At 46.5% G+C, this 138,813-nt stretch overlaps 10 protein-coding genes and 3 non-coding genes across 21 annotated transcripts in view; 4 read left to right on the forward strand and 9 right to left on the reverse strand.

Annotated features, from left to right (window-relative positions):
- Positions 1–213, reverse strand: part of LOC108937198 (trichohyalin-like) — a 2,958-nt gene extending 2,745 nt beyond the window's left edge. The window contains exons 1-2 of the mRNA XM_018756994.2: positions 210–213; positions 1–53 (exon numbers count right to left, since the gene is read on the reverse strand). The exon at positions 1–53 is cut by the window's left edge and continues 2,745 nt beyond it. Of these exons, the coding sequence (XP_018612510.2) occupies positions 1–53; positions 210–213 (57 nt within the window). The remainder of the gene's footprint in view (positions 54–209) is intronic.
- A 1,378-nt stretch (positions 214–1,591) lies between these two features.
- On the reverse strand, positions 1,592–11,848 carry prr36b (proline rich 36b). The gene is made up of 4 exons (XM_029253969.1): positions 11,148–11,848; positions 10,593–10,680; positions 6,822–6,988; positions 1,592–6,600 (listed from the first exon to the last, which is right to left on the reverse strand). The coding sequence occupies exons 1-4, from the start codon at positions 11,755–11,757 to the stop codon at positions 2,804–2,806; spliced, it is 4,662 nt and encodes a 1,553-aa protein (XP_029109802.1). The 5' UTR covers positions 11,758–11,848; the 3' UTR covers positions 1,592–2,803.
- Positions 11,849–21,664: 9,816 nt separating this feature from the next.
- Positions 21,665–30,701, reverse strand: mcoln1b (mucolipin TRP cation channel 1b). Of its 2 annotated transcripts, XM_018756942.2 has the most exons (14): positions 30,408–30,701; positions 28,506–28,729; positions 28,092–28,259; positions 27,632–27,788; positions 26,968–27,073; positions 26,469–26,565; positions 26,105–26,204; positions 25,408–25,514; positions 24,734–24,883; positions 24,523–24,624; positions 24,176–24,298; positions 23,674–23,880; positions 22,865–22,995; positions 21,665–22,777 (listed from the first exon to the last, which is right to left on the reverse strand). In XM_018756942.2, coding segments are annotated over exons 1-14 (1,716 nt in total). In that variant the 5' UTR covers positions 30,451–30,701; the 3' UTR covers positions 21,665–22,776. The 2 variants fall into 2 exon arrangements, with proteins under 2 accessions (XP_018612458.1, XP_018612457.1); XM_018756941.1 differs by lacking the exon at positions 21,665–22,777 and having other exon boundaries at positions 22,861–22,995.
- Positions 30,702–31,091: 390 nt separating this feature from the next.
- Positions 31,092–33,473, reverse strand: trappc5 (trafficking protein particle complex subunit 5). 3 transcript variants are annotated; one of them, XM_018757080.2, is made up of 3 exons: positions 33,358–33,473; positions 32,104–32,400; positions 31,092–31,969 (listed from the first exon to the last, which is right to left on the reverse strand). In XM_018757080.2, the coding sequence occupies exons 1-3, from the start codon at positions 33,382–33,384 to the stop codon at positions 31,673–31,675; spliced, it is 621 nt and encodes a 206-aa protein (XP_018612596.2). In that variant the 5' UTR covers positions 33,385–33,473; the 3' UTR covers positions 31,092–31,672. The 3 variants fall into 3 exon arrangements, with proteins under 3 accessions (XP_018612596.2, XP_018612598.1, XP_029109806.1); XM_018757082.2 differs by lacking the exon at positions 33,358–33,473 and adding an exon at positions 32,737–32,792; XM_029253973.1 differs by lacking the exon at positions 33,358–33,473 and adding an exon at positions 32,737–32,777 and having other exon boundaries at positions 32,104–32,442.
- Positions 33,474–34,103: 630 nt separating this feature from the next.
- On the forward strand, positions 34,104–36,485 carry pglyrp6 (peptidoglycan recognition protein 6). The gene is made up of 5 exons (XM_018756992.2): positions 34,104–34,164; positions 34,412–35,242; positions 35,446–35,656; positions 35,975–36,269; positions 36,477–36,485. Exons 1-5 carry the CDS (start codon positions 34,104–34,106, stop codon positions 36,483–36,485), a joined length of 1,407 nt encoding a protein of 468 aa, XP_018612508.2.
- A 1,191-nt stretch (positions 36,486–37,676) lies between these two features.
- LOC108937423 (A-kinase anchor protein 8-like) lies at positions 37,677–47,417 on the reverse strand. The gene is made up of 13 exons (XM_018757376.2): positions 47,356–47,417; positions 46,158–46,187; positions 45,400–45,655; positions 44,079–44,814; positions 43,836–43,980; positions 41,957–41,976; positions 41,669–41,714; positions 41,474–41,549; positions 41,167–41,308; positions 40,396–40,489; positions 39,788–39,918; positions 39,456–39,551; positions 37,677–39,059 (listed from the first exon to the last, which is right to left on the reverse strand). Exons 1-13 carry the CDS (start codon positions 47,375–47,377, stop codon positions 38,760–38,762), a joined length of 2,094 nt encoding a protein of 697 aa, XP_018612892.1. The 5' UTR covers positions 47,378–47,417; the 3' UTR covers positions 37,677–38,759.
- Positions 47,418–48,602: 1,185 nt separating this feature from the next.
- Positions 48,603–56,204, forward strand: LOC108937195 (protein Wiz-like). Of its 3 annotated transcripts, none has more exons than XM_029253970.1 (10): positions 48,603–48,737; positions 49,319–49,450; positions 49,549–50,064; positions 50,374–50,787; positions 51,305–51,748; positions 51,936–52,451; positions 52,790–53,001; positions 53,154–53,424; positions 53,708–53,873; positions 54,037–56,204. In XM_029253970.1, exons 1-10 carry the CDS (start codon positions 48,644–48,646, stop codon positions 54,350–54,352), a joined length of 3,081 nt encoding a protein of 1,026 aa, XP_029109803.1. In that variant the 5' UTR covers positions 48,603–48,643; the 3' UTR covers positions 54,353–56,204. The 3 variants fall into 3 exon arrangements, with proteins under 3 accessions (XP_029109803.1, XP_029109804.1, XP_029109805.1); XM_029253971.1 differs by having other exon boundaries at positions 53,157–53,424; XM_029253972.1 differs by having other exon boundaries at positions 50,374–50,781.
- A 4,885-nt stretch (positions 56,205–61,089) lies between these two features.
- LOC108937158 (ras-related protein Rab-6B) lies at positions 61,090–120,021 on the forward strand. Of its 3 annotated transcripts, XR_003797856.1 has the most exons (9): positions 61,090–61,319; positions 86,095–86,153; positions 93,857–93,910; positions 94,723–94,828; positions 96,367–96,478; positions 106,048–106,141; positions 110,427–110,493; positions 119,385–119,505; positions 119,796–120,021. XR_003797856.1 is itself a non-coding variant. In XM_018756931.2 (8 exons), exons 1-8 carry the CDS (start codon positions 61,250–61,252, stop codon positions 119,447–119,449), a joined length of 627 nt encoding a protein of 208 aa, XP_018612447.1. In that variant the 5' UTR covers positions 61,090–61,249; the 3' UTR covers positions 119,450–120,021. The 3 variants fall into 3 exon arrangements, 2 of the variants coding, with proteins under 2 accessions (XP_018612447.1, XP_018612448.1); XM_018756931.2 differs by having other exon boundaries at positions 119,385–120,021; XM_018756932.2 differs by lacking the exon at positions 61,090–61,319 and adding an exon at positions 63,532–63,662 and having other exon boundaries at positions 119,385–120,021.
- Positions 120,022–125,315: 5,294 nt separating this feature from the next.
- On the reverse strand, positions 125,316–128,621 carry LOC108937276 (RING finger protein 223). Of its 2 annotated transcripts, none has more exons than XM_029253974.1 (4): positions 128,524–128,621; positions 127,173–127,531; positions 126,364–126,471; positions 125,316–125,812 (listed from the first exon to the last, which is right to left on the reverse strand). In XM_029253974.1, exons 2-4 carry the CDS (start codon positions 127,499–127,501, stop codon positions 125,767–125,769), a joined length of 483 nt encoding a protein of 160 aa, XP_029109807.1. In that variant the 5' UTR covers positions 127,502–127,531; positions 128,524–128,621; the 3' UTR covers positions 125,316–125,766. The 2 variants fall into 2 exon arrangements, with proteins under 2 accessions (XP_029109807.1, XP_029109808.1); XM_029253975.1 differs by having other exon boundaries at positions 125,784–125,808.
- Positions 128,622–133,262: 4,641 nt separating this feature from the next.
- Positions 133,263–133,334, reverse strand: trnap-ugg (transfer RNA proline (anticodon UGG)). The gene has a single exon. It is a non-coding gene; the product is annotated as a tRNA-Pro (tRNA).
- Positions 133,335–133,600: 266 nt separating this feature from the next.
- trnap-cgg (transfer RNA proline (anticodon CGG)) lies at positions 133,601–133,672 on the reverse strand. Its single transcript has one exon. It is a non-coding gene; the product is annotated as a tRNA-Pro (tRNA).
- An 825-nt stretch (positions 133,673–134,497) lies between these two features.
- trnap-agg (transfer RNA proline (anticodon AGG)) lies at positions 134,498–134,569 on the reverse strand. Its single transcript has one exon. It is a non-coding gene; the product is annotated as a tRNA-Pro (tRNA).
- Positions 134,570–134,788: 219 nt separating this feature from the next.
- cep63 (centrosomal protein 63) overlaps positions 134,789–138,813 on the forward strand; it is an 11,315-nt gene continuing 7,290 nt past the window's right edge. Inside the window, exons 1-5 of the mRNA XM_018756963.2 lie at positions 134,789–134,860; positions 135,164–135,224; positions 135,652–135,829; positions 137,184–137,279; positions 138,110–138,232. Coding sequence (XP_018612479.1) covers positions 135,184–135,224; positions 135,652–135,829; positions 137,184–137,279; positions 138,110–138,232 — 438 coding nt within the window. The 5' untranslated portion in view covers positions 134,789–134,860; positions 135,164–135,183. The remainder of the gene's footprint in view (positions 134,861–135,163; positions 135,225–135,651; positions 135,830–137,183; positions 137,280–138,109; positions 138,233–138,813) is intronic.

Below are 138,813 nucleotides of genomic sequence, written 5' to 3' on the forward strand. Positions count from 1 at the left end.
CAGCGGAGGCGGTTGCAGAATCCCGTGGGCCCATGAAGTGCTTTTGCACCTTCCTGTGGGACAGTCAAGTTACTGTTTGTCATACACACAGACCTGTGGGGAACTCTGGCCCTCGATGGCCACAGGGTTGAAGAGCTTGTAAGTTGTCAGCTGTCCTTTCCGTTAATAATTTAGCAAAAACTAAATCTTAAAGCTTTCCAAGTACACACCCATACTCTTATTCGCCCAGCACATGCCAACTATTGATACCAGGCTTATAAGCCCACCTTTACGTTTCTCTTGTCACCAGATGATGTGTCAGTTATCTGCTGGTGATGGAAATTAACCTTTAGGAAATAAAAATGTGAAACAGAACAAAGGCCAGCAGACTCAATGGCTCTCCAGGGTTAGAGTTCCTCGTGTGTTTAAAACAGATGCATGTAACACAGAGTACGGCATCACGGAGGTCGGAGACGACGAGAAGAAAACATTTAAGGGGAAAATATGGGTGAAGGTTAAAGGAGCAGAAAAGCCCAATATGAAGTGCCACTGGTCACTTACAAAACGAAGGATCACGTGACAACATGAAAGTAGACTGCAAAATAAAAAAAATAAAAAAAAAAAAAAAAAAAAAAAAACCACAAGCATGGACCAAAGGTACTCAAAAGTCCTGAAATGAGCTGAAATGAAAACCCAAGATACTCAAGGTGTCCGTCAGTCTGCACTCATGACTATTAGAGACGTTCTCTTTTACCCACAACAGGGAGGTCATATTACTGTTAAACCAAAACATGAACAAAATGGATTCGCATGCAAATTTGCATGGTTTGATAATGTTCACCTAAATAAATTCCTTCAACTCATGAGTGCCCGTTTTATTGTCAGCTTTAGCTACAGGTTACGAGTAATAACTTTACTTCAACTGTCATAAGGAATCTTAACACGCCATGTCAGAGAGAAAATATTTCAGAAATATTTAACCGGAAAGGAAAATAAAAATACCACTTCACTTAATCCTGGTAAAAGGCAACCTTGCCTCCATATGGTGTATCGATGGCTTCGTAATGTATTGAAGAAGTGAAACGTCCAACTACATTTAAGCCTTAAATCGGGAACCGTACCATGAGAATACAATTTGTCGTGTGGTGTGGCCTTAGAACTCACCTGAAGCATCAACGTCATGAGGAAAGGAGGACCGTTGGGGACTCAGAGCTTTACTTGGTGCTATGGAACAAACACCTGTCGTTGATCCCTTAAGTTCTCTTATGAGGTGAAGGGAGGGAATGTGGAGGAAACAAAGGAATTTGTGTACCGCAAAGTCTTTGGGTTTCTGGGACTGATGGGATCGGGATGATGAAGATAGCAGGCGAACAGACCTTTACTGCACAGGTCTTGGTCATCTCCAAAAGGCATCAGATTTCCAGACGTTCTAATTTAACTCCCGAGAGAGACCCCCTCCAACATACGGTGAGTTTGTACAGGTAATGGGGACAAGCAGGGAGGTGCACGTTGGGTTCACATGCTAGAACACAGGAAATGGAACATTTCACAGCAAAGACCAAAGGCCTCTTGAGATCTTGGGTTCCTGAATAGATGCCTGTACCTGGTCCCAGTATGTGTGGAGGAGCGGTATTGGTGTGCGTTCAGAAACACCGACGTAACACACATACACACAACACAATTCGGAAAGGTGACACCGGGTGTACCGACGTGAGGTTGAGAAGGGTTTTTATTTAATACCAAAATTGCATTTAAAACCATCCCACACAGAGCAATATAAATTACTGTTCCAATTCCAAACACCAAAACAAAGAGCAGTATCTGTGTAAAGATACAGATCTAAATCTATACACAATCCAGAAATACTGTTTTTTTTTTTTTTTTGTTTTGTTTTTTTTGCCAGACATTTTGTGCATACAGCCTTTTCACTTAAGTATTTCTATTCAGCACAAATGTCTCAACGTTAAAGTACTTGAAAAGAAGTGCATTACTCGGTTACTGTTAAAATGTTACGCTTCTTAAAAAGCGTTTCATGGACAGATGGAGGAAATCTAGAATTTACTTTGGTTGGGTCTGGTGGTTCTGAAGAACTAATATTGAATAGTTGCAGTGGGTCTACTGACCACATTAAAACCTACTTCCTGTAAATATCTAAAATCCTATAAAGAGACCGATTTAAAAGACCCAACTAGACAATCCAGCTTCTCTAGCCAACTTGATATGAAACACCCCATGGGGAAAAAAAGGAAGTCCTGTCAAATATCTAAAAAAGTATATGCCAAGCTAAAATGGCAAATTCAGAAAACACAGAAATAAAGATGGATGGAGATCAGGGACTTGGAGCTCCCTGACCCTAACTGAGGGGTGCGTACAGCAAAGGGAAGACACGTTTCTGAACAACTGAAAGGGGAAACAAAAATAAGATATACAAAAAATTAAAGTTCATTTGGTAAAAACAGTAGGATAATTACACGAAAGGTAAAGAGTCCATTTTATTGTCCCCCCCATTTTCTCCACCCCCACAACTGACCAGTCCATCCATGCCAGTTCAGCAGATGATCAGATATGTAACATATGCAAAGAAAGGACTAATTGTAAATAGTAGCAGAGACTGAACACACAGAAGCTGAAGCTATTGAATTAATCATGACCAAAATGAGAGTGAGTGGCATGGATACATCTGGTCTTTTCATTCCCTTCATTTAACTTTCTTCTCTCCCTGATTTACCCTTTGCCTTACCCTGTTTCTAAGACATCTACCCCAACTGAGAGGAGAATGAATGACAATGACAAGGGTGCTGGAAAGGGGCATCACGGGGAGGAACTATACGTTACCTGCCAGAGCATTATCAGTCTTATCGCAAATGGCAGAGAAATAAGGTGGCTGGGCGTCAGGGTCCTCCACAGCAGAGTGGCGAGGTGAAAGATGTCGGTCAGTTTCCATGGACCCTGCAGAGCCCAGTGAGCCAGGGAGCTCTATCCCCGGCTTCCCACACAGAAGGTACTGGTCTTCTTCTTGGTCTGCTTCCTCTTCCTCCTGTTCTTCGTCTTCATCCTCCTGTTGCTCATCCTCATCCTCATGATGTTGGCCAATTGGTAGGAGGTCCACTGCAGTACCCAGGAGGTCTGCATGGCCTACAGCTGCTGGCAGGGTCAGCTCACGAACCAGGGATGGGTCCTTGGCTTCCTCAGGGAGCTGATCCTCATTCTCCAAGGAGAAGAGCCCAGGACTCTTGCCACAGCTTTCAGCAGTGGAGTGAGCGTTGGATGTTGGGCAGTCAAAGGCATAGGATGGTGCTGAAGCAGCTGACTGAGGTGTTCCGCCATCTTCCTCACCTTCCAATCCCTCATCCAAAGCAGGAAGGTCATGAGCAGCGGTCTTGTTATCAAACGCTGCATTGTCAATGCCATGGGTGGCCGGATCATCAATCTGTACCTCTCCTTCTGTGTCACTGGCTTCGTCACCTGAGGTGGATGGTGTCGATGGGGCTGAGGTGTGTGCAGTGGGAGGGTCCCCAAGAATTTCATCAGCAGGGAGGGTCTCTGCTTCTTCTTCCTCACCCTCACAGTCCCCTCTCTCCAGATGGATGCCGAGGTCTTGCTCAATGTCTGGCTGAGCTGGCGGTACGGGTGTACGCTGCTTGCCTTCTGAGCGGGACTCCACCCCTGAGCTGCTATCATAGTCCACAAGCTCCTCTGGTGTGCCCGTTTCGCTACCGCTACTGCAGTGAGCTACCAGCTCTGCAGTCCCTAGTGAGTCAGGCTGGCAGACAGCTGATGCTATTGCCCCAAGATCCCTCTCTTCCACTGGGGAATCCAGTTCACCTGCTGCTTGATAGAGAGAATCTTCCTTTTGTGGTACTGCTCCAAGCTCTAGCCACGGAGGCTGGAACTCTATTGTAGGATCTGAAGCGTAGGGCTCCGATGACGAGTCAGCTGGGTGGGCAGGCACTAACTGGGGGAACTGGTGCAAACAGTCTTCCAGGACAGTGGGCAGTTGCAGGTCTTGGGTCATATCAGTCCTGTGGTCCTCCTTGGTGAGGACATCCTCTTTTGCAAAACTCTCCAACATACCCTCTTTGGTTATCTCTAGGGCTTCATGAAGTTCATTTTTCGCACTTAGTACCCCACAGGGTTCTTCTACCCCGTCTGAGCCAACATCCATATCATCCTCCATGTCCTCGTCTTGCTCCTCTTCGCTCTCATCATTATTCTCTGAAATTTCAGGCATGGCTTCAATGTTATCAGGCAGGACATCTTCAGGTTCCTCTTCTTGCCCCTTCAAATTACCCTCTTCCATGTTACAGGCACTTTCCATGCTCTGCAGTAAACCAAGTATACTTCTATCTTGCAATTCCTGCTCAAAGCTATTCATATCTTCAGAGTCTAATTCCAGGACTTGCATATGGTGTGATTCAATACCGGTGGCAAGATTTTTCGACTCCACCACAGACTCTTGCATGAGGTGGGTTCCACGGGGACTATGGCATTCAGTCTCCTGGTGGCTCTCATTCACCTCTTCATCTTCGGTATCCAGGTCTGGCGTTGGAGTGCGTTGCAGGCTAGTGTAGTTGTCCAAATCAGCTGACTGATTCAGGGGTTCCTCTGAAAGAAGGGTACTGTGTGTACCCTGCTCGAGTATATCAGGGTGGCTATCATTTATGCCTTCATCTTCAGTGTCCACTTCAGGAGTTGGAGTATGCTGAAGTCCCATGCAACTGGTCAGATCACTTGACTCCTTCAGCTTCTCCTCTACGAGGAGTTTCTTCTGGGAATCTTGCTCCAACATCTTTTTGTGGAGGTCATTCACTTCTTCTTCATCTTCTGTGTCTAGTTCTGGTGTTGGAGTATGCTGCAATCCCCCACTGGTGGCTACATTAGAAGACTCTTCCAGGGGTTCCTCTAGGACAAAGGTACCATGCGTGTCCTGCTCTTGCTCCTCTCGGTAGTAGTCATGTAAATCTTCTTCTTCTGTATCCAATTCTAGTGTTGGAGTATGCTGCAGTCCTGTGCAACTGGCCAGATCAGTAGACTCCTTCAGAGACTCGTCTATGACAACAGCTCCAAGTTCACCTTGCTCAGGTGCCTTGGGATGGCTAATGTACACATTTTCATTTTCAGTCTTCAGCTCTGGCACTAGAGTATCCCATAGTTGAGTATTCCCAGCCATGTCGGCCAACTCTTTTAAGGAATCCTTCGTGAGGAGGGTTCCATGTGTAGCCTGTTCCAGTGTCTCCTGGTTGCTACTCTCCATATCATCTTCACCATCCAGTCCTAGGGCTGAATCACTCTGTTGTTCTGTGAAGCTGGCCAGATCAGCTGACTCTTCTACAACCATCCCATTGGGACCCTGCTCTGGCACTTCCTTGTGGCTGCCATTCATGCCTTCATTGTCCGTTTCAAGTTCTGGGGTTAGTGGTTGTTTTTGTCCAGTGCAGCCAGCCAGATCATCCACCTCATGCAGTGATTCATCCATGTGCTGGGTTTCATGTGTACCCTCCTCCTGGAGCTCCTGGTAGCTGCCGCTTACATCCTCAGCTTCTGGCTCCAGAGTTGGAGCATTGTTTGGCTCTGTGTAGCCAGATGGATCAGTTGACTCCCCCAGGGATTCCTCCATAGGTTGATTTCTGACCATTTGCAGGTCAGATTCCTCCTGTTTTTCCTCCTCTTCATCCTCATCTTCATCATCATCATCAACATTGATTTCTTCTTCTGCCTTCTCCACAGCCACCTCATGTTCCCCAGCTGGAGAAGACAATGTGAGATCATTGGAAGGAATGGTTGCTTGTGACACTGACTCCAACGTAGCGGATAATAATACGTCCTGCTGATGTTCTGGCTCAAGTTCCTGTGAATCTTCTGGAGCTACCACACTGGCAGGTTGATTTTGGCTCTCAGAGAGATCCTGGCATTGTGCATCTTCCTCGAGGGGGGAGGGACTCCGCACAGCTAATTGTGTAGGAGAAGGGGGTGAGGAAGGAGGCGATAAGGCTATTGTACCTAGGGCCAATGCAGCCTCTTCTGTCACTGCAACACTGTCCAGATCCTGCAAACTTTCAGGCCTGGGAGCAGACATTTCAACAACCTCAGCCTTTGTTTCTGCTGGGTTATCCAGAATATTCTGAGGCTCCACTGGCTCAGGGACTTCTTCTTTCTGAGCCACCGGAGCATCACCCAGCCCTACTTCCTGAGAATCAGAGGGTGAGGGAGCCAGAGCCACAGGATTAATGGCAGGAGCGGAAATTTTTTCAGAGCCATTCTCTTTGGTTGACTCCTCAACCACATTGGTGGACTGCACAGATTGAGACGGTTTGGGCGTACGCTTCACAGGCATTGGGGTACTGCTGCCCACAGCCTTTTTAGGGGTTTGGACAGCAGCCTTGCCTGCACCAGGCTTGGAGCCAGTGGATCGAGGACTTGCAGAGACTTTACTTTCCTGGGGTGCTGTACGTGCAGGCTTCTGTTCAGTTGGCTTGCTACCAGACGGAGGACGCTTGGCGGTGGCCTCGGTCTTGGAGGCAGATAGTTTTGGAGGCTCATTCTTCGAGATCTTGGCTGGTGAAGGACGATTAACAGACTCAGATGGCTTCTTGGTCGTCGTGGCAGTCGGTCGACTAACATCTGCAGGATAAAGCACTACTGATGTGAGAAGGTGATATGAAAAACAAAAGGCAATTGCTTTTAATTACACAATTTTTTCCATGAAATGTGGAAACTATATACTGACTTTTAACCCTAAATTGTAAGCCAGCTGAAACTGGATATGGTTTTACACTAAATCCACTAAAACCAATATTCCTCATCATCAAAGAGGATGCTGAATGCTTAAATCATTTGCATACCTTTCTTTGCAGGAGTTGCAGGTTTGGGAGTCTGCCCAGTGGATGTTCGACCAGCAGAGGGGGCTGTGGTTGAAGTCTTTGAAGGAGCTGGCCGAGTAGACGCAGGGGCTGGCTTCCCTGTGGAAGCCACAGGTGCAGGTCGAGCCCCTGGAGCACCACTGGCTGACCTGAATAAGTGCAACAGAGAAGAGTGACAGTAAGGACAAGCAACATATTTCTGTGCGGGTTTCAGAAACCACCATTACTTCTTCAAAGGCAAAAGAGGGACCAATATCAAAAAAAAGACACTGAGCCAGTGGGATGCATCACCTCCCCCATCTGTCCTTGGTGCTCTCGCACCACCTTCCTCCACACTACAGGCAATCGTGCTGACAAGGCACTTATCCTCCAGCACACTCTTACTATGTGCCAAGCCAAAGTTCTGCCCCTCCCCCATACCACATGCTCCACCCCTTCTCCCATCCAGAATCTAGAGCAGCACCACTGAGAAGATGAGTCACGCAGGCCTGGAGACAGAACATGGCATGTGGACGCCAGTAGTCCAGCTGACCTTTCTAATGCTGGGGTTAATATGCTTTTGCCTGCTGGAAAGCTGGGTTCCTTGCCGCCCTGTAACCTATATACACCCGCAGACATGTCACACTGGAAATAACTTCTTTAGGTGCTTACCTGATGAGTTCGAACAGGCAGCAAGGCAGATATAATTAGTACATTTTTCTCCCCCCCCCCCCCCATCTCTGCCAATTCAAGAAACAGATGATTCATAATGACTGTATGACTCAATTAAGGTGGGGCATCAGTGAGGGTTAGGACAGGAAACTTGCAAGAGCTGGAAAAAGCAAAATGAGACCTGAGTAACATGTCTGGTTGAATACCATCAACATATTGTAACCAAAACCTCAAAACTAAACCTTCAATAAGGTTTGGTCAGAAACTAAACTAACAACGGAAGGGTTAAAAGTCCCCAAGTCTGAAGGCATTATCCAGAACACATCCATCATGGGGGTTCAGATCCTGTCCTGGAAATCACAGTATCTGATTCATCCAAGTACAATTTATTACGACCAGCACTCAGAAGGCGAGCTGGTGGCCAGGAGCTATGATACCTTGCTGCTCAGCTGGATTCATTCTTTTTTTGTTTTTAAATATGTCATTCATTTAAACTTGTTCTAAAGCGGTACCTCTGCTAAACTCCAATAGAAACAAGTGAGAAAGGCCTTGTAATGAACATGGACTTTTAATAAAAAAAAGCTCCCTGTTGTTCTGCTTCAAAGCGCATTCCAGTCAATGAAGCTCTTCAGAAGACTCCGGTTGACTGCTGGGTTTCACTGTTGGACTTGGAGCCGCAACGAAGAGGAGACAAACGGCAAGAGCACATCGACAGGGTCACGGCACGAACAACAGGCTTTGTGATAAGAGACAGAGTGTTAATTCAAAGAGGACGAGGAGGAAGAACAAAGAGGAAGAGAATGCATGGCGAGTGCCACAGGAATCTGAGGGTTTTGTGGGCTTCTCGGCATAACAAGCAGCCTTGCCGTACCCAGGAATTCACAGACGAATCCCTACAGCCGTCATGTTGCCAAGCCACTGAGATGCAGCTGCTACATCAGCACACATGGGGAATTTCTGCTCCCATGGAACCTCAGCCAAGCAGTCAGAACGTCGGCAGAAGGAGGCTGCAAAGCGGACGCCAGCAAAACTGGCGTAATACTGAAAGGTAACGTGTTCGAATCCTCGGAGGAAGCCCCCGAGTTAACAGCATAACTGTGGCATAACCTCGGTGAAACCGCACATATGCGAGCTGATTAAAATAGGAGGGCAAATCATTTTTCAGTCACAGAAATAGCGGGTAGCCACCTCTGATGGAATAACGCGGTCGAAGGAACGCGACGACCCTTTGATAGATGTCCCATTTGGCACTTCCGGGATAAAGACAAGCGAGCCGGAAAATGGCTTCAGCGGAGATGCCGTGTTGGATTTCTCAATATCCGAATCCAGGTCTCTACCGCACTTCTAGTTAAGCGGCCTTTTTTTAGGCCCGGGAATGAGGAGACAACCCCAGGAGAGCATCCCAGCGGCTTACAGCGGCGAGAGCGATCGAGACAATGGGGGGGAGGGGAGTCCGCTGGAAAAGGCTCGACGGAAAATGAACAGAGCAGGTGTTCGACGGCGACGCTCGGTCTTGAGCGCAAGCTTTCGGTTAGCACGTGTACCTCTGCTGCTGGAAGCCTGTTTTTTGTGGGCAAAAAAAAAAAAGTAACAGAAAAAATCTGCGTTACTGCCAGAGCCATTTAGCAATTAGCCCTGCAGCTACATCTCGAGCTACCGACTGGAGCTCTGGAGACTCCCTTAGAAAATGAGGTGCCCCGCCCATGAGACGAGCCATCTTCTCACGGCAGGCAAAGGGTGCGAGCGCACGGAACGTGTCCCCGGGAGCCACATGTGAGATGCGGGATGTTTGTCCATGATTTTTCCCCTTTCCCTCCTCTGCCTAACCCTATCCTCAATCTTCTCATATCCCCAACCCCACTCCCCTCCCCCACCTCAGCATGTCAGTGGAGGCAGTGAGGCAGAAACAGATCTCCACACACACACACACACACACACACACACACACACACACACACACACACACACACACACAGTGTGTCACCCTCCCCCCACACGGTGCAGGCAGTTCATTACACCCAACACAAGCCCATGGCGTTACACGGAAGCTATTAGCTGGGCTGGTAGGGACCTGGAATAACGCTGCTGCCAAGGCAACTGTTCTGCATGGGGGTCAGAGGAAAGCAAGTCTTACACAGAATCCCAAATGAAGCATACAGGGTTGTTTTATGCATAAATACAGTTCCGAGGACCCCGGGCAACACGGTGTGAGCTCCTGGATCACAAGTGGCTGCAGATAAAAATCAGTGGCTCTAGGGTTGGGGGGGTGGGGGTGACTGAGGACTCCCAGGACAATCCAGGTGGCCAATGCAACAGCAGTTGACGTGCAGCTCTTTGGCTGAGGGGGTCCGCTGAAGGCAGTGCGGAGGAAGCGGGAAGGAGCAGAATACGAATGTCGAGAAGGGGGGTGCGGTCAGAGCCGACCACACAGTCGTCCTCAGATACAAACCTGGCCGCTGTGGTTTGCGAGGGGCGACAAAAAGGCTCCTGTTGGAGAAACACGTGCACGCACCTCAGGACATCCTCGCGCAAACAGTCGCGGACAGACAGCGCGTTGTTTATCCGGGCCTGGCGCCTCAATGCAGCTCGGGGGTTCCTTCAGGTCCACTTTAGCGAAACAGGCCGCAGCACGAGTCAGGTACCCGCTACGGCCCGACCCCAGTAGAGCCTACGGCCGCCGGCATCGTGACACTTCAGCGCCTCGGTTACACTCAGGACGGATCGCAATCGCCAGACAGGGTCAGAAGTAAATAACGGGCCTTGCCGGCTTGCCTCCCTCGTGGCGAAAACCTTTTCTGCGCGAGCACATTGCTCATCTTCTCGCCTGGTGCCGGTCCTTCGAACAACAAGCAGGAAGACGGCTAGCACGCCGTCTGAACGGGCGGTTCCCGCACTCATAGAGAAAGAAGACAGGTTAAATGGCTTTAAATTGAGACGTAAACGCCAGGAGCATACAGTGCGGTCTGGTCGGAGGGAGGGGTGGCTTAAACCGCCGATGTGTATACAGTACATGAAGTGAACGGAGGCCAACATTGTGAACACACAAGTCTCAACTGCTGTCCTTCCTCATATCAGGAGGAACTGAAAAATGTGCAGCCTTACCTGGTTGTCTTGGAAACGGGCGGCTTATCGGGTTTGGTCGCGGCCACGCTGCCGGGCTTGGAGGGAGCAGCCGAGGCAGGTCTAGGAGCTGCATGAGAATGCGGGGGATGGGTGAGCGAGAGGGCGGAGCAAGAGACGGGGAGGTACAGCGAGGGATGACAGCAGAGGTTCAGAGGTTGACAGGGCGTGAGATGGAAGCGGGGTCGTGGAGGGAAGCGGAGACAGGACATGTAACTGACGTGCCGGAGACTACGGTGCTTCCATTTCTCCTCAGCCTTTGTCCAAAAGTGGAGACAGGGACTTACTGTACTGGAATATACGTCGAGGGAAGCCAAACGGCACCGCGTTAAATTACGAACAGCGGCGGGATAATTGAAGAGCCGTTAAAACCGAAAGCCGATCCCACACGTAGGGCCGCGGGGGCTGCTTACTGCGAAAATGCCTCAATCGTGCAAATGGGGGTTTTAATAAAATGCCGTGAAGGTGCCGCGCTCTCATCAGGGCTGCATGCGCGCGACGACACACGAATCGCGGACACACCGAACGGTGGATTACCGGCGGTTTTGGGCTTGGCGCTCGTGCCGTTACTTGGTCCGACCAGGGCTTTCTTATTCGGCGACGGAGTCCCAGCGGTCTTCGCACCGCTGCTCGCGGCAGGGCTGGGGGTGGGTTTCGGGACCCCTGCCGGCTTCTTCTCAGCTGGCTTGGCCGGGGAGGTCGCCGGGGCGCCGACCGGCCTTTTAGCCGACGCCGGAGCGGGTGTCGATTTCTTTTTCTCGGGTGCCGAGACGTCGGCTTTCTTCGCCGCTCCGTTTGACGTGGGCTGCTTCTGGACGCCATTGACTGGGCGGCTCTTTGCCGTGCTGGGTCGTGAAGAAGGCGCAGATGTTAGGCTGGGCTTGGTGCTGGCGGCCGCGCCGGCCTTCTGGGGGGTCTTCGTCGTACTGGCGGCCTTGGCCGGAGCCTTTGCTTTGGCCTTGGGCTCCCCGGCCTTGCTGTTCTTCGCCTTCTCAGCTGGGGGTGTCACCTCTGGCTGGTCCTTTTTAACCTCTTCAGTTTGGAGCGGCTGCGCCGTCTCCTCCGCAGGCAAGGCCTCAGCAGCCGACTCCGCCCCGGCTCCTTCCATAGCCTCCATGGCTGCCGTGGCAACCCCATCCGGTTTCATCTCTCCGTCTGGTGTGAACCGCTGAGATTCGGAGCCCGCGTGCCAAAATGACGGCCTTCCGCGTCAACTGCAGCCTTCAGCTGTTAACTTTGACCTGGAATAAGGAAAACCTCTGTTGAGAATCACACGGAAGGGAGTCGTCAACCGTGTAAAACGGTGCAACACAGCTGCACATTCTGAAAAGAGCTACAGGAGGTCTTTCCATAGGTAATTACTCTAAAACCAGTTGGGAAAACCATTCATAAACACCACAAGAACTGCCAGCACCCAGGAATATGGAAAGTGACAACAATTTCCAAGAAACCAGAGCCACATTTAAGAGGAGCAAAGTCCTTCCTGTTCTGGTCACTTAAGAGCTTCGGACTCTGCTGCTCCGCTCGGCCTTTTGCCCGAAGGAACGCAGATCCATGGAGCTACCGCTGAAATGCAAGTTCCTTTGTTAAGACCTGGCCACTGAACTCCGGTCCTACTTTGCACGAAAGTTCATGTTCGTGTTACGTTCATGTTTTTGTGAACCACGACCCTAAGATGACGAAATATACTAAAAATTGTTCCCGGCTTCTCTAAAGCTACTGCTTCTCTTGGGCTACAGTAACAGTATTTCCTTATACACCCTATGAATTATTGACACTCAAAGAATTATAACAATTTAAAAAACGGAGAGTCCATTATGGAAATTTTCAAAGAAAAAAAATTTAAATCAGCTGAAGTAATTCAGCGAAAAGGTAGCCTTGCTCGACGCAAAAAGCAGGGTGGCCACTGTGCGAACCGCATTTTCATGGGGGATCTGGACAGGACTCAGTCTTTGGACAGGTGGACGATGAAGAATGAGTCGGGGGGGGGGGCTACAACATCCGCGAGAACAAAGGATGCACTGCCGCGAGCTGCTTTTCAATTGACGCTCCACGAACGGACATCGGAAGTGCTCGGGAAGCCCCTGGCAGATGCGAAATCTCTATCTGCGTCTCAGAGCCCGAGACAAAGCACGTCCTCCCAGCACACACAAGTGTCAATAAGCGGAAGGCATTAGGGACGGTGCTCTGTGTGTGTGTGTGAGTGAGCGTGTGCGTGTGTGTGTGTGTGTGTGTGGGGACTTCAGCAGCGTCTGGCAGCTGCAAACAAAGACTGCAGATACTTGTGCTTCTTAATTCGACAAAGTCAGCTACGACTTGTCACATGGCTAGAAACCACACACACACACACACACACACACACACACACACACACACAACACAGAAATCTACTCACACGCCTCCTTGTTCTGTAGGATCCTCAGGGTAGCCTATAAATAGCACGCAGTCGGGGAGGGGGCACCCTTACAAACGCACAGCATTCATGTGCTCAAAGACCCTTTTTAGAGCGTTACTCCGGGCCCGGGCGCACATCCCCGGGACCGAGGGAAGAGCCCGGTGCGGCGGCGGCCACCTTCAGCCGGGCTGCCTTTCAGCTCGCTGCCCCCTGAACGCAACCAGAAGCCGAAAACGCATCCGGCACACCTCTCCTCGCACGCCGCGTGGGCGTGCCTGTGCGCACGTGTGTCGGAGAGTTCAACCGAGGACGCCGGCAGGTTGCAGGGTCGCGCGAAACGCCCCGCTTGTAGGGTTCCGGCTGCTTCGTGCGCTTCTAGTCCACTTACCGACAAACCAGGCGGAGCACCGCGGTCCCCCATGCTGCGTGACTTTCAGGGCTCGAGACAGTAATGATTTTTGCGGCGGGGTATTTTGATATTCGGAACGGAGCCGGCCTCCGGAGAGCACTGACAGACCTCATTGTTTTGCCGGGCAGTGAAGCCGGAGGGGGCGTGAAGGAACACGGGGAGGCCGCCCCCGAGCAGCACATGGTATTTGCACTACTGATCCAGCTGCAAGAGACCCCCCCCCCCCTCCCAAAAGGCGCCGACATTCTTGAACACTCTCAGAGAAGGGCAGAAAACCACTAGTTCCTGTGCGTGAAACTCAACGTTATTCTGAACAACATGAAACAGACTGTGATTAAACAAATATTAAATAAACAGTTAAATGCCTGAAACTGCTTTTATTTGTTTTTTTCTCAACGTCTTTCCTGCCACCTAATTATACATCTTCGTGTGAAACTGAGGGGGGGCGGTGGCACAGCGGGTTTGGCCAGGTCCTCTTCTCTGGCGGGTCTGAGGTTCGAGTCCCGCTTGGGGTACCTTGTGATGGACTGGCGTCTCGTCCCGGAGGTGTCCCCTTGCGCCCTGGGTTGCCGAGTTTGGCTCCCCCGCTTGGGACAAGCGGCCTCAGACTCTGTGTATGTGTGTATTAAACTGCAAGAACTGAGGTTAAGTAAAAAGCTCCCTTACTACTCTTGTTTAGATCAAATACTATAAGCACTAATAATACAGATTTGTTTTTTTTTCCAAAGTTAATGTCACAAACACAGTATTAACTTTCTGCAGACAAACCTGCCAATTTTAATGTAATTTAAATTAATTCAATTAAAGCTGCCGCAGCTCCACCGTCCATGCCTCCGCGCCGTAGGTGTTCTCGAAGATGTGGCGATCCCTCCCTGAGAAAGTTCTGGTCCTCAAAGCCACCGCCCCCACCCTCTCCACTGGTGGCCAGTGGGCACTTGCCACCCCCCCTTCAGGAACAGACGATTACTGCACGACAAAGCCCGTTAACCCTGGACAAAGGCTGATGATAATCCTGCATGATCTGCTTGTCCTCCACCCTGGGTGCAAAGGGAGAGGGAGGAAGAGGGGTGGAAAAGAGAGCAGCAGAGGAGGACAACTTCTAAATCGCAGGACACCCACTGGAACATGAACACATCACCACGTGTCACACACACACACACACACACACACACACACACACACACACACAGTGCCGCAGGGATGTGCTGGACAGGGGACAACAGGAGCAGCTGGTGTGCTGGTGCCACAGAGGAGCACACCCACCGGTGACACCCGTCGAGGGTGTGGCCCAACAGGGCTGACATCATCTGGGCTGGGGGAAAGCGCGCGCGCGCACACACACACACACACACACACACACACACACACACACACACACACACACACACACACACACAGAGAGACAAACAGACGCACGCACACACCCCATGCTGGCTACCGCGGCTCAGAAGTGGATTAATTACTCCCAAATGAAGGCGGCCCAGCAGGCGAGACCCAGGGGAAACTCGATCCGCCACTGGTCAACGCGAGGGAAAGCGGAGCCCTTTTAGGAAGCCCACAGTGACCACTTTGAGCGCTACGATCAGCAGCGGTTAGATCACGTCTTCTGCTCTGGACCAGTCTCGCTGTATCCACTTCTACTTGGCAAGCTCTTTTATTTGCTACTGCAGCCTACAATGTCGCACTTTTTAATAGAGAAAAAAGGGAAGGAATGGGGAATATCTGGGCTGCAACAGCACTTCCCATCGTGGGATTTAAACCTTTACACATTTGTCACATGTACACCCCCCCCCCAACACAGGACCACTTACTGTCCTAGTAAAAGAACAATAGATACACAGAAACAAAGCAGCCAAGAGGTGCACGTCCTTTCGTATGGCCGTTTTTACCTCCATCTGAGGTCGGAAAACAAATATCGTCGCATTTTCCAGCTAATCCTTGGTGAAGAAAACGATTTGCATCTATGTAAAAGGAGAGCCATTACTGCTTTGCCGGGCGCTGCACTGTCTGCTGTTGAGCCAATTTGGAGGATGTGAGCGCAATGAATGGCAGCGCAAATCCAGATCTCTAATCGCAGTGAGATAACATGAGTCCAGGTGAGGGCAGAGAGCCACTCGGGGGGGGGGGGGGGGGGGGGCCATGCTGACACACCGGCTGAGCAGGGCTAGATATGGGTCAGACAATGAGGAGACTCCTGTCCCGCAGCATCCGGGACTCTACAGGCGGGGAGGCACTTGGTTTACTTAGACGCAAACCTCAGAGGCGGTAGCAAAAGAACCATCTAGAGAAAACCAAAGACAAAGAGCGGCAGCAGCCTCGAGGCGAGAAGACGCCCAGGAGAAACCTCCTAGTAGGATCTCCGAACAACGCCGACGAGCACGAGAAGAGGAAACAAAAGAGGGGGGCATGACACCTGTGTCCAGTCGCACCGCCGCGAGCACATGGTACCAGGGTGGGTTTGACGGATCAGGCTACTTACCCCCAATTGCCCCGGTAAAAATGACCCAGCTGCAAAAACAGGCAAGTCGCTTTACAGACACACGACAGACAGACAGAATGAATAGCAGCTCCAAATGTGAAAGATGCAGAGAAAGAGCTCTTTTCTGAAGTCTGACTCACAGATTTTGCACTTTTCGGAATATTACTGGCACTTGGGGCGCCAGAACAATCAAGCCTTCCCCTCCCATCCTTATCCCCCCCCCCCCCACTTCCCCCTAAACGGTTAACCACACACGGTGTGGGGCCCCCGGGGGGGGTGCGCTTTAATTTGGCCGGTCATCAATAACCGCTGACCGATCATCTCCGATATCGAGCGCAGTTTCCACTGCAGACACTGTGCGGCTCATTGTTTGCCCAGCAAAAGGGACACTGGGGCCCGCGGGCGACGCGAAGCGATGGGGACACGTGCGGCTCCACACCATCTCCATCTCCATTGTTGCACAACAGGTAAAACTCATGAAAACTCTCCAGTCCATCTGCGAGTCTCCTGGCTTTCAGTGCAACACGAGCAGCTTATAACCTGAATTTCATACACATTTCTTCCCCCGCCGCTCACCAAAAAAAAAAAAAATCGGTCTTTTAGGGCTGCTCCCTTTCAACCTGAAGGTTCTCAGTTCAAATCCCCACTCCTCTTGCTGCCTCCTTAACCAAATACTTACCCTGAGTCGGTACAGTAGGAATCCTGTGCTGTATAAAGGGGTAAATCACCGTAAAGTGATTATGTTGGACTGTCAGTCTTTCTTACACAAAGGCGTCGGCTATTAATTATAATAATAAAAGCAACAGCACTTGTGGTCCCTCCCTCCCCCCCCCCTCCACACCTCGACCCCCCATAAAAAGTGTCTTGGGGCACAAACTCAGTGTGGACTGTGAATTATGAATTATAAGATGGGAAGGGAGGCGGATCGCTGCTGGGGTCCGCGGACTCCCCCACAATGAATGAGAGCGCGCGAACAATGGGAATGGGCTCCGCGTCCGGGGTGGAAGGGCTGCGAAAAGAGAAAGTTGAACCAAAAGCCTGGGGGGGGGGGAAATCAAAGCCCGGCGTTTTCCGCGAACAAACAAACATCACGCGCGCGCGCTTTTCAATCACACTAGTCATTTCGCCGCTCGTGTCCACCAACCTGTGGCGACATAGTATCCGCCGAGCCACCGCCCAGCCGCGCGCCGAACGGCCACCGGCCAACCGGTCCCCCCCCTCCCCCCCAGCGGCGCCTTTTACCGGACAGGGTGGTCACGGTCAGGGCTTCGTTCGTACCTGAGCGCTGCGCGCGAGCGCAACCGACGTCCCGGATCGGGCGGACCCACTCCCTGTCGGAGTTACTAGTGAGACATTGAGAAGCAGCGCACGTCCCTCCTCAGCCCGGGCTGCTTTGCATCTCAATGTGGCGCTTATTTGCATGGCGCTTCTGTTCCCTCACGCGGATGATGATCCACACATCATCATCATCATCATCATCATCCCGTACTTGTTCCGAAATTAGTTACTTATTATCCAACATCAACAGGGAGCGCAGGAACTCCAACGATTCCTCGCCCATCTCCTTTGCCGGTACAGCTTTTTATTTATATAATATATACAGGAGAATATCTACATAATAATATATCATCATGTGTATGTATTTTTTCCCAGCCCAGGAGTCCCTTTTTCCTTAAAAGTACAAACTCAAACCCAAAAGAGAGAAAAATGACGAACGAGGTGGACAAGAAGAAGAAGAAGAAGAAGCAGTAAGATGATCGCGAGCGACTTGCCTGCTTAAGGCTTTCGGGGGAACTCGGACCGCTGCTCCTCCAGCTACGCCCTCCGTCCGTCTCTTCTTATTCAGCGCTCAGCCTCACGGCACTGGATCACGGATCGCGTAGTAGGAGACGAGTAGCAGAGGAGTACGAGCTCTTGCTCCCGACAGCTGGGAGCTGCGCTCGGGTCACTGCACGCAGTCACTAGCGCCGGCGGACGTTCTTGCCAAACGCGGGGCGCCGCGGTTCGCGAGAGAAATAATCGCCTCGTAGACAATGCCGACGACACCCGACAATACCGACGGCCCGGCACGGAGCCACGGAAACGCAGAGCGGAATTCAGCAGCGAGCGATCGGCCGCGGCGGGAGGAGGGGGGGCGGGGTGATTCCGCGTGCACACAATGGTCAAGGAACGTCAATTTCTTCGCGCCGCCACCAATCACAGCGCGGACATTGATTTATGCAAATAGGAATGATGTCATTTTCTCGCAGACCACGCCCCTCGCCATTCTCTCGCTCTTCCGACGCCAGATCCCTTTTCTCCTTTGCCCCTCCCCTCTCTCCGCCTCCCTCGCCCCCCTCCGCGGGCCGCGCGCCGCGCGCGCGAATCTCCCGCACTTTCCGAGGCGCGCGCCCACCCCGCTACAATGGCTTGGCTCTGGACACGTACCACATGGGCCCGAGCGAGAAGGAGAGAGACGCGTTCGCGCGAGCTGCTCTTCCCGCCGACGTTTTAGCGTTTCACGCACATTTCAGAAGTATAAAATTCGACCCCCTTCTGCGGGATCCTGCATCCTGCCCCTTCTTAAATACAAAAAGTGCAACATTTCTCTCCGGGTTGCGTTGAACGCGCCAGCCAGCAGCAAGACTCTTGGCGCGGACCGGCTGGTTCTCCCTCCGTCTAGACAGAAACGAGAGGAGGAGAAAAGAAAAGGCCGATGAAAGGGAAAAAGGAGTGTAGGCGGCCCGACGGAGCTCTGAAAGGGACCAGGGCGGCACGGTGTACCGCAGGCTCCGTTTGCCGAACGTCTCCCGTTTAAGTCGATAAGTCTCTCTCGGGGTGGACGGGGACACAATGGGAAGGAGGGGGGCAACGGTGAGAAGAGGATGAAGACGAGAACGGGGCGAGCCGGAGAAAGACGGAAAAGCGAGAGAGGAGACGGAGGGTCGAGGGCGGGCCGACGCTCCGCAGGACACCCGGCTGGCATGGATTTTTTTGTTTGGGTGTTGGGAAGGAGTTTTGTGCCCGTGCTGTCAGCCACGTTGGGCTCGATGCCCGACCGGGCACGCCGCCTGTCTGCTGTGCCGTGGCCGGTCTTCGCCCCCTGCACGATGACTTTATTGAAGAGTGGGGCCCTCCTGCCAGTCAAAGGCAGCACGATGGTGTAAAGACCCATTTTGTACATTTTTCCAAAGTCGTAACTACAAGATACTGCCGGCACGTGTCTTTTTTTTTCTTTTTTCTTTTTTTTTTTTTTTAACCAGCATCGTAGATCTCATTTAAAAGCAGGTTAACTTTCTTACTCATCCTTGAGTCAATATAACCGCCCTCCACACACAAACTAAAACCCTGTGCGCGCATTCACACGGCCTTCCACACGTGCCCAAATTCACGCGCCGAGGGCGCTGCACGGCGAGCGTAAACTCACGCTGAGCTTGGTGCTCTGCAAAATATTCATCCATGCGAACGCGGCGTCAAGGACAACATAAACAAATAATGTGGGAAGCGCTGCGGCTCGCGGCCCGTGTTCGGCTGCAAAACATGGGTGTGGTATTCCTGTCCTACGGTAGAGAAATAGCCGCGGTGGCTTTGTTCCGTTTTAAAATCCGGCGTGTCTATCACAAGTGCTATCTCAGCGCGGCCTCCGATGAAGTCGAAGGTTTGTCACACGCGCGCGCAGAGAAACAAAGAGTGTAGTTCACGTACAGACGCACGCACGCCCGCATAAAAAGGCAGAGAGGGTGCGAAAAGGAGAGGCTGTCTAACGTGGCAAGGCGGTGGACTTCTTGGCACGGAGGACCAGATGAAACAAAAAGAGGAAATTTGGTCTGAAACAATTCGCCAGCAGTGGCAGGAAGAGGCTGGGTAGAAACACACCCCGTGGTCCTCCAGTCATTAACCTCTTTGTGTTTCCCCGGTTACCGATGCAAATGGAGTGCGTAACACGGGAGGCCGACAGCAGCGCCGACAGCAGCGCCGACCGAGACGCCGCGCTTTCGGTACCGGTGCCTTTCTCGTGCCTTACGTGACGTTTAGCACGTCTCTGAGGATTCGCTTCCGCCAGCCTAATCTGGCCTATGCACACTTTTACTTCACACGGTTACATGGTGGCACAGCGAGTAGCGCTGCTGTCTCACGGCGCCTGGGTGGTGTGAGAGGACGTGGGTTCGATCCCACTCGGTCTGTGTGGAGTTTGTATGTTCTCCCTGTGTCTCTGTGGGTTTCCTCTGGGTGCTCTGGTTTCCTCCCACACTCCAAAGATGTGTTGTTCAGGTTCCCCCTGATATATGGATGAGTGACCCAGTGTAAGTCACTGTGGTGAATAAGGTGTGTGGGCTCATAACACTACATTCAGTTCATTGGAAGTTACTTTGGAGAAAAGTGTCTGGTAAGTGAATAAATGTAAATGTTACTGAAGAGGTACGTGTAGCCGACGCAGCACGGAAAAACCGGGCCACGAATACGCACCCAGTGAAACCTCCCTAAGCGTAAGATGGTTACCTGCCGAGTTTACCGTAATACTTCCTTTGTCCTTGGCGGCATCCTGCTGTAAATAATAGATTATCCTATTAAGCACAGTGGGCCGCAGCCTTCCAAATAATCAGACAGGATGCATTAACCAAAATCAATCACTCATCCTCCCGTACGCACGCCAGCGCGCATGCGCTTCCGTTTGGCGAGCGGCGTCCGGGGTTGCCGCTTCGCCTGGGAAAAGCTTGGAGGTGACCTGGCGTACGCATCGATCTTTCTCATCGCGTCAATAAGAAATTTATACGTGGAACTTTCGCATCCGTACATCAAGGTTTCGCGGAGGGTTTTATCGCCCTTGTACGAATTCTCATGGAGGAGAGTTCAGTGTTATGTATTACTGAAAACGCTATTTGTTAATATGAGAGGATTTGTATTGATCAGCACAACAAAGATGGTCTTGAGAGCTTTCATCTCTCTGCTTTGCCTCTTTCCTGCCTTCTTTCATTCGCTGCGTGTTTCTGGCGCCCTCTGGCGGTCACACGCCGTCGGTACACGCCACACAATGGCCAGTTGAAATATTTGCTTCCCAACAAAGCAACATTTCTGGGCAGATGCAAAATAAACACTTTTACTTACAATAACACACAAGATGCTCCCACGAGGACCTAGGTGCTTATCAAAGCACGTCTACTGCCCTCAAGGTGTATAAATATTACATTAAAGCGATGGTTGGCAGCTGTAAGTGAAGAAGAGACCCAGCACTCAAGGGCAACGCAGGCACTGCAATCAATGGCCTTTTTCCTGCTGCATTTGAAACTCTGCTGAGGTAAGTAAAAGAAAATGGTCCTCCGGGTTCCGCTTTGGGAGAATAGACATCCTCGGTGCTCCGCAGACGGGTGCATCAGCGGCGTCAGGGCGATGAAGCAGCACAGGGCAGGACGAGACAGGGGCACGTGGTAATATTGAGGGCACAGTTTGCTGCACGTGGATCTGATGCTGGGTTCATCTTCCACATAGAGCATCTCTACGCTGGACTGAGACCAAATGCGAAGTAACTCAGTGTCCCTTTCGTGGCAACTGCAAGAGATGCGAAACAAAAGGCGCGACAGGCGAAAAACAGGTCCGAGCAGCTTCACGAATGACCGCGCAAGGAGCAGCGTGGGGGGGGGGGAAACTGTCACATACACTGACTGATGGAATTTTTTCACTGTATATGCTGAAGAAAAACACCCTATAAAAATGTACAAAATATAAAATGAAAGCACTGCAGTTACACCGTGTCAATGTATTCAAGGAGTCATTTATTTAAAAAGAAACCTGGACATTCTGAGAATCCACATTCTCCTCCAACGCATTCCTTCTCTCTCAACGTAATTGAACGAGCATGGAAAAGTTAGTTTTTCTTTCTTAATTCATCAAATTAAATATTCAAATTGACACGTGACCCACCAAACAAAACGCGTCGCAGATAAAGCTGTAAGCACCGGCCGTCTCAAAAGAAGCAGATTGATAACGTAAATCCAGCAAAGTGCATCATCTTGCTCTGCAAAGCTTTCAGTAAGGCCTCTTCAATCACTGCGGTCATCGTAAGGGGCATCGACAGCAGACACAAAACTCTGAACCGGAGCATCTACAGCCTGATGCTACTTCAGCCCACAATATTTGGCCAGAGAGATTTATCTAAGATGCACTGCATGTGTGGGGGTGGAAGTGGTATTAAAAAAAAAACCTCCAGCCATGCTGGTGCAATGAGAAATAGTGCAAACAGCCACGATGCTACATGGTTAAGGTCTGTGTGGTGTTACGAAATCATACCACGAAGCATTTCTTGGCATTAAGCGTGCTGATGTAGCATTCGAGGAGGAAGGAGAGGCCAACACGAAATACATGACGCTAATAAAAACCTGGAGAGCTACAACGTTGGCTAGGACTGTGCAGGACAAACAAGAGGACTGTTCATGACATTTCCACTTCAATGACCCCCATCCTTAACCTAGAGAAATAAAACATGGCACAATAAATTAAAAACCTAAAAAACAATGTGTTCCCACTGTCTGGCTAAGATATATTATAGGAGAGATGCAATCTTATTTATTTAAAAAAAAAAATAAAAATGAAAGAAAAAAAAATAAGGACCACCACCCTTGTACAATATTCATTTCAAACCCGTCCTGGAAACGTCCTCAAACGTAGACGATTTAGGGAAGAAAACTGCAGGCATTTGCACGTCACCCTAAACGATGGTGAATGAACAATCATCAGTCAGTCTCCAGTCTCAGTTGGGGAAGGAACCGAGGTCCATCCAGCGCACGACCTCTCCGCTTACCGCGCTGGCGAGACGCACGATGCAGCAGCGCCAACTTACACTGCCAATGGGGGGGCGCTGCTGAGCCAAGACTCAATTCAGCGGCGAGCCTTCCTCGAACTTACTGGGTCTGGAACACACAGCGTGCCGGCGTCAGCGTGAGGCACGGGGAGACGGGACGCACCGAGCTGCCCTCGCGGCGGAACCCCCGTCTCACCAGTCGCAGCAGCAGAAGAAGGAGGAGCAGGAGGGCTCTGTGCCGCGGAACTTGCCGGAGCTGGGGGAGTCGGTGCACGCGGCAACGAAAGCTTGCAAGTCTGTCATGTGTATGGGCTCCTGGGTTTGTTGCTGGAGGGAGAAACAGAGCGAGAGAGAGGAGAGATTAGCTCACTAGGGGTGACCCCCTCCTTCAGAAACGTCCTGCTTCCTAAACTCCTGTCCTCCAGCCTCATCCATCAGCCAAGAATCTGTAGCCTTCAGCTTCCCCTTCATCTCTCTTCCACATCATTACCACCATGCGATCATTACTGCTATCTCTAATCTTACTCCCACCTACCTCCTCTGCCCCCTCCACCCAGCGGAGTCAAGTCTTCAGCAGAGCGGCAAAAGAAAAGACATCAGGACATATCTAAGCTAAAGGCACTGCCTATATTTAATAATTAATATAATAAACTATTCCATTTTTGCCAAACCGTTTAGGGGGTGCGGTGGCGCAGTGGGTTGGACCGCAGTCCTACTCTCCGGTGGGTCTGGGGTTCGAGTCCCGCTTGGGGTGCCTTGTGACGGACTGGCGTCCCGTCCTGGGTGTGTCCCCTTACGCCCTGTGTTACCGGGTAGGCTCCGGTTCCCCGTGACCCCGTAAGGGATGAGCGGTTCTGAAAATGTGTGTGTGTGTGTGTGTGTGTGTGTGTGTGTGTGTGTGTGTGTGTGTGCGTTTTGCTGTATTTAGTCCAGCAGAACTTGACATCCGAAGGTGCTGCGGTCTGATAATGTCGGCGCCCCATCGCCGTGCCGCCCCCAGCGTACCATGATGGTCTCGTAGGCTCCGGTGATGAGCGCGATGAAGAGCGAGAGCACCATGTAGATGAAGAGGGAGATGAAGGTGTACAGGTAGACCTGGCTGAAGACCCACACCAGGAAACCGCTGTCCTCCATCCCGGCGAAGGTCACGAACATATCGTCTCCGTTGATTAGCGAGAAGAGGCACTCCGACACCATGGACAGGGAGCGGAACTGGGGAGAAGCAGGACCGGGGGGGGGGGGGCGTCTTTCTGAGTCATCGTACCACCTCCTGTGTGGCTTATGCATAACATCCGCTGAAAGCGAAAGTGCCGTCTTATAAACCATGAGTATTACGTAGGTTTAAATGCATATGCAGGATGGAATGAGCGAATGGTCCTTTACCGTTGTGTCCATCGTTCTGGACATCATCTAAGTTGTCAATGTTTTTATTCTGACGCTGTTAAGTGAAGCACTTGACCGCGTTGGTTTCGTTCGCGCGGACATCTGCACGCACAGCCCAACGCACCTTCACGTGGTAGGGTCCCAGCACGATCCAGCCACAGAAGCAGTAACCCAGGTAGATGACGGCCACGCAGCAGCAGAAGCGGATCACGCTGGGGAACGCAGCTCGCATGGTAATAATCAAGATCTGAGAGAGCGAAGAGAGAGGACGGAACACTACCGGAGACATTTCGTTGCCCTACCGCCACCGGTACCCTGACTGGCCACCGGAGCTGTTCGGGCCTGACATGATCAACCGGAACAAGTGAGGTTCTCCCACTCACGACTTGAACCTCCGGCCTTTATGATACAAAAGTGGAGCTCCTTAACAGGTACGCCACCTGGTGGCGCACAAGCATGCGCACGACTCACGTTGTACTTCTGGAAGAAGCTGAGGTATCGAATGACGCCCACCCACACCAGGAGCGTGGAGGTACCCAGCAGGATGCCGCACACGTCGTAGGAGGACAGGTTCTGCGAGGTCGGCAAAGTGCGGTCAAAGATCACGGGAGCGCGACATCGTGTTCCTGTAACCGTCCTCCCGCGCTCCAGGGAAGCTGAGGGCAGGGGCATCCACGCTCACCTTGGACTCAATGCCCATCTTGATGAAGCTGCCGACGATGGTGAGGACGTCGCCGACGATGAGCAGGATGTACCAGCCGTTGATGAACTCGGACCTGTCAGCCCAGCTTACTCGCCGCCCCAGCCTGGTCGAGAAGAACTGAACATATTCCTGGGTGAAGACAAGGACAGCGAGGAAGAGAAAGTGACTCACAGATGATGAAGCCAAAGCACTTTTCCGTTCTATGTCACATATACCGCATATATAATCACATTATTCCGCAGTGAAGCTCGAAAGTACGTGAGCCCTGTAGGGACGGTCATAATTCTCACCCAAAATATGAAAATTAACTTGTAGAATCTAAAGCTTAAAACTTGAGATAAATGCACAAAACGAATGACTGTGATTTACACACCTGACTCTGCTCGCCTACATGGTTTAACCAATGCAACCTGGGGTTCGCTTATTTTTGCATCTTCACCACACACACGATTTCCTCTAAATCAACATATGGAACTGGTCATCACACACATACTGTGACAAAAGAGAGAGGCTGATTCTCATTAAATAACCATTTCGTGGTAAAACCAAGGGAGACGAGGGGTTCGCGCACTTTCAAGCCGCGCTGCATATTCTCGGGACGTATCCAGACCATAACCCCAAAGAGCATGACCTCGGGCCCGTCCCTCGCTCACATGCTGCAGCAGGACTCCCCTGAAGATGGAACGGCCACACAGCACGAGGGACAGCAGGCAAACCACGGCCACCAGCACGTCCAGCGCCAGCCGCGTGTAACTGTCCGCTACCCAGGGTGGCGACAAAGAGATAACAATTATTTCATGCCTTGTAATCTCACAATTATCATCACTATTACTTATTTATCTCATGCTTTTCCCCTACTTGCGATGTAACGTTTCGCACACATTGCCTGAACGGCTTGTCCCATTTGGGGTCGGGGGGAGCCGGAGCCTAACCCGGCAACACAGGGCGTAAGGCCGGAGGGGGAGGGGGAGGGGGAGGGGGACACACCCAGGATAGGACGCCAGTCTGTCACAAGGCACCCCGAGCGGGACTCGAACCCCAGACCCACCGGAGAGCAGGTCCAACCCATTTCCCTATTATTGCAGCTGGGGGGGTTTAATGAAGCAGTTAGGGGTAATTTCCTTGATCAAGTGTACTATAGTAGGAGGCGCTTCTTTGAAGCGCAAGGCGACGGTTGTTAAAAAAAAAACACGTTTCTATTCTAAGCGCATTTATTCACCCATTGACACAGAGCAGGGGAATTTTTTACTGTAACAGTCTTTCCATTTTCCTCTTTTTGCTGCCCTCGCTGTGCCCTAACATTCCCGTCTCAGCGTCCGCTCTCAAGCCGGCCGTCCTTCGCCCCCTCACCGTGCCCAGACACGCTGGGGTCCGTGCACTCCTTGATCGAAGCCTCGTTGACAAGGCTGACCTTTACTCTGCCACTGTGAGCCTTGTTGTCCAGGACAATCTGTGGGAAAACAGGGTACAAGTACACTACAGCCATGATCAATGACAGTGGCGCGAAAGTACCTGGACATACACACACACACACACACACACACACACAGATGTTCTGAGTTCCAGCACCTGCCACCAACACTGCAGACCCATGTGTGCTGGAGGCGCCACAGACAGACCGGGATTCCAGGAACTGTCGAAACCGCGTTTCTCCATCGACGCTCCACAAAGAGACGTCAGCGGCCCTTTGAGCCGCACGCCTCCTCATTCTTACCGTGATGGTGAAGGTGTAGCAGTCGGGGATCTCGTTGTTGATGATTGTCTGAATGTTAATGGCCTTGAGCTGGAACCGGATCGTCACGTTGATCAACCTGAAATCGAGGAGCGGCCAAAAAGCCCAAAAAGAAAAAGGGTGGAAAAGACTCACTTTTGTCACTTACGACATAAACGGGGTTCCGATCGCAAGCATCCGTGGTTGCGGCCAACGGGACGCATTTACATTAATTCATCTAGTCGACGCTTTTCTCCAAACATTCTGACTCACGATGTTAAACTACTTACGATTATCGACCCATTTATACAGCTGGGCGATCGTTACAGCGTCGAATCAGGTTCAGTACTATGCTCAAGGGTACTACAGCAGGAGGTGGGTTTAAACCATGGTCCTCCAGGTAGGAGCAGGGTTAGGGTGCCCCAACAACCAAGAAAGCGTGTGACCCCAAGCGCGGGACCGCGAGGCATCAGCATGCCGCACGCTGATGTGCGTCTCTCACTTTTGGAACTGGAGGGTGAAATTCTTGTAGTTGCTGGTTGCCGTCGCTGTTGAAACTTGTGGTTTTTCCGAAGCAGGGGGAACCAGCGGGTCCACACCGATGCAGTCTGTGGGGAAACGTACAGGAAAACAAGAGAGAAGTGTGAATGACAACACTGTTGCGGAAGGTGTGAAACCTTATTAACCAACCGAATGTAACGTTAAGGTTCGAACCGCTTCACCGGTAGCAGAAGAACACACATTTACGTGCCGCTTCTCTCCAAAGCGACTTACGGTTCTTTACCCGTTTACACAGCTGAGTAATTTTACTGGAGCCAATTTAGGGCAAGCACATCGCTCAAGGGTACGACAGCTGGAGGTGGGATTCAAACCTGCAACTGGTGGGTCTAAAGGCAGCAGCTGTGACCAGTATGCTACCAGCTCTCATATGAAAGGAGCTCATTAAGGGCTGGAAGAATTTTGGATCTAGAGACTGGATGTTCAGTGCTTTCCCCTACCCCGTTTGTTTAAAAAAACTGCTGCCAAACTTCTGTTTTGTGGCCTCTGACTTTTGTGTTGGTGTTATATATTATTACAGAGTAATATTCATTTGGCTTTGCTTGCTTCGTAGCCTTAAATACTATGTTTACTCGCATGTTGGCCTGAATGTCAAAAGCGGCCGTCACCTGTAATGACATGGGGGTCGATATCAAAGGTGTCATTTGCCGGGTCGATGGTGGCCTCCCGGTAATACTGCTGGCACAGAGAGAGGGCGCTCCCATTCACGCCCGTCCCGTACACGTACGCATACCGCTCCACTGCTGTTTCCGGCAACGCCAAGTACTGAGGCACAGGGCACAGAAAAATGGGAAGAGAACAAGAGTTTGTATTGTTCAAAAGAAGGGCAGGAGGCTTGAGACCAGAGGCAAAAGTGGCTAGCCCAGAAAGTGACATCATCGGTTCGGAAAGTGACATCATCGGTTCAGAAAGTGACGTCATTGATTCGGAAAGTGACATCACTGGCCCAGAAAATGATCTCATCCATTCGGAAAGTGATGTCATCAGCCCAGAAAATGAAATCTTTCACGACTCCATTGTAGTGCAGCATGCGCTACAGAGCAAGGTGACGGGTGCGACGGGTCACACCTGCTCTATGGTGAAGATGATGTGGCTGTAAACGTCGCTCTGTGTGTAGATGGCCAGCGTGCTGTCAGAGCCCCCCTTGTAGCCTTTGAGGAAGAGGTGCTTGAAGGAAGCACTGTTTTCCTCCTTGAAGGTGACCACCATCTGGTTACTCAGTCCAAACAGCACCAGCTGGGGGGTTTATACACCACAGAAGAAATTATGATTGCCCTAAGCTACAGGGTAAAGTGCTTCCCTGATTTCAAAATCAATTGCATAACTAATAACATTCAAGTCAAGAACTTCTTCAAAGATTCATCCTCATTCTTCCCTTGGAACCCAAATCTACAGCCTTTTGGACACTTAGTCCCCCACCACTAGATGAGCAGCACGCCTCAGATATCAGGTGCTCGGAGCTCAGAAAACGGGTGAGAGTACCTGGATGGTGACGATGACAATCTTGAGCAGCTGCAGGCCTAGTTTGTAAGGCTTGCGGCCCTTGGCGTGATACTTGTCACAGGGGCTCATGAAGAAGTACTTCAGCTTCCTGCGTAGCGCCTCCTCTTCCATCCGCACCACGGAGAGCTTTGAAGGGGTGCTGTCCTGGGAGGTGAGGCCGTTGGAGCCGTAACTGGTCACTACGGTCAACAACCTGTCGCTCTCTGAAGGACACAAACGAGACAGCGCTGAAGTGTGTTAGGACCATCCCTTTTCCAAGGCCACTGCCCACGAGGTTCAGAACTACCCATCAATGCAGCGCTAATCTGCACGCAGGACACTAAGGTAACTATAAGGACAAAATAAAGTGTCTCAATTCCCCTCACATGTCACACACCCCGGCTTCTATTTTCACGCTGCTTGCATCGCTCCACATGGTGAGCTCATGGAAGGAACACAGTGTGTGACTCAGACGCACGCCGTTCTTCCACAAACACCTCACTGGACATGTGGGGACACGTGCTGACCAATGGAGAACAATGCAGAGAGGAACACACCATTCCAGCAAGTAAATACTCATTAGAGCAAGTAACCTGGAGCACAAAGTCATTTCAGCAAAAAATTACCTAAAGAATGATAATGCACAAAAATTCTACCACAACTTTTAGGAATTTATTTAGGGACATGTAGGGGCAGCTGGTACCATAGTGGTTAGAGCTGCTGCCATTGGACCCAAAGGTTGCAAGTTTGAACCTCACCTCCAGTTGTACCCTTGAGCAAGGTACTTACCCTAAAATTGCTTCAGTAAAAAATTCCCCAGCTGTACAAATGGATAAATAATTGTAAAGTAGCTTAAAATTGTGTATTGCTTTAGAGAAAAGTAAACGTCAATTTATTGGTGACAAGCATGACAAATATAAGGGCTGTTGGCCTTGACTTGATTAAATTATATATTTAATATATAGACAACTTTCTGTCTTGCGCTTTTGCTCAGCGCTCCGTGTCACTGTGTGAGAAGAAATATTTTGCTATACAAATAAATGGGACTGAAGCGAAGTGATTTGATTCGATTATGCAAGGCCCAGCTGTAATGTATGTGACAATGCACTTATGATGACCCATAGCAAAGAGAGAAGAGCTCAAGTATGGTGAAAAAAAGGAAAAACACTTTCTTTTACATATATGTGAAAGCAGTGTGTTGTCTCAGCGCCTTTACATTCGCTCTTCGCGAATCGCGTTGTCGTCCGAGATCGCACCCAACGACAGCAGTTCCCTAACCCTAACCATACCTCTAACCCTAACCCTAACCCATAACCCATAACCTTAACCCTAAACATAACTCTAACCTTGACAGCTGGCTCCTGGCAGCGATGAACCGGTAGTTATGCAGGAAATGGCAAGTGATAATGAAGGAGATACCATCGCCCTGCTGTTCTGCCTCGAGGTGACAGTGATGGATGGACACCGCTCGAGAACACGGGGCACAAATACCGGAGCTGTACTGCGACACTGATCGGAGATAAAGGGAAGAACAATGCGCGCTGTACCATAATATAGGCAAAAAAAAAAAATTAAAAATTAATTAAAAATACGCACACGCGCACACACACAAAACAGGTAGAACGCAGGGAAAGGTGGGCGGAGGCGATGCTTGCTGCTGCTTGCTGTGTTCTCCCCTCCAAGCATCGCCTCCATCCTCCGTTGCCCGCATGATTCTAGATGCGAACAATGAAACACAAGAATGCAGCGCACAGAGAGGCGTCGCGAGATCCGGCCGTTCGCACGAGCGCGGAATTGACTGTGTTTCTCACGCTCGAGGACAGTAATCGAGTAAACAGAAAAGGGCCACAGGAGGAGGAGAAGCGCGGCTCCCAGTCCCGCGGCGCGTCACTGCGGACCTACCTGGGTCGCGTCCCTTGCTTTGGTTCAAAGCCGCCGTTTCCATGGCGATGCCTCGGGACAGCCGGGGGGAACGGGGGTCATTGAATGTCCGCGAGGTGACTAAACGCGCTGGTCGCGCCGGTTCACATCGGTCGGTGTGCGCGGCGCAGAGGCAGAGCGAGCAGCCAAGAAAGTGCGCCTTCGCTTCCGACAGCCCGCGGCTCCCATCGGCACCTCCTCCTCCTGGGTCATGTGAGCGGAGCGCCTTCACCTAGCTGCTGCTGCTGGTGGTGGTGGTGGTGGTGCTGCTGCTGCTGCTGCTGCTGGACTGTAGGAGGATCTTACAGCTCCAGGACCGTAGCTCATACTGCTGCTCGTAATAATGCGCCTCCCTGTGTGTGCTTTTCAGCCCTGGGTTAAGGAAGCTCTCCGCTTTTTCACACGTGTTACTGCAAGTTTACGGCTGTGTAAAACCACAGATGAGAGCTGACACATCGTTTCAAGACCTCACGGCGGGTTGTTGGGGGGGGGAAGGGAGAAACCCCCACCACATTTATTTTGCAGATGCTTAATAAATAAATGTAAAACAAACAACCCAGTCATTTGAAGCTAATAAGAGGCTTCTAATCCCTGGAGCTGTACGTTTGGAAGGTCAACAAGCATATGCAGGGGGTGCACAAAAATAACATGTACAGGAAGCAGTAGTTAAAGATGGTTTTGGTCAGCTTTATTTTTTTTTTTCTCCACACAACACATACAAGTAACACCACAATTTACACAAATCTGGACAACACAACATTACAGAAGCATATTTACAATACAGCATTCTTAGTCTTGACCCACCCATCTCAACAGAGAATCTGACAGGCTTTACAGAGCTCCAACCAAGAGGAGACATTTTCAACAGCTGTGAAGATGCCAGTGAGACCTTTTTTTTTTTTTTTTTTTTTTAAATAAGACTGATGCAACCATGCACCTTCATACATAAGACCCTTTGCAGGTTCACATCAGCAGCAGCCCTAGTGTATGAAATCAGATTGACTGTTCTAAGATTAACAGTGTTTGAAACATCCCAGTTGCTGTGTTTGTGTACTGCTTTTACCACTTATGCTGGTCAGCTGTGCAGTGTCCACATGTGGGTCATTCAGTCACTATGGGGGTACAGACAGGCTGCCCACGTTCACTGACTTGTGACTAGTCAACTGAACATACCAACCGCTATCTGACCCAACCTCCGCCATTCACCAACCCCATCCCATTCCCAAGTTCCCAGCTCCCAAGTCCTTCTATCTGCCATCCAGGGCCTTGTCGCGGGCGATGACAGCCTCGTCGAACTTGATCATGAGAGTGGTGCCCTTGTGCCAATGCGCAGTCACCTTGGCGGGGAAGCCGCTGTGCGTCAGGATGGCCTCCACGATGCCGGCTGTGAAAGCAGCGCAGTTCAGCGTGCTGTTCTCCTTGGGCACAGAGATGTAGGCATTGATCAGCGGCTCCTTCTCAATGATGTAGTACGTCTTGTCATCATCATTCGCTTGCTCCAGCTTGTCAGCCTCCTTTCCGAAGAGCGCCTTCCACACCGACACCTGCACGGGGAAACCTCGCATCTCAAGCTGTGCTCAGAAAGTTCAGCGATCAATCCATCTCGACCCGCGAGCGTCTCGGGGTGTCCCGGCACCGCACGGGCGAGCCGCTCGCCCCAAAAGAAAGCTCACGTTACCTTGATGAAGAGCAGTATGTTGAGCACCTTGGTCTCCCTCTTGCCATTCTTCTCCCTCAGCACCAGCACGTCCAGCAGACTGGCCCCCACGCCCTGGCCCAGGTCCGCGAGCCGCGCCTGCAGCTCGGACACCGAGTAGACGCGGCTCTGGCAGTACTGGACCATCTCGGAGAAGAGCAGCGCGAAGGCGCTCACGCTCACCTCCGTCTTGGGCCTGGTCAGCGAGCGCTCCAGGATGGCCGACTTGCCCCTCGTGAAGCGGGTGTCCATGATGATGATGATGATGATGATGATCTCCTAGCACGAGAAGCGTCTGTTTCATTCATCATCTCAAATCCACTGCTGATTCAGACCGACAGAGAGAAAGTTCCAAAGGGCCTGAGTGCAGCCAGAAGTATGTAATGATGAGTAAGACAATGATGCCGAAGGCATCGCAGATACTCGGGTACAGCACAGCAGCAGCAGGCCGATCAGCACCGCAATAGAAACACTACAGTAGCCGAGTGCCGGCGTACTGTCGGCATCGCTTACAGAAAAAAAAAAACACTATAGAGAGAACCCTCAACAAACTACATAACCCAATACCAAACATTTCGAATACGAAGCTATTTACGTCAATACGAAATACCTTACCTTCCTTTGATACGACTTTATAGCGAAGGTAGCCAAGTAACACACACTAACTTCCTGTTCCGGTCACGTGTTTGAAACTAGTCACGTGAACGCGCCTGGGGTTGTGCCGCTGTGTTGTGTGCGCATCCGCTGTGCGGCAGACCAACACAAAACAGTTACGGAAAAGCTGTGAATTCACGCGATTTCATATGACTTGAGCATCTCATAATGTCTTTGTTCAATTTAGCGCAGCTTTCCCCATTGACGCGTCGTCGTGGGCTAGTTTAAAAATCTAAACGCAGGTGTATTTCACGACAGAAAATGGGGCAGGTGATACTATGAAACTGAGATGCATTTGGATACTTCGAAAAATTATGTAATTAACTCACAGTACCTCTACAGATATACGTTTGGCCCAATATCATGAGCGCAGTACCAACTATCTAACCCTAATTCTTTATACGAAATAATTTATATTAAACTACGTATTTATACGTAATTTACTAAACAAAATAGTTAAATATTCTTCAAATATACCTGGTTATTGAAGCAACATTTCATGCCATGATGCGCGGGAGTTTTAAAAGAAGTAACTGCATCACACTGACATTGATTTTTTTTATAATTAAATATTCCACGTACTTTTCCGCAACACACATATTTCTTCATAGCCAGATGTCTATTTCTTTAATTAGACGAATGTTTTTATTTTGTAATGAGAAGGACGGCTCGTGCCCCCCGCCCTCGTTCTACCGGGAGGTCTCGTGTAGCACGTGACCAGTGACGCGTTTTCGACGAGCCAATGAATGAGCGCCGAGGCCCCAGCTGTGAGTCACACGTACAGTCCTGCGTTACATTGACATCCTGTAGAGGAGGTGAGGTTGTAAAGCAGAAATGACCTTAATTAAAAGCCTGGCCGTGTTTAAATTCATCTCACCAGTACTGCACAAGCGACCAATGCTCTTCGTGTATCATTTCCAAACAAGGACATTTTGGTGCCAAGCGCCACAAATGGAAGAACTGGCTGAGGCAGCGCAGTGTTACACATGTACCTACAGACAGCTCCTCCCGCGCTCTTCTTGTCGGTGGAGCTTCTGTCCCTTTTCCAGTGGTAAACGTACCCGAGCACCTGGCAGAACTGTTGTATTGACGCAAGGCCTGCACGGAAGCCACGTGCAGGAACCTTCAGGTTAAAGCACGGAAGAGCACGAGCGATCTGAGCACTTCACAGGTGTGCGTTTCTCACGCACGCAACCCAAAACAAACAGACCGCAAATTGCGTGCGTGATGTTTACGTGAGTTAAGAGCAAGCACATTTAGTCCAGCGGGGACACGTGAAGCAGCTCTTTCGTGAACACGAGTGCGAGAGGAACCTCATTGCCTGGACCATGGCATCAGCAAGGCGGTTCTTGACTCTAGCTGTGGTTTTGGCCGGCGCTCGATACAACGGTAACGGAATCCTTTTCGCCTTCAGCATTACAGCGCAAGACAACGTTTTACAAGAAACCAACTTTTTAATTCTGCGACATGGAATTGCGTGCTCTTCGTTTGTTTACGTACTTGTACGGTTTTGGACAAACGGATTGAAGCATCTGTATCCACAAGGGATGAGTTCCCAGATTTTTACTCTGGTATTTCCCTTAGCGGGGAAAACTCAGAGCCTCTGTCTCACTTGCAAGTGTTTTTCGTCTTACAGCTGCTTTCCCCAGACACATGAGCTATTTCATCGGAGCCGTGGAGCACATCGAGGCCCGCAATCCGAACCTGAAGCCCCTGGACGTCGTGAAGGGGCTGCGTGAGATCTCGGGGCTCGACGACATGTTTACGCAGCACTACTTGGGCCGGATCAGCGACAGGCGCAGCGGAGCGGCCCTGCTGCTCGATTCTGAGGTTTCCCAGTTTTTGGGCGACGTGATTCAGCACAGGGTGACAGACAGAGGCGAGGAGGAAGGGGTTGTCCTTGCCCATGACGGCACTACTGTCGCCCTGGCGCCCCTGCTGCTCGGCCTCGAGGCAGGGCTGTTGGGAAAGTCTGGTGCGCGGTCTTCTGGCCTGCATGCTCTTACCCTCACCCAGATGCTGGGCCGGGCTTTCCTGGGTCTCCGTGGCCCAGCGCTTACCCGAGGGCTTGGCACCAAAGGCTGTTGGAACAACCTGGTCTCGCCGAAGGTTTTCACTCTGTCCAGGACACCTTCTTTCATGACCGACGCTCTGATAAATGGCGGTATGGATGGCACCATCCTCGGGAACGAGCTCTCGGGCACTACCGAGCACCCTCTCAAGCTGAGCAGTCTGCTGACAGGGTATTACCGTTACCATGCGGGGCCTGAAGGGCTAAATACTGCAGCCCCTCTCATCAGTGTTCTGCGCCGAGACAACTTTAAAGCCCTGGTGAGTCCTTCAGTGCTGCAGGAGCAGGTGTTGGACTCCCTGCGTGTGTACTGGACACTGAGGGGAGACGTACCAGTGGAGGATCCTGCCCCTGTAGTGAAACAGGGTGTAGAGATATTCATGCAAACACACACAGGTGAGCGATTCCCACACATCCGCACACTCAACTTGGCCGTATACACAACCAAACTCACGTTTACATGGTACTTATGTTTGCTGGGTGTGTAAAAATCCCTTGTTTTGATAGACACACTTAGATTCATCAAGAACTGGTTAGCGAACTTTAAGAATTGTAGCGGATTCACTCTTCCACCTCTTTCCTGTTTTCCTTTCTTTCAGCCTGTCCAACCATAATTAGTCGCTGTGAGTGGGGGGCTGCGCCTTACCGTGGCACACCCACCCAGCTGACACTGCCGCTCTCCTATATGTACATCCACCACACGTACGAGCCCGGCGAGCCGTGCGTGTCCTTCGAACAGTGCGCTGCCGCCATGAGATCAATGCAGCGCTACCACCAGGAGAGCAACGGCTGGGATGACATCGGATACAGGTGCCCCAAATGAGCACAGCCTCCTCACATCACATGCTGGAAGCCTATTAAGCCTAATTAAGGCTGGGCACTACATTTACATTTTATTTTTTAATTTCAAAGGACATATATTGAGGAAAAAATTACATAGCCAAACCCCTCCATTTAAGAGGTTGAGCTGATAACTACAGTGATTCTGAACTCTACTGAACGTTGGGCTTACGGGAGTCAATCGGTGTATTAGCCATGCAAATCTACACTGAGCAAATGCTAAAAGTTGTGTTTCTGAGTACTACTATTTCCTGCAAGCTGAACGCATCCCCTGGCGCCGCACCTCAGCTTTGTTGCAGGCTCCGATGGCTACATCTATGAGGGTCGAGGCTGGTACTGGCAGGGCGCCCATACTGGAGGGTACAACTCCAAGGGCTACGGGGTTGCTATTATTGGTGACTTCACTGTCCGCTTGCCGTCGCAGCATACGCTAAACCTCGTGAAGGACGAGCTGCCTGCCTGTGCCGTGAGCGGGGGCCGGCTGGTACCTACCTACATTGTACACGGCCATAGGCAAATGGTAGCCACCGAGTGCCCTGGCAACGCCCTTTACGAGGAAATAGGGACCTGGCCACACTTCTGTGTAAGTGCCAATGACAGCATTTGTGCCATCTATGCAACACTCCATTTTTAATAAACACCTAGACAACAGACTGACAGTCCCCCCTCCATAGAGGTGAACAATTAAAAGACCTGAAAACCAATTCATTATCTCTCTGTCAAATCATACAGCAAGCTGTCTGCGGTTGTGCCTTGGTCACGATGTCACAAATTCTTTTTTCTTTGGCAGGAACGTTGAAAACAAGAATAGTAGTACAGAAGTTAAGGAGAAAAGGAACATAGAATAAAATGTCCTTAACCAAATTGTTCTGGAGAATGAGTCTTGTTTGCTATTGGCTGCTTTTGTGCGTGGAACATGTGTAACATTAAAATATTAATTACAATTTTAAAAGATAAATTCACATGAAGGAAGAGTAATCAGCTCTCCATCTTGCACTTTGCACTGCAAGTGACCTCTTCTACTGGCCCTCATCATCACACAATAAAAAATGATTTATGCTCTATATCATTTGTGCTCTTATGAACCATTTATGCTCACAACTTCAAACATGCATTTACAGAAGTACATATTCACTACTTTTGAGGAGTTTGCCAATTAACGCTTAAAGAATAAGAGCCCAGTGCACCTGCTTGCAAAGGTAAGGTTCTCACAAAAACACCTGAAAATACCAGTCCAACATTCATTGCAGCTTTCTTAGAAAAAGGCTGGAAGTAATACAGAATTTGAATGTCACCCTTTTTAACCCCATTTTTCCACATGGCATGAAAAAGTTCCTTGCAGTGACTGTGGCTGCCTTTGGGTGAAGAATGTTTAGCAGTGGTCAGTTATTTCACCCATCTGAAACCTAGTAAACATTTAATCCTGTGAGTGAAAAGTACAGCTCATTACTGACTGCTGAATATCATCAAAAAAATGCAAAACAAGTTGTTTATTGAACCTGATTCTTAACATTTTACTGTTCTTACATTACATGTTTAACATTACCTACATCCGCATCCCTAACTTCCTTAGAAAAACGGTCTAAGGAAAATTTGCAATGCAGACGTTCTAATTCAGCCCCTTTTGTATCACATTATTTTATAGTTTAATAGTTGAACATGTTAGGCAGAGAAAAAGGCTCAAGAAATAAAACTAAGCAGGGATGCATTTTGGATTTGTGGTCCAGTGTATGCCAGATGTACAAAAACAAGAAGTGGTTTAGGATGGTATGACAAGCTGTTTAAACTGCACAGTGACATTAAAGACCAGTAACTGGCAATTATTTTGAAGGTCAGACAATGGATTCAACTTTACCTATGTTCACCACTTCTTTCCAAAAGTGTTACATATTATACATATACACATATATATATGAAAAGCCTGTAACAGGAATGAGTGCAAACACAGAAGAATTTGAATATATGTATGGAAATAAGCTTTTTAAAAAAAAAAAAAAAAAAAAAAAAAAACCAACTCTGATCATGACTTCGCATAAAATTTAAAGTCACACAATCTCAGTGTGACTTTGCCCCGTGTGAACTCTAACAGGAAAGAGATAATTCCCCTGAATGACGTGCCCTAACACCAGCTATATCAATCTCCCAAAATACTTGCCAAAATCAGTATCTTCTTGTCATTAGTACTTCTGTTGTGAATTCACTGCTCACAGGTGTTCGAATGTAGCTTGTTTCAGTCGCAACCTTTGTACACTGAATTGCTTTGTTTCACAAAGAACCATTTTCTCTAGTTTTGACATGGTTTAACCATTCATGCAGGGCCTTTGTTTGGTTCCTCTGTAAACAAATACATTGAAAAATGAAGCATATTTCCTCCACATCAATAACTTAGGAGTTGCGTACAGAGCAGGAGGCTAAAAGTCTTACGGTTAAGTGGAAATATTTTGTCTAGACATTAAAACTGAACTAAGTCACAGTATTTCATATTTACAAAACATTAATACTTCTTACTGCAACAGTTTTGGTATAAACTGAAGTGGAAAGAACAAGTATTTCTCCAAGTACAAAACTTCTTCATCCCAATTGCATACTATTCAGAAGTTTGACTCAGGCATTTTTACACAAGTTGAACACCACACAAGGAGAAAAGTCAGAACTATGCCATTTTCCAGGTGTGATTTTAGAAATATTTAACTTTTGCTGTTAATTTCTCACAATGGTTGGAAACACTGCAGAAAATGGAGAAGTGAAAAATACGAGTAACAACATGTTTCCAAAGATGTACTGCATCCCATACCAAAGAAAAATAGTACTTTAAACTACTGGCAGCAGGATAAAGAATCATTAAATGAGTATTACCATGAACACAAAAATCAATACACCAGACAAAGAATCAACACCCTTGACTGAAGTGTCTGACAGATGTTAAACAGCTCAGAAATGGTAAAGGGCAATTTTTTTCAAATAATCAGAAACAACTGTATGAAAAAAGACTAACAATGTAGGTTTCAGTTAAGAAAAAAAAAGTTTTGATTCTTCAAAAGCTATTAGAGCAAAGAGAATATTTTCTCCTTAGTTATGCCATTGGGTTCTCATCTTCCTCATTCAGGTCCTCTTCTAACAACTTCTCTGAATCCCCTAAAGCCCCCTTTTCCTCTTCCTCCTCCTCCACCTCCCCCTGTACTTCCTCCATGTTGCCATCACCTTCAGTCCCCTCCTGAAGGGTCACAGTGCCCTGCTCAAGTCCAATTCCAGGCTCAACTCCCCCCACCTCCTCTCCTTTCTCCTCCAAACCCTCGCTTGCTCCTGTGGTGGTTGCAGTGGCATCCTGATCTGTTTTTGGTTCACCCTCATCCACTGTGAAGGGGTCCTCTCCCTGGTGGTAAGACATAACAGGATTAAACTAATAGCAACAGACTTTTTCACAAAAATGGAATGACTGAAAGGTAACCAGTCTTAAGACTCTCTACTTTTATTAAATCTCTGATTAGGCACAGACATTTAGTGTCATTAAAGCAGAAAGTACAGCTGAGCAATAACATCCAAATGGCCAATAATGTAGAGTATGTCTTTGTTAAACATTCAATACAGGGTATAAAATAAATCTATTTACTTAAGGGGGAAGAGAACAATTTCTAGTTACATAGCACTGGCAGCTATTCAAGAAAAGCAAAGCAGATGCCAAACCCTCTGATTTCTTGTGAAAATACAAATGACTTGAGAACTATTCACAACCTTGAATGATTTTAGTCACTCACTGAGAACACTTTACCTTTATGTACTTATCCAGCATCTTCCTAATGTTGCTGCCCTTGAGAATGCTCTTAGCTATTGGGACACTGGTCATCTTAAATTGCTCTGTGATAGCCTGTTAGAGACACATGACCTGAAAATTAGTAATTGAAGTCATAATAGTGGTGCTGTTGAACTGTAAACTCAAGTTTTATCAATCTAAGAAGATGAATGAGCTCCAAATCCATTAAGCAATTGAATGTCATCATTGACGCAGAGGTAATCCACCACACGGCATCAGTGTCATCTAAACAGAAACAAATACTGTGCACAGACACACACACAGAATGCAAGCCACTCTAAAAGCACCACCTCTCGGTTTCTCTGGTGCTCCTCAGAGCTGACATGTCTCTGCAGCAAGCTGTGCTGTGCAGGGATGATCATGTCGCAGGCCATGCAATGAGCTGCCTCAATGCGCTTGCAGAACTCATCCCGGCCAGCTCCTGTAGGAAATATAACAGAGTAAACAATAGCTACACTGAGATGCTGAACTTGAAACTGCTAAACACATTCAGGTGCTGAGCAGATGCTTCTTACACATAGTTACTAAGGCACGTTACCATTTAAATTTTGTACAATTATTAAACCAATTTATACAACTGGATCTGAGATGCTTGCAAGCAGACACATTGCTGCAAGACAACTGTGGTGCACAGGACAAATCGCACCAAGTGTGTGGGTGGGGGCTCCTTCCATTCCGTGGTGCCTGACATCACTACAGCTCATATTTTCAACAGAAAATTGATGTCATAAGTTGTTTCCTCGTTTAAAATGGGCATGAAGAGCTATTAAGAGTACAAATTATACTTACTCCAATTTTCTTTTTTAAATAAAAGGAGGGGTTGCTACACAATGGAAGCCTGTACACAGATAAAAAGTACAAAACGGTAACAGCGTTACTTTAGCTGTCCTGGTCTTACCAACAAAAGGGTCAGACTTTTCAAAAGCCTCATCCTTGTCTACCATCTCCTGCCTCCTTTTCATAATCTTCTTGTAGCGCTGCACTGCTAGATCCTGGAGAGTAAAGAGATAACACTTGACTCCTCACTGTATGAACACAATTTGAAGTCTGCATATTGGTTTTTGTTCTTAAAGCAATTTTATCACTGTCACAATCAGCAAAAATGTAATGCAGATGTCCCTTCATCTGCTTTGCTGTTTAGGTGCTCCAAAATCTTCATACAGAACAATACGAAAATATTGTCTTATTACTTATTTCATTTTGATTAACAGCATTAAAACAAAAACCAATCTGAAACTACATCTACAAACTCCTATTCAATGACTGTTGACAGATTTTACTGTATGTGTAACATGCACCATCCTGTTACTAATCACCCATACGACACAAACACTGCAGAAATGTTAAGGCAGTCCCACGCTCCTGTTTTCACGCACTTTACTCTCAATAATAGCTAAGCGCATGAACAAGTAAACTTTGCTCTATAACAAATGGAAAATTTTGCTGTAATCAGAATTAAATTTAATAAATTAATTTAAAAAAGTCTGAAAATGTATTACCCAAATGCTCGTAACACACAGAGCCAGTTTACATCCACTTCAAATACAGCAGAAAGCCTTAGAGGGACTTCAGCAAATTAATACCACACTTCTTCAATAGTAGCAAACTCACAAATGGGATGCACCACATTAACCACTAAAATCACTCAATTCAAGACAGCAGCCCCCACCTGCAGAAACTTCACTTGGATCTCTGGAATCTTGGTAGCCACAAAGCTGAAGATTTCTTTGTGGAAACGTCCTTCCAGGTGGCTCTTGATTTCCTTCTCCTCCACAGTTCTAAATTTGCACACTGAGCAAACAAAGCGCAGTCTATCCTCAGGGAAAAAGTAAGGGAGGGAGAAATCAGGAAATAGGGTTCATAATGATGCCTCAGTGAATTTCACAATTTTAACAGAGAAAATTTAAATACCAAGATCACATTCGAACAAAAACACAGACAAAAATGCAGGAACTAATCTTTCACTTTTTCTATACCTGTGGTCCTTCAATTGTCTCTCTTTTTTACGCTCCTTCTTCCTCTTCGTCTCATCATCATCATGTTCTTTGCTTCCTATTAACACAAAACCTAAAGACTTATGGAAGATGAACATGCACTAAAATTCTGTTTAATGTTCTGAAGAATTACTAAGACATTTCTAAAAGTATTCAACAGAAACAAAAACAAGTCACCTGTCTTACTCTTCTCCATCTCCTCCCCAACACCCTCCTCTGTTGGCTGTAACATTTTGTAAAATTAAATATCAAACTGGTTCATTCAGCAGCCAACCATCAGACCACACATCTACTCAATTAAGAAAGATAACCAATTTCAACTCAAAGCAATGGAAGGGGATCAAGGTGATTTTTACAACTCCCATACAAAAAAAATATACTAACTGCTCAGGAGAGATAGGTATACATTTAAGAATAAGATACGTAAAACTTCAGTCAGTTCTGAGCTGTTAAAAAAACACTTACTTGAGTTTCGTCCTCATCATCTAGGGGAGGGGGGAAAAAAAAAAAACTGAATGAGCACAGTTTTATGTTCATGGAGCCGAGTGTTCTCTAAGACAAGCAGGAACAAGTGCCATTCAAAGGAAAGGATTATAGAATGCTCATTTACAGTATTCTCTGCAAATCAGTAGCTGATTAGTGCATGCAGCTAAAAAGTACAGGTCTTGGCGATAATGATGTGTGCGTGCAAGAGTGCAACTGTATGAAAGAGACCTATAAAGTGCCTTAAAAAGGTATTCGGTCCTCTGCACTTCTACACTGGCATCATATTAATTCACAATAAAGAAATTAAAATTTTTTTTAGGAATTGTTCCAGATGTCAAATACAGAACTTTCATATATATTTTTAAAAAAAAAAAAAAAAAAAAAAAAATCTTTTTTACAGAAGTATTTTGTTTTTACCATAGGACAACCTTTAGCATCAATTACAGCTGCAAGACTACTTGGGGATGCTTCTACCAGCTTTGCACACCTGGATTCTTCCTTGCATATCCTCTCAAGCTTTGTCAGATTACATGGGATGATGCGTCAGTGAACTGCAATCTTGAACTCTTCCCCCACACTCTCTTTGGAGTTTAAATCCAGGCTTTGGTTTGCTATATGGCCAATTGTTTTGGACTGTTTTCACACTCAGTGGATTAGAATGAGTCCTGCACTCTGGTGGCGCCAGCGGGCTTGGCTAGATCCTGCTCTCTTGCGGGTCTGGGGTTCGAGTCCCACTTGGGGTGCCTTGTGACGGACTGGCGTCTCGTCCTGGGTGTCCCCCCTCCAGCCTTTCACCCTGTGTTGCCGGGTTAGGCTCCGGCTCCCCGCGACCCCATATGGGGCAAGCGGTTTCAGACAGCGTGTGTATGTTTTCATGCTGAAGCGGGAGTCTTCACCCAAGTCCAAGGTTGTGTGCACTCTGGATCAGGTTTTTTGCAAGGACCTTTCTGTTCATCTTTCCCTCAATCCTGATGATGCCACCACCTTACTGAAGGCATGGATGGCATTCACCAGGTACCAGGTTTTTGCCAGACACGGCATTTCGCATCAAAGCCAATTTTTGTCTTATCAGACCAGATAATGTTTCATGCTTTCAGAGTCCTGTAAGTGTAATTTGGTCAACTCCATACTTTTACCTAGCCAGAATAGATAGCCTCCTGACTGATCGTATTAAACAGTTGTCCTTCTGGCAGGTCTACCATCTGTACACGGAAACTGAAGCTCTGCTAGAGTGGCCTTGTAGTACTTTGTCATTTCACTGATGACCAAAGTTCTTGATGTCCCAATACCCTATTCAGCTGTAGGAAGAGTCTTAGTGCTTACAAACTTCTATTTGACAATGATGGAGGCCACTGTGCACCTGGGAACCTTCAATGCATTTCAAGTTTGATACCCTTTTCTAGATTTATGCACTGAAAAAATATTCTATCTTGGAAGTCTAAGAGGTCTTTGAACTTCATTACTTGGTTTTTACTCTGCCATGCACAGTGAACTCTGGGACCTTAGGACACCTTCGTGCCTTTCTAAACCATGGCTAATCAGGTGAATCTGCAACAGACTACCATCAGGTTTTAGAGAAAAGATGTTCAAAAGCAACAAGATGCATCTGAGCTCAATCTGAGGTGTCAAATTAAATGGTATGAATACTTATGTAAATTAGGGATTTCAGTTTTTAATAAATTTCCAAAAATTTTAAAAATGTGTCTTCCCCTTCTCATTATAGGATCTTGTATGTCAAAGAAAATACTTTGGAAAAAAAAAAAAAATCAATTAATTTTGAAATAAGTGTAAGCATGGATAATGTGGAGGGGTCCGAATACTTTCTGAAGACATTGGATATAGCATACAGAAGTCATACTTTGGGAGTATGGATTCTGGTCCGAGTCATTGCCATCGCCTTCAGAGTCCGCCCCAGGACGGTGAGCGTCGGTGTCATCCAAGGTCTGAGAGTAGCGCCTCTTCCTCCCTTCCAAGCTTCTGGGAACAGGTCCCCCATGTGGCCTCTGTAGGTGTAAAAAGAGGGGAAAGGGGAAAAAAATTGAAGCAAAAGCCAGATTGCATCAGCCATTCCAACAGCAAAATAATTTCTCCACCCACTCACCCTGCCATCTCTATCCCCGCGTGGCCAATTCTTCCCGTTCCACTGCCAGGCTCCGCCTCCTCTGGGTGCTCCAAAAGGACCAGGAGGTGGATAGAAGCCTCCCATCATGCCATGGGAAGGAGGATAGTGAGGTGGAAAGGGAGGCCCATGAGAATCAGGATAATCTTGGTATGGGGGCTGCGAAGGTGGAAAAAGCGATGGGAGCCGACCCCTGCCCCCACGGGCTCCACCTGGTCCACACCCGCGGGGCCCCATGTAGTTGAGTTCGTTCCACCGTGCCGAAAGTCGCTCGGACGAGGAGGGCGAATGCATGTGGGGATTTGGAGGCATTGTGAAACGCCCGTACGGGCCTGGGGGCTGGGAGAAGTGGGAATGTTGGTGGGGGTGCTGATGGTGGGGTGGAGGCAAACCCTCTCTGTGGTTAAACCCTCCACGCCGGTTCTGGGGCCGGTTTTGCTGGTGGTGTCCACCCCTTGACCCCCCTCTGAAATCTCTGATTCCCCCACCCCTGCCACGGTTGCCCCCTGAGGCCCCAGGTTCCCTCCCCCCTACTCCACCACCAGCACGGCCACGGCCGTGAGGGGAACTTCCTTCAGAAGATGGCATCACACCAGATGATGCACCTGAACCCCCTGCCCCCTCGTTAGCGCCACTGCCCTCCTCTCCATACTGGAAGGGGGAGCTGAACTGCTGCTCTTTGTCAGTTGGGAACACATAAGACTGGAAGGACTCAAACCTAAAAGAGTTAAGGGACCAGAAAGAGGGTGTAGGAAGGTAGGGGTGCACAAAAGGAAACAGAAGAGAAACTTAAGTTGGCTGATCATAGCTGCAGAACTTGGAATTAATGGAGTGCTCCAACTCTCCCAACACACATCTCCAAAACTGAAGAAAAGTCTACAGACACTTTCTTCAAACCTCAAAGCTAACTGGAATATCAAAACTTCATCGCCGATGCTAATGCAGGTTTTGAGCAATTTGCCAGGGTTGGAATGACTGAAATCTAATCTATAATGTGGCAAGCAACATAAAAAAGGGAGCATGAGAATAAACTGCACAAAGAATCAGGAACCAAACAGCAACCAAACTTAAAACACTTTCAACATTCAATAACCTCCAACGAAGACACATGTATAAACATAAGGAATTAAATGCACGGCTAAACAGAGAACAATGCTTAAGCTGAGAGACGATTTAATGTCAGGATTGTTTCAGCATTCAGATTGGTCGGGCTTTCTACAGCACTAATCTAAAAATGAATAGCTACGATAAGGTCAACCAAATACCAAATAATTCTTCTTTTCTGCATATACAGGTTTCTCACCTTTCTTGATTGTCCTTGTCTCCTGATTCCTTGGACATCAGATCCAAGCGTTGGTTGATCTTGGCGATGATGGAGTCCGGATTGTCCGTCTGCGTTCCACTCCCACCCGGCCTACCTTCTTCTCCGCTCATGGCTGTGCTGGGGCTTGGGCCCAACTTGGGTGCTTCCCATGAACTTCCGTACACATACGGGTCTGTCGAAGACCCTCCGTTGCCACTGCCGCCCTGGGCGTTGTAGTAGTTGTAGCCTTCGTAACCTAACAAGATAGATGATTCACTCTCAGCTCTACATTTAAAAAAAAAACTATGCACAACTTAGTATTAAAAGCATGCCAACAGACTGTGACAGTTTAAGCAGTACACCAACTACTTTAAATTGCTAATTCTTGAATTTAAAATGGACAGAGACAGTACTATATTATACTGGTTATAGTAACCAGTACAAATACTGTAAATAGTTATACTATATACTGGTTAACTACTGTATATATTATATATAAATACTATATATACTGGTTAACTACTATATTATATATAAATAACTACATACTGGTTAACTACAACCAAGTATTTGACAACTGGGGTGGGGTATTTATCAGCTGTGATAAATGTCGAGTCATGACATGTGGATATGAAAAACTGGTCACTTTGTAACAACTTTCATGCAGTGTTTCCGAAAGAATCGAGAAGTACTCGACGACTATTTTCTCCCCCATGATAGAAAACTTCCAACGGTACAGAGATTAAAACTGCACTTGCCTTGCCAACCACCACTGTTCGCATATGAATCTGGGGGGAGAGAGAGAAGAACGAGTTAATAATTGGGAGTACATGTTGCGTTTTAATTCTGAAATCAATGGAACATTTCAAAACAGAATTATTGGTCGGAAAGTCGACGACGACGCTCGGAGAAGGGTGTCGGTGTACAGTTTTGGAGACAACCCGAGAGAAGTGGGGGTGAACCGTGGAAGCCCGACTCCTCTCAGTCTCAGCAGGCAGCATCGTCGAAACGACGTGAACGTTCCGTATCACGGTATGGGGGCCATCATTAGACCGCGAAATAAAACACTCGCGACGCCAAAGAAACAACACAACAACTTTTTGTTTTAAGACAATTGAATATTCAGCTGTCGGTCACAGCGCTGCGATGTGTAGGAGGCGATGTGAAGAAACTAGCCCCTGCTGCTATGACGGTTATGGTGCAGTGCGGTCGGCCATTTTGCTCCAACTTGCAGCGAGAGCGAGCGCGCTAGTCTGAGCACACCGCACGAGACACGACACACACAGGCGACACGCTCGGATCACGCGTGGATGATCATGGCCTAGCACCCTTCGCAACATATTATTATGTATGAGAAACTCGAAGTGCATGCCGAAACCACGCTAAAAGCAGCGAGCACTGTTCGTCTGTACCCAGGCTGCAGCCGATGCCGCTTCCTCACTTCCTGTAGGGGAGCGCGAGCCAGCAAGGTACTATGCAGGAAAACGCGGGCTTCGCGTCCGCAAACCCAATCACACCCCGCACAACGTCTTCTGGCGACGCTCGAAATATCGCGAGACAAACGAACTACCGTTTTTTCCGTGGCACAAAGCACCGTCTCACAGACGTCATAAAAAAAACAATATTATCAGTTAATTGTCCAAATGTCTGGAATATTTGTTCACCAACTGCTGGTGTTTCACCATTTTATCCGTCAAACAGCTTAAACATAGTTACAAGGGGCCATTACGGTTACAGACATGTAGCGAGCATACTAGCTAAAAGAAACTGCGTATCCCGGCCACTAGCTAACCTAGCTCATTGTTAAACACGGGTAAAATTACAGTCGCGATGATTAATATCGTCTTATTACCGTCTCCACTATAATGAACTAAAGTACGTTGCAAATATACCTGCTAAACTGCATTTATAAAAGGAAGAAGATACATTTTACTCGTCATGTAATATCCGACTGACCTCCGAGCTCGTTGCTATCCATTTTCACAGAAATAAATCAGACTCAAGGGAGGCGGGTATAGAACCCGGAAAAACCACATAAAAGCCTCTCCATTGGCTGAGAGGCGAATGGACGTTATATCGAATGGGTGAATACTCGAGATCTCAAAACCAATGGGAAACGTTCCTGATTATGATTGGCTGTAGTCTGCTGTCAATTAGAGAGCACCTAGAACTGGATATGGATCCGCTCATTGTCGATATCGCCAATACATAACGTATGCGTTGTGGTTATTTCTCAGTGAAGACACGAAATTGTATATTCATATATTGATATGTTTTGTGTATTGGGTGTATACCGAACACGTCACCGTATGTTGTAAAGAAGTTCGTGTCAATCAACGTTCAGCTTTTTAGGCCTTTATATATAAAATACGCACTTTACGAACTGCTGCTTACATATAATCATATCATGTTTCTTGTTAGATTACGTGACGTTAAACATATCTAAACACCGCAATACTGTCGGCAGTTACTATCAAGTGTTTGGGAACCCCACATGAAAAATATAAGCTATATCATCGACATCGACAGTGTTTTTCAATATATTCCAATTATACGAAAAGAGAATAACGTACATTCAAAATCCCAAATAAAACCGTCGGTTTTCATTAGCAAGCAGTTTACCATACGTAAACCGTCCCAAGAACAAAAAGAGATGTCACTTTCCTTCCTTCAACGGGCACTCATCGACACGCACATACATACACATAGTAGATCAGCCACTACTATAATAAGCACACCTTTAAGCATCACAGACGCCGGTTCTTTGTACTAGGTGGACAAGTTCCGTAATATCCCAGTGGAATGTGTATCATCGTGTGTGTGTGTGTGTCACGCCGAGTCTCGGCGAGAACTAATGGTGGAATATGGTGCTTGTCTCACTATGAGTACACCAGGAGCAGCAGTGACAGCTTCCCTACATCCAGTATGATCCAGCACTAAAGAAAAAGAAAAAAACTCTTCAAATAGCCTACTGGGACTGGTTAGGGCTGTCCTCTCACACACCGATACGTTCTGCTGAGAATCCTAGTCTCGCTATATTACCCCTGGGCACGTTGTTTTTATCCCGAATTGACGCAGCACCAGTAAATACCCTGTGTAAACGGCCAAGTCGCTTGTAAGCGGCCTTATTCGATCGCGTCGACGACATGAAGACGAATACGGCGTAGTGATGTCGTCGCTCCATTAGTCGTGTCTGGCTCGATTGGTCACGCCTGGCCTTGGCGGTTCATGTGTACGGGGCAAAATGGCCGCTTCCACCTACCCGCAGACGCAAACAATAGCTGAGCAGCCGTCCGGGTCCAGCGGACGGGAATTCGACACGCTGCAACTTCTGAACGGTAAGCGGTGCGCCGGGTGAGCTGCTCGCTGGGATGATCGTAATGGGCATATATGAGGGGAGGGGGTCGATCGGCCGCGCTAATCGAGCCACAGCCGGAGGGACGGGGCCATTTGAAGAGAGAGAATCGGGGTGTAGTTTGTTGTTACCGCGAAGATCGACGACGGCGAGTGGGAGACACGATAGCGCTGGACAGTGACTGCGAGAACGGCTTATACCCCGTGTCGTGCAGCAGCAAAGGAGCCCGTCACCCGTGGATGCCAATTGAAAAGCGCATTTTCGCTGCTCTCTGACGCTACTCATTTAAAACGCAGTTCCGTGACATCGACTCGAGGCGCTGTGTCCCCCGCCGGTGGACAAATCAAATGTACGAAATGTCCATCGGCATCGTGTCCTCCCCCGTTAGCCTTTCCGCGGGTAGGTTTCACTGTAGCCCGGGATTCCCTCCAGGGCTGTTTGATTTGAACGCGATTTACACGTGTAAAAAAAATAAATAAATAAATAAAAATGTGTAGGAACCCGAGTCCCTGCTCCTTTGTCCCGTTTTTATCCTCTGGATTGCTTCCGTTTCCCACTTGTCAGGCAGCGAAGACGACTGGATGCCATATCTGGGAGACACGTCCCCGAGCTCCGATAGGAAGGATGATTTTTCCCTAGAGCCAGAGACCAAATGCCTGGACTTCCCTGCAGAAGCGGACAAGGATGACGGTAAAGGTGAGTCGGCGGGGCGGGACGCGGGTGAGGTGTAACTCCGGCTTGTGGCCGACGGCGGCGCGGACGTGACGAGCTGGGCCCGACGTCTCTTCCCGCAGTTAAGGACTGCTTGGAGTGCGAAGTGTGCGGGGCCGTTTTCGAGACGCGACGGGGCCTCTCGAGCCACGCCCGCTACCACCTGCGCCAGCTGGGCGTCACCTTGTCGGACAGCAGCGGGGCCCCCATCGATCTGCTCTACCAGCTCGCCAAGGAAGGGGCCCTGGACGAGAGCCTCCTTCGAAGCCCGTCCGGCCCCCCTCCGGCCAAGAAGCACCATCACCAAAGCGCCAAGTCCCGGAAAGGCGTCGGCCCCAAAGCTCGCTGCAAGGCGGCGGCCGACGACGGCAAGGGCGCCTCTCTCCCCGGCCGCTCCGTCTCGCCTTCCCCCCTCGTCCGTTCCCGCTCCGCTTCTCCCGTGCTGAGGTCAGCCCCCGTCTCCTCCCTGCTTCCCGCCTCGTCCCCGCTTCGCTCCTCGGAGCCTAAAGGGACGGCTGCGAGGACCGTGCCGTCTTCCCACCGCGGAGGCGCGAAGCCCCTGTGGGCGCCCCAGGACACCGACGCCCCCCTCAACCTGGGTAAGAAAGCATCCGCTTCGCTCCCCTGCGCCGAACAATAAGGCTCATTTCTCACTATTTGTGAATGTGAGCGCGTCTTACAGCTTGATGTTGGCTTTAGCCGATCTTATTTATTTGCCTCGTGCTCTTACCCCTCATGAGCTGTACTGCCGAAGCTGCGGTTTGAGAACATTCGCCTCGGAGCGGAGAAACGGTGTTAATAGCAACGGGTCTGCTGTCGTCACGATGAAGATCGCGTAGTAGTTTGGTTGCAGGGGCGCGTTGTGTAGTTAGTGGCTCCCACAGCTGCCTTTGATTGTTGCCCCGCAGCCCTGGACGCGGATCCCACCAAGGACATTGTGTGCGAGCTGTGTGGAGCGTGGTTCGAGACGCGGAAGGGCCTCGCCAGCCACGCCCGGGCCCACCTGCGGCACCTCGGGGTCCTGGACGCCGACTCCAAAGGCTCTCCGATTGATGGGCTGCACCAGCTCATCCGCAGCGAGGACTTCCGTCGCCGGCTCGCTTCCCTTGACCCCAAGGAGGCAGCGGAGCTCTGCTTGGCCCCTTCCTCATCTTCATCCAAGACTACCAAGCGCTCTTTATCTCGCGTCTCCTCCCCAGGGGGATCCAAGGGCACCTCCTCTATGCTGAGCCCCTCTCTCGGCAAGAAGCCCAAGGCCTCGGCAGCGCAGCAGGGTTTCGGTCTGAGCGGCAAGGAACTGGGACCCCGCTCTGGGGGTGAGAGTAAGCCCTCATCGGGAAGTGTGGGACGAGGTGTGGTCAGTTGGCATTACAAAATGTGAGCCTCTCTAACAGTAGCTGCTGAGCAACAGTTGATAAAATTGTTTGCTTACCAGCTGTTCTTATTCAAAGTGGGACACCTCAGCAGTTTAACCAGAGAAATATCTGGCAGCTGGTAGCGTAGTGGTTAGAGCTGATGCCTTTGGATCCAAAAGTCGCAGGTTCGAATCTCACCTCTAGCTGTATTACCCTTAAGCAAGGTACTTACCCTTAGTTGAGTAAGTTGAACAGAGGAGTCCAGATATTGACTTCAGGGAAGGGAATATTTTGACATGATTTACCCATTTGCGCAGCTGGATGTTTTTACCGGAGCACATGATGGTAAAAGCCATCATTTGCTCAAGGGTACTTCGCAGGAGGTAGGCTTCAAACCCAGGTCCTTTTAGTGCGAGGTGATGGCACTAACCACTACAGTACCCGTTGGCCCAGGCTCACGGGGCTTTTGTTCGTTTCACTGCAGGCGACCTGGTGAAGGAGGTGGAGTGCGAATTCTGCGGGGAGTTCTTCGAAAACCGGAAAGGTCTGTCGAGCCACGCCCGCTCGCACCTGCGGCAGATGGGCGTGACAGAGTGGACGGTCAACGGCTCGCCCTACAATACGCTTATGGAGGTGGTTGCCCGTCGCGGGCTTTCCTGCGCAGTGCCTCCCCGCACCGTCACCTCCCCGCGTCTGTCCCCCGGGCCCCCTGTCCTGTCCCCGCCAGCCTCTCCCTCTTCTCCTGGAGCCCTCAAGCGCCTGACTTCTACCCTTGATTCTCCCCGTGGCCGGCAACCCACCGCTCGCAAGGCATGCAGGCCAAAAATGGAGAATCCCTCTCTCGAGCTGTCCGGGCGGGCTCTTGAACGTGCCCCTCTACAGCACAGCTGGCCAGACGAAGAAGAGGCCGCGAAGCCCCTCCAACTGGGTGAGTGTTGTATTGGGCGAAGGTAGCCGAGTTATGACAGGTTTTGTGAGTTGTGCTCCTTCTCCAAACATCTCCATCCTCCTGCCAGTGGGAGTTTCTTTAGTCTAAGTGGCACTGCATTCTAGCTGGAAATCGAGACCTTTGCAGTAGAATTTGTCAGCGACTGCCCTCTTCCGCTCTTTCTCAGTTTCTGCCGTTAAAGCCCAAGAGCCGGATCCTTTGCAGGAAGTGCAGTGCGAGTTTTGCGGAGAGTCCTTCGAGAATCGCAAGGGCCTGTCGAGTCACGCGCGCTCGCACTTGCGGCAGATGGGCGTCACCGAGTGGACGGTCAACGGGTCGCCCATCGACACGCTGGTAGATGTGGTGCGAAAGAAGGGTCTGCCCAACGAGGGGCGGGTGAAGGAGGAGCCCCCTTCCTCCTGGGAGGAGCTCGACCAGCAGTCATCGCAGCTCCCCGGCAAGTCCCCGCCTGGCCTCGTCCAGTCGAGCCCCAAAGTCCACAAGTACAGCTTCTCCTTGCCCCAGTCCTCTGGGAAGGGTGCAGACGCAATGGGCGCCTCCCTTCTGGGAAAAAAGTCGTCCCCTAGGGAGAGTCGCCCGGAGGAGAAGATGTCGTCGCAGCTGAAGACCTTCTCATCCCCTTCGAAGGATTCGCTCACCGCGAGCAAGTCGGCTGTGGAGAAACCGAGCTCAGGGCATGTAGGTAAGGTGCTCTATGCCAACAGGGGTGCTTATGCTCTTAGAAGTGTTAACCCTCGCTAACACTTGGGATATACCAAAAATTAATTTTAGCGACAGATCCCTGTTTTTCATGACGTGTATAAATAGCGAACGTGCAAACCCTCGAGAATCAGTTTTATTCTGTGGAGGAGGGCTTTTATAAATAGGTTTGCCTTATATATCCTTTCCTTGTGGGCATATGTTTTGAGCTAGAACTTCTTCCCAGAGATTGACTTGAGATTTTATGTAGAGTCGCTTCCGGATTTTGACACCGTCTCTCAAACTGTGGCCCCCCTCCTCCTCGTCCCATCCACCTCCCAGATGCCAGCTGTGAGCTCTGCGGCTTCTGCTTTGAGAACCGCAAGGCACTCGCCAGCCACGCACGTGCACACTTGCGCCAGTTCGGCGTGACAGAGTGGCGGGTCAACGGTTCGCCCATCGAGACCCTGCATGCCTGGATACGCAAGGAGCCGCGGAGGGTGGCGGAGATGCAGCGTCGCTGGGCACAGGGTGGACCGCCCCGGCCTAAGAAAGTGAGCGATGGATAGGCAGTTCTTTTTTCAGCTTAGTTTTTTCATGGTTTGCCATTGAGCTTTTTCTCCTTTTCAGTTGTTTTTCTTCTTCGTTATGTTCCCTCTGGGTTAATTGTGTTTATTCGCTCATCCGTGGCTTTTTCTTTCTGCAGCAGAAGTCCAGCTCCTTCCTCGTTTCCCTGTCCCATCCGGGCGGTTCACTGGCTCGGTCGCAGAAGCCCCTGTCTTCTGGGGCTTCAGGTCATCGTGTGGGGAGAGAGGTTGCAGGGGGCGTGGCGGGGTCTTCTCGCTCAGCAGATGGGAGGTTCCACGGCAGGCCCTCCTTGCAGCACGGCCACGGTAATCGAGTGGCCGCCCGCCGTGGCGACACCCTGCTGCAGTCGCAGGCAGCTCACAGTCAGCTCAATGTCCGTTCTCCCCGAGGTGAGCAGCCCAACACACACCCACACATTCTCTCTCTCGCTCTCTCTTCCCCCCCACACACACGCGATCATCGCTATGGGTACTGGCACACATTTGCAGGAGTTCTTCATAAATATACAATTTTTTTAGTTTTCTGTTAAAATCAGATTTGAGGTGTGCTTCTAGAGACAAAATGTTTAGGTTCTGTCAGATGGCGTGTTTGGGGTTTTCGGGGTTCTGCTTTTCTTCTCGATCGCCTTCCTGCTCGGTCTCCATTGTCCTCTCTCCTTGTCCGCTGTTGTAGGCTTTGAGCGCCGTCCCCCGAAGCATCTGGTCTCCTCGGAAGGCAGAGAGCAGGAATCGGGCAGCTCGCAGGCTCCCCGGACCGGCACCGTCCCTGCTCTCGTGCCAAAGCCTCCATCCACCCCTCTTGTTAAGGTGGTGGGCGATGTCTATTCCCTTAGGTGCCGGTGAGTGAGTAAAGCATGTGCGTACGTGTCTGTGAGACAAAGAGATCACGTTGAACACTGACGCGTTTGCATATAGGGCACGTCAGGTCCCCTTTTCAACAAGGTTGAATTGTTGCTTTGTTTATTTCCTGATTGGCTCCTCTTCTTGATTCCTGCTTTCAAGGTTCTGTGAAGTGGAGTTTCGCGGACCCCTGTCGGTGCAAGAGGACTGGGTCCGACACCTACAGCGACACATCCTGGGCCTCAATTTCAACAAGCGGGATCCTCCTGCTCCACCTCCCCGGGCTGACGCCGCCATCGCCCCTGCCTCAGCAATCGCAGCAGAGGCCCCCGCACCGGGTCCCGCGTCGGGCCCCTCGCCAGGCCCCGCGCCAGGCCCTCCCCTGCCCCCCGCGTCACCCTTAGCCCCTTCCCCTACCCTTGCCGCAGCCCCAGTGTCTGTGCCAGCCTCCGTTCCCATCACTGCTCATGCTGTGTAGCACCCCCATTTTCATGGTTCTGTGTCACTGGCTCCTTTAGACTCATTTTGTAGTTTTACTAACGAATACTTGTTTTAAGAGGGTGTTTTAAAGCCAGCGTCAGGGTTGACAGCAGGCCTTTCGGAAGCGCCGGGATTCGGTTCAGTCGCGACGTGGCCCTTCCAGGGCATTTCTCTTGCGCAGTACTTAGGGAGCCACACATATTTGCAGGCCTTTGCTAAAAATGTTCACAAGGGCAGCGTATCTTTGGAGATGCAATTGCGAGCGCTGACAGAAAGGCCATGTCCGTGTCTGGGGCGCCGGTGGCTCCAGGGAGTTGTGACAACGGGGTGCTGGGAGTTTGTGACAGGTGTTGCTAGGGGCAGTAGCCTTGTGTTCCAGCATATCGAAACGCTAACCGTAAAGTCTGCTGTTGAGGGACTGTCCACTACTGATCAATTTTTGCCGTACAGGGAAAGCGGAACTGTGTTGCTTCATCTAATTTTAAAATGCGGTGATCATTTTAATCTGTTTTTACCACTTCTTGTTGTTTCGTCGCACTCCATGCTGGAAAATAGGACGCAGTGACAAAGCAGCCGTTCCAGTAAATGGAGACGCGCGCGTTCTGTTTTCAGTTCTATGTTTGTGGCACGTGTACTAATGGAGACCTGTGTGTGGAACTGATCCGTGTCATTTTGGCGCAGGATGTCGAGTGTCATCTTAAGAGTGGACTCTTTGGGGGTCTGCCTTGAATTTTACAATCTCGAGATCGGGTTTTGCTGCACACTGCCCCTCCCCGCAAGACGTCGTGCGTCCGAACCGCTCGCTCTGTCGGCACGGTAGGTATCGGCCATCGGTCAGTAGCGTGATTCGTGGCCCTTCACGTGCCAGTCGTTCTTTACCTGCTCCCTGCTCCTGCCGGCCGTGTTGCTTGTCACGTGCTCGTGGCCCCGTGGCTGGCGCAGGGGAGCACATCTGCTGCTTGTCTGCGAGCTCACAAGGATCTGGCCTCTGTGCAGCTGCTCATACGATCACAAGCAAAGAGGCGGATACCCGCGCGGCTCGTGTTCAGCTGCCTTGAACGCATCCGGCGTGTTGTGGCACTTGGTGGGGATCGCTGGCCGGGGCGATGGCGTTAGGGCGGTGACCTTTCACCCCGACCTCCTCCTGTAGATTAATCCCGCTGTAGATGTCATATGTTGTACGACATTCTCTGTATGTCGTTGCGCAGCCCTCTTACGTTACCTGGCGTATGTACTCCTCAGAAAACGCAGTGTCGAGCGGAGCAATAACTTGAAGGCTTTGTCAAATGTGCCATTGTTGTTTGAAAAGAAAAAATAATTTTCCCATTTGACCCTTCCTTTTCATGGATTATAAAGCTGTGTTTTTATAAAATGGTTATGGCCATTGTTATGGATAGCTAGTTATCAATTGTGCTCTTAATTCTGTTAATGTAATTTACTGTAGACCTTTTTACTGTTTTTAATTCGTTTTATATTGAAGGGATATGTTTTATTGTTTTTTTTCTTTCGTATTCTTAAATTGAGTCAGTGTTTGTGTACATTTGTGTATGTGAAGGACAAAAAGATGTCTTGTGTTTAGATGACAGGAGATGACAATTCCTCTGAAACGGGACCACTCTGTACACAAGTTTACTGTTATCGTTACCGCGGTCACTGATGCCGCTGTTCCCCTGAAAACTGCCTTTGCTGGTTCGGTGCGGTGGTTCAACTGGTGAAACAAGTACGTGAGGCTGGTACTGGGCTACGTTGTCCATGGGCTTAATGCTCTTTGCTTCCGGGATGGAAGTAATGGGGGGTGGGGGTCTGTGTTATACATAAATTCTGTGATTGTGTGATCAATAAATGTGAAAGAGGTTTTTCTTTTTTTTTTCTTTTTTTAAAAGAAAAAAAAAATCCTTTACGAAGCCAGGCATTTTGCTCGAGTGTAAATTTCTGGTGTTTCGGGGATTGATATGTAAAAGACATGGAGGTTCAGTGTTTGGGGCGGAGGGGAGGGGCGTTGAAGGTGTCTAAGGACTGTCACTCTGCAGTTCAAATCCCACTCCAGCTGTTGTACTTTATAAATGAATAATTGTAAAGTTGCTTGTCTAACATTGTGCTTAATTTCAGAGAAAGGGATCAGTCCCAACCTCTTAATAATCATTCATGCACATAGGGAAATAATGCACTCCTACACCATATTTTTTAATAAGCAGAAGCATAAAAATCCTGCCTTTTAAACACGGACAAAATCAAGCTGTTTGTCCTGTGCCACGGTCTCCTCCAGCATCTCTGCAGTACCTTTTGCAGCAGCTTTCTCCCCATCCCTGAGAAGCGCTTCAGGCTCAGCAGTTACTCCTCAGGACCCATGATCCATCTCCTTGCATGAGGTGGAGCGAATGTTGCACTTTTCACAGCAGCGGAAAGAAGGTGATTGAGTCCGCTTGACCAGCAAGAAGCCATAGAAAGTGAAATAGTGATGCAGACCTGTAGATTTTTGTAGAGTTGCCCATTTATGAAGCAGGGGAGGCAGCCATGTCCACTTGGTAATCAACATTTTGTAATACAAAGGATAAAATATGGCTGTTTATAGGAAGGGTTAGGGTGGAACAGCAGAGAAAGTTCCTGTGCAATTTGGTGAGCGTGGGTTCCAGTATGCAAGAGTGGATGCTGTTGCCAGATTTCTAAGCGTGTTTAAACTGGATATGTGCAAAATAAGGCTGCAGTGAACCTTAAGTATTTCCCAAGTGGTCGCTACAAATCGAATTTGACTTGCTGAGACGTCGATAGGAATGGTTAAGGTTATAATGCCACTGTCGAGTTTGTGATGAGCACATGACCCCTGCATTTTCCATGTTTGGAAGGCAAGCAGCATATGTGCCTACTGCAACCAAAGTGCTCCAACCAAACTCCAAGATGAGGAGTTCAGGTCAACAGGGAACCTGGAGCCACAGACATCAGCAGCACAAGCCTCCTAATGGCAGGTGCACAGCTGCGGTTTGACATTGGTTCTGTGCCCATCGAGCCTTTCGGCATCTCCTTTGTGGGGCCGGGAAATGCATCGCTTTCTATCAGTAATCCACTTGGCAAAAAAAAAAAACCTAAATAATAGTGACAATTTTCATCTATCACAAACATTCTGCAATTTATCTGCTTTTTCTTCAATTATCTGCTTTCTAAGGTCTGTCCGTTGAGCGAAGGCGATATGCTTCATGCACTCGGCCAAAGGATGTCAGTAAAACGCCACTGAACGGCACAGAAGCAGATGAGTCCACCCTAATACACTTCAGTCACACTGTTCACAGCTTGTTTCTCATCTCCAATAGAGCTGGTGATCAAAACAAGATATGAACCGGTCGCTGAAGAGCATTTATTGAAAACATTTTTTGAGTGATCTTTAACGTTCCGTAAAATATTAAACTTATTTAATCTTAAAACCATTTTTTTTTTTTTTTTATTTATTCCAGATGTAGACTTTTACGGAACCTAACCTGTAAATAAATCAAGGAACGTCTGAATTATTAAGCTTTTGTTAGTTGCAGCATAGTGGCGAAAGTGGCTTTGTATCGGCAAAGTAATCGATTTACAAACCGATTTCCAGTCCTTGCCTCTCTGGGTACGTGAAGGTAGTGGCTCACGGTCTCCCTGTATGCGGTGCTTTTGAATCAAGTTTGGCTGGTCACTATTACTGATACGCGGTGTTGCTCACTGTATTGCTGTAGGAGCATTGCCGACGCACACGCGCACACACACACACTGAACCACTTGTCCCATTCAGGGTCACAGGGAGCCAGAGCCTAACCTGGCAACATAAGGTGTAAGGCTGAAGGGGGAGGGGACGCACCCAGGATGGGACGCCAGTCTGTCGCAAGGCACCCCAAGTAGAACTCGAACCTCAGAGCCACCAGAGAGCAGGACACGGTCCAACCCACTGCGCCACCACACCCCTCAGCCCTCAAGAAATTCTTCACCTAAATGTGCTTTCCTCATGAGTGTACATTCCCTCCCACCCAAAAGGTTTACTGCAATTTTGCAGCTAAATCTATGGATGTGACCCCCGCTGACCCCCATGGGGTAGGGGCCTGGTGGCTGGACCTTCTGATCTCTTCTGGGTGCCTGGTCTCACTTCCTTGCCCTACATCTTCCTCCTCCATGACATGCATCTAGAAGCACCTGTCTATCCTCAAGCCTGAAATTCTGATACTCTTCACTGCTTCAGTTCAACCTGTGGAATTAGAAAAGTTTTTTTCCAACAGCTTGTATGTATTCATAGAGAATAACAGAAACGCCTCATAGTACGTCTCAGGTTTTATTTAGAAAGCTGAGTGTGGAAAATCATTTTATGCTGTTTTATGAGCCAATATGGACAAATAATTAGCAAATAAGAGATCAAAGTAAATGAGAAAGTACCCCCATGAAGAAGAGCACTGCATCTGGAAGTTTACCCCATCATGAGAAGTCATTTCAAACAGTCTGACACTTTTTACTGGATTGAAACCTCTAATAAGGGAGTAATGACATGGGTGCAAGAATGAGCTCATTAGCAGGAGCCCTGCTGGCCCTCTTTCTCCCTCCCATGTCGGTAGATTTACACCAGCTGCAGCTGCGTTCCTGATGGGGGTGTCCCGGGAAGCGCGCGCTCCGGTCGCTGTGCCAACAGCTGTACCCGCCACCTCCTGCCTACCGCCCTCCTCATCTTGCCGGGCGCATTGCCAGCCCGTCCCGGAACCCCGTCCACACGATGGTGCTCAGGTGGGAACATCTCCTGCTCCCGTCTCCAAAACTAATTACGTCTTACCCACATTTGAATTGCTGAAGCGATCAATATCAGACAGAATAAATTCACACAAGTTTCTTTCTCCACTTGCTTCTCTTCGTTTGCGAGCCTGGGTTTTTAGACGGTACGAGACGGACGTGCCAAACCGGCAGACGGTAACAGGCAGAGAAAAAGACCGAAAGCAAACTGTAAACCAATTAAAGCAGATATCGTGCGGGTGACTGGCGTTTCGGGTTTGCACACCAACTCGCTCGGCTTTTCATTTCGGTTTTCTAACTTGGCTCATAGGTATTGGGTCGGACATCAGGTCAAATAAAAATGTGGATCTTTCATTTTATTCAGCAAAGTGTTACAGCACCATCCAGTGACAACATTCTTACACGAGCCTCAGCCGTGAACGCGTTCATATGAGAAACCGTTGAAGGAAAATCTAAATGTTGCGCGGGGAGGAAAAAGATAAATAAGAGATAAATAGATGCGTGAGAGCAAATGAAGAATGGAGACACAGAGCAATGATTTTCACACATCCAGGGTGCTCTGTTTGCAGCCTGGTTACCTGCTCCAGCCTTCTTTGGAATGGCCATCGACTCTACGTGTATGAGGCGAAAGCCCATTTGTGGGCATAAGCTGGGCTCCAGCAGTTACTATGACAACAACCTCCTTAGAAACAGGTAGGGACATGTTGTATTTTACCTGTCTTTTTTTTTTTCTTTTCTTCTCAGAAAGAGGTCATCTCAACAGAAAGAGCACTATGGCATTCCAAAGTGATCATCTTGAAATGAGTAGGTTGCCAAGATAAGCAGAGGAGGGTTTTTTTCCCTTAACTTTGAACCATATAACCTACATTGTAACAAGTACTTTGCAATGACATATTGCACAGTTTTCATATTTAAAAACATAGTGGCCTGTACAAAAAGCAAATACTTCAACTAGTGCCTTTATTAAGACTTTCTGCGGTACGCATACTGTAATAAGGGTTTTGTGCAAGATGTTATAAAAGGTGTTGATGACACACACTGATCAGAAAATGATGAGCTACATTCAGAGAAGAATTAAACCTTCTTGCCCTGTTGAAGGTCCCCGGGCCTCTTTCCTGCTGGCCTTGGTGGGCTGGAAGGCGCAGTACAGCTGGAGTCGGGTCTGGAGCCCAACGCTGGATGAGATCCTGTAAAAGATGTCCAGTTAGAATGGATGACAGATGAGGCCGAAAGTGAGCGAGAAGATGAAAGGATACAAACAAGAGCATCTGGACTTCTCCGTAAATGATCTGTACGTTGTACTTTGGACATTTGTTTGCTCCTCTTTTGTCTGTACTCTTTTTCTCAACTCGCCGTGGGTGGCACGGAGGCACAGCGAATAGCGCTGCTGTCTCGCAGCGCCTGGGTGGCGCGAGAGAACGTTGGTTCGATCCCCGCTCAGTCTGTGTGGAGTTTGCATGTTCTCCCCGTGTCTGCGTGGGTTTCCTCCCACAGTCCGAAGACATGCTGTTCAGGTTCCCCCATAGTGTGTGAGTGACGGAGAGACAGAGTGTGTTCCATTGATGTATGGATGAGTGACCCAGTGTAAGTAGTGTATATAGCAGTGTAAGTCACTGCGGTGAATAAAGGTGTGTGGGCTGGCAACACTACATAAAGTTCATTGTAAGTCGCTTTGCAGAAAAGCGTCTGCTGAGTGACTACATGTAAACTCTCCGGTTACCTCAGCTTGGCTGTTGTCTGTACCCTGTATATGTTTGTTTTTATCGAAACACGGCTGTTGTCAGAACTCCGCTACTGTGTCAACTCGGCCGCTGCATGAACTCCCTGAACTCCGTCGTATGAACTCGATGAACCCCGCTGTGCGCGGCGGCGGTGTCATCGAGTTCTCAGCCTGCGGAAGCTCGAGTCCGCTATGACGTCATGCGCGGGAGGGGCAGCGACGGTGGAAGGCAGACGGGCGGTGGGCGAGCGCCGGCGCGCATGCGCACTGGGCCCCGAAGCCGACGCGCTCCACAGTGCGGTATTCTCGCGCAGAGCCCGCTGTAGCGCTGCCGTACGCACTGTAGCGGAGCACCTGGGCGGCCAGGACACGCCGGTTACCGCAACAGAGACTAGAAAGAGGAAAAGAAAATCAAAATTAAAAATCATAACGACCCCAAACATGTCTGTGGGTGGTGACTTTGGGAACCCTTTAAGAAAATTCAAACTCGTCTTTCTCGGGGAGCAAAGCGGTGAGTGGAGTGATAAATTCAGAGATTATTTTGAGTATCAGGGAATCAGCGCTATGCACCTGCTGGAATTGCTGTCCGCTTATATTTAAAGCAGGTGTATGCGTTGAATCAGCTGCGGGCGTTTAGTCGCTTTAATAAATATGCTCGGTCTGCAAGTTTTTTTTTTTAGTGTATATATGTAATCATGTATGTCTTTTAAATGTTTCTCTAAGATCGCTGCAGCAGTCGCGTTATTTGCCCGAAAATTCAAGTTTCATAACACTGTGCAAATGATGGGTCTTTTTGCAGATGTTATATTTCTCATAATATTGGTGAACGCGAAAATTCCGCTGCTACTGTTTTTGTGCGGCATGATGATCCCTCATAGGAAGGAGTCTTGCTGATTTAAAATGTTTATTCGCGTGATTTGCATGGGCACAAAGTTAAGGTTCCAGTACTGACGGGTCGTGTTGGTTCTGTTCTTCGCTGGGTTTGGAAGAGAGGAATGAATGAATGAATGAACGAAAATGAATGAATCCCAGTGTTGAGACACACCCAGGTCGCCTCTGTCGCTACAGTAACTTATCTGAATGCGATCTTGTTCCCTTATAATATTTCTGCCTAGGAAAACCATGAATAACATCCCTATTTCATATTTAGTCCATTACATTATGATTAAGAAATGCTAGAATTTCTTCAGTGAGATTTGCACACCTCATCTAAATGCCAGCATAACTAACTCAGCTGTGATTCATCTGAATTCACAACTCAGAATATTGCTTTTACTCGCATCTCCCTGCTTTTTGTTCTCCTCCTACGTAGTAATTCAGTGGCAAGAGCTTCATCACACCAAAAGGCGAGGAACGAGCCAGGAATTAATTCAGGGAGCTTGCATGTAGATGCCATTAAAACAGCTCTTCTCATCCCAGCAGCTAATAATTACTTAATGTTTTCATTGTTATACATTTAGGAGACCTTTCAGTTTCTATTAAAGCTTTGCAACTAATAAAGATGTATCTGCAAACAATAGCAGTCCTTCAGGAAAGCCAGCTGACATATTCATTTATGTACAGGTCCTTGCTGTATTTTTGGTGAAATATCACTGCTTAACTGATAAATCAATTACAGAAAATCCACGCTCAATGAAGAGATCAGTGTTGAAATACAAATAAAATTAAAGTTTTAATTGTTAGGTGGACAATAGAGTGAGGCTGCTCATATCGCTCCAATACATGGCTCTCGTTGCCACTCATTTGAAAGTATATGTTATATGTCACTTAAATTGGCCCGTGGAAAGGCACTGCTCATTATTGATACTTCTCATTATGACATTTGTATTAAGAGAACACTAAAGGGGATCAAGCAAAAGGTGGTAATAAGTTAAGTGTGTTCTGAACATCAGGAAACACCAATTTTGCTCTTCACTTTTACATACTGTGTTGAAAATAAAGTGTTAATGTCAAAAAGAGCGGCCAAATAGAATTTTTCCATTTTTTTAAAAATTATATCTAATATTTTTGTGTGCCTAATCAGATGTGTACGGTGACTCCTTTTCAGGATTTTGTTTATGAGAGTAATAAATAGAGGTAATGAAGCATTCTTTCATCTACCTCTTATAAATTGCAAAGTGTGTGTGTGTGTGTGTGTGTGTGTGTGTGTGTGTGTGTGTGTGTGTGTTCATATGGATGATTAGTAATGAACTCTGTCTCTTTGTTAGTTTACTCTCAAATGAATTTTTCTGAGATGTGTATTAAGTATTTGTTGCAAGGCCAGTGTAGTAAACTACTGGAGTACATTCAAAAGAGTATTGTGTCAGAATACCTCTGTTGTACAAACAATGCACTATTTGATCCGGTGCTTCATTTCCTGACTTATCGGTCACACGGAAAATTAAGGTTTGCACCATAAACATAACAAAAGCCTTCTGCCTGCAGCCACGTAGAACTGGTGATCAGGCTTTGACTCCCAGATGGATGCGGCCAGCAGGTGGCATAGTGTTTACAGACTTTGCCTTGCACGCAAAGACCCATGTTCATTAGTGCGCCTACTACTGATAATAATACTAATAATTATGACAATAATAATGATGATAAATGTGGGTAAGTTATCAATGAGCTTGACGTACTGCTCCTCCACGCTGAGAGCGGAGAAGCTGTCCGAGGTGCTGAACACGCCAAGGCGGAAGCTCGGGCTGGACTCGCTCTGTCTGCGTGTTGGGACGTTGCAGTCCGGACCAGTCATTCGGGCTCAGGAAATTACACCTCCGGTGGTCGCTGTGGCCTGATGTCTGGGTGGAGGTGGCACCCACCCTCCCGCCTTTGAATGTCTCTGGAAGCAGAAGCGTCACGCTCGACATGTCATCGTGTAAGTGCACAGAGTGTTCATGCTGTTTCGAGTCCTTGTGAGGTCCAGCAGCATTATTTATTAACGTAGAGGACAGGAGTCGGTCTGGGAGGGGTGGGCGGAAAAGCAAACGGGAACAATACAGCGGAGCTCTGCTGGTGCGTGCTCGCTGCGCAGCGTGAAATCGCAGACCCTGATGACTGCGGAGCACCGCGCTGTGTGTTGACATAATTCAAATAAGCTTAACCTGTAGCAGGAGTGAGAGCAGCACTCTTTTCTGGCTTTGATTATTTCAGGAGGGGGAAAAAAACGGTTGAATTCAGCCAGGGGAAAAAAAAAAAACAACATATGGGTATTTAAGCGATGCAGTGCACAACTTGTCATTTATTTGAAGGATAGATGAAACATTTCTGTTTTCCTGCTAAGGCTTCAGGTATAGAGTGGGGGGAAAAAAAAAAAACTAGAGGGAGAAGAAGGAAGAGCGGCGGAGAAGTAACGACTGGAGACGTACGCGAGGGTGCTGTTCTTACAGGAGGAATATTAAGTGAGCTGTTGGGGCCTTTTCCTCCCGACTGGAACTTGGCCGTCCTTTCAGTGCTGCTGTGCATTAGCTTTGCTGGCAGAAGCCTTAATTGGCTGCGTTTTTGATCCGTGAGCCGATGCTCATTATCACGATTCCGGACAGACAAGGGCCTGACGGGAGCGACTCGAGGGCCCGTCTCGGGGAGAGTCGCAAGGTTTTTGCCATCGTTGCACATTTACTTTGAATCACTTTTTTCTTGGAGGCTCGTTCTAGTCTTGACTGTTGCGCGTATCCATCGGTAAACATTTCCCACTCGGAACGAATTCGGACAACTCGTTGGGTGGAAACGTCATTCAGCCTCTGCCGCTGCGTTTCATCCATCTGCATAACGGGCACGGAAAAATAAATGAACTCAATTGAAGGGTCATATTCGGAATGGAAGTTCTCTTATTAGCAGCGTGCGTCGAGTGGTTTGCGAAAGGCCAGAATCGCAACCTGTATTAGTAAATAAATACGTGAATGGTGCTGGCATGCGTGTGCACCGAGAGATCCCACCGAGGCGGCGAACGGTCAAAAGAGATTAAATGGGGTTTTCGGCCTGCTCACCTGGGAACGAGTCCATGCCACTCGAATTCGCCTCATGGAGCGATCGTTCTTTCACTTTGCGGTGCATTATTCTAATAATAATTGTCGCAAATCAAGGTTCTCATTGAAGCTGTCCCCTTTGAATGAAATAGGTTTGCTTTCACGAAGCTCGAAAGGAAGCAGGGGAAAAATATGGTAATGGCCCTAGCGGTGGTGCAGTTCTCTCGCTGCATGTTAAACTGAAAGTTTGTTGTTTTTCCCGGTCAGTTGAGTATTCAGACCGTTTTCTTCCCGCACCAGAGTCTGCTGGAGCCTAACTGTGTTGGCAGCTGAAGCAAAGCTGTCCAGTCCTCTTGTCATTTGACATCGGTACTTTGCATTTTAAGGGTTTAATTTTAATTTAACATCGATATATTCGCTCTTGGGAAATTTGTCACAGTGCTCTACTTGAGCAGCTTGTGTTTGAAAAGCTATGATGTTGGAGATTTAGTGTCAGTTGGGGGTGATGGGATAGCAGTGGATACAAGCAGTGGCTAGAGCCTTTGGAGGACCTGGGTTTGAATCCCTGCTCCAGCTGTAGTACGCTCAAGCAAGGTATTTACCTTGAATTGCAGCAGTAAAAAATTCCCCAACTGCGTTAAAAGGGGGAATAGATGTAAGCAGCTTAACGCTGCGAGATGCTTTGGAGAAAAAATTTACGCTATATAACTGCAAATGGCTTGAGCAGAAGCCCACGAAGCTGTCAGGTTGAGAAAAATGTTAAGATCAACATGCTGGCAATTAAATCTTTCGTACAACTTTCCCGAATGTCCTGGTTTTGTGAGTGAGGTTTGGGGAAGGGTGTTACATGAGATGTGATGATTCTTCATCTAAGTTCTCTTGAAGAAAGAGAAAAGGCGGTATACCGTCATGTCTCGGAGTTCCGAGTAAAAGAATATTCTATTGTCTGTTTGACTTCTGGAAGCCAGCATTTGTGACTAGCAACCCGAGACCATTTTTTTTGCGGTGGTCTAACAGTTGGCCCTGTGTTGGGAGGACCGGCTCACAGAAAGACAGCGCATTGGCAGGGGTCCGAACGAGGCTCGCTCGAAACCCCGTTGCACAGAAAATTTTACACCGTTTAACCTCTCTCTGTCTGTTTCTCCCTCTGTTTCAGGGGTGGGGCAGCTTTCGTTAATTATAAATTAGGACAGAAGATGGGATAGACCTGATAACTCTCCCCCTGTCGCTCTGCATCCGCACACACAAACCCAGATAATGATCGCTGCTTCTAATGAGATTCGCAGGCAAGATTGCTGCTTTGTCTCGTTCTTGCTGCATGTCAAATAGCTTCTTGGTGTGTATGATGATGAATTTCTACCAGGTCAGAATCAGTGCTATTCTCTTTATGAATCACAGCACATCACTTAGATGATGTGACAGAATCGAGCGTTGTGCGCTGATCTAATTTTCCTCATCTCGTTTAAGAATTTAACAGCGTCATCTGTACTTACCAGACCTAATCATTATAATTGTGATAGAGGCATAACGTATCAGTTTATCATGCAGAACATTTAATAAATTGCTGCTAAAATGAGTAAAAATGAAATTCATTTGACAACCAAGAAATATTGCTGGTAATACCTTTTTCATCTTAATGTGCCAGAAAGAAAAAAGTTCATTACGAGCAACATGTTATCACCAGGTTCAATGTTTTATGCGAAAAATAATTTGTATACATACGTACTCGTGATTACAGGAACCTGACAGCACCATCTTGCCATTAAAATATCATATAGGTTGTATAAATTGACTTACTGGAAGGTTATTGTGATTTTGTAAGATCTAAGTTTATTTAAATGTATTTTCCGCTGCATTTCATTACATTATAATTGCACTGCAAGGGCCTAAAGATCATAACCATGAATCCAGACGCACAGTTAATTTCCACGTGCCTGCAGAGTGTATGACAAATGAATGCCTGTTTATGTATGTGTACATATGGTGTATCTAGAAATTTCTTTTTTGGCAGTACATCTGTTTGCGGTAGTAGCTGGGTGTTTTTCCAGCTGCTGCCTGGGTTTGAAATGTGCCAGAAGATCAAGGTTTTCTTGTGCTCCCTCGTGGCTTAGTGTTTCAGTGCGGAAAGGCTGGGGACAATGCGAAAACGCGGTGCCGTTCTTCAAAAAGGCCGATAAGAGCGTCTTCCACCGGTAAAATGTCTCGCCGCTTTGCTGTTGTTTTTTTCTTGCTGCCTTAACATTTCTAAACATGTTTCAAAGCCTTTTCAATGCCGGTGGAGGCACATAATGTTATATATAGTAGCCTGCCATGCTTGTCGGAGCATTCAGATGGAGTTAGCAATTAGTTAAAATATAAAGCTTCAGTTAAGAAGAAAAAAAAATCTTCAGGAAATGAAACACGCCATGCTAAAAATGAAAAAATCATTTTAAATCTATACTTGTTAAAATTCCGCCTGGTCAAAAATGTCAGTGGTATTATTGCCTCATCGATCCTGCGCATACAGTATATGGTGTATATATATTATTATATTATTCTTGAAACATTTTTCGTAAGGTGAGTTCTCATAACTCAAAGATGTAATTACATTCGATTTAATCTTAAAAAAAAAAAATTTCCAATACTAAGCCCCATTTATAATTACATAACACCAAATTCCATTAAAATGAACACAATTACTTATGCGATCCCAAAATCAGTGGGTAGTAGACCAGGAGGGGTACACCCTGGGCAGGATGCCAGTCCATCACAGGGTAGCCACACACGTTCACTACAGGCAATTCAGAGTCCCAAGTTAACCTGAAAGGCACATCTTTTGCAATTATTGCTTCATAAAGCTTCATTGATCCACCGTGCATATAAAAGGCTGAGAGCTTTTAATTCTTATTCCACCCATATGGTTTATCAGCAATTCAGGTATATTTATAATGTTGCAACTTTATGTAGAGCTGTCATAAAGTCTTACGAGAAGCTGAAATTTGCTCATGTGTAGGATGTGTTTGTGCCGTTAATTGTCTAGTCACAGCCCACAGCAAGACGCATGAATGTATAAAATTTCATCGTGCCACTTTGAACCGTTCAGGCTTTTCCAGGAAACATCTGGGCACCTCAGGACAGCGGCGCCGCAGCTCAGATTCGAGTTCTGTGGCGGAGGAATTTAATTGGCTTTGTTCGGCTGTGCTGTGCCGTTTAAGTAGGCCACGCTGTCTTGGCTCATCGCTCTAAAGCTCCATCCTACGGGCGCCTGCAGGTTGTCGGGTTTTACGCGCTGGTTTGCGCGAGTGTGTGAGGGATGATTGACATTTTAACGACCTGCTGGGGGATGCGAATTGGCATGTGCGGATGCAGAATTTGGACTATCCGGATGGTCAGCTGTTTGGCTGGGGGACACCGACATACACCAACACCAGCTCACCTTATTGTCTGTCGTTTCTTCATCCCTCTCCTAGTTACTGCAAACAAACACCTGGTTGCCATGACTCCCAGTTTTCCTGTTTAAACCCCTGCTTGACGGAGATTACAGTTGTGAAGTTCGAGACTCTACGGCACATCTCAGATTTGTTTAGCCTTTTCCCAGACCATATTTTGGGCCTGTAGTCTTCAGACAAAACCTGCTGTTGAGTTCAACCCACCTCCACCCGAGTCCAAGCTTCACCCTTTGAAGGGGATCAGAGAATTGTCACAAACAATTTTTTTTACTTCCATTATCTTTCTGTACTTTTAGTCCCTGTTCCTTCCGGTTGTTCGGTTGTCCGAGCCAGCAGGGTGGCTAGCGGTCAACCCTTCCCGTTGGATTAGAGCAGTCAACCATCCCTGAAGCTGCAGTTCATCACTGTTCATCGCTGGAGCTTTCCCCTCACGGCCCCACGCATGAGCCCGCTGAAGGAGCCAGGTTTTTCACTTGGCGAGCAGAATCAGAATCGGCTTTATTGGCCAAGTATACCTGAGCGTGCAAGGAATTTGTTTCCGGTTTAGAGCAAACCCACAGTGCACATTCACACATACAGACTACATAAGAACATACTGAACTAGACATAAACTGATACAAACATGATTATCGATAATGCAGCAGACAAGAACATAGTATAATGCAGACAGAACATAAAAGCATGCAGACATAATACAACTAAATGACCAAGCATAGAAAAAAAAGTACGCGTTGACCTATATCATAAAGTGACATTATAATGCGGTGATTGTCAGTTATTTGAAGAACATTTTGCAAATGGGTATGATGTTACTCAAAAGATATAAAGAAACATATTGCACATGGATATGATATTGCACAAGGATATAAGGAAACATTGCACAAAAGATCTAAGAACATACTGCACATGGGTGTAATGCTGAACAAGTAGGGTACAGTAGTAGCAAAAAGTCCAGTGAAGATTGAGGTTATAGGAGGGTGTTCAGAATATTTATGGCTGCCGGGAGAAAGCTGTTTTGGTGTCTGGCAGTTCTTGTTTTGATTTTGAGCAGGATGAACCAAGTGAGCAGTTAGTGAGCCACGTAACAAATCAATTGTATGTCAAGAGCCTGCGGAAGCTGCGTGATTCTCGTAGCTTTGCGAGTGGAGCCACAAGGGTGTACCGTACATGTACTAGGTATAAGGTTAGAGGGCTGCTGGGAGTTCGAGCTGCATCCCGGGGCGGGCTGTTTCTTCACTGACAGCACCTAAAGATAACTTGGAGTTTTTCATTTCACATTTCAATGCGCTCTTCAGCCCTGATGGATGGGAAGAGGCCGTTCCCCAGGAGCTTGATCTGCTATTGATTGAGCTGCTCGGCCTGTAATGGGCTGTAATTGATCATAAGCACCTCCCCGGCCATATGGCTTATGTTGTGTCGTTATGGCCTCTTGACTGATACTGTGAACAGGCCATTCAACCACCTGAGTTTTGGAAAGTCTCTGAGAAGAGCTGAGGAATGGTGAAAGTTATAATAATTGTCATTTTTCATTATCACTGGAAACCATCACATTTGCCATCTCAGGATATAAAGGAAAAGCGTGATACACAACTGCAAGCATTCGTGAACGAGCGAGGCAATGATGTGCAAGAGGAAATTAAGTGCGTCTTTAAAATCCAATGTAATGTCGCACCGCTATATAAATATGTGATTGTAGCGAGAGCAAAGTATTGATTTAGCAGACTGAGAAGAAGCATTTAGATCATCATATCCATAAGACATTGCATCAGTTCAGTTGTTCATCCATTTTTGTCGAAAATGAATGCATTTACGCTGCAATTTTCAATCCCGCTCTTACCAGCTGCGTGCTGAGGAATACCAAGCAGCAGAACATTGGCTCCATACATCTGCTGTGCGGCCAAGTGGATGTAGAGGGATAGCATAACTGCACCGCTTACCATCCCCGAGGACGAAGGGACTGCAAATCCAATATGTCTCATGTCACCGGTGTCCTGCACCGGCTGCCGTGAGCCGCAGTTTTCGTGCGTCTTCGGCTTCTCTCTGCTTTCTTGAATATACTAATACGTACGGTATATACTGCTGTCGCGGCAATGTGGCGCTGAGCTCTTTTTGAACACTCGCACCTAATTTCTCACCCATGTGTTTATTTTGCTGCAGTTAAATGAGACATGTAATATTTGAGGTGTTCGGTTGTTCGCTGAGCTTGACATTTAGGTTGCAAACGTTTCATCACCAGTCGAGGTGACATCATCAGCGTGCAAGTTGTGTGATTTGTGTTGGATGCTTCCTCCTATGTATATTGTTTGATGAGTGGGAAACGAGGCGAAAGGACGAAAACCGAAGGACGAGAACTGAGAACAAGGGTTCCGTGCGAACTGGACGTCACGAAGGAGGACGGTTGTCTCTGACGAGATTCCGCAAAGGTATGGGAGCTGAGGAGGGTCTTTTAAAGGGTGAGCGGTTAGTCAGGTGTTGGACCAGAGTCAGGTGCTGTCAGCTGAGTTGTGGGCATGGACGTGACAAACTTCCACTTAAAAATGCTGCGTACAATACTGAAAAGTTCATTTACAATGATATACAGATACATTTTGTTCATTATGGTTGTTTTGGCTCTCCGGTTGTGTCAACAGCATGTAAAATTATTTTGCTGGAGTTTTTCTTACCTTCAAGGGTTAACAGAAGCCCAGTCGCTCATACCACTTAAAGACCCCGAGTGCATCCTTGGGTGGAGGATGGAAGTCATTTTCTCAGTGTGGACACACACACTCCATTGGGTTTTGTCTGCGTTAATACGTACGTTTCCGCTCTCTTCCCATCACGTTCGGGTGCTTGGATTGCACTGGCCGGCAAATACTTTAAAGCTTTTACCCTTTCAGCTTTTACCATTATCTTTGAGATATCCGCTAGGTCTAATTATATTGCCTTCCTGCATCTACCAGTTGTGCATTGTGGAGAAACTCTAATCCCATCTGAAGAGGGTTAGTACTGAAGCTTCACTTTATTTAATACTATATGATGCTGCTGGATAAATAGAGCAGAGACACAGATGACAGACTTTCTCTCATGGCTCAGTTTCACTATATGCTAGTTAATGTTGTCGATAAAAATTTTATTAACCGTAGTGTGTCTGCGATAGCTTTTGAAATTATGAGACCTGTTTGCGGGTTTTAGTAAAGAGGGATCTTGGTAAATGATTATAGATTATTTGGACTCCCACAGTATAAGTCTAGGAAAAAGAGGAGCGGATGACTTGGGGAGAATGATCGCAAGGCGTCTGTAATGAGAGCTATCGGGACACATCCAGTTTGTGAACCTAAACCTGCCATCTTTCTTTCTCCCCCAAAGTGGTCTCCGCCAAATTTATTACAGGTAGGAAGCTACTGAAACCAATTTGTACCATAGATTCATGTGTCTTCGTGTTCTGTCCACATACCTTTTTGGAATGATACAAGCCTGTATCAGGACAAGGCATCTCCAGTGCACAATTTAGAACCATCTGTCCTGAATGTGACTGTTACCTTTTCAAATCTATCAATATTTCATGCACATTTCTCTTTGATACATTATCTCTGCTCATATGACTAATGTGGCTGAGATTGAGGGTGGGGTTATAGTAGCACTTGCATTCTGCTTATTGTGCTGCATCGTGTTGCATTCCATTATGCTTGTTGCCATGAGTCCTGCTCCGAGATGAAAGGAGACCCAGTTCGGAACTTCTTGATTCATTTACTGCGCAGACGTGAACTGCGGGAGCCGCGGTGCACCCAGGTCGCACAAGACCCCCAGACTGCTGCTACATTCCCCTTTAGATACCCTCAAACAAGGCTGTGTCTTCGAGCTACAGGTGTTCTGTGTTGCTAGGCAACAATAGATTCATAAGTACAATATTGATAAGTATATGCATTGTGAAAAGTTGCTAGGTAAATTCAAGAATCTGTGTTGGTGAAAGTATTAAAATCATGCAAAAGATGAGCACGTACGAGAACAAAAAGAAAAGCCAAAGGAAAGGCCCTGTGTTACGTGCTAATTTCAGCCCTTCGCATACAAATGCGCTAAATGTCATGTTCAGACAGTGCTAGTTAGAGAAACAAGGTATATGCCTGCATTACTTTTACCATGGTGGGGGGATGTGGTGGTGCAGCGGGCTTGGCTTAGTCTTGCTCTCTGCTGGGTTAGGGGTTCAAGTCCCACTTGGGGTGCCTTGCAATGGACTGGCGTCCCATCCGAGGTGTGTCCCCTCCCCCTCCAGCCCTACGCCCTGTGTTGCCGGGTTAGGCTCCGGCTCGCCGCATCCCCGCTTGGGACAAGTGGCTTCAGCCGGTGTGTGTGTGTGTGTGTGTGTGTGTGTGTGTGCTTTTACCATACGACTGGAATTTAACCTGAAAAAAAACTATATAAAAAAAAAAAACGCAACAGAATTTCCACACCAACATTTTGAGGGCTTTGTGAATTTTTGAAACTCGACTTGTCCCGGTGACTGTTATTGCAGAGCTCCAGTTGAAAAGACAAGAAGGCAGAGTCCCTGAGCTCCGTTCGGTCCTGCACGCTGTGTCATCCTACCAGTTTGATCGCTGGAGATGAATACCAGCACTGGTGTAGGTATTTCCCAGCAGCCCCGGGGGTGAGCACCGCGCCATTGTGAAGATAGAATTGCCTTTTAGTGCTCTACAGGTATCATGCATCACTTGAAATTATAACAGTATTATGTTCCCTCTCCGCTGCTGTAAAATACAGCCGTTGAAATAGCTGAGGCATTCTACTGTGCCTTTTAAGACACTTTTACATTCGTTATTTATTTGATGGGAAATTTGATTTCAGGATCTTCTTGTCTGTCATACTGATGTTCAGTACCGGAAAGGCTGTCTTTGTAACCAACACAAGCAAGTATATATGGGTACCGTAATGGTTCAGCTGCACTAAAGAAGTCAATTTATTTTCATTTTGAAGGTTGTTATTGTGCCATGTATTTTCACTTTGCTGAGAATCTGTATAAATATCCACTTTGCTCATCATCACGTTTGACGGACGAGCGCGCAGACTGCCTTGATTTTACATATAAAGGACAACGTAGCGGGCCACATTTATTTATGTAACATAATCCTTATTATTCACAGATGAACTGAAGCCGTCTTGGTTCTGCAAGTGCCGCGCTTAACCTTGATGCGTTTTGTGATATTGTTTTTCCCATGTAACTCACTGTCTGGTTGATTACATTTATTCATTTAGCTGATGCTCTTCTCCAAAGTGACTTACAATGTTAAGGTTACAATTATTTACCTGTTTATACAGCTGGGTAATTTTACTGGAGCAATGTAGGGTAAGACCTTGCTCAAGGGTACTACCCATGGAGGTGGAGCTCAAACCGGCAACCTTTGGGTCAAAAGTCAGTAGCTCTAACCACTACGTTACCAGCTGTCCTTCAGTTTGTTGAGAGGTGTTGGTTAATTTTCACTTTGTATTCCACTGCTGTAAGGGTCAATTTTCATTGCAGGTCTTTGTTTAATCTTAGGTAAGTGCTGCACTAATATTTTTCTATGCCTGATTACTAAACGTCTGCATAAAAATTTGCTTTGGATATGGGTGTCTGCGAAGTATAAGCACCCAAACTTTCCTCTGACCATCGCTGATTGCCTTGAAACATACCTTCAGCTCCGATAAGGCAAATACAGTACATATCTTACTAGCATTTTCAGCACCAGCTTCTCAGCCAATCCGCATTGCACTGCTTTGTGGGAAGTGCCATGTGCAAGGTCAACAGGTCAACGTTGACGTTTAGTCACGTCTATTTTTGCAAAAATATACAGCCTGGTTTATTTGCATTTTGTAATGTTATCCTGCTGTTAAATTCCTGAGGACATGTAGGAGAAATAAATATGTTCCCGTGGGTGGATTTGCCTCTACTGGAGTGGCTGACAACCTCTCCAAGCCTCGCCATGACTCATATCATTAGTGTCACCATTAAGGCCCCTAAATATTTACGAGTTTAATTTAATCAAAATCTCCAAGTACCTCAGGGTTTGTAACGGTGATTTAAGTTCTGAGGGTTGTGTGCGTTCACATGATTTAGTAGTATTCCGTATTTGAATACTGTTTAAATATGTATAAAGTATTTACAAGGCTTGCGGCTTGGTTATAATCTTCCGTCAGAAACCAGCCGCTTCAGCAGTCGATCCAAAGTCTTTTTTTTTTTTCAATGAAATCTTTACCACCTGAAGCTCAAACTCAACCTGTCATTGTACAGCACAGGCTTTCCCCGCTTTACCACGCTTATTCATTCCTGAAAAACCCTTTGTAAGGCGAACTCTCGTAACTCGAGAACATAATTACCGTGGCTTTAAATGGTAAGAATTTTTATTGCGTTCCTGAGCCCGAAAGTTGTCACCCGTCGCCGTTAAAATATGACCAGATCTTATGAAATGGATGCAATTACTTCAGTGCTTATCATTATCTCTCATAACATAAGAAGGCAGTTTCCTCTCGCTATTCACGCCATAATACCGTTTGGATGTTCACCTGTGCTTGTTCAGCTCTTTCACATCTACTCCGCACACTTAACAATCAGAGACAAAATATGCACAAAAGGATACTCAATTTTTATATATTAATTCAACCTTTAATGCAAAAAAGAAAAACCCAACAGTAAAGGCCAATCAACGAAAACAGCGTTGATAATGTGTAAATGGGGCCCATGATTACTGCAATTTTAACGGGTGAAGCTAGCAGTCGAGGGTTAAAGCAGGTTGAGAATGCAACACAAGTTAAACAATAAATGTGAAGAAGAATACGCGGAGACTCTGGTCCCATGACGCCGAGCTGTCGGCAGGTATACAAAATTTAGTTTGCGTCCTTACGAATGCTGTGAAATTCCTCGTAAGCCAAAGTAGGGACGTAAAATTAAACTCGTAAAGTCGAATTCTCGTAACGCGAACGTGTGCATCTCGGGGTTCTACTGTGTATGCGAGTGTGCAGCATTGTGAAAGATTAATTTTACAGGGGCTTTCAGGGGCCTCCTGGGAGTGCACAGGAGCCTGGCCACCAACCAGCTGACTTGCCCAGAAGCTCTTGGAAATGTCCTCAAAGAAAGCAGGCGTAACAAATGTGGTCCCCTGACCCCATTAATAGTTGCATTGCTCAGAGAGAGGCAGGGACACAGAGCCCATCCACAGCAGGCCCACCTCTGCGATTTGTGCCCAGGGCAGGTATAAGGGGATCAGGCACCGGTCACATAGCAGACCTGCTGGGAATGGACAGGTGGGGTGCCTAGGAGCCTGGGATTACCCTTCTTCGCATGCAGCCCGGGACCTCTGAAAGTGCACGTGCGGGTGGGGTGGGTGAGGACTGGAGGACAGATGGAACGGAAGCGTCAGGGGAGCGACTACGTTTCCAACATGGAGATGATCCAGCGCTCGGCAAGCTGGTACAACAGACACTACAACGCGTATAACTATAGTGACTTACATATTTATTCGCTGTTAAGGTTTTTACACGTTTGGAGGTTTTGAACAATATTTGTTCCCGAGAGCGTGCCAATATTGATTTTAGACGTGTTGTGCATAGGAGCAGAGTTAATATCAATCTTGTTTTTAATCTTCAGTTCTACATTGCTCTCATCTCAAGCCTGGTGGGACTAATTTGGTGCGTTAAGGTGCGTCGGTCTGATGGGCTTCTAAAACTCTAACTCGCAGCAGCTTTGTTGGGTTTTGTTTAGCTCCTAGCAGACCTACAACGTGTTCATCCACTGTTGGAGTTCTATGAAGATGTTCTGCAAATTTTTTTTATGTTGAGCGAGTTATTTTCCTCAAGACCCTGTTGCGCATTTAATGTTTATTTTAAAATGTACGAATTTCACACTTAAAGAAACCGTGCCCTCAATGACACGTCTCAAAGCTCTTATTTAGTTTTGTTATTGAAAAAAATAGCTGCGACTAATAGAGTGTGAAATATTGCCTCCACTGGTAAAAAGTTTGGGACCGGGTCATATTTGAGTATAACCGAACTGAAGTGTTTTACCGGAGCCTGCAAATCCGATATCGTGTATTTCCCTACATGGTTCAAAGTATTTTAAGAAATTGCATACTTCTGAGTGGGTGCATTTCATAAACATTACAAAAGTACTTTTTTTTTTTCCCTTTTAATTTTCTGTTCTGCATTGAGATTGGTTTGCTGTTTTTTGAGAGGATCCTTGTTCTTCTTTTCATGTTGTTCGAATAACAGGGTCAAGGGTTCTCCGTGAAGAATAGTGGCGGTGCGAGCGAAATATTAATGGAGCTGCAAATATCATGGTGGTTCTTGCTCAGCTCAAATCAGGCATAGTAGGGAAAAAAAAATCAATGGTACGATGGAGAAAAAAATCAATGGCAGAGAAGGGGAATGCGATGGAGGTATGCACACCCTGCCCCTGAGGCAGCCAAGCTGGCCTGGCGATGGGGCGTCGTGAACAGCCAGCCTTGCTCACCTGTCACAGAGTTTAATTTTATACTCCATTCATGTCAGGTCATGCAAAAAGACAACTCTGACCACTTTCTCCATTTCTGCTTCCAATTTTCGTATCACCATATGGGCCTTTTACATATGCAATACTGGCTTTATGTGATGCTGCTGCTTTATTAACTCTTTCTGGAATATTCCTAGCAGTAATTAATTATTCTCACCTCTCTGTGTTTTTCCACCATCAGCTGCCATGTTATATAACGGAATTGCAACTTCCACGGGTTTTTGAGCCGCTTTAACTGAAGCGTGCGCTTGATATCAAGCTATTTTTTCAGGGCTTGCTAAATATTTGATGCGTTATGTTCTTTGCAGTGTCCCAGGCTGGAGGTCCTCTGTCATGTGATGGCAGAAGGGAGCGCCTTCTGCGTATTTTTAGCCCGTCTCCGTGTGAGCAGGGTCCCGTCCAGAACGCAGCCACGCTCTCTTCTCGGCTTCCAAACACCCCAGGGGACTGTGTGCTTTTTAGCATTTAACCCCTTGAGATCTGCTTCAGCTTCCTTGCCGGTGAGCTTCAGAGCGAACGAGCTCATCAGAGAGAACAGGTCCCTTCTTTGTCACTGATAAGTGGACCGGGGTGGACCTACACCACGTCGAACGCATTGGTCCTTGTAATGTTTTGTCTGCTGCAGATTTGCAGGTGCACCTGTGATCGCAAGATTTCTTTTAAAATGCATGTCTCACGGCTGTGAAAAATGAGAATACCTGATGCATAATATTCTCTCGGCGGGAAGTACAGTGCTGTTCAAGCATGCACTGACCGATTTCCTCGATTTATCCTCTATGTGTATGTTCGTTAAAAGAAATGCTTTTGAAAACGATCAGTTCTATCAACAGTTGTGCATGACAACAATGATTAACATCTCAGTAGATCACTGAACAGAACCACTGCTGCACTGAGTTCATTCCAGTGTTTCCTACAGATAAATTGATGGTGCCGCACATCAATATCACAGCCCTGAGCAAAAGGTGGCCTCTTCGATGAATGGTAATCGGGTAAATTATGTCGGGCACAGTGGGAATGTGAATGAAGCCGAACGCTTCGTCACGTACGTCCATACATCCTCGTGGCCTGTACTTTGTTCTTGTTTGCACTGAGGACCGTAAATGGAGGACGTAGGCTTTATCCTCGAAGATTTCTGTTTGCCATTTGTCATGTGAGGCTCTTAGTTGAGAAGTGTGCAAGAGGAACCTCTCTACTCAAGAGACAGAGCAGGCCTTCGAATTTGTATTGTGGGATAGCGGACGGTTCTTCAAGGGGGAAAGCCTCTAGTTCTTTGAGGGATGAAGGTCATGAGAATCTCATTCACGCCGCAACGATGTTTAAATCTGCTCATTTGTGAGGCTACGGAAACAATTTGAAATGGCTGTTGCTTCCATTTATCAGCGTGTATGGGGTTGTTGTCATCGTGAAATGCGGGGTTTGCGCCGTCGGACGTCCCTTGTGCCATAAAATGGCCTAATATTCTTTTTGTGTTACCGGATCAGATGTTTGCCCTACGTGTTTCTGTAATTCCCACGAGAGAGCTACCTGTACCATTACAGATCCACAGCTTTCTTTAATAGTTCCCAACATACAAAACACGCTGAAGACATCCTTTTGTCTGGATGTGGGGGAAAAATAAAAGCCCTCTAATCATACCATGTTATGCTTCTCCTGCTGTTTTTGCTTTTACTTCACCAAGTCTTATTGCTCACCGGCAATGGATTGAAGTCCATGGCACACGTTTTATGTTGAGCTTGGGGCACAGCGGTTTTGATTGATGTTTGTTCTTATTTTTGATGCTTTTGCTGTTTGGTTTTGAGCAATTTAGTGTCAGTCTCTCGCCATTATTGGATTTTGAGTTTCAATCATCGTGCTTTTCTTGTTCAGTTTTCCCCTCTTTGGCATATGCTTAACATGGACATTGTTCCCTTTTCACAAGAAATAATTTTGCATTTGCATTTCAGGTACAATTGGATTTTGAAACTCCTGCTCATGTTGCTTTACAGACTCACATATTGACATGCTAATTGATCTTTTATAGTACTTTTCCACTATATTGTCCACCTCGTTTATTTGGCATCACTTTCATCGGTACACTAGTACCTCAGCTCGCAAACTCAACTGGGGCCGGAAGTTGGTTTGTGACTTGAACTCTTCCTGACTTCGTGCACAACATCACCATCAAAAAATGCCGTCTCTCCATGGCTCCAACTTCTTCTCCATCTGAGTGCATTTTGCTGCCCCTATTGGTGGAAAGTGGAAATGCAGGCCATATTTTGCTCTGCAAAAGAAAATGTTTAGAAAATGGACCAGCAGAGAAAGTGCAATTAAAAATGAATAAACAAACTTGGAAATGTTTGTGTCTCCAAAAATTCGTATGTCTGGTGTTTGCAACATGAGGTACAAGTTTATGATTCTAATTGTGTTGGAATGCTGTATGTTTCTAAGAAAGAAAACCGGTTATGTTAGTTGCACCGACTAAATATAATGCATTCCAGAATAATTGGCTTGATAAAGCATTAAGAATTTGATTTAACTGTGTAATAGTGTTTGATTTATGGGAGACAGACATTTTTAATTGCAAAGAGTGCCAACTGTTCTCCTCTGCATACAAGAAATAAGATCCTTATTTAGCATTCCTGGACGGGTGGACTACAGGAGGTTAAGGTGCACATGTGCAGCTTGTCTAGATGGCAGATGTTTCTCCCTCTTTTAATTGCCCCTCGTGACCATAACCCCTGCCGAAGTGTCTTTGAACCAACAGTGAAAGGGATGCTCTTCATTACCGGTGTCCCTGTTATTCAGCATCCGCTAAATGTGCACCGTTTTTCTGATGCCTCTGCTTGTTAAGCTTTCCTTTAATTTGACTTTGTAATTCGTTAACTGTGTGTGACCTCCACAAAATAAGTCAGTTTATTATTCAATGCCGCTTGGAACCAAAGACCCTTAAAGGTGCCATCACAGTTTCTTTCCAAGTTCATCCACTGTCCATCGTTTCGTCAGTATTGTTCTGAGAAGCAGCAGAAGTGGAAGAAAAAATTAAGCATATTCCATTTAGCTGGAGAGAACTGAAGGTAACAAAGGCACAATTAAAAAAAGCTGATTACTGTGTTCCACTCATAATATCTCATCAAGAAGTAAATTAATTGATGATTTTACGGTTATCATTATTTTCATTACTTTTGCCAAAGTGGCAGTGAATGCCAGCAAATTATAATGAACAACAGACAGTCCCTTGGTGCCACATTAAAATGCACAAAAGAAGCTCTGATTTTCTCTCATTACCTGTAAGCACATAGTTTAATGAAAATAATAAAGTTCTTCACACTAACGGTCAACAAGAGACAAGGAAGTCATTTGTTTATTTTTTCCTGTCTTTGTCTGGAGAATTTACTTGGTAGCTGAACTGGCAGAATTTATGAATAACATTGCATAGAGTTGCATTTGTATTTATTAATTTTGTAAAATGAAAGCACAGAGATGTGTCTTGCTGGATATCTATGCCACTTTCATTAGAGATCTCACCAACACATTGTTCAGTCTTTGCCGCAGCTGGGCAACATTCACTTTCGCATACACTTTAAGGATCCAGGTTTAAATCTCACCTCCTGCTGTAATTCCCTGGAGCAAGGTACCTACCCTGCATTGCTGCAGTAAAAACGGCCCAGATGAATAAATGGATAAATCACTGTGAGTAGCTACATTGTAAGTCGGCATCAGTTAAAATAGCTAACTAAATCTAAATGTAAAAATAAAAGTAGCTAAACAAATGTAAATGTAGGGCAGCAAGCTGAGGGGGGTGTTTGGTCAGAGGTCCTTTATTCTCTGTGTGTGTGTGTGGGACACCCAAACACCCTGCACCACATTAATTAGGCTTTAATGGAAATCAATAGGTGGCAGGCCCTGAAGAAAAAGCAATATTGATCAGTCCAAATGTCAAGATGAAACAGTTTCCCCCCAACAAGGTTGAAGGTTGGGACTCTGGCTCCAGGGGATTTGGGGTGCAATCATTGCAGCAAACTCCTGCTGCCATCATGGAATTGTGTCATTCACTGTGTTGTATTCCATATCATTCGCTCTACATGCTCAGGTATTGGTATGTGGTGCCCTGCGGCATCACTTTTTCCTTTTTAACACTTCCATATGATTACAGCAGATAATGTTTAATTCATCACATTTAAAGAAACTAATTATGACCTCAGTGACCAGGATTAAATAAGAAGTTTAATATTTAATTCCAATTTCCAGTCCTTTGGCCGTGAAATGTATATTATTCCGAAAAAGCAGCCCTTGAAGATAAAGTGATGGCTTTATTGCTTTCATTGCAACTACTTTTTCAAATCTAATTGTCCAACTGCATTCGTCTGTTTTTGGGTTGATGTTCATTTAAAACTTGATTGTTGTACAAAATCTTTTATAGAAGTCTGTAGATTTTTTCTTTGTTATGTTTTCAGTGGTTGCGAATTCAAACAAAGCAAAAGAGTACACCTTTTAACATATTTTTTAAACATTTAACTAAGAGCGTAGATGTAAAATTATTGGCCATTAGAAACACAATGTGTCAAAACAATTTTTGACATGAAGTCAATAACCGCTTTGCATTATTGTCAAATTCAGGGCCCAATTTACTTCTGGATGTTATAACTAAAATCAGCAGTACTTCTATCTGTTCTAAAAAGTTGTCCTTAAAAGTTTCAGTGCTTGAACAGAAGAAATTATAATACAGTTTATACAATTCCAGAACTCTGCTATCATTTGTGTTTTTTATATTTCAGCTTCCATTTGTTATTCTGAAATTGAACGTAAATCGTTTGAAGAATTTATCATGGACAATCTTGTGGGTTTATTGAAAAGCATTTATATTGCGTTGTTTGTGTTTCCCCTTCAGAAAATGTTCTGTCAGAAGGTAATGGACTGTTACAGAAGATTTATCACATAGCCAACTGTGATATGAGTCACCAAATGTTGAATACAAGAATTTCCATAGCCGGTCATAATCCTTGAAGAAAAATTGATACTTTGATAGCATTTTATTTTAATTATTACTTTTCACTGCGATAGCTGTTAATTTAAGATGAATGCTAAAAGGAGACCAAGGTCGGTACCCCTGTTACTGTGATCTGGAGATATGAGACTGGAACTGAATCATTAGTCACTCTATGAGGAGGTTGATTTTCGTAGACTGATTTTAGGCTCCGTTGTGGCCACATTTCCTGATGTTAGTTGACGACAATTTTCTCTGAAGCGATGCTACTATTTGCCGCCGTGGCCCAAAGTATTGGCACGCGTGCACTTTTTGCAGATAGCTCAAAAAAAAAAAAAAATGTTGAAATTGACCACAGTATTTGGTCTCCGTAATTCTTAATGTGACTGTTACAGAGCCTTTGATTTTGATTCGGAACCGCAAAAAGTGTTATTTTTGTTATTTTATTATTTGCAAATGTGCAAGGGTGCTGATATTTTTGGGCCAACTGTGTTGATGCAAAGTAACTTCAAGAAGCCTGTTCAGAGAGAAAACTATGCTGCCAGTATAATAACTGTTATTATGACTAGCTTGCTTTACCATTTCTTGTGTTTCCCTGATGATCATTGCTTGCGAGTTGTTGAAGAGAGCGGTACCATTTTTGCTGATGATCTGCTCACTGGCTTGTACAAGGCAAAGCAAACGGATAAACCGTAATGGCGATAGAAAGCAGCACGTTGGGTGATGTGCAGGTGGTCACTTGGAGACGAGGCCGATGGTACTCACCTTCCAGGTAGAAAGTGACAAGTAGCTCTCGGTAGTAGTGAGCATCCGCAAACAGCTCGAAGTGCTGCCCTCTTATCCACTTAATTGCTAGTCCACTTTGTGGAGATAGAAGTGCTCGGCATAATAGTCCTCTTCATTTTTGTCTCCATATCCTGGTACTCATGGAGAGAAGATGATGCGGTTAGGGAAAATGGGGTGCCGGTCTCTTAGTTTCTTCAGAAAGTATGAAGTAAATGCCTGTGTAATACTGACAACGCAGGTAATATGCGGTAAAGTAAAAATGAAGTCTGTTCTTCACTGATGTTTGAGTATTGCCATGTACTTAATAAACTAAATATTATTATGGGGTAATAATTATCTCATTATTTTAAAAAAAAAAAACAATTAAGGTTGTTATATTGTTGTATTACATTAATACATGTACTTCTTGGGTTATGCAGCTGCTGTTTATATCAGCAGAGCTTATTTTGTCCAATATCTTCAACAGAACAGTACTAGTTGTGGCATAATAAAAATGCATCTCAAAAAAGCAGCAATTTATAACACACCGTTGACATTAATAACATGCAGAAATAACCATTTGAATGATGAGATCCTGCCTGGAAGGTACACATGTAATGTAATAAGATGCAAAGATAATTTCCTTGCATAAAAATTGGATTTCCATAATTAGGGGGGCAGTCAATGTAGTGGAGGTGCTTTCCAGTAGATTCATGCTGTTCAGCTCTGGTACTGGATAGCTGCAGTGTTGGTGGCCTCAAGGAGTGCTGCCTTGGGTTGTTTTGACATTCGTTAAAATAAAAGTTGACTTCTGTCCTTAATGTTAACTGTAAGAGACATTTCATGAAAAGCTAAACAATTTTAGTTCTGCATTTTTTCAAAAATCTCCAAATCGCTGCTTCATCAGAGTTATTAAGATGCATTTGTTGGGATCAGGTGTCCGTTTCAAGGGATTTTCAGTAACGTCAGCATAAAATGACACAATGAAATAATAAATCAGGCTGTGGTTAGTCGCTGGTATCAACACCAGATGCTAATACATGTTGGTGGGGAACAAGACAGGAATAGAAGACTGCTGTGTCAGCATGCCACCGCATTGACGCTTGTATGACTTTTTCGGAGGGAAGTGGACAGCTGATGTGAAGTTATTTATGGGGACATAACCAGGAAATCTTTTCAAGGCTTCAGCGCTCAAGGCAGTAGCACTGGTTTCGAGCTGAGTACGGTGAGGAATAGTGATTTTGTGTTTTTTTCCCCCTTAAATGTCAGCCTCCCAGGACCTGAAGGGAAGGAACTACATCTGAATAGATCTAGATTCAAATAAAAAACTCGGCATAGAAGCGAGTCTCCAGGCGAAGCTTGAGGCTGCTGGCAGAAAGAAGAGAATGCAAACTAATTAGTCTCCAGCTCCTTTTCCACTGCAAAAGGAGGGAGCGCTTAACCTCCGTGGGCCGCCTCTGCGTGGAAATTTTCACAAGTGCACGAAATTTCTCTCGTTCCTTTTCCGCGCTCTCAGCTACCCAAAAATAAATATTAATTATTGCTAGATGTACAATGGAAGGGTCACCCAATAGCTAATGGCTTTCATTCTTCTCATAATGAGGTTGAGCAGCCGCACTCTGCAAGCGTGAAGAACACACTCGGTGTTTGCCGTTGACAAACATGGACCCCCATGCTCTTCCAGCCCTGAACCTCAACATGCAGAAGCCTCTACATGCACACTTACATGTTAGAAAGACCTTGTTCTGTTATACCTGACATCATCCACTCCTTTCGCAATATTCCTGCGTACAGGATCGAAAGATCCGAGGAGAATGACCTTCGTCCTGATTTAAAGAATCAGTCGTAAAGATATATTTTTTGGGGGGAGGGGATGGTTTCTAGGAAAAAGGGAAATGCAGTTTTGAATTTTCTTGAAGCCTTTGTAACACTGCACAGGCCCTGGTCACTTAAGGTCCAGTGAACTCTTCGAGGTCTTTGGGGAAATGGCAGGCAAATGACTTACAGAAATCAAAATCTGTGAAGAACCGGTGAGAGACAGAGCACATTCCAAGGGTCCTGTATAACCTCCTTTCGTGCCTTTATATACCAGGGAGATATATATATATATATATTTTTTACAATAATTACTATGAAAAACGATTAATAAAAATTGTCAGATAGAAAGTTACTCCGTCTAATGAATTGCTCTTCTTGGCATCATCACATGAGAATCTGGAAAGGCAGAGCATCCCTCAAGATCATAATTAAAAATTCTGGGAGTTATTTCATTCTTTCCAGTAGTATTTGATGCATGTAATAATTATCTTCTAGCGGTTTAGATTCGTATTTACTGAACAAATTCTTGCAAATTAAAACAAAGGACAGTAGGAAAACACAAGTGTTGTACATCAGGATAGTAAATATGTCAAGTACCACAAGCTTCATAGAAATAATAGAAAAGTTTGTCATCTGGATGCTTTTTTAAACATAATCCCCCTACAGTATGCCCAACTACCCAATGGAATAATTACCCTTCTCTCTTAGTTTTTAGGAAAACACCCATACATTTTGATTCAACCTGATTTTTTTATTTATTCCAACTAAGTGTTAGTCACTTAGTAGAGTGGTGTGATCCAAATAGCCTCGTCATAATCAACAGGAAAATGGAGGAAATTTTTTTTTGGTCTTCCTCCACTTTGCTCCCATTCCCAGTATTGGTTCTCAATGAAGACACTAAGCAAGTTGGGTCTTAGTAATACCTTGCTGGACAAATAGTCAAGCGGCGTGTGGTGGCATAGTGGGTTGGACCATGTCCTGCTCTCCGGTGGGTGTGAGGTTCGCGTCCCACTTGGGGAGCCTTGTGACGGACTGGCGTCCCATCCTGGGTGTGTCCCCTCCCCCTCCAGCCTTATGCCCTGTGTTGCCAGGTTAGGCTCCGGTTCACCACGATCCTGTATGGGACAAGTGGTTTCAGATGGTGTGTGTGGACAAGTAGTCTTGTCATGGAATACACACATTATTTGCATCTGCAGTGAAGGACAGCAACACGTTTTTATTCTCTTCCCTAATTTGGGGCTGGCGATTAGATTTTATTTTGTATTTCTGTTAGGCTGAAGACCGGCTATTGAAGATTCTTTTATTAACGCACAGTGTGAGAAGAGGCTCCTATGCGCAGTGGTCCCGTAATGGTCACTGCGCTGCTATGTTCACACTGAGAGGTCTTCGCCACTCTATCATTCCGCTGCACAGCTGAGCCCTCTTCTTGTCCCAAACCCACAATTCAGATTCTTCTTAAACCTTCATGCCAGAACACTGAGTAAACAACCCACATTTTATAAAAAAAAAAAAAAAAAAGAATACAGTAACAAAAACAAATATTTCCATATTATAAGAATGTTTTTTGATAAAAAAAAAACGAAAGGCCAGAATAAACTAGGTTATTTTCAAATATGAGTTGTAAATGAAACATGAAGCCTTCGTGGGTATCAAAGTTTCGTCAATAATTTAGAGCACACTTACTATCTGCTCTTGGTGCATATTGTTCCATCTTTTGTGCATGTTTTTCTTGGAATAAGCACAATTTTTTTTTATTATAAGGCCATAAACCTTTAAATATGTGATGTGCATTGCTTTCAGTGTGTTGCCATGACATGATTCCATTATAATGTGTGTAAATTTGAAATATTAACATTTTCTCCTCCATTTTTTTGCAGTTGGAAAGACATCGCTGATCACAAGGTTCATGTATGACAGCTTTGACAACACGTACCAGGTGGGCAATACCTCCATCACGCTGTGACTGTCAGCATCCGTTTTCCCAATGTCATATTTCTCACACTGTTGGAATCCATAAATAAACATATCGCCAATTTTAGACAGTGTCATACCTGCTTCTGAACAAGTTTATTCTCATCATCTGTAATTATCAAGTTATGTTTTATGGAGTATCGAACTCAGACATGCATTAGCAGCTGGTCCTTCCAGGTCGTGTGGAAAGAAGCAGTGAATGGGAAGTTCCACATGATACATAAACCTTAAAGCTCCACGAAACAAAATGACTTTGATGTCGTTGAGCTGAAGTCTGTGAAAAAGACAGATGCTTTTAATCTCAGTGGATATAGTACTTCCGGGCCATATGGGCTGTCTGTTTTTCCTTTCAAGGTAAAATAGGTGGCTCAAAGGTATCCAGTTCTGCAGGAGACACTTCTAAGCCATCCACGAGATGCGAAGAGTAAATAGCAGACCCCTGAGGGGCCCTTGCTCTTGATCTGTTCACACAGTAAGAGCCTCTCCGCTCTCCAGCATCAGCACTTTCTCCGCATTGAACATGGAGCGGCCCCCGTTTTTGGGAGCAATGCACACTAAATGCATGCATTTCACGGAAGAGCATATAAATTATCTGAAATTTGTAAGGATTTCACATTACTTGTTCATGGCAACTTCCATGACTCGGATATTAGCATTTTCATCTTGTAGCTTGGGTTCAAAAAAGAAAAACATGTGGACATGGTTTTAATTATTTATGGTAGAACTGGAATTTATTGCAGCGACTGCCTGATAGGTGAGTTCATCCTAGGTGCTGTGTGTAGCGTTCTATAAACTGCTTATCAGGAAAATAAATAAGAAATTAATGACAAAGTAGTGCATGTACTTGCATTTTTCAGTATTTCAGGTTAAGTACCATGTATAGGTGTAGGTACATATATATACATAAATACCATGCATATGCAGACATGCATACCTGCTTCGTAGACTTAACCCTCCTACTCTTTTGGTCGCAATCGAGAACTTTTATGACAATGCTACCCAACATGCGGTGTATTAATTATTTCCAACATTAATTATACAACAGTAATAATTAAGCGAGACATTACCTTCACTTTTCTCACACCGTAAAAATATGTGTAGTTACGTTCGAAATGCAGTTACGTCACATTTGAGAGAAAGCAGGATATTGCTAATAGCTGTTGCTGTCAGATATTAATGAAAAATCGGCAGCACATTTACGACATTTGGACTTTCTTACGAGTGCTCATTAAGGGTCTCACATTTACCGAATCGCCTGTGCTGTGATGAACCGGAAATGCTTTTGGGACGTAAATAGAGCCCGACTCTGACGACCCCTTTCTACATTCATGTGCCGTGTAGAAGACGCCGGACGAGGGACCGCATGATGAATGTCCGTAATATCTGTCAACTGACAATATGCTTGCCTGTCTTTCGGGCAATTTTGTCTGAGCCACGGTGTGCTGTGTCAGTTCCCCGGCGGCTCTTCTCTCCTCTGTGAGATGCAGAAGATACTTGTGGCCTTCAGATCTGCGCTAAGGAAGTGCCTTCCACATAGCCAGGGGAGAGGTGCAGCATGACCCCACAGTGCTGCACCCATTAGAGCTGCTGAATTCATGCGGCTGTCAGAAAGATAACAAGTGTGGCCTGAGGGCTGGAGGTGCGGACGAGAGCTTCCCGGGAAGTGTGCTTGTTCGGGGCCTCTCTCACAGTGAGGGCCAGGAGAGGCCAAGGCACTTTGTGGCTGCCGCTGCATCGACCTGACCCGCTGCGAACTGCTCCGGACGAAATGGCGCAGTGTTATTTAAAGGCTGCCCTCCACCTTCGCTCTACACCCTGCTTGTGTAGACTCCTTATCACAGTCAAGCGTTTGTTTCCTAAAGGGAGCGCATCTGTAATTTTGTTCAAAAGCAAAATCATTATTAAAAGACTCGTGTATTGACTCCTCGTGCTACGAACGTTTGAGTTACAAACTTTCAGAGTTACGAACATTTTCCATCGCAAGTGCATTTTGTTTGAAATTTCATTTCCTGTCATTTCTGTCCGTTGAGGGGCAAAAGCCACCTGCGTTTCCGCGTCTTGGCGCGGGAGCAAAATATCTGGACAGGACGGGGGTGCAGAACCACCTCCGTTCAACTTGCCTCCACGTGTTTTCAGCTTGTGCCTGCTGTTAGCCAGCTTTGGCGAGCAATAAGATGAGAAATGTCGCACATGTTTGTGAGATGAATCAGTCGATAAACGCGCCGGCCATGACGGTGTGAAGACTTGCATAAAGGTTTATTATTCTTTCCCGTGATCTTTAAATATTTACAAAGACTTGCAAACAAACTGAAAGAATTACAGTCTCGGTTGTGTTAGTAAATTGAGAACACGAGTCTTGAATTGGCAAACTTGTATAGTGGACATATGACTCTTTATATTTTGAAGTGAGGCCTCCAGCTGTGTAGCCGCAGTAGAGTTTGACTGATTGGGGGACGTTGGTGCGTTAACTAATTGCTGCTCATCGCGGACAATCTACGAGTTTAAGTTCACAAGTATCCCCCCACGTTAACTGTTGTGCACATACTTTTTGACTTTCCTTCAGCGCATTCTCATCCGGTTGTGTCGAACGTGTGTCCAAGTGGCCTGCGGTGTTTCCGAAACGCGCGGGAAAGTGTTCGGTGACTCACGGCCACGCTCACGTTCTCCCACGTGGAAAACAGCCAGCGGAAAAGTGTGATGCGAGGCGGTCAAGGATTTGCTACGGCACACAGTGGACTTCTTGAGGGAGTGCCATCTGTGATTGTGAAATAAGCTGTGAAGGCTCCGTCCTCAGTTACTGGAGTCCTAATAGGCTAAATTGTGGCTTTTTACTATGAGCAATGGGTGCCTGTCAGGAAGAGAATGCACGTAGTTCCTTTCCCTAAATCATCCGTCCCTAAGCACCCTCAGCATTCTTTGCGAATAACACGGAATAATTTAGGTAACCACCGGTTTTGGTGAAGCTAGCATTTGCTTTAAGAATGGTGCAATAATTCACATTTTTTCCATTCTTTTCCTTTTTTCAAAGTCTCAGTTAGAAGAAAATGATGGTAAGTGATAGAGGGCTTAAAAGTGTTGGAAAACAGGGGTGCTGCAAAGCAGCTGGGTAAAACAAAGGCCCCAAAGAGTCTTCCAGAAATGCTCTTAAGCACCCAGGAAACTGTTTGTCTATGCTTACACACTGCAGGACTCCCAGACCTCCAGAGAACAGCTGTTTCCTACATGCAGTCTGTTCGATCAGTTGGACCTACCAACCACTGCATGACTGCAGTTTGCATTGAATGTGCTTATTTATCTGATTCTTTTCTCCAAAGTCGCTTACAATTTTCAGTTCGGTACAGTGATTTACTCGTTCGTACAGCTGAATAATTTTCACTGTATATGTTCAGGGTAAGTACTTTGCTCAAGGGTACTACAGCCGGGATCTGAACGTGGGTCCTTCAAGGGGAATGTGGCGGCTCTAACTACTATACCACCTGCTGCCCCGCGGTCTGTTTGGTTTCCAGGAAAGTTGGCGGCACGAGAGGACGAGGGATACCGAATTTCCATTTCCTGCTGAGAACGCTTTCAAAGGACATAATAATGAAGCTTCAGTATATTTCTTCTTCCTACTGTATGACTCCTAGAACAAAAAGTGGCTTTAGTGATCAATGTATTCGGACAATCAGATGATTTAGTTACTCGGCCCTTCATTTCGTTTGTCTCGGTACAGAATTTGATATGTCACGTCTACTGTATATACGGCTTTTGCATTTGCTGCCGTTTGAATTGCGTGGGCAATAAGCGGGTTGTCCTGCGGTACAGTGGCCGTGTTGCCTCCTGGTTCTGACCTCTGCGTCCGGCTGTAACCACCTGCATGCACTCTCCCCTGTCACTATGAGATATATTGCTTTCTTAAACACAGATTAATACCATCTCATCCAGATGACGTCATTTCCTCCCTTGTGCTCTGAAAGGCAGCATCGAGCCTTTATAATCTAATCGATGGAGGTTAATGAGATAGCGTGGCTGTGTTCTCCTCTATGTCTTTAGAGGAACTTGGCTCTCGGTGCTGGGTTTGCAGCAGGCCGGCCCATCTCTGGCTAGTCTTCGTCTTGTCAGGGATGCATCGCTCACGAATGACGAGGCTCTTGGCATTGCCCTGTACAGTACGGCTCGGCCTGCTATCTGCCGCACCTGGATTATAATTTTAACTCAGGTTAAGCACTTGTGCTTATCGATAATTGAAGGTAGTTATTTCCCCGGGGGGGCGCGGTGTCGCAACGAGTTTGGCCGGGTCCTGCTCTCTGGTGGGCCTGGGGTTCGGGTCCTGCTTGAGGTACCTTGCGGTGGCCTGGCGTCCCGTGTCCCCTCCCCCTCTCCAGCCTTATGCCTCGTGTTGCTGGGTTAGGCTCCAGCTCACTGCGACCCCGCTCGGGACAAGTGGTTTCTGACAATGTGTGTGTGTATTTCCGTGGCTTCTCTTCTACTGGTCTTTGGGAGTCAGTAGTTCAGATCAGTGTAAAATGTCCTTTTCCAGACTCCAGCTTTTGGTGACGACCTACAAGCAGGTGGCAGAAGTGGGATTATCAGTGTAGCTGTACAGATGTATACCTGTGTCCTTCCATTACTTTGTATTGTCTTGTATGATCCAGTTCTCTATATCGTCTCAAAATTTAAAAAAACCCTGGTAAATCATTGTAGGTTGTTTTGGGAAAAAGTGTTGACTGAATAAATAAATGTCCTGTGCTGCATGTTCTCCCGGTTTGTTCATCCTTGTTCCCTATACTCCCATTCACCATGGTGAGGGAGAACGGCTCGGAGCTACGGGGGGGGGAGCAAGGCTGTTTTTCACGATGACATTCACCTGTAAAAAATTGAAAAGGTTATGAATAATTTCTTTGAATTTCGTATGCATGCCAGCCGCTCCTCTGTGTCGGATTCTATATATAACGCAGGAGTCGGAGGAACTTCGCTTCGCTGCTTAGGCCGAAAAGTGTAACCCCTTTGTGTCCTGAACTCCCAGGTTCTAGCTTATCGACCGCAGTAAGAGAAAGAGCCCATCGGTATTCCTAAACACACACACACTGCATGAGACCGTTCGTCCTAAGCGGGGTCGCGGTGAACCAGAGCCTAACCCGGCAACACAGGGCGCAAGGCTGGAAGGGGAGGGGACACCCAAGATGGGACGCCAGTCCGTCGCAAGGCACCCCAAGCGGGACTCGAACCCCAGACCCGCCAGAGAGCAGGCCTCGGCCAAACGTCCTGCACCACCACGCCTCCCTTCCTAAAAACATCAGGTGGATATTGTGGTGCTGTAGTTTCGCCATCTCAGCATGTCTACCTACATCTGCATGGGGCTTGAATGACAAACAGGAAGGCGCGTATCCCATTTTTTCCAGCTCACTGCAATTGCGGGACTGCATTTCTCACAAATTATGGTAATCTAGAGCAGATCCTTCGGTACTGATGAGGCTGGGAGTTGAACTCATGCGGGTCCTGCGTCACACTTACGGCGCTGTGTGCTGCGCCTGATGGCCGCGGGTTGCCGTTAGGTGACTGTGCACCAGAGATGGAGAGAGAAGTTTGGGCTCCTTGCACTAAAGCCTTGAGGTGAGGGCTCTGCAGCAGGCTGAATTGCCAGGGAAACGGGTGCGTGACTGCCATACTGATACCCAGCTCCTTTGTCCCTGGGGTGCCCGTGTTACCGGCTGTTTTCACAGACGGAGGAGAAGCGGGACAGTAGGGGCCACGGGGGGCTTGGGTGGAATAGGCAGCGTTTGGATAAGACATCAGTCCTTTTTACCTGGAAGGAACCAGTACGGTTTCATATAATCTGGGCGCAATCTTACTGGAGCTTTCTTAGATAAATCAATTAAATCTGTATCTATTTATTTAGCAGGTGCTATTACTTTTGAGGGGGGGGGCGCGGTGGCGCAGTGGGTTGGACCAGGGTCCTGCTCTCCAGTGGGTCTGGGGTTCGAGTCCCACTTGGGGTGCCTTGCGATGGACTGGCGTCCCATCTTGGGTGTCCCCTCCCCTTCCAGCCTTACGCCCTGTGTTGCCGGGTTAGGCTCCGGCTCCCCGCGACCCCGTATGGGACAAGCAGTTCTGAAAATGTGTGTGTGTGTGTGTGTGTTACTTTTGAGTTACTTACAATGATTTATCCATTTATACAGCTGGATAATATCTACTGTATCAATTCAGCTTAAGCATCCTGCTCGTTGGTACTACAGCACGAGGTGAGGATCAAACCACTACGCCAGCTGCTGGCTGCAGACAAATTTAAATTCAGTTTAGTTCAGTTTATTTTTATTAGAAGGCTCCATACAGGATTTGCCACGCAGTGTCTAAAAGGGTGACTAAAGGATAAATTACATAAGGGCAAGCAGTATTAGATAGCGGGATTATTATTATTATTATAGTTATTATCATTTGTTGTTTCTCATCTATGGGGGTGCGGTGGCGCAGTGGGTTGGACCACGGTCCTGCTTTCCAGTGGGTCTGGGGTTCGAGTCCCGCTTGGGGTGCCTTGTGATGGACTGGCGTCCCGTCCTGGGTGTGTCCCCTCCCCCTCTGGTCTTACGCCCTGTGTTACCGGGTAGGCTCCGGTTCCCCGTGATCCCGTATGGGACAAGCGGTTCTGAAAGTGTGTGTGTGTGTTTCTCATCTGATTTACATACTTGAATACATGCATTTCAAAACATAAATATTTCACATTAGAGGACACGTGCACTTATGCACAATATTCCTAAAGACTCTTTGCCACAATGTCTTTTAAAGCACGCTGTATGTCCTTTCTGGATAGCTACAAAAAAGGGCCGTGCCAGGTTCTGATCTAATCTCGGGCTCATGGAATCCCTCCATGTTCTCCCAACATCGCAGCCAGGGAGAGGCAGGATGCCCATCGGTCCGCTCGCTGCTGGCCACTCTCCATCCATACTGCTGTCGGCATTAATTGCGTTCGACAGATGTGAGCCTTATCTTCCTTCTCAACTCTATCCAGTGTATCCCAGCAGTGGACGTGTCTGTGTGTCCGTCCGTCCGCCCGTCCATCCATCCATCCATCCATCCATCCATCCATCCATCCATCCATCCATCCGTCCATCCAAGTGTGTCCTTCAGTGTCCGTGTGCATGGAAGCACAACATCCATGTTACTGGAAATGCCATCATGTATTTAATGAGGGTCATGCGGTCGTGGCAAAGGGCTCTCCCACGGGCATTGACCAAGTCAGGGTGACCTTGACTGCAGGCACGGTAATTGAGCTGGGCACGTTGGGGAATTTCTCACGCGACCGCACACGTGCGGTTTGTGCTCTCTGTCAACGGCCTCCGTGACCTGCTTTGCTCACCTCACCAATGCGCACATTATCTCAGCGGATCTCCAATTATTCACTTAAGGGTTGTTAACAATATGTCAGCTCATTTTAAAGAGGAAACAAGTGGATCAGATGGCACGCACCGGACCAGATGCTGCCTGCACCGAAAAGAATTTGACGGGTAAAGGTCTCGAGCTTCTACCGAGACCTTAATGACGCAGTCTATAAAAGTCATGGAAAATCCGCACAGCCTTACTGTAACACACTCTCCCGCAATTCATGAATTCAAGAATTTCGTTAATTTCCACTGTTTTTCCACTGGATTCTCTTACCTGTATTCTGATATATATGAATTTCTTCCATTGCAGGCGACAATTGGAATCGACTTCTTGTCAAAAACCATGTACTTAGAAGACCGAACAGTAAGTTTTAAAGGCACTTTCGTTTTCATTTCTCTGCAGCTTCGCCATTTAAATCTAACGCTCCCTGAAAACGCTGCGCCTTGAATCTGATGGCGACCACCTGTAAGTGTGGAGTTCATTAGAGGAGGCCGAGAGCTGCTGGCGTGCACTTCTTTGGTTCACGCACCACGCCGCTCGCTGTTTTCTTACCGCACTTCATACCGTGCCACGGAGGAGGGCACGTCGCTTGCTCCTGGCGGGTGCCCGAAGCGCCGCTCGCAGCACTTATTCAGCCAATTATGGTCTGCCGCTACACAGTTCCTGGTCACATTTAGCCGATAATTTAGCTGAGAATCAAACCTTGTATTGCACTATAGTCGACACTGTGGAAAATATACACAGTATTCACATTTTATGTAAGTAATATTCTGAATTACACATAAACGATTCATCGCAAAGGCAGATTCATCGTGCTTTCGGTGTGATACGATTTGGAAAAATTAAACGTTTGCAAAAGAAAATAATTACGATTTTTTTTTTGCCCTTTTTTTTCCATTAAGGGAAGCAGGTACAGATTTTGTACCGATGCAAAATCTCAGCTCAGCCAAGCGTCCGTTCCCTCCTTTCGCTCGGCAAGCAAATTAGCGCAGCCGAAGCACTGATGTATGAGTGAGAAAGTGTCTCTTATGCGCTATTTATAATTGTGTGAGCTTGTAATTGTTATTTCTGTGCAATGCTGCCAAAAACCGTGTGTTGGTTAATGCTAGAGGAGATGAAATGCAACACCCGGAAGGTGAAGGTAGCACCCTGAGCTCTGTCCTTGCTGCCTCCAGGTGAGGCTGCAGCTGTGGGACACGGCGGGCCAGGAGCGCTTCCGCAGCCTCATCCCAAGCTACATCCGCGACTCCACGGTGGCCGTCGTGGTTTATGACATCACAAGTGAGTGCACGCACACTCCGATGTGTTCGCACATGTACGCTCAAATACCAGTGACACAAAACCTCATAAGAACACGATCACCCATCATACTCACTCTCCATCCTGCGCTGATGGAGACATATCCACACCCTGCTAGATACAAAAAACACGTGCAGCGCTGTGATAAATATTCAGTCTCGCACATTACGAGACATACTTGTCCATACTCACTTGCCCAGACACACGCACATAACCACAAATGCGTGCAAACGCTGTCTTTTCACTTTATCCCGCTGAGCGCTTCTGTGATGCTGTCGGCTGCTGGAAATACATAGCAGAAAAACAACAGTTATTAGATAATTACAAGATATAACATTATATGGGTTGCGCTAATCAATAGATTGTTGTATATCAACAAATTGACTTTGCAGTTAATATGCAAAGTGTGTAGTCTGTAAGATTTTCGATGAGTTTCAAGCCCCGCCGGTCGTCTGGATCCAGATTACTTCCTATTTACTGTGGGGAAAGAAGTCAGAGGAAAGATTTTATTGTGTAAATTAGTATTCGGCTTCTAGATTGTCATTCAAAAGAAAAAAAAAAAGCTTTTAAACATCTTGGACTTTTTTTTTTTTTTTACAGTATCATATGAGTAAATGCAAGGCTGGTGGTTTTTCCAGCTGGGATCAATGTCACCGTTTCAGATCGTTCTACACACCTGCATAAAATCTTTGCTTTCCCGGCGTTGTTTACGTTTTAATCAGCGTGACCTTGTGAGGCAGTCTTGCTGGTTTTATGTCGATGTTTTTCTTGATAAAAAGACAGCTTTATTGTCCCCAGGTCCGAGTGTAGTTGTCCGGGGCTGGGTTTCATTATGTGTGCAGGCTACGCAACAATGGATCACTGAACAAACTGAAAGAGCTGAACCTTATTGTATCTAGTAGTATTACCAGGGTACAAGAGGGACAATTTGATTGTGTCTCTAAATGAAGATCCTGCTTCAGATTGCTGATGGAGGACATGGTCCAGCCTACCACATTGACAGGAATCCTATGGGTGCCAGTTCTTCTCGTCTAGTATTCGAACCCGTATTTATTTCCATCTAGAATAACCGTCTAATTTGGATTATGAACCCAGGAAACAGTGCACATAAATTTATTTCCTGTAACACTCTTACGTTTTAGTGGGTGAATATCCTGAGAGGAGGAGCAACCAATGAAGACAGCGGAAGGATTCTGATTTTCTCAGCGCATTGCAATTTCCATGTCCACCGTAAAAGTTTCGCTCTTCTGACATTTTCGGGAGAAATTGCCTAATGAGGCAGCAGGTAAATCTGCAAATGAGCCATTAAATGAGCACAGTGATGAACACCCGTCTCCAGCCAGCGGAGGTCAGATATTAAGACATATTCTCATTATCTGCGTGGTAGTATCTTAATATCCCACCTGCACTTCTCTTGGCAGCAGCGTTGGACAAGCGAGCGGGGATCGGATGCGCGACGCCTCCGTTCCTGGAAAACCTCGCATGTCTGAGAATGTGTTTTGCTCTCTGTTTCACGACAGACGTGAATTCATTCCAGCAAACGTCCAAATGGATCGACGACGTCAGAACGGAGAGGGGCAGCGACGTCATAATCATGTTAGTCGGCAACAAAACAGACCTGGCAGACAAAAGGTGAGCGAGCGCAGCGTTGAGGATCTTGCTCTAAGTTCGTTATTCGTTACAGCTCAGCGTTACACCTGCGATTACCAGCAATAAATCAGCATAATTATTGTCACTTTACATATTCAGTTCTCATTTTCCTTGAGATTTCTGAGTGTTATTTTTAAGTCTGCTGACGCTTTGCTGCAGAAGGACGCTGTCCCATGTGATGCCGCTCTCCTACTTCCTAATGGGTTTTTTTTCCTCAAAGGGTCCACATAGTACCAATATGTGTGGGTTCCGCTCCGCTGTGTGCCCCAGTGCCTTTTCATGCCTCGGTACCTGGCATCTGGAACCTGTCAGGATGAAAAAGGAAGAGGCGCTGGATGCTGAAGCATTTGATGATGAAAGCCCTGTCAGGAGGCTCATATTATCATGGAAGGAGATCAATGGCTGTCCAATTGGCATGGCGAGACGAGGAGGTCTCTGGCTACCTGCCGCTCCGCTCTAATGCTCATGTACTCCCTGCGGGTGGCCGTACGGCCCGCGAGGGGTCGCGGGGCGGCCGCTGTAAATCTGGGCTGCAAGCACTGCGCACCCGTCGGTTGAGATGGGAGATGCCTAATGAGGCGGCAGGTAAATCTGCAAATGAGCCATCAAATGAGCACGGTGACGGAGGCTTCGGCGCTTAACTCACCTGTTTCCGTCCGGGGCTAGAAATTCCTCTTGTCTTCTATTTTCCAAAGTGGGGTTTTGGATCGCAGCCTGTCTGAAAACTCTGACCCAGCCTACCTGGGCGGATTTCGAAGCCCCCGGAAGCAACCGTTTGTAGACATGCCCTGCAGTTTGTGCCTTCGGTGGTCTGCCCTGGGCAAAAGGTGAGATGCTGTGACATGAGGGAGGACGTGAAGCACTTTACTTGTACGGCTCTGTCCTCTTTGCTTTGCCGTTGACCGTCCGGGCTCTAATTAAAACCCCTACATGATCCTGCATTTTCCCCTTATTCCTGGGGGACGTTTAAATTCTGCGGTGTTGTTTCGGAATCCAATAAGCTTGGCAGTAAATAAGAATTACCCCAGGGATTGTACATTTTACCTTAAGATATTAAATAACCTTGTTCCTGCTTCATAAGCATCCTGCCTGCCGCTGCCCAGACAGTCTGCTTCCTCGAGGCGCTGTCGTTTTCTCTCCAGCCTGGAATAACTGTCGCACGAATGACTTAAGAGAGCTCCGGCACTGAAGAGCTCCAGTGCTGCATTTTAGGTCGCGGTTGTTTCGATAAATGTGTCCCAGAAGATTGCAAGAACCCACTGTTAATAAGGCACTTGAACTGCACTTGCCAAACACGAAGAGTCCCACATGTATAAGGAGCTTCACAGGTTCCTTGCTTCGTTATATGAAGCAACACATCGAATTTACCCCATATGAAAACAATATTGATTATTTTGACCCGCCATCATTTATTTTGGTAGAGGACACACTGAAAGTACTGTAAACAAAGTTGCTCTGGGCTGGAGCGGGCAATATTAAAGTCTGACTCTGCATTTATGTGATAACTTCCATATAAATATTTAGATATAAAATAATACTCATTTTTCGTATACACACACACACACACATTTTCAGAACCGCTTGTCCCAGACAGGGTCACGGGGAACCGGAGCCTACCCGGCAACACAGGGCGTAAGGCCGGAGGGGGACGCACCCAGGACGGGACGCCAGTCCGCCGCAAGGCACCCCAAGCGGGACTCGAACCCCAGACCCACTGGAGAGCAGGACTGTGGTCCAACCCACTGCACCACCGTACCCCCTCATTTTTCGTATAGAATTTGGCAAATAAAAACTCTATATTAGAGTTTTGCGTTTGTGAACTGGATAACAATCCATCTCTTCTACTTCAAATTGGTCACTGAGAAAAATGATTGTTTGTATTTTCTAGCTGCATATGAAGAACCAAAAAGTTTACTGCTCATTCAAAATTCACTTGATGCAGCTTCGGTAATGTTCATAGCCACCATTTTTCTCATTTTCTCATTTTCTCATTTATTTCCAAGAACTAAAAGACTATGGGGACCGTCAGTGGTGAAAAACAGGGATAGTTTGAATTTAGTGCAATACGTTTTCTCTGATAGAATAAAACCCAAATACACCAGTTTTATGTTAGGTATTACTTACCTACATATACAATGTACTGTATTTACATAATTTTGAAGGTGAGCAGTATGTAGGCTGCTTTGATTTAATGAATCATTATTCATTTAGTCACGTTTGAAATTGACGTAAAAGCCGCAACTCCTGAACCCTGGAATAAACCCGCTGAGGAATATCACTGATTATGTGTGATCGTGCTGGGAATAACCAGTCAACTGACCTGTGAACTGCTCCAAAACCCTTATAGATTAAAAAAAAAAAATCAAAGTAGGGTACCAGTTATTGATCTCATATGAGTGTGCAAACAGATAATACAAAGTATAGCAATATACATCCTTCTGTGCAGCTTGCTGTTTTACTCTATGAATGTCATTATATATTTGTGTAAGAGACAGCAGGTACCATCTCTAAATGTATAGCTTTTACTGTATATGCAATAATATCATGTGAGAAGTCTTTGGTGCAAAATTGTTATTCTTTAATTTGTTTAGCTCATGCGTTTCCCCAAAGTGACCTGCAGTATTAAACTGCTTACAGGTATTTACCCATTTGAGCAGTTGGGTAATTTTTTACGGGAGCAGTCCAGGCTAAACATCTTAATCGGGGGCACTGCAGCTGGAGGAAGGGCTTGAAACTACGCTGCTTATTGCTGCTATGGCTACGCTTCACTCAATTATGACACAGTTCCCTTGCCCATCTATTTAACCACCTATCCGTTGCAGGGGAGATGTTGGCTGAACTTCAACCTCTCTATTAATTCCCTCAGAAACAACATCTCAAGCTTCATGCCAATAAATATTACTTTCGTGGCTTTTGAAATGTGTTGGATGACCATCTCACTTTTACCGAACGTGACGTTAGAAGCACCATACATACCGAATGTGAAAAGCAGGCTATGCACAAAACACGCTTTTAAACATGTTTAACACTCTTACCCCGTTGCTGTGTCATTCTGCTGGCAGTCTGCGATTCGCTCTGTGCCAGTTCCCTTTCAGAGCAAGGTGGAAAATAGAAAATGACTGATAGATTAATAGTATTGCTTCAATGTTACACAAGGATGTTACTGGCTTGGCCGACTTTTGCTGTCACACGAACGGAGGCTCTTACAGCAGTTCTTATGCTGTTGTGCTGTTTATTTGTCAGTTAAGCAAGACCCCTTGTGTGTAGCAGACGTGCTATAACTAGGGTAACCCAAGACTTACACTAGTGCCATCAACATAAATGGCAAAACATCATGAATATTGCAAAGATTAAATATCCTTCATTAGATCACAAAAAAAGACATCAGTCTCCTGAGAGCTCAATCCCTGTGCTGTTTTTCTTGATGAATAAGAAGAAAGCTGCTCAGTCAATAACCACATTGTGGACCACATTCAATGCGCGCGCACATACTGTCTGAACCGCTTGTCCCACACGGGGAGCTGGAGCCTAACCCGTCAACGCAGGGCGAAAGGACACACCCCGGATGGGACGTCAGTCCGTCGCAAGGCACCCCAAGCGGGACTCGAACCCCAGATGCACCGGAGAGCAGGACCCGGTCCAACCCGCTGCGTCCCCTCACATACAATGCAGGGAAACGGTTTTTTCCCTCTCCGTGATTTACTTGTGTTATTGCGCAACTTCTTCATTGCTAGATGAACGCACGATATATAGTTTATGAACAAAGCTACCCAACAGCAACTGACACCGTGTGACAAAGTCATTGTCCCCTTACACTTAATCTCAGGCTGTGCCAGTGTCACAGCCACACCCGCACCTCACCCAGCAGCACCTGACTTTAGTTGTTACACTTGGCCATAAAAACCACCGCTCGACCACGTTCCGGGTGCTGAATCTCTCAGAGACAACCGTCCCTCCTGCGTCCGTGAGCCGTTCTCGGCCACTTTCCTGTCCTCCCTCCGTGTGCCCTGCTCCTTGTTCCCTCGCCTGCCTCCTCGCCCCCGTTCCCGTTTCCCACGGCGTTGACCTTCGCTTCGCTTCATCGACCGCATCTTCGGATTCCCCCCTCGGACCGCGTTTGCACCTCGGATTGACCCGCGTTTATCCCCGACTGAGAGTATTGCCTCGTCCTGAATATCCTTGTAAACCACGATCCCGCAATTGGGTCCACGGACCCGGGCCTCCGGTCTGCTCCGCATGACGGCTACCTTTAGCTGTAATGACTAGAAGGAAACCCTCCCTGCGATTCAATATCAATCCTTTACATGGCTAGGGAGGAAGTAAAACAGAAATGTACTGTTTATTCACTTTGGTGTCCTTTATCTTAATATAAGATTTTGGTTGAAGACCTGAAAACATTCAGTGTCTGAAAATTGCAGTGAAGGTGGAAACCGGGAAGGGGGGAAGTACTTTTTCACAACACGGTGTTGTGCACGTCAGATGCTCCATGCCTGCAGGAGATCTGTGAGGTTTAAGGGGACAGTTATAGGAAACATGTACCTGCTGAAGTCATCAGTCTGGAGCATCGCTTTGGATCCCATGCGCTGACTTGGGCACGAACTGGTCACACACATAAAACAAGCAGTTTGTCAATAACACGTCAATAACACACCGATAACTTGTGATAGGAATCGAACATTTATTGATTTCTTCCTTGCGTAAGTCTTAGATAGAAGCTCTGGCTATAAATGCAGAATTGTTTCCCTTTAACAAGCATCGGTGCCCGAGCACCATGTTCTGTCTGACGTGGAGACACTCAAATTCGCTGTGGCAAGCAGTCATCAAAAAACAATTAGGTAGCAGTGAACAAAGCGGCCGACCGTTATTTTCTCCGTCATTAAAGTATTTCACTAGGAATATGAGGCTTAAATGAGCTGCATTTTTTATGATAATGGATTGCAGGATAATAGGCTTCCGGGGATATTAACACTGGCACCGGCTGTAGATGTGATAACTGCCTCCACTAAAACTCCTAGCCCTGAAGTTATTGACAGATTGCAGGGCAAGAAAGTTCTGGAAGCCAGTTCTGGGACTGGACCAAATGTGTGTTTGGACCGCTATCATGAATATTCCACCGTCTATTACAGAAGCTGCTGTGGAACCGTTTTTCATTTCTAATCCTTTTCTGTCACTCATAGCATATGCATTTGCTCTACATGTAGTTTTTATTATTTTAATGCACCTTATTATAATTTATGTTAAAAAATGTATGAACAACCTTGCTATTAGTTTCCTTCTACTCATTCTTGAGCTCTACAGCCTTTCACTTCGCTGTGCGTTCATGTAGTACTGAAGAAGTTATCCTAACACAAAAGAGAAACAGATGGTGTAGTTCAGGAGCTCGTAAACTGTCAGCTGGAGGGACGGCACGGGGAGCAGCGGGTAGCGCTGGCGTCTCTCTCTCCTAAGCTGTGGGTTTGGACGTGGGCCTGAATCCTGCTCAGTCTGTGTGGAATTTGCATTTCTCCTCACGTTCATGTTGGGTTTCTTCTGGGTGCTCTGGTTCCCTCCCACAGTTCAAACACATGTGTTTCAGGGGAACTAGTGACTCTAATCAGTTTCTGACAAGGACTGACTGGCTCAGGGTATTTACCTTAAAAGGGACGCTAGTGAGCCAAGGAGAGAATCTCTCTGATTTCAGACCACACATTTATGTTTACAACAAAAACCTCATATTTATTTACACTTGCAATCTATTAAGAAATATACAGTGTTCACCTTCAGCAGGCATTGACAAGTGTAACAGTTCCTACCCATGCAGTCATTTTCTTCAGTTCATTCAATAAGCGCCTTGTCAATATTTCATTATGGGTTTGTCTCCTGAGTCCAGAAGAGACACTGTTATTAATCACATTTTCCAGAAGGGCAAATGTTTTTGCATTTAATAGCTGCTATGTGTCAGTCCATCTTAAAAATGACAGCTGCCCTAAAATAGTTTAACTAGTTTGTTGAGCAGTCTCCATTCATACACTCCCAATTTACTCCTATACTCCCACAAAGCCATTATATATAGACCTGATAGGCAGCATATACAGGGACAGTATGGTTACCAGCTGACTGGTTTCACCAAAGCTGCCCTGATATCTATAGATGTGAAGGAAAAAATGTACTCGTGAAAGTTGGCGGAGTTGCAATGCATCTCCTTTAGCAAACAGGTTGCAGGAACATGGCTGTCCATCTGGACCTTCCGTCTCCAGATTGCACCGGGGTACAGGCTCTGTCCTGCTCCTCTCCGGACCAGGCTTGTCCAGCTAACTAGGCTTCTCACTGCGCTCCATCTTTACATTATGCCCATCTCTTTTTTTTGTCCATATTGTCACTTTTCCGAATTTACGTTTGTTCAGTCAGCTGACACTTTTCTCCAAAGCTGCTTACAATGTTTTTTCTAATTTGAATAGCTGAGCAATTTTCGTTGGAGCAAGTAAGTTCCCGACCAAGCCCAAAAGAGGGCTCAAACCCTCAACCTTATAGTTAAGAGCCTTGCTCTACCACCTGTGCAGGCTGGGAATTTCGCGTGGAGAAGTTCATAAACTCCGTTGTTCCTCAATGATGGCTGGTGATTTACCAGCGGTGCTCTATTGTAATTCTTTTATCCCAACATTGTTAGCAGATGTTTCTCGTCACAGACTTGAGAAACAAGCATGGTGACCCCTTGGGTACCGAGCCCGCTCTTCAAAAACGAGAGGTTTTGTTGGAGTACACGCAGATTAAGTGGACTGTGAATGGCAGTGCCCTTGACAGCATCCCGCCAGACTCCCCGACGATCTCCCTTGTTCCGCTTCTCTAATAGACCCGTTTCACTGTGCGTCTGTCGGACTCCGAGGGGAAAAGTCTCCGCTGTTACGCAAAACTCACTTTCTTCCAAACTTCATTGCTGTGAAATGTCTTCACAAGTGCCACAAATAATAAAATGTGCCCGTGCTCAGGACTGGAAGAAGACCTCTGGCTCTCGGTGAAGTCCACCAGACAGCTTTGTCACGGGGGTGATCTTGCTTCCAGCAAGAAGTTGTCACCTCTTTAACGGCGCAGTGGAAGTGACCAGGATGGCAAAATTTGGGAGGCTGGGTGGATAAAAAGTAATGACGTGTCAATCCCGGAGCCCCCCGAGACAAGTTCATTCAACTCTTGAGGAAGGGAAATTAGAGCTTATCTGTGATAAAGAGGAGGAGGAAGATCAGACCATTTCACAGAGAGATGAAGTTACCAGAAGGAAATGCAGCTCCCTTACACTAGTGAGGCTTAGTGTCTCAACATATTGATGATTTGTGTGTTTCAAGGTTTCCAATAAAAGTACAAAATGAATCCACATTCCACACATCATCTAAAATATAAAGCTGTAGTTTCTTAGGCTCCTCTTATTTCTTCCATCTCTATGAACAATTCATTTTGATAATTGCTGATATCATTCTTATCTCACCACCCTAGTCAGCATCCCTGGTGTTTACTATCAATTGCTCCTTCTTGTTCTCTCAGCATACCTCCTCTACTGCCCACTCCTGCATTATTACTATCAGTCCCTTTCTGACAGACAGGCAGCAGATAGTGAGGCTGGGAAAATTCTCATCCAATACTCGCACGATCAGTACTGGCGCCCCCCAGGGATGTGTGCTCTCCCCACTGCTCTTCTCCCTGTACACCAACGACTGCACCGCAAAAGACCCCTCTGTCAAACTCCTGAAGTTTGCAGACGACACCACACTCATCGGCCTCATCCGGAATGGCGACGAGTCTGCTTACAGACAGGAGGTCCAAGAGCTGGCTGTCTGGTGCAGTCATAACAACCTGGAGCTGAACACGCTCAAAACAGTGGAGATGATCGTAGACTTCAGGAGAAACACCTCGGCATTATCCCCACTCACCATCATGAACAACACTGTGGCAACAGTGGAGTCATTCAGGTTCCTGGGCACCACCATCTCACAGGACCTGAAGTGGGAGCCCCACATAGACTCCATTGTGAAGAAGGCCCAGCAGAGGTTGTACTTCCTTCGCCAGCTGAGGAAGTTCAACCTGCCACAGGAGCTACTGATGCAATTCTACTCCGCAGTCATCGAGTCCGTCCTCTGCACCTCTATAACTGTCTGGTTCGGCTCAGCTACGAAGTCAGACAATCAGAAGACTGCAGCGGATAGTTCGGACTGCTGGAAGAATCATCGGCACATCCCCCCCAGCTCTCCAAGAACTGCACTCGTCCAGAGTCAGTAAAAGGGCGAGCAAAATCATTCTAGACCCCTCACATCCAGGCCACTTCCTCTGCGAACCCTTGCCATCTGGCCGGCGCTACAGAGCACTGAGCACCAGGACAGCCAGGCATAAGAAAAGTTTCTTTCCTCAGGCCATCTACCTCATGAACACCTAAATCTCTCCCCTAGAGAGTAAACCGTGCAATACATAATGCTATTTATATTTATATTTGTAAGTATTTATCACATATCTCTTACTCACACTTCCTTGCATTTGTATCTAGTGACTATTTTTGTATATTGGGTACTTTATATTTTTAAATATTTTTTATCCCTTGCTCACATACTCTATCTTCTCACCTGTCTTGTCACTGTCATTCTGTCTGTGCTGTGGTAGTTCCTGTCACCAAGACAAATTCCTTGTATGTGCGAACATACTTGGCAATAAAGCTCGTTCTGATTCTGATTCTGATAATATCCACAAATCAGGATCTTCTCCCTACAAGTTACAATGAGCTGGTAGAAACTGTGTCCCTACTCCTGGGTTGAACTGAGCTGAGTTGAGTCTTGAGTGTGTAAACACTGTGATCCTAGTCTTGAGTTGAGTTGAGTCTTGGGTTTCTAAACACTGTGCTCCTCGTCTTGAGTTGAGTTGAGTCTTGAGTGTGTAAACACTGTGCTCCTAGTCTTGAGGTGAGAACTGCAGCTGGTGACCATGAAATGCAAATGCAAGACCCATTTCTTCGCATCGCTGTTGCATTGGTGTAACCGCAACGTGATGATCCAGCCATCATGAAGTTAGAGAAGTGTTTTCCCAGGTTTCCAGTTATGCTTGCTGGCTGAAGACACCATTCCTTAATTGCAAGCTTAACTGAACTGAACAGAAGAATTAGTGTTCTTCCATACACCACACAGTTGTTCCCTTGTATGTTTGTGCAGTTCTTGCTTGACAAGTAGTTGCATTACATAAGGCATTAAAAAAACACCAGTTTGTCTGAGAACGACCTGTAGTGTCTCCACTTTTAAGAAGTACAGTTCCAGTTACATTGTCCTGAATTCCAAATGTCAATTTTTCTCCTTCATGTGTGGAAGAATTATGTTTCACCAAAAATATCATTTATTTTGCGGTAGCAGTCATGCTGTTCATAAAGCAACGAAAAGCAGTAAGAAACAATCCAATATACAAATAAAGAGACAGACAAACAGATACATAAAAAACATGCATAGATTTCTATCTGGGTCGAAACCACTTTAAGTGTCCGATCTGTTAACTTTTTCAGAATGAGCATCGGTGTGTCTAATGTGGTAACTGCTGTTTCCCTTTTCCAGGCAAATTACGATTGAAGAGGGTGAGCAGAGAGCTAAAGAGCTGAACGTAATGTTCATCGAGACTAGCGCCAAAACAGGGTACAATGTCAAACAGGTGAGCTTGGCCCCAGTTACTCAGTTTGACTGTTTTGCATTGTGATACAGAATGACACTATTAGCAATATTTTTGTTATTCCCATTAATTGAACATTTTATAGAAATCTGAGTGTTTGTCAATCATGACAGTTACTAGTACACGTTTTTTCAGCCAAGGGTGCATTATAGCATAATAAACAAACTAATGCAGCCAGAGTGTTTAAAGCTAAATAGAATTACCAATATTTTCTTAAAATGCCAGTATAACATCTATCAGTTATCATGCTCTCCATCTGTATGATAACATGGGCTCCTCGTGCTACCGCAAGGCACCATATTTCTTATTGTTTGGCTCTCGGTCAGTCTTTGGGTGTCCAGCAGCGATTATGTCTTCTTCACAAAACTTTGTCTGTGATTGCCTTCAAGTTGCCTTTTTATTTAAAATAGATAGCAGGCAAATACTAGAATGTTCTAGCGGTGCTGGAAAAAAAAATAGAAATGCAACATTTAAAAGTGAAAATAATACTGCAGTGTGAAAATATGATACTGTACTGGCTGTATTTATATTATTAACATTTTGTATTAATGTTCTGTAACATGAATAATGTGTCACAGTGAGGAAACTGCAACATATTTAAAATAAATGTAACAGAAGGTAAAATAAATGCTGTAAAAATAAGATAATATAATATTAAAATAATTACAGAATTATTTAATTAATTTTTTCGTTAATTTTTTATTTTAGGTGAATAAATTCCTAATTTTAGATAAATTTAATCCATTTTAATAATTAAAGTAATAATAAAAAGGTGTGTGGGCTGATAACGCTACATAGAGTTCATTGGAAGTCGCTTTGGAGAAAAGCGTCTGCTAAAAAAATAATGTAAAAAATAAATGTCAACGTAACAAAATGAATGTTGTAAATGTAACGTTATTTCTTAGTAAGGCAGCAGGTAGCAGTTGCTTTGTACTCAAAAGACCCAGGTTTGAATTCCACCTCTTGCTGTAAAACTCTTTAAGGTATCAAGGTACTTACCCTGAATTGGTACAGTGAAAAAATATCCAGCTATATAAATGGGTAAATCACAGTAAGTAACACTGTAAATCACTTTTGAGAAAAGTGCCAGCTAAGTAAATGAAAAAGTATTTTTCTATTTACACATATCTGTCGCGACACATGAAAGGTTATCCTTACCACGCTTGTTCGAAAAATCCCCGATTAAATAGTGTATTACAGCAGCATGTTGCAGTTAATAATGTGAAATGTAACAACTCCTCTAATTTATTGTGTTATTAATGACAAAATCCGATTGTAATGCCCTTCGTACAGAGCACCCTTTTTCCGAAACCAGGCAGAGTTTTCCAGCGAAACAAAGGAAGCGAAAGAACACCCTGCTGTATATTAAAATGTTCCAAGTGAAAAGAAAGAATGGCTGATTGATCAGCAGCGACAGGCCAGAGAAAGTGTCTCTGTTGATGGAACAAGCCATCCCCGGACAAGTTCCGTCGGGGCATCGGCTTTTCTTCGCTCGGCACCAACGGAAACACTAGACCTTTTATTCTCTTTTGTATATCTTGTCTCCGCGGAGAGGAATTACGGGCCGGTGTTCGACGCCGTAAGCGCGGGCCTCGATCCTGGTACCGAAGGCTCCGCTTTAGGCGCGGCTGGGTCGCGCTTTCTCGTCGCCGTTGTTTCTGGGTGCAGGACTTACCGGCGGAGATCATTTGTCAGCTTTGGTCCAGTGTTTTGAATTGCGAGGAATTACGTCTATCGGGGTAATAGGTTTATGACACTTGCGTGCGTCCTGGCCTTGAGAGCTGCCTAAGCAGACGTGGAGGAATCGCAAAAATTCCAAATGCGCTATTTAATTAATTTCATAGTCTGTTAATCCACTAAATGCCTTTTCCCGTAATGCTCTCCGAAACAGACTTCGGTGCAAAAAGGACCAAATGCTTTACTGTGGAAGATCTTGAGTTAAAACTGTTCCCGTCCTCCACATGTCAATGATCCAACAAGGTGATGAGCTATGTTGTGTGTTTCTGTGTGTGTGTGTGTGTGTGTGTGTGTGTGTGTGTGTGTGTGCGCCCGCGTGCATTCAGTTCTGTTATTAACATGTCAGACGTTTCATACTCTCTGTCCTGACATTTTTAATAGTTCTCTTTTCCTTACTGTCGTGTCACGATGACAAGCTTGGAAGCAACTCCCAGAATTGCTTTTCCCCCGCCGTTCCTTGTCTGAAGGCTGAGCGCCGCATACTTTTCGCCCCGAACATCGTGACTGATCACCCAGAAGCCGTGTGCGATGCATATTCGTGCGGTATGTTATCGTGAGGGGGAATGGGGTCGTTTAAAAAAAGTGTTCTACAGACGTGGGACTCTGGTTTGTACCACCGCAGGGAAGATCACACTACAGTTACAGCACATCTTAATAGCAGAAACCTTCAATAAACAGTGTATTTCTATTTAGTTTACTGCCCAGGGCGGCGCAGTGGGTTGGACCACAGTCCTGCTCTCCGGTGGGTCTGGGGTTCGAGTCCCGCTTGGGGTGCCTTGCGATGGACTGGCGTCCCGTCCTGGGTGTGTCCCCTCCCCCTCCGGCCCCCTGCCCTGTGTTGCCGGGTAGGCTCCGGTTCCCCGCGACCCCGTATGGGACAAGCGGTTCTGAAAATGTGTGTGTGTGGGTGTGTGTGTGCCCAGGGCTGTTCTGGTCATACATCCTTCTAAGGCCCATAGTGTGTGAATGACAGAGGGTGTGTGTGTTTGTTCCACCGATGTATGGATGAGTGACCCATTGTAAGCAGTGCATCTAGCAGTGTAAGTCACCGCGGTGAATAAGGTGTATGGGCTGGCAACACTACATAGAGTTCATTAGAGGAAAGCATCTGCTAAATAAATGTAATGTAAATGTATGGCCTCGAACGAAAAGTTTCAACGCAAAATGAAATGAAAATGTTAATCCGAAAACGGCAGCGTATTTATGCCGCGGATGTGATTCAGACGAAAGTCGTCGTATTTAAACGGTCCGGAGGACGAAAAAGCTCCGGAAGCATTTCGTTACAGCGAACCGCTTTGGAAGTATATCGTTTGCAATATCGCCCACATCGCAAGTGTGCGATTGATTGTTTTAAGGTGGGGAAAGTGAGGGGCAATTTCACTTTCATTTCTTTCGTCTGCTGTTGGCAGCAGAGCCCTTCGGGGAAACGATAGACACAGGGTAATGGCTCCTTATAACACCCTTTTCTGCGCATGAGGTGTGGGGGGCCCGTTTTTTAAAATAACCATTTAAATGACATCTTTGTCTTGCGAGCTTTGAACGTCAGCCTTGTTTACTTTGCTCCTGTTGCTGCTTTCCTTACTTTTTCACAGCGTCGTTATTATTTGCTATTAGTTATATCACTATTGTTCACTTTTAGTTATTTGTTAATTACTCTTTAATCCTGATATGTTATTCATTTGTGTTATTTTTTTTCGCCATTATATCTTCCTTGGGGGCTGTGGTGGTGCGGCAGGTTTGGCCTGTGCCCGCTCTTTGGTGGGTCTCGGGTTCGAGTTCCGCTTGGGGTGCCTTGCGATGGACTGGCGTCCCGTCCTGGGTGTGTCCCCTCCCCCCTCCAGCCTTGCGCCCTGTGTTGCCGGGTTAGGCTTGGGTTCACCGCGACCCCGTTTGGGACAAGTCGTTTCAGAGTGTGTGTGTGTGTGTGTGTGTGTGTGTGTGTGTGTGTGTGTGTGTGAGTGTATACATATTTTCCTTTGTCTGCTGTGGAAATTTATGGAATCCCAAGCCCCTCTGGTCTGTTTTATGGGGGAAAGTAGATAAAGGAGAGCGGAGGGTGTAAAACGAATGGCCGGGAAACCACTGGTGTGATCAGGTGGCTCAAGCGTATTCGTGCCTCACTATTGACACTCGAAAGAACCTGCAGGTGTCTGAAAAAGATCAAGCCTGACACTGCGTGCAATTCTTTACTCCTTCCTGCAGCTTTTTTTCGCCCCTGTCCAATTGATTCAAATAGGATGGACAGCAGGGGAAAGCTATTGTTTGTACAGAGGAATTTCAGACCCCCCCCCCCACAACTAGATATGGCGTTCCAGAGCGCTCGCATTGACCTGTCAGCTTACAGGCCGGCGTTAAGAGTGCATGCTGGGAGTGAGATGACTGCAGCCGAGGTGTAAGGACAAGTAGGACAGTCACCGCGCCTCCCTGCCATCCTTGGCACTGGTTGATTTATGGTGTCCTGACCTTGCCCTTGCTTCTCTCTCTCACTCTCTCTCTCTCTCTCTCTCTCTCTCTCTCTTTGTGTTGACAGCTGTTCCGACGTGTGGCCGCCGCACTGCCTGGGATGGAGAGCATGCAGGAGACGAGCAAAGAGGGCAGTATCCTTTTACCGCGGGGAAAAAGACGCAACAACCTGGGCGGAGTAGCCGAGTCAACAGGGTTTCCCGTTCCTGCTTCAGCCAACATCGATAATTCCAGCTGCGTTTTTTGGGCATCTTAGTGTCTCAACCCTAATCAAGCACCTTGATTTTCTTTTGGATTTAGGACATACTTCAACAGGGGGGTGCAGTGGGTCGGACCGGATCCTGCTCTCCGGCGGGTCTGGGGTTCGAGTCCCGCTTGGGGTGCCTCGCGACGGACTGGCGTCCCGTCCCGGGTGCGTCCCCTCCCCCTCCGGCCTTACGCCCTGTGTTGCCGGGTTAGGCTCCGGCTCCCCGCGACCCCGACAATGTGACATACTTGAACTGTTCTACCAAATGTACAAGTCAGAAGCATACCACATGTTTTCATTTTCAAAAATATGGCCATATTATATGGTACGTATTGCCATGAAAAACTAACCTTATGCAGCATTCATGTGGATACAGTGGTCCATCTCATATATGTAAAGGGTTATGAAAGGTGATTTGGATTGCAGGCAGATCCAGATGTTTCCCAGAACTGAACCACATGAGTCTTTGCGGTGTCTCTACCGTTTTCGGGATGATGACTGAGACCCATGTGGTAACAGAGAACTCCTCAGGTCACATTAAGCTGAATCTCAGAGACGAGGAGTTGGACCTTTAGCGTGGGGGTGGGGGTGGGGGGCTTGACAGCGTCACAGCTGGTATTTGAGTTCTATCCTCAGCCGGCCCAGCCACGTTAACCTACCCTCCGGGATATGCGATCGCAGATCACACACCCGCTGCGAACGCGGGACCTTTAGAAGCGCCGCGATTAATTACGTTTCCTGCCACTAAAATCAACGATAACAGATTGCAGGAGGGTTTTAGAAGAGGAACACAAAAAAAAGCCTCGAAGATTGACTCCCGCACAAGCATCCGTAATTAAAAGCGACTCCTTCGAAACGCTGAGGGCATCGTGCTTGTTAGGGCAGAGTTTCCATAAACCCAGCACGCAGAAATAAACAGTGCGGAGAGACGCGGAGCGATCCTCGAGGCCGCGTTCGCTGCGAGCTCTTTAAATGGCACTTCGCAGCGTGTCGCCGCCTCGTATTAATCAATGTTTCGCACGGGCCTCTTTACCAGCGGGTGGGCTCCCCGCTATCGGCTCTAGTCGAGCGGGCGCGCGCGGCGTCCTGCGGAAACGCGCCGAGGGGCCGACGAGCTCCGGCGGCTCCGTGATTGAACGCCACCCGCCCGCCGGCCTTGGGGGCGCCGAGCCGCCGGCAGATCTCGCGCTCAGACATCAGGTGCGGGTGACGCGCTTCGCAATGTTAGAGTCACGCTCTGGAACCGGCGCGCCAGGCTGCTTTCTCTCAGAAGATGAACGCCCGGCCGACTGTCATGCATGTCATTGATTTTTTTTTTTTCAAAAAAAAAAAAAGAACATTTTTCTTCCTTCCTTTGTGATGGAGACACACTCGTATTCTCTGCATACACCCCAGCTCCTGTGGCTCTTTTGGGAAATAAAAAAGAATAGAAGCTGAAATAACTGCTGGATGGTCACAGAAGACCAATTTACACGTATCTGTAATCATGTGGCTGTCGCACAAAGGAGACTGTAGCGTCAAACATCTCACCCCTGAATCCCAGAACCTGAAAAATCCACACACACACATACACATATGAAACCGCTTGTCCCGTAGGGGGTCCCGGGGAGCCGGAGCCCAACCCAGCAACACAGGGCGTAAGATTGGAGGGGGAGGGGACGCACCCAGGACGCGACGCCAGTCCATCGCAAGGCACCTCAAGCGGGACTCGAACCCCAGACCCACGGGAGAGCAGGACCCGGTCGAACCCGCCGCGCCCCCTTGACCTGAAAATCCAACACTGAATAAGAGAATCGTGTTAATGGCCTTCCTGCTGCTGCAGTATTAGCTCTCAACGGTTCTCCTTTCAGAATCCGAACCCATTTTTTCAAGCTGATTAGTAAATACCCCTAAGTTATATAAGAGCATTCGCGGAAAAATACGTTCAGCTCTCTTACCCCAGCTCTGGCGCAGACAAAGAGAATCCCTTCGCTGACATTTGACGATATCGTGGTCGAACGTGATAGTGGATGAGCTCGTGCTCCTTTTGGAGCGTAACGTTTCCAAAAACTGCAGCTTTTCATAAGTGCTTCTTTTCAGTAACCCGTGCCGTCGGCGACGGAAACGGGACGTACGGTTCGCCACGGCCGCCGCGCGTAATCCTGGCGTTCGTACGCGGCGGCGTCGTCCTCTAGGGAAAGACTGGTTCTTCTGCTTTGCTTCACCCGCTTCATGCACCGCAGTGTCTTTGCAATCAGTCAAGCAAATGGGGCGTGAATGAGCAGCTTGGGCCTGGCAGACTGTGGCCGTCTTCATCGCCGTGAGCCGCGGCACGGTGGAGCCGCCATCCATGCCGCCTCCAAAGGGTGCCGGTGCAGCGAGACGAGACCCAGAATCTTCCTCCCTTCTATTTAGTGATCGTTCTTGCGTGGATGTAATACGTTTCATACATCCATGGCCTCTTAGCAGGGAAGATGATTGTATCAGTGTGATGCACACATGGGAAATCCAAGCCTGGAGGAAAGGCCTCCTCATTCTGGTGACTAAAATCCTTCCAGCATCCGAAAGAAAGCTGTCTATATCAGGAGCTGACAGCGTTTATCCACATACCACACTGTGCCCAACGCTTCAGCTGTGCAGCTCAGTCCTTGGCTTGCGTAGAGCTTTGGGGCTCTTGAATATTTGTCTTCCAAGATCTTTAGTTAGTTGGTGTCATGTTTGTTTCTGTTGCAAGCTGAGTTTTTACAGGGTGAGGGTCCTAGTCCTCAGCCCAACCCACTTCCTTTTACATCAGGGCTTGGCACCGCTACTGACGGACTTGTTAAATCTTTGGTGCTCTTCAGTATTTGTTTGCTTAGATCTTCAGTGTTATTCAATATATGTTTCCTTACATCTTCAGTTTTCTTGAGTATTGGTTTAGATTTCCGTTGTTCTTGAATATTTGCTTGCTTGATGACCTGTTTTCCACCTTTCCCGGGGTCGCCAGCAAGAGCATTCCTTGAAGTTTCCTTGTTGGCGTTTGTGCAGCTGGCAAGGTTTTTATAGTGTGAGGTAGCTAGCCCCACACCCAACACTCCTCCTGTCTCAGCTGGTTTTGGGACCGTCCATGGTGGAGTTATTTGCTTGATTAGATCTTCAGTTTCCTTGAATATTGGTTGAGGTCTTCGTGGCTCTTGAATATTTGTTTGCCTAGATCTTCAGTACTTGTGATTATTGGTTTAGATCGATGCTCTTGAATATTTGTTAGCTTCGATCCTTAGACTTTTGAATATATGTTTACTTAGATCTTCACTTTTCTTGAATATTGGTTTAGATCTTCATTGCTTTTGAATATTTGCTTGTTGAGATCTTCAGTACGTGGGATTATTTGTTTAGATCTTCAATGCTCTTGAATATATGTTTGCTTAGATCTTCAGTTTTCTTGAATATTTGTTGAGGTCTTCGTGGCTGTTGAATATTTGCTTAGATCTTCGGTACTTGAGATTATTGGTTTAGATCAATGCTGTTGAATATTTGTTAGCTTCGATCTTCTAGACTTTTGAATATATGTTTACTGAGATCTTCAATTTTCTTGAATATTGGTTTAGATTTTCATTGCTCTTGAATATTTGCTTGTTGAGATCTTCTGTACGTGGGATTATTCGTTTAGATCTTCAATGCTCTTGAATATTTGTTTGCTTAGATCTTCTAGACTTTTGAATATATGTTTGCTTAGATCTTCAGTTTTCTTGAATATTGGTTGAGGTCTTCGTGGCTGTTGAATATTTGTTTGCTTAGATCTTCGGTACTTGTGATTATTGGTTTAGATCAATGCTCTTGAATATTTGTTAGCTTCGATCTTCTAGACTTTTGAATATATGTTTACTTAGATCTTCAATTTTCTTGAATATTGGTTTAGATCTTCATTGCTCTTGAATATTTGCTTGCTTAGATCTTCAGAACTTACATCTTCATTGTTTATTGCTTACATCTTCATTGTTGTAGAATATTGATTTGTATTTTCAGAATTCTTGAATATTTGTTTGCTTGCACCTGTGGTATAAGCCAAAGCGGGGCAAGTTCTACCTTCTCAATTGCAAACTGATCCTTCCTTTGTGCCATACTTTTTGGACCGCTCATGCTGTGTCTGTCTGTCGTTTTTCGACATAATCCCATGACAGTCAGCAGCACTTTACTGAAGTGTCTGCTGTGCAGTCGCAGTGCGTTTTTGTTTCTTTTGTTTGCTCATTTATTTATTGTGTTTGAAGTTGCCAGACAAACCTGCGATAAGCAACTGTGAGATGATTGAAAATAGCAGAACAGATCCTTTGGCAGGGATTGTTTTATTTATTTACATATCTATTTCAAAACGTTCTTTACTCAGATATCATTATGCTATACATGCTGTTTTATTGCCTTTTTCGTGTTAAGTGTTTTTTTTTTTTTTTTGTCTTGGGTCCAGCCTTTGGGCTTTTACCGACGGCGAGTCTGCACACAAAATGCCTCCAGTCTCGGTGATATAAAGGAGCTGCTTTTGTCTTTTATTTTTAAAATCTAATAAAGAGCCACTGAAATAGCAGCAGCAGGTAATAAAGAGTTTACGACAGCTGACGCCTTGTTGTGGGTTTTATTTTGCAGGTGTCAGGTGTTGGTAGGAAGCATTATTGCCCCCCCCAACCCCAGGGTAACCCATCCACACACACACGTGCGAGCACGGACACACACCTAAGCCCTTTGGCCTTTCATTTGATAGCAGACACAGCGACCACTAAAATGCATTTTAAGGAGAAGTGGTTGCTGATATTAAGAGGGAATTTATGAGAGCTTTTTCACGTAATTGCCTGCATCCTTGGGGAAGGTCATCTCCGGTTTCCCATCCCTCCCTGATTTATGGGGGACATTAAAGCCATGCGAATATAAATGCTGTCTTTAGTGTCATGCACTCCCTCCGTTGGGATGTTGTCTGCATTATGGAAGGAAAAGCACACGTTCGGTCCCATGCGGTGGATTCATTCTGGTCCTTCCGGTCTGTTGGCACGAGAGTGCAGCTCCTTTCTTCTGTGGAGGAATCTATACATCCTAAACACACCCACCCCTCTCCAGTAATATAATTAATTCATTTCCTGAAATCACACTCTTTGACAAATTACGGATCAGATCACCGTTACTTTTTAATACACACAGGCTGAAACCGCTTGTCCCGAGCGGGGTCGCGGCAAGCCGGAGCCTAACATGGGGGTAAGGCTTGGGGAGGAGGGAACACCCATCCGTCACAAGGCACCCCAAGCGAGACTCGAACCCCAGACCTACCAGAGAGCAGGATCCAGCCAAACCCGCTGCGCCACCACACCCCCCTATTTATTTGTAACTAAAATTGTATTCTTACTTTTTGGGTTATATTTGCATTCATTCATCCAAAGTCAGTAACTACTTGTCCTAATGCAGGGCTTCAGAGGTACAGAGTCCATCCCGCAGGCACTGGATGTGAGGGAGGGCTACTGTAGGGCTACTGTACCCCTTACGTGGGCCTCCTTTCAGAGCATAATGTAAGATTTTTTTCTTGCTTTTCTCTGCACTTGCAGGTTATCGTAATGCCATTTGCATTATCATTTCCACCTCTTTCGGAGGCAATTTGGCTCATCGGATGTTTATGATATGAAGAAAGTTCTCGAGATCACTGCCTATTTCTTTCACTTTGCAAAGCATGCGGACTCCTGTTATTGATGCACAATTGACACCGATGCTCATCTTTCTTTCATCGTGACTTTAATTCTCCGTTTTTGTTAGCGGTCATTATTTCCAGGGTCACATGGAGATTGATGCACTAGATTAGCCAGAGGAGACCAATGGTCTATGCGTGTCCCGAAATGTGTGATACGAGGCGCGATGCCGTTGAACAGAATCATAACCCTGTTTTATGACCAAAGGGTGTGTGTTTGTGTATATAAGGGGTAAATGCAATCCTAAACTGTCTCCAGCTTTGCTTTCGCGACTCGCTTGAACCCTTTTTTGCTGCGAACCAGTTCAGGTCGGGTTTCAGGGCTTCGTCCCGCTGCAGGATGTGCACTGAGTCCCAGGGAGCCCACGTAATGAAATCGTTTCTTTGCCACTCGAGTGCACTTTGTCACAGGGTCATCCTGTCACCTCGCCCGGTTTGCCAAGGACGGGATAGACGGGGGGGGTGCTACAGTTCCTCCAGTCCCTCCCACTCAGGCCCTGTCCCTGTGCGCTCGGCCTGCTTTGGTGGGACCTACCAGGCTCAGAGGAGACCAGGTGCATATTCTCCTGCTCATTTAGCAATGATTTGGTTTGGTGATGTCCATTAGACGGAAGTCTCGCCATCTCGGCGGTTGACTTCTCTAGGGACACCTTGAGCACCTGCTGACCATTAAGTCCTTCAGATGACACCTGTGGCCAGGTGGTTTGAATCCTGGTTGTCTTGGTACAGAGCTGTAGTGGGGCCTCCCCGGTGTGTCATCCTGAAAAGGATCCAGGAATCTGTACCGCAGTAGCACACTGCTGGCATATGGTGCCATGCCCAGGATACCCGCCCACCCCACTTGGCAGGTGACATACCTTGGAAAACTCACTCTCATCAAACTTTTCTTGGTGCCAAAGGGCCAAAAATATGTGTAGTAAGTCAGTAAATCATAAATGAGACAGTCCTATTGCAGCGGTGTGTAACCTGTTGGCCGATGGACACAAGTCGGCATTTTTTCAAAATACTGGCCAGCTCACTTCAGGCGAATCAAATTATTGTGTTATAAATATTTTCCTAAATTCTTGCACGGTTTTTTTGAGTGTACATTATAACATTGCTTATCGGACCATTTTATACAAGGCGTCCAGGAAAAAATGCTTTTAATTTTCACCACGAGAAGCCTGTGTTTGTTGCATATATACAGTAATTAAGTTTGAATGTTGTGAAAGTATTTAAATAAATTTTACTGATTTTTTTTTAATTATTATTATTATAGAGGGGTGCAGTGACGCAGCGGGTTTGGCCGGGGCCTGCTCTCTGCTGGGTCTGGGGTTCGAGTCCCGCTTGGGGTGCCTTGTGATGGACTGGCGTCCCATCCTGGATGTGTACCCTCCTCCTCTGGCCTTGCACCCTGCGTTGCTGGGTTCGGATCCAGCTCGCCACAACCCTGCTTGGGACAAGCACTTTCAGATTCTGTGTGTGTGTGTATGTATGTGTGTGTGTGTTTTTTTAAATTATAATAATAATGTGGCCATTTCTATGTTTGACTGGCCACAGAAATGTCCCCGAAAACTGGTTGCCTGCCCTGTGTAATCCTAAATGTAACATTTTTAAAGTTTGACGTGGGAGAGATAGATCCTTGTTTCTTTCCACTGTTTTGCATTGATACATTTGCATTTACTTAGCGGCGCTTTCCTGCAAAGCAGCTTCACACAGTTAAAGTGCAGAGGGCGATTTACCCATTTGCAGAGCTGGGTAATTTAGGGTAAGTGCCTTGATCAAGTGGGCACTGCAGCGGGAGGTGGTATGACATGTTCTCTCACATTCCTGCCAAGGGCCGAATTACATGATGGAATAATCTGAGGAAGCACACGGACCCCCCCCCCGACCTCCTTCAGTTTCTGTTCTATATGGCATATTACTCTTGTAATAAAATACATTTTGATAGGGCCATATATCTTTGTCACAGAGGAAGGCAAAGCCAAGTCAAGAAATGGCAGTTTTTTCCATGTTCATGAAGACATCATTTGGAATGCACCTCCGAAATAGAAAAGCTTTAGAATCCAGGGACAACACACACATACATAGCGCCACCAAGTGGAAACTGGCGGTACTGCAACTTGACTGCCTGCCCAGACCCCAGTGATGCAGCGTATTTCCTGCTTGTGCTCAAATTATAGTGCCCATCTTCTTCTCCCAGTGTATTTTCATAGGCAGATTCCAGAGGGGAAAGAAAATTGAACACTGTAGGGAAACAAAAAACAATAGCAATATTACAATTTACAAAAAATAATTATCTTCATTTTTATGTTGATTATTATATTAGGAGAACCTTTTTATTATGGCGTTTAAACTTTAGATGTTTAGAAATATTCCCACATAAAATGTACTGTGAGAAAAGTCTGAGCGTCTCGACTTTTTATCTTCGCAAGTCAAATAAACCAAAGTAAAGGTTATTATCTGAGACAAAGTAAACTAATCTTAGTCGATATGTAACGGTTAGAGCTGTTGCATTTGAATCCCCATCTCTTGCTGTTGTACCCTTGAGAAAGGTACTTACTCTGAATTGCTCCGGTTAAATACTCACACAGAATAATTTTTAAATTGCGCGAGTATTTAACTGGCTCCATTGTGCCGGAATGATCTCCCTGTGTCACTCAGAACTGCTGAATCCCTCTCACAATTCACAAAGTGTCTGAAAACACATCCTTCGCGAACCGACGTCCCTCCTGATCCCTTGTTCGCTCCATAAAGTTGCACCGGATTATCTGTTTAAGATAAAAAAAATACTCTTCCGTACGCACCAATTCCATACGCAGTTACTCGTGCAATGTAAGCTGGTAAAACTGCGGTATCGGGCCCAGGGACTGTGTCTGTGTCTCTCTGTGTGGTGGTGACATGCACGTTTATTTGCTCAAGATTTGTATGTCGCTTTGGAGAAAAGTGTCTGCTGAATGAATAAATGTAAACGTAATGTATGAAAAGCCCATTGTTTGGTTGCCGTAGGCAACAGCAGCACTTAGCGACAAGAAGCAGCCGGGCCTTCCAGGGCGTACGGCCTGTTGGCAGCAAGAGCTCCGTGTTGTTCGTCGCTTTCCTTAACCGCTCCCCTCCCGCAGTGATCGACATCAAGCTGGACAAGGCGCAGGAGCCGCCGAGCAGCGAGGCGGGCTGCTCCTGTTAGCGTGCGGCGCTGGGAGCCCCATTGACACCACGTGCTTATTGTGTCGCTTCCAACTGGTCAGCTTCCACCTGACTCCTCCGACCGGATAATCGGCCCTCACATCTGACTATTAGTTACTGGTTCAGAATAGTAGTGTTACATCAATTCTTGGTTGTAAAATATTGTAGTTTATTAACAAAATTGACAAACACGGTGAAAATTGTAAAGGGGGGGAAATGAGATGCGGAACTGGAAACAGGTGTATGTTTTTGAAAGCTGGAGCAGTTTTAAGTTTTTTTTTTTTTTTTTTTTTCCCCTTTTTCTTCGTTCTGTTTTGTGCTTTTGTATTTTTTGTATTGTACTGAAGGATCGAGCGTTGAACGATGCAGACAAGACAGTTTATCAGAGGTTCCAGCTTGTGCAGGGATGAGGAGACGAGGAGCTGGGGGCCCGGAGCCCGACGACACACTGAATAGCCACCGCATGCATGCAACTCCTTCTCCAGTGTTTGTTTGTCTGTCTGTTTGTTTGTTTTTTTCCTGCTTGTGTATACCAGTTGAGTATATAAAGCTCACTTACACCTGTGATGTAAAGGCACCGTGTGGAAGCTTCTCTCCGCGGACCGCGGCCTTGAGTTCGGACCACGTTTTCCGCACAAAGTGTGTGAACGCGCCACCCCTACGCTTCTCCTCCGCCGCCGCCAGGGGCATCCCGAGTCCCAGAGAGCCCCGCATTTGCAATTTCCCCCACTTTCCCCTGTTGATCTTGCACCCGATGTCCCAAATGAACAGGTGTGTGCGATGTTTCGCCGAAGAGACGTGGGAACAGCCCCTGACTCTGTGCACGGGACAACGAGGCCAGAATTCGGTAAAACGTGTCGTGAAAAGGTGAAAAGTGACGGCGCTGTTGGTCTCTTTCGGACAGAACCGTCCGCCTGCTGTAAGAGCAGGACACCTGGCTGAGAAGTAGCTGGAGCTGCTGCTGCCTTTGGACCCGGAGGTCGTGGGTTCGAATCCCACCTCCAGCCGTAGTACCCTTGAGCAAGGTACTTACTCTCAATTGCTCTGGTAAAATTACCCCCCCCCCCCGTATAAATAGGCGACTAAATGCAAGTTGCTTTGGAGAAAAGCATGAGCTAAACGAATAAATTTTCCAGGATTGTTCTAGATTACCGCCCCTCTTCTTATGATCTAGTCCTCGTTTACAGTCGTGTATCGGAACGTCGTCCTTTGCCCTCGGAGAGGCGTCCGGATCCTTTTAATATCTCATTTATTCCCAGTCACTGGAGATCACAGTACAGACCATAGAGAGCACCCGCGAGTACGGGCAAGCTCAAGGGTTCAGGGGGGTGGGACGGGGAGTTAGCAAGATAAACACGGCTGTGCGGCCATGGTAGGGTAAAACATCGCCTCCGGGGACCTGACCTCGGATTATCGCCGTCAGGTGTCGCGGCACTTTTCCAGCATGGACATGGTTTCATAGTAAGAACCACGGCCGTACAGTTGCACGTTTACCACGATTTCAAAGTAAAGGCGGTCAACGGCTGCAGCGACCGACACGGAGTCGGGCAGGGGGTGGCGGGGGCCACGGCGTCGGGCCACGGTGAGGGCAAGACCCATCCGAAGCACCGGGGCGCAACGTGTGACGCGCAACCACGCTGACAGCAGTCTGTTCTTTCACCTGCGACACGTCGTCGGCGCGGCCCCTCCCTGCACCTCGTCCCTCTCCTTCATAACGGAGCATTTGGCACGAGTGACGCCTACGAAGTATTTTACAAAAATACCAACAGTGTAGAAACACGTGTGTGTGTGTGTGTGTATGAGTGTATGTATGATTGTATATATACACACACACACATATACACACTTCATTATATATATATAGTAGAGAGGCATATTCACCCCCCTCCCAGCTTTGTTTTTTCACGCTGCTGAAAACTTTGTTACACTTGGAAGCGTGCGAAAAAGAAGACGAGAAACACACGTGCGTCCAAGACCGGGACGGCGCGAGCCGCCCGCTCCCTCCTCCGCCACCGAACAGGGGTGTCCCGCGCGCGGCCGTACGGCGCCGCGTCGCGAGGGAGGCCGGGGCGGCCGTCGCGTGGCGCTCGGCCGCGCTCGCCTCGCCGCTCTGCGTTCGCGGTTCTCCGTGGTATTCGTTTCACCGGTGCCTTGTCGGGACGGACGGAGGCGTGCGACTCTCTCCTGGCCGGGGCAGATCTGCAGGGCGACGTCACGGATTCTTCTCGTTTTATTTGGGGCCGGGGGGGGGCTACTCTTCTTGACTAGTTAATTCGTTGACGTGAACGTGGTGCCGTGTGTTTGCTGGTTTCCCCGGACCCTCCCGCATCCATGTAGTGACCGTGCTGTAGAGTAGCTCACAGACCCTCATGTGGAAGCACCGAAGTCACCGGCAGGAGTCGCTATGTCCGGAGGCCGCGGAGGGCGAGGCCTTCCGTTGCCAAGTGTAAACGGCTCGGCCCCATGCGGGGGGGGGGCGTACACCCGGTGCATTCAGAGCCCTCTCTTCATTCACACTGTATAGAGATCTAGCATGTCTGTCTAAACGATCAATAAACGATCAATAAAGAACATCTGAATACCAAACCGGTCTTCGCTGGAGTCCTCTAAGTGTGTGTGCGGCTCACGCGGTGGTGCACGGGCTTCGAACGGCACGCCGGGCTCCCTCCGTGCGAGGTGTCGGGGCGGCCCTGCGGGAAAAACGCCGTATTCTGCGGTAAGTGGCGCCAGCAAACCAGGTATGGAGTTTAATCCCAACGAATCGCTTCCGACGGAACAAGCAGCGGGGGCAGCAGGTGGAATAGCGCTTACGAGCGCTGCCTTCGCGCTCGGAGGGCCCCGTTCGAATTTCGAGCTCCACCCTCAGCACGGTACTCGCCCCCAGTTCGTAGAGTAAAAAGCACCCAGCTGTGCGTAAATGGGAAAAAAAAAACGCCGTAAGGAGGTGAACGCTGTCGATCGTTTCGGAGAAAAGCAGCAGCCAAGTGATGAAATATATGTGAATGGAACTGATTTGGGCCGGAATTGAGATTTCAACATCGGGAACGACAGGTACCTGGAGGGAGCTGATGACCAACTGCTAAGTGACCCAGGTAAATCCATGTAAATCCATGTAAATGTAAGTACTGAACGGAGTCACAAGGAGGCAGTATACACTCAGGCCCCTGCAGCTGAAACAGGGCGGTATGTGATGCTGTCAGAATGGTTCCAGACTGCTGAGGAACAACCTGTCAGGAAGACGGGGGTGAAAAACAACATGAGCAGCAGTATTTAGTGCAGCGATACACAGATATTAGGGGGGCTGAATTAAGGCTTTGCATGTTGCCGCTCCCCACATGACCTGCCTATGGTTCCAGATAAGGATTGTATTTTAATATGTGTTTTATTGGAGCATTTTAATTATTGCAGAGCGGTGGCAGAGCGGGTTTGGCCTGTGCCTGCTTTCCGGTGGGTCTGGGATTCAAGTCCCGCTTCGGGCGCCTTGCTATGGACTGGCATCCCGTCCTGGGTGCGTCCCCTCCCCTTCCAGCCTTACGCCCTGTGTTGCCGGGTTAGGCACCAGCTTGCTACGACCCTACTCAGGACAAGTGCTTTCAGACAGTGTGTGTGTACATGAGGAAAAACAGGGTAAAAGAGTTATGAGGTTTAGAAAAAAAATGTAAGTTCTTTAATATCACAATTCAGTTTGGAGGAAAAGCATTGGCTGAACAGATAATGATAATGAGTCTCCTGTTTCAGCTGTGATTTATATTTACCTTAATCGGTGGTTGCGATTGGTTGCGACAGTCCGTACGGCAGCGAAGAGGCAGCGGAGTCACTCTGGAGAAAAACATGAGCTAAGCGAACACATAACGAAACATCAATGAGATGCAAAGGCCCAGTGTCAGGGAGATGAGGGTTCGACTGTTGCTCCCAGCACAGCCGCCCCGGTTTACCGCGGGGCTCGTTGCGGCCGTGGGGTCGGCTCGTGCAACGGCGTTTACGGGAGCGGAACGCACCCCGGTGTTACCGCGCTCCACGGGACAGTCGAGCTCTTCCGAGCAGCAACTCGGGGTTCCCAGCTCCACCCTGTAGCCCTCAGACTCAGAACCCGGACCGATGAGCCACCGCATGGACCAACTGCGGCGGCGTGTTGGCCGACACACGCGCACATGCACGAGATTGGCGTGGCAGGTCCTGCTGCTGTAAGCGAAACGTGAGCTGGGCTGGACCCTCACTCAGGTGAGGGAACCAGGGAGCAAATGACCTCTGACCTTTGCACTCCCACAGCCCAGTTGAATCAGGATAAAAGAAAGTGCTGATGGATGGATGGATAGATAGATAGAAATAAGCAGAGATGGTGCCACAGCTGAAATCTGCTGACTCTCGGATTTACTGCCTTGTTTTTTTTTCGCTGTACTGAAGGGAATTTTATTTACCCTCCAGGAGGTGCGAGTTTCACCTTCTTTTATCCCGTTTTACCTGTGCTTTCCCGGAAAACAACAGCGCTAATTGGCAGCGATACTAGTCCTGGGTGTAATGCCGAGTTCCCGCTCCCTCCGGTATCTGTGCGGCGTCCACCCAAACCGTCACCCGGACCGAGCCGAGACACGACCTGCCGGAGCCTGTTTTTCCACAAACCCGCGGGACCAGAAACTTCCATCCGCGGCACAGTGACACACACAGCCTGCTGGTAAGCGAAAATAATTTCCTTTTCCCACGCCTTCCCCTGACTGTGAGGAAACCTTTGCCACAGCGGCTTTTATTGAGCTCCTTAACCACGAAACTGCTGTTATGAGATTTCAGTATCTGTCTCTGCGTGTGCAGCTTGACTTGTGACTTGTCGATGTATGAATATATGTACAGTGTGTGTGTGTGTGCGTGCTCTGGTGCCCTCCAGACACACACGCCGTTCCCTGAACGGCCACTATAGCAGGTGGTGGGATATGAACCCAGGTCAAAGTGTAATTTTGCAGCCTTTACCACTACACTTCTCTTCCATGACACTCGTCAAAATGTTCACTCCAAGTACATGACAGTTTGAAAAGAATCTCTCTCACACACACACACTTCCTGAACCGCTTGTCCCATACAGGGTCGCAGGGGGCCAGAGCCTACCCGGCAACACAGGGTGTAAGGCTGGAGGGGACACACCCAGGACGGGACGCCAGTCCATCGCAAGGCACCCCAAGTGGGACTCGAACCCCAGACCCACTGGAGAGCAGGACCTGGTCCAACCCACTGCACCACTGTGCCCCCTGAAAAGAATCACCACTCCTTATATTGCTGATCAAGCCTTTGTGGGGGATTTTTTTTTTTTTATGTTTCCCAAAATGTGCTCCTTTGATAAAAGTTACCTGTATTTAACCACTCCCATTGGGGCAATGATGTGATTCACTGTGTATAGGAAGTGAAGATAATTGCTGTCAGCACTGCATCCCTCAATACTGTACAACTGGGTTTTATCATAACCTGTGTGAGGGTGGATGGTCAATTGGGCTTATGTTGGTGAATTACACACTTGAACTATATGCAGAGTGGACTGCTACTCCTAGATGAGTTTACCAGGAAGGTAGCGTTTAAAAGCACCCCCCCCCCCCCAACAGACCCTCAGCTGGTGTGACTGGCTACTACAGCTCTGCTCAGACTGCGGTATGAAGACACTAGGTGGCTTTGTGTACGGAGATGGTTATTTAGCCAATAAATTTCCCCAGTCATCTGCCTATGACATGATAGTGAAGCTTTTCAGGGTAAAATACTTGCATCAAGAATACTGTAATTAAAATCCCACCACCCCCCCCAAAAGCCCAATTTATGAAATCAACATGTGAATTATAAATTGTAACCTGAACAAAAGTACAACTGAAAGCATTTTTTCCTTTAAAGTTTTATTAGAAACATTGAAAAATTATATACAAAAGCACATTTAAAAAATGACAGGTCTGGACACAGGGTGATTGTGCCCCTAGTTTCAGAAGGGCAGGAGGTCAAGGGGGGCCCTGACCTGCTGGAGACCATCTGTTTGTGGGACACTGGGTCAGGACAGCTGAGCCAAATCCCCCATGAGCAGCTGTGAGGGATTAGGGTGGAGAGAATAGCTGACGGCCACGTCCTCGTAGCCGGAGTCTGTGCACCATGTGATTGTTCCTCAAGTGTTGCAACAAAGGCCAGTCTAACGCGATTATTTTCCACTGCACGGCATCTTTTACATCCAGCCTCCTACGTTCTGGTTTCCCCCCCAGGAGGTCCCATAATACTGTCCGACGCACACTTGTATAAAACTGAAGACTTATTGAAAAGTTTAAGATCAAGGCAGGGAATGTTCTCCTAGCAAGTCCCCTAAATCATTTCTTCTGGTGAGAGCCTGCGCCAAGACTTCATCTGTCTGTCAAAAAGAAGAGAAACCATTTGAATTGCTTATTTGTGTGCAAAAGTGACATTCACTCAAGACAGCCTTTGTGCTTCCGTTTATTTAGGTGGCAATGCATTAATTCCTCAATAACCAGACATGTTTAATCATGCTTGATTCTTAATTTTGTTTGTGCAATATCTCCAGCTTCTGTAACATCTTTAATCACTGTGTCCATAGCTTGCAAAACCAGCCAGTGCTGATCTTCTCAATACCAGCATCTCCATTCCACTGTTGTGTGGACTCCCCTCAATAAGCAAATGGCATACTTTAAAATTTGTTAAATTAAGAAAATGTATGCAAGTGTGGCAAGGAGAAAAGGAAGAGCAATATTAGATTGCTGTGGCATTACTGAGGATTAGATAGGATTTCTGCATGCATGTCCCAGATTCCACCTTAATCCACTTTGTAAGTATTTGTGTAATATTACACAAGAATATTACACATGTTTTTGAGGGGATTAACACAGGCAACATTTCTCCATCAAATGCAACAGTACAGCAAATCACAACGCTTCGCCAACTCACACATTAGACGTGGGCAGCAGTGTTTCCTGCTGCTGGTGCTTTGTGAAATGTAGCCTCCTCAAGAAGGCAGGCAGTTTGATCTTTGGTCTGGAAGGCTTGGAGGATGGCCTATCATGGAAAAATAGAAGAAAAATGGCACAGGTTGGGGGGGAATTGAGGCGATGCACCTTCCCTAAAAGCACAATTTAACCTACACCCCCAGCACCACACTTAAAATTGAGACCTAGTCTTAGCCATTACTATGAAAATGTATTCCCAATATTCTGTTTTTCATATTTTTACATTAAATTTGACTACTTTAAAATATATCAGTTCTTCCATATGAATGGAACCTCAGACCAAACTTGATAACCACCATTTTCAGGTCTTTCCCATGCTGTGAAAGAAATAAATGCAGTCATGTGTGTAATCCAGTCCATACTGATGGGCTTCAAAGTTACAAATCTTTTGCCAGCTTGACACTTGCTGGTAAGGGTCTGAGTTTATGAAAATTACACTGAGCAGTAACTGTTTTCAAACAGCTGACTAATTACCCAGTTAAATTACTTCACACCTATTTCATTATCTTCCATACCAAGGAAAGAAAAACACAATCCCCCCCCCCCATTCACTCTCCAGCTCCATTTATATACAGCCAGAACAAAACAAGATCTGATTGAATATGTTGGAGAAAAAAACCTGCAAAAACAGAGCCGGAGGAAAATACTTCATTGCAGCCATGTCATTTATGTACGACCTGAGCAGCATCTAGATCCCAGTCAAAGCGACTATTGTCTGCAAATGACCAGGGTAAAAGGGGAGGTATTTACCATTCCTCTGTTGAAGCAAGTTGTGTTTTTTTGCCCTGATTCTCCTGTTCAGCTTCCTTCTCCTCCTCTTCGTCATCATCCTCAGAGATCTGCTCCCATCGCTCAACATCTACCCACAGCGCTCCCTGAAGACCTCGGTCAGGGTTCACGTAGGTTGTCTGCCGGCAGAGCGGGCAGCGCACGGTAAGGAGGCCGTCCTTGAGCTGGGCTATGAGCTCCAGGCAAGGAGCGCAGAAGGTGTGCTCGCAGTGCAGGACCCGGGGAACGCGGTCCTGCCGGGAGTAGGGCAGGAAGCACACGCTGCATTCCTTGTCTTCGTAGAGTACCATGCTTTACCGCTCAGTAGCTCGGGGACAAAACTGCAGGTGGGAGGAAGGGGGGGCAGCAATGTTAGGAATTAAGAGGTGCTACATTTTCTCTGAAACCAGTTCGTAACTTTATTCAAAGTTACTTTTTCCTCACTGTACCTGGTGCAAATTTTTGCTTTTACCTTCAAGCATGGTTTGTTCAGATTTTTCTTCCTCTTCCAGCAGCAATTAGGATACATTCCATCCATAATATTCAGAAAAACCATTTACACCTGCAATTATCCCCTTAAAACATTAAGCTACAGCCTCACACAGTTCAATGAATCTTTAATGCACTTTCATGACTAAACAATACAGATAGTCACATATACAATGATCTAGCTATAATCTGTACTGCTCATCACAGGCATTACAAGTGTGTATATGTATATTCACACACCAGTAACATTCATGCAAACCTGTGGGTAATCCCATTGTGTAGTACTGTCAATGTTTGTGCTCAAGTCTGTGAGACAGTTTGTGGGATAAGTTCAACACTTATACAGCAGTAAAGTTTTTTTTTTTTTTTTTTTTAAAAAAACTGCTCAGTGGTACAACAGCTGAAAGCAACACTCAAACCTGGGACCCTGGCAGGGATGCCAGCAACTCCAACCACTACTGGACTCCACTCCCATAGTGTACACAATACTTCAGCATGCATCATATTGCAATTATTGTTTCAACATAACTTACATATGCACCTGACAATAAGCCCATTCCTATGATTTGTACACCATAGTACTTTTTACTGCATCAGTCACGATAAGTACCTTAATGCCATGGGGGAGAATATAAGAGGCAAGAAGATTTGAACATGGGACCATAAATATATTTGTTAATTTTGTGCATCTACACAGCATTTTGTATAGATGTACTATGACTCATATGAGTCGTCAGTCAGTGTGTATACAGTTTAATTATATAATAATAAAGCTACTAATGAGCACGAGTCAAACGCTTATGTTATAAGCACGTGTAGAAGAAGAGCGCACACACACACTCACCGTCTGTGTGTGTTTTCTTGTCTGGAGACGGCGTCAGCAGGGAAGCGATGTGTCTTTATGTTTGATCTGTGTTGTAACTCGCGTTCTCACACCCTCCACTACCTTATAGCTCCGCAAGCTCCGCGCTGCTCCTCCTTTTATACGGCTGCCCTTCACGCGACTGCCGGGACCCCCCCCTCCCGGCATGCGCTGATTGGCGGAGCGCGGCAAGCGCGGCGCGCGCGCCCTCGCCCTTGCCCTCGCGGACGGACGACAGGTGTGCGGGCGCAGGAGCCATTTTACTTGTGTGCGCGCGCGCGCGTGCGTGCTCCCGTGAGCATAAGCTTAACGTCGGGAGAAAGCGGTGTCCCGTCGAGTGAGCTTCGTGGCTCGAGTTGGAGTTCTCCACCAACACAATTATACCTTCAGTTATCTCAATGGTGCGACGTTTCTTTCCCACACCTGCACTTTCCCCCAACCAGCACATGATTTTCTCACATCTGAGCTCAGCTTTGTCACCGCAACGCCGGCGCTTCGTCATGACCCCATCCATCCATCTGTTGTGATTTCGCTTCACTTCTGGTTTACGTTCACTTGTAGTTGACGTATTTAACATTCGCATTTGCGCATTTAGTGTTTTTACTCGTTGCGGTTTGGTTTGCGTTTGCGTTTCGTACATTCCTGTGTTTGGCAAATTTCATTTTCCCAATCGTATTTTAATAAGCCAGGTCAGAAAATGGATGGACCTTGTTATATGAAGAGCACAAGTGTGTGTGACTGTCTCAAAATGTCACCATGTGATGTGGAGATGATCCCCTCGAAAGCACCACTCTCTTAGGTACGAGGAAACGACTAGTCCTCTCCTAGTCCTAACAGTAGGTACATGTGATCCCATGGGACAAATAACAGGTTTATCTTCGATATTTACATTTATTCGTTCAGCTGATGCGTTTCTCCAAAGAAACTCACGTCGAGGTTGGGGTATTTACAGTTAGGTTACCCATTCATACAGCTGTTGTCATTTTACTGGACCAGTTCGGGGTAAGTACCTTGCTCAAGGGTACTATAGTCAGAGGTAGGAATCAAACCTGCGACCTGGATTGATATTATTATTATTATTATTATTGATGATGATCAATGTTATTGATTCAGCCAAAAATATTGTCCCTCGCTCTTTGCCCCACACTAAAGAGGCACTACTGTAGGCCTATAGTTTTAGTAGTATAGTTATAGTTCTAGTTGGTGCCATGAGCTCCGGTGGACAAACCACCAAACTAAGTATTCTGGAAAAAAAAGAGCCATCATCTTCTGCATATCATTGCACGTAAAAAAACGAGGAAAACCGCAAACGTGATAAACATAATATGATCCAGGAAGAATCAAACTTTGCTGATTTGCTTACAAAAGCTGAATCCCCTAAGTGGTTTGAGACCCTCCTTCAAAGAGTCGATGGGTGTCTTTGTGACGAACGCGCGATACATGCATTAATAGAAATATATAAATATACGACGCTAAATGAGAGTGGCAAGCAATTTAGGAGGCTGGCAACATGCGTATCTTGTGCAATGAAGCTGCACAAATGAATGGAAAATAAAGTGTTCAATAGAACCAGACAAACCGGTTATACAAATGTATCTCTGCACCCTTTCCACCAGGACGGATATTGGCATTAATGAATAAATTCAAAGACAGGCACCCAAGAGCAGGTCTGCTGAAAACAGAGATGGGAAAACCTCACTTTAAAAAGCTTACAATAATGAAGACTGAGAGGTTTTGACAGTTTCTAAAAATATACTGCATATTTCCATAGTCTTAATGTAAGGGTTAGAGTTATAGGTGAAATTTTTTTTCAGAATATTCACAGAGGCTGAATCTTAACTTTAGCTGTGGAAGATTAATGCATGTAATGTATGTTTATTATATTAAAGCAAACATATTCTTCTGCACCCATCTATCCCATCATAGTTTACCTACAAATTCTTGGATGATGCACTTTTGAACAATTAAAAATCCAGATTTTTCCTTCAGTAATACCTCTTTCATATGTGTTTTTTTCCCCATTGCCTTTATTTAAGCAAAAAAAAATAAAAATCAGTCAAGGTCAGAATTTTTTTATTCTTTTTTTTTTTCTCCTTTTCTAATGAACACACAGGGCGAGTGAATGCAATGGTGCAACTGGATGTCATGTGAACAAAACTGCACCGACTAACCTCCTTTATACAATGACTTTGAAAGGACATAACACATCGCCTCAAACCAAAAGAACAATTGTCACCGTTCCGCTGGAGGGCAAACAGGTTGTCGCAATAAGGTGACAAGTCATACTACAAACTGCAGCTGACGTGTTGACAAACAGGTTCACGAGACCAAGAAATAGAGCAAACATTATATTTGATTATTTATTACATTCTATAATTTTATATTCTACATTCTATTATTTCATTATATTCGTTTATTTATCATATTCTATAATTCTATATTCATATTAATCTATATTCTATATTCTATTAATCATTGCCCTAACTATGTGTTCCCTGAATTGCCAGACGATAAGTACAGCAGTATTTACAAACAATGATCTGCTATATAGTTAAGCTGCATGTGTCATAGATGTGTCATATTCAGGGTTGTTTTGAAGACAGACCACGGTGAGATTTTTCTAGGCGCTAGAAGTGATATTTATGATACAGCTGATCGGTATAAAAATTGCTTTGTTTTTGATGTCGATCAATGAATTGATTGTTTTATCCTGACCAAGTCAGGCCGTAACTCACTGCATAAATGACAATACTGAGGTTATCATATGGATCCTCATGAGATGACAGTTATGCTTGGAAACATTGGAGGAAAAAGGTGACGAGCAAAAACCACATAGATGGACTGAGTCACGGTTACTGGACAAACTGCTTCCAGACTGTAATAAGAATCGTTCTGCTGGCAATGGTGGCTTTTTGATACAGGTTTAACTTAATGCCAAGAATACAGACACAGGTGACACCACTCTAGCTAGAAATAATATTTTTGTTACGAAATGTCATGAAAAGTGTTTGGTGTTCTTGCGGTCACACATTAAAACACCCTTTACTTTGGTATTTGCTTGCATTTCAGGTGACGTATTTTTCATCCCGGAACCAGTCATCTTTTCTTTATAAGAAATGATGGCAATTTGTTCCCTTTACGGGAATGGCAATCCGCCCAGCGGTCTAACTTCGTTGAACAAATTAACTCCATTATGTGGGAAATGGTTGTATAGTATTATCAGATGAGGCTGGTGAGAGCAATACACTCTTCTCACACCATGTTGTCCATCTGAGAATAATGTTAATAATGTTAGTCATCAATCACAGTCAAAATTACAGAGAAAAAATAATAATAAGAAGAAGAATTAAATAAAAAAATTCACTTTAAACTCAACTAAATGTTTTTAAATTTGTGTAAAATATATGTGTGTATGTATGTATGTATGTAAATTACTTTTTAAATTTTTTCATTTTTGAGTGCATATTCTGGTTTAGCCCCAAACCTGGGAAGGCTATATCGATGCACATTAATGAGTTTCTCCTTAACTCACTCATTCACTCACTCACTCCGTGACTTTCACTGACCGCTTGTGGGGTTAGGGTGAGCGTGGCCCGGAGCCTATCCAAGAAGACGCACATGCGCACAAGCGCCGTTCACTGCACACGGATCTAATGCGCAAACAGTGCCCCCCAGTGACTGCTTATGGTATGACAAACACTAAATATTATGCTGTACTTCAGAATTTCAAGGTCCCTCCGCTGAACTATTCCAGAGTCATGTTTCTCTTCAGATGTTTTTTTTTTTTTACAAATTTTAAGTTTCAGCCGTTGAAAAATGGATCATCATAAGATGAAGGTAATGCTTGGAAACATTGGGAAAAGATGACAAGCAACAATGGACTCAGTCATAAAACAACAAATGCACTTACAAATACGCTGCGCAACCACACCGTCACAATCACAATACCATCATATATGCGTTTCAAAATAAGTTGACATTTCAATACATGGCACAGGCTTCTCGGTCATCCATCCATCCATCCATTTTCAGAACCGCTTGTCCCATACGGGGTCGCGGGGAACCGGAGCCTACCCGGTAACACAGGGCGTAAGGCCGGAGAGGGAGGGGACACACCCAGGACGGGACGCCAGTCCATCACAAGGCACCCCCCGCGAGACTTGAACCCCAGACCCACCGGAGAGCAGGACTGCGGTCCAACCCACTGCGCCACCGCACCCCCCGCTTCTCGGTCATTAGAAGCTGAAACCAGAACACAGAAATGGGCTTCTCATTCATTGGTCGATACTGCAGCGTGCCTGTCTTGCACGTTGCCATTGGTAGGTTCTGACTTTGTGAAAGTTTGAGCTTTCGAGTCTGCCATTGGTCAATCCCCTCCATATCTGCTTGTCATTGGGCGATTATAACTTTTCCGAAGCTGTGGTTGGTCGAATTGCACTCCAACATTGCTTGGGTGTCTGCGCGCGAAGCGCTCGTGGCGCTCGCAACCCTCGCTGAATGTTTGCGCTCCTAGCGAGCCCAGATCAGATGACGGCATAAAGAAACAGCCAAGAGGCGGTGAGTACCTTAACTTTGCGTTTTTTTTTCGTCATAAATAGCTCCCTCTTGCTTTTTTGAAACAGTTTTTTTTTTCTTTGCATGTCCGTGTCATTTTACGAGAATGATCACATTGTAGGACGAGATGTATGAGTATTGACGTAGCTATGTGGAGAAAAAAAGAAGGGCTCGTCCGGGATTTGAACCCGGGACCTCTCGCACCCAAAGCGAGAATCATACCCCTAGACCAACGAGCCGTTGTGAAGGCGTTTTCTATTGCAATGTATTTATAGGTACTGCAATAGATTTTGTGTTGTCTTATCTTGGTATTTTCTTCATTTCTTTGTTGTTTTCCTGTGTCGCTTCACGTCAGTCGAGAGAGCAAACAATAACAGACAATTTCTGCTGGGTGAATTTTACACTACTCTCCTGTAATTATGACGTACAACTTACGCGGGACCACATTTTGTACATAGAAAATATAGGTATTTTATAAGGTTTCCCCCGTTGAAAAGTAACTGGAGGGCTCGTCCGGGATTTGAACCCGGGACCTCTCGCACCCGAAGCGAGAATCATACCCCTAGACCAACGAGCCAATCTGTGTAAATCCGGCAAAAATTTCCGGCCTTATAATGTGTCTATTGATTACTAGTATATCGATATTTTTCTTTTATTTTCGTTAACTGCGATAAATAAATACTTCAAGTATCCTTTCAAAGCAGACATATGCATGCCTCACAGAGAAATGTATCGAAAATTACATGGTTATTCCTAGTAGGAATCTTCGGCATTGCTTAATAATTATAAAAACTGGAATTATCATTATGTATGCTTGGTCTGCTCATCAATGGTTTAATATATTAATGTGTTTTTGCAACTTTTAACACGTTAGAACTTTTCTAGTAGTTCCATGGGGGACTTTACGCAGGATCACCATCACGTTCTTGCTCTTCCTTTGTAGTTCTTGCCCTGGTGGCGTCCATAGCAACCAGGGTTCACTGTAACGGCGTAGGACGTATCCAAGGGGCTCAGGGGGTATTTGTAGCCCACTTCAGTTAGAAAGGCTTTACTGCCAGAAGCAGTAGAGCTTTTAGAAGCCTTGGCGCTTTCCTCAGATGTCAAAAACCGCAATAAAAGTAGTAAAACGTTAAAGAGTAGAAAGATAAACGTGACAGTTGTTCCACATCCCTCAGGTAAACGTTAAAAGAGTAGAGATATCGAAAACAACGGTGTTGAGCAGTTCTGCCTGGAGTAAGAAATAGAAGTTTGCCTATAAAGACATTACACAAAAACAATATCCAGGTCCGCACTGAAGGAATAGACGCTGTCATTACGGTAACACATCAGTATAAATCTGCAACGGCTTTAAGGTTTATAGTTTATCCGTGGAAAAAAAAGAAGACGAACTACAAAAAAGCGAGGGCTCGTCCGGGATTTGAACCCGGGACCTCTCGCACCCTAAGCGAGAATCATACCCCTAGACCAACGAGCCATGTTTTGCGTTGTTTAGAATTTCACGGAAGAGCTTAATTCTGTAAATCATTCTGTGATTATTTATGTTACTGTTTTAATGTATGTCTATGAGCAAATCAGTTAGTTACAAAATGCATTTTCTGAACTTGTATTCGACACAGAGGCGTCACCGCACTGCACGTTCCTGTTTAAGTTGCCGTTGGGTATGAAAACTACATTTCCCATGATGCTTTTAGGCGACGACGCTGTGCGTGCACTGAAACGGCCGCTCTGTTACTCGGTACGTGAAGGAACTGATCCAGCCTTTGTGGTAAGTTGAATTAATAATACTGGAATAATAAAAAGAGTAGAATTGTCATCGGTGAATTCTAGTGGAAAGAATGATGTATTTGTAGATCGAACACCAAGGTAAGTATTGCTTGAGATTAATTTATGAAAGCGAAGCGGGTCTGCCGTCTGGTCGGTGACGGTCTCGTGCCGCCGGCGGTGGCGGGCGGGTTTCAAAAACAATTTAGAAGTGTTTTTGACAGCTTTATTTACTTCAGCAAATGTTGTTTTCATGCAGAGAGAGTGTGTCTTTATTTACGTGTCGTGTTTCTGTATGGTTTCATAGCATATGTTTATGTCGCGGCTATGGAGGCCTTTCTGGGGACTCTGCAAGAGCATGACCTAAGGTGAGTAAAGTAAACTTTACTGTAAAGTATGTAAAAGTTGATATCATTACGTAACTTGAATCAAATTAGTATACAAACTTGTTCAAGGGAAAGTGCAAAAAAAATCTTTGTGTTACATTCACAATGCGAATACACAGGAGTACCCATGTATAATAATTACATTAAAACTAGACAGCTTTTTCCACATATCACTTGTTTCCATAACCTATATAATCTAGGTTTTTTTTTTTTAGAAACACAATTCATGCACAGTTTATAAATCCATGACACAATCCTCTAGAAATGGCATGTTTCAGATTTAGTGAGGTTGTTTTAGGCCAGTAGGTGGCCTAGTGCTTTGGGGAGTGGGGTTGTAGCATGAATATTTTCCAACATGATGATGATGATGATGATGATGATGATAAATGTATCCCCTTTCCTTTCCCAGTGCCGTGCTGACCTCCTGTGAACCCGAACTTCAGGAGCTCATGCGCCAGATCGACATCATGGTAGCTCACAAGAGAATCCAGTGGGAGCAGGAGATGCAAACCATGGAAGGTCGTTTGCTGGATGGAGAAAGGGAGCTGCAGTCTGCCAGAGATGTACTAGAAAGAAAAAATACCGAGGTATCTGTATGGTATATACAGTCTCTCCACGGAACGAAGGAAACTGGAACAACAGATTTTGGGAACGGGGGATGGAAAAGAAAAATGGGCTTCTTGTAAAAAAAAAAAAGAAGAAAAAAGTTCAAAGAAACAATAGAACGCACAAAATAGGCATTGAGACAGTTTTACTATGTGTACGTACGGATGTGCATACACGCGTACCTGTGCGCGTGCACAAATATTTGCAAGACATACCGTCAGAAGGGGCATGTATGTAGGGCAGTCGCACCTTTTGTTATATATTTTTATACAAAATGTTGGGAACTGAATTTTTGGAGCGGCATCCCCTCATGTAGCAAATTTGTTTTTTTTTTTTTTCAATAAAAGACGATTGTATTTTTGCAGCGCTTTGACATTCTCCTTTTACTCCTGATGCTGTAGATCTTTAGAGTCAAAGATGCCGTCATTGCCCTGTTAGACCTCCAGGGCAGCGGCTTTCGGATGGCAAAGTTGGTAGTGGAGAAGGGGCTGTTTAAGGTGAACTGGCATGAAGGCTGCAGCCGAGAAGCAGCATTTTGTGCTGCATGCGTGTGAGCTTTTCTGTATGGCGCGTTTAACACAAGCGGCTTACACTTGTAAGGACTGTGATCAGAATTTATTTTCTGCTCAACTTTGATGAATGAATTAATGAATGAAGCTATGAATCCCAGATGGAAATTTCTCTCAGGTGCGGCAGCATATTACGTAAGTACGTACTTTTACAAGAGAGTCGAACGATTTGGTTTGCGCCCATATCTAAGGGTTAGCTGAATTACTGAGTTTCCATACATGTGATCGCTGACACGCCTCTCTTGAAAGTGTAGGTAAAAACAAGCGTGGACGGAGAGGTGCAATTAAAATGTAAATTTAAATTTTTCACAGAGCCGGTTTTATTAAACATACCGCATGCAGATGTAAGTAAAAAATAATGGAATTTTGGGGGGATGAGTACGGATTTTTGACAGCCCTCGTGATCAGAGAATTCTTAAGACATTCTGATGCTGAATGTCAGGTACGAATCACTTCAGATGAGTCAGTTACATATCAGTTTCATGTCTGTTTCAATGCTCAGAATTAATATAACGTATGTTGTGAAATATGATGATGATCTCTTTAGATAAAGGTGTTCCGATGGCCTACAGCTTTGAAATAGAATGTCGCAATAATGCATTTAGTGTGGATACAGCGGCCTTGCAGGACTTTTGAATTTTAGGAGGCGTGAAGCTTGCACGATTCTCTTCGCTGACAACGTAATGCTCGCCGTTTCGTTTTTCATCAAGTTTTACACAAGTATGGTCCAGCACGCCGTTCATCTTCCATGTCTTCTCGTGGTCAGGTAGAAGTGCTCCGTCGGCAGCTAGAGGAGGCGCAGGCCAGGCAACAGGATTTGGCATCCAAGCATGAGGAGCAGCTGCAGCTTTTGCGCAATGAGGTGTGTGGGTCTTCTTCAGGCCGAGGGATGTGGAACAACTGACACGTTTTCACTTTTACCGACATGAACCGAAAAGAAACTGTCCTGTTTAAAAGGACCCCACTGTTGCAGACTACGGAATGTGACATCCACCTACTCGCCACGTGTAGACCTGACCCTAGGGAAACATCTTCGTATTTCACGTCAGATGGCCTGTTGCAACATTCTTACCACTTCAGTTTGCTGGAGAAAAGTAAAAAAAAAAAGAAAAAACCTAATTACATCTGAAAGCACAAGATGGCATCTGCGTTTGTCTAATTTCAACGGAAAAGATGAGATTTAAAATAAGAACTAGACAGATTTAATTGTAAATATATTGTACGTATACTTCAATTATAGCGTAGCCACACTTACGAACGTTGTATACTGTTGGTCCCAGCTACATAGCACCCTGGTGTATGTTGTTTTGCAGGTACGTTTCACGTCGCATGTCTCACCGTATTTTAACAGGCAAGAAATGCTGTTGTACTGAATAATGCTGTAAGTGCATGGTATTAAAAAAATGGTTTACATTTTCATAAGTCATTCTAGCTGTTTTTGTTGTATGGGACCCCATTGAATGAGGGCTTGAGTGTACTTCTAATATTTCTCTCTTCCGCATTTAGAAAATAACTTTGTGGTAGATTAACAATATTAGAGTCAACTGTACCTTATATATTGTAAAATTTGTTGTCCTGTTTCAGCATAGCACAAGAATGTCTCAGTTATGGTTTGGTTTCTGTGTCTTGGAATGCCGCGTGGATTCAGCAGCAAAGGTGGCTAGTAAGCCTCATGTGTGACATCCTGTACAGCTGGCCAAGCTGAAGCGAAGCTATGAGAAGCTGCAGCGCAAGCACCTGAAGGAGGCCAGAGAAGGAAACAGGAGCCGGGAGGAGGACAGGAGCGAAGTGAACCGACTCAGCAGCAAGCTAGAGGTACTGCGCAGCCTTCTGAGGCTTCCTTTCCCAGTCACTTTGTTCCTGATTTTTTTGCATTTACATTTATTAATTTGGGAGATGTATGTGACCAAAGCGACATACGACAGCAGTGAAATAGTAAATCAGTGGATCTAGATGAATACATCATAGTAGCACTAGATCATAGGTGATGGTCTAATTTACAAAGTTGTAATGTGATCAGGAGAGATGTGGGTTCAATGGGGATGGGGTTTGAGACCCTTCTTGAATATTGCATGGGATTCAGCAGCTCAGAGGGGCAGAGGGAGTTTGTTCTTCCCCATCGAGGCCAAAATTGAAAAACGGTGGGCTCTCCGTTTGGGCACTTGCAAGCGTGCAAGTGCTGTTGCTGAGATGTGGGCATTGATCAGGGCCTGTTAGTGTCAAGTTGCTTATTTTTCACAATTTTGTAGGCTAAACGGGTACAGGTGTGCTGTGTTCTGGAAGTGATGCACTCATACTGTGCTTCAGACTGTTGGGACTTGACCTGAACATGCAATTTTGCACTCTTAGGCAGTAGAACTACCCCATGAAACACTTTACAACATCAAATGTTTCTG

Source organism: Scleropages formosus, chromosome 8, assembly GCF_900964775.1.
Source record: "Scleropages formosus chromosome 8, fSclFor1.1, whole genome shotgun sequence".
Classification (NCBI taxonomy): Eukaryota; Metazoa; Chordata; class Actinopteri; order Osteoglossiformes; family Osteoglossidae; genus Scleropages; species Scleropages formosus.

Excerpts from the sequence above, each read along its gene's own strand:
- LOC108937276 (XM_029253974.1), bottom strand. The coding sequence starts at position 127,501 with ATGGTACTCTACGAAGACAAGGAATGCAGCGTGTGCTTCCTGCCCTAC. Across the intron at positions 126,472-127,172 it reads CTTGCTTCAACAGAGGAATG|GCCATCCTCCAAGCCTTCCA; the intron begins GTAAATACCTCC and ends TTTCCATGATAG. Across the intron at positions 125,813-126,363 it reads CTGCTGCCCACGTCTAATGT|ACAGATGAAGTCTTGGCGCA; the intron begins GTGAGTTGGCGA and ends TCTTTTTGACAG.
- prr36b (XM_029253969.1), bottom strand. The coding sequence starts at position 11,757 with ATGAAACCGGATGGGGTTGCCACGGCAGCCATGGAGGCTATGGAAGGA. Across the intron at positions 6,989-10,592 it reads CCCGTTTCCAAGACAACCAG|GTCAGCCAGTGGTGCTCCAG; the intron begins GTAAGGCTGCAC and ends GCACTTATTCAG. Across the intron at positions 6,601-6,821 it reads TGCAACTCCTGCAAAGAAAG|ATGTTAGTCGACCGACTGCC; the intron begins GTATGCAAATGA and ends TTTATCCTGCAG.
- LOC108937158 (XM_018756931.2), top strand. The coding sequence starts at position 61,250 with ATGTCTGTGGGTGGTGACTTTGGGAACCCTTTAAGAAAATTCAAACTC. Across the intron at positions 106,142-110,426 it reads CAGGGTACAATGTCAAACAG|CTGTTCCGACGTGTGGCCGC; the intron begins GTGAGCTTGGCC and ends TTGTGTTGACAG. Across the intron at positions 110,494-119,384 it reads GGAGACGAGCAAAGAGGGCA|TGATCGACATCAAGCTGGAC; the intron begins GTATCCTTTTAC and ends CCCCTCCCGCAG.
- LOC108937423 (XM_018757376.2), bottom strand. The coding sequence starts at position 47,377 with ATGGATAGCAACGAGCTCGGAG. Across the intron at positions 39,919-40,395 it reads AAAGTCTGACCCTTTTGTTG|GAGCTGGCCGGGATGAGTTC; the intron begins GTAAGACCAGGA and ends TATTTCCTACAG. Across the intron at positions 39,060-39,455 it reads TGCTGGATAAGTACATAAAG|GGAGAGGACCCCTTCACAGT; the intron begins GTAAAGTGTTCT and ends TCTTACCACCAG.
- LOC108937195 (XM_029253970.1), top strand. The coding sequence starts at position 48,644 with ATGGCCGCTTCCACCTACCCGCAGACGCAAACAATAGCTGAGCAGCCG. Across the intron at positions 50,065-50,373 it reads CGACGCCCCCCTCAACCTGG|CCCTGGACGCGGATCCCACC; the intron begins GTAAGAAAGCAT and ends GTTGCCCCGCAG. Across the intron at positions 51,749-51,935 it reads CGCGAAGCCCCTCCAACTGG|TTTCTGCCGTTAAAGCCCAA; the intron begins GTGAGTGTTGTA and ends GCTCTTTCTCAG.
- pglyrp6 (XM_018756992.2), top strand. The coding sequence starts at position 34,104 with ATGGCATCAGCAAGGCGGTTCTTGACTCTAGCTGTGGTTTTGGCCGGC. Across the intron at positions 34,165-34,411 it reads GGCCGGCGCTCGATACAACG|CTGCTTTCCCCAGACACATG; the intron begins GTAACGGAATCC and ends TTCGTCTTACAG. Across the intron at positions 35,657-35,974 it reads TGGGATGACATCGGATACAG|CTTTGTTGCAGGCTCCGATG; the intron begins GTGCCCCAAATG and ends GCCGCACCTCAG.
- trappc5 (XM_018757080.2), bottom strand. The coding sequence starts at position 33,384 with ATGAAGAAATATGTGTGTTGCGGAAAA. Across the intron at positions 32,401-33,357 it reads AATATGTGTGTTGCGGAAAA|GAGATCATCATCATCATCAT; the intron begins GTACGTGGAATA and ends TTCTCGTGCTAG. Across the intron at positions 31,970-32,103 it reads ACATACTGCTCTTCATCAAG|GTGTCGGTGTGGAAGGCGCT; the intron begins GTAACGTGAGCT and ends TTCCCCGTGCAG.
- mcoln1b (XM_018756941.1), bottom strand. The coding sequence starts at position 30,450 with ATGGAAACGGCGGCTTTGAACCAAAGCAAGGGACGCGACCCAG. Across the intron at positions 28,730-30,407 it reads AAGCAAGGGACGCGACCCAG|AGAGCGACAGGTTGTTGACC; the intron begins GTAGGTCCGCAG and ends TGTGTCCTTCAG. Across the intron at positions 25,515-26,104 it reads CCCCAGCGTGTCTGGGCACG|CGGACAGTTACACGCGGCTG; the intron begins GTGAGGGGGCGA and ends CACCCTGGGTAG.